This window comes from Atractosteus spatula, chromosome 13 (genome assembly GCF_055471065.1).
Source record: "Atractosteus spatula isolate fAtrSpa1 chromosome 13, fAtrSpa1.hap1, whole genome shotgun sequence".
NCBI classification, from domain to species: Eukaryota; Metazoa; Chordata; class Actinopteri; order Semionotiformes; family Lepisosteidae; genus Atractosteus; species Atractosteus spatula.
In genome coordinates this window covers 5087314-5231492 of record NC_142718.1, presented here as the reverse complement: position 1 = coordinate 5231492, position 144179 = coordinate 5087314, and positions in this window count along the sequence as shown.

Here is a 144179-nt window from a genome sequence, read left to right as displayed (position 1 = left end):
TTTTTCTGGCCTATATGGCTGTATATAGTGCTTTGCCCCAAAAAGGAATGGCGTCTGAATTGCCCGACAGGCAACAGTTCGAAAGAACCTGATTTAGCTTTCAAACTCTTGCCATGGGCTTTGAAATCACAGGCATATTAACAAATAGAGCCAAAATGTATTAGTTGTTTCGGACTTTTCGGCCACTTGAGCCTCAACGTACATTCATTTAGCACTCCGTTCAACCCAAAATGTCCAATGAAAGAATACCTTTCAACAATTAATTTGAGCATTCCTGACACACTCTTTTGGTTTTGGCAGTGTTGTATTGTCTTTTCAGACTCATATTTTGATTCAGAGAAGCAAATTTTTCAGTCTAATGAGTGGAATTTTGAGAAAATTGTCTTTGAGAAATATTTGAGCCCTAACCCTAACTAGCAAAACCCGAAGCTAGGGTTAGGGTTTTATTCCCATACAATGTAGACAGTTTTTGATGGCATGGCTGTGTTTTAGGGCTGAAAGGATACTTAGGAATATAGTTCTTTCAATGTTTTCTAAACATTTTCTTCTGACCTATATGGCTGTATACAGTGCTTTGCTCCAAAAAGTAATGGCGTCTGAATTGCCCGACAGGCAACAGTTCGAAAGAACCTGATTTAGCTTTCAAACTCTTGCCATGGGCTTTGAAATCACAGGCATATTAACAAATAGAGCCAAAATGTATTAGTTGTTTCGGACTTTTCGGCCACTTGAGCCTCAACGTACATTCATTTAGCACTCCGTTCAACCCAAAATGTCCAATGAAAGAATACCTTTCAACAATTAATTTGACCATTCCTGACACACTCTTTTGGTTTTGGCAGTGTTTTATTCTCTTTTCAGACTCAAATTTTGAGTCAGAGAAGCAGATTTTCCAGTCTAATGAGTGGAATTTTGAGATAATTGTCTTTGAGAAATATTTGAGCCCTAACCCTAACTAGCAAAACCCGAAGCTAGGGTTAGGGTTTTATTCCCATACAATGTAGGCAGTTTTTTATGGCATGGCTGTGTTTTAGGGCTGAAAGGATACTGAGGAATATAGTTCTTTCAATGTTTTCTAAACATTTTTTTCTGACCTATATGTCTGTATACAGTGCTTTGCTCCAAAAAGGAATGGCGTCTGAATTGCCCGACAGGCAACAGTTTGAAAGAACCTGATTTAGCTTTCAAACTCTTGCCATGGGCTTTGAAATCACAGGCATATTAACAAATAGAGCCAAAATGTATTAGTTGTTTCGGACTTTTCGGCCACTTGAGCCTCAACGTACATTCATTTAGCACTCCGTTCAACCCAAAGTGTCCAATGATAGAATACCTTTCAACAATTAATTTGACAATTCCTGACACACTCTTTTGGTTTTGGCAGTGTTGTATTGTCTTTTCAGACTCAAATTTTGAGTCAGAGAAGCAGATTTTCCAGTCTAATGAGTGGAATTTTGAGAAAATTGTCTTTGAGAAATATTTGAGCCCTAACCCTAACTAGCAAAACCCGAAGCTAGGGTTAGGGTTTTATTCCCATACAATGTAGGCAGTTTTTTATGGCATGGCTGTGTTTTAGGGCTGAAAGGATACTTAGGAATATAGTTCTTTCAATGTTTTCTAAACATTTTTTTCTGACCTATATGGCTGTATACAGTGCTTTGCTCCAAAAAGGAATGGCGTCTGAATTGCCCAACAGGCAACAGTTCGAAAGAACCTGATTTAGCTTTCAAACTCTTGCCATGGGCTTTGAAATCACAGGCATATTAACAAATAGAGCCAAAATGTATTAGTTGTTTCGGACTTTTCGGCCACTTGAGCCTCAACGTATATTCATTTAGCACTCCGTTCAACCCAAAATCTCCAATGAAAGAATACCTTTCAACAATTAATTTGAGCATTCCTGACACACTCTTTTGGTTTTGGCAGTGTTGTATTGTCTTTTCAGACTCATATTTTGATTCAGAGAAGCAAATTTTCCAGTCTAATGAGTGGAATTTTGAGAAAATTGTCTTTGAGAAATATTTGAGCCCTAACCCTAACTAGCAAAACCCGAAGCTAGGGTTAGGGTTTTATTCCCATACAATGTAGACAGTTTTTGATGGCATGGCTGTGTTTTAGGGCTGAAAGGATACTTAGGAATATAGTTCTTTCAATGTTTTCTAAACATTTTTTTCTGACCTATATGGCTGTATACAGTGCTTTGCTCCAAAAAGGAATGGCGTCTGAATTGCCCGACAGGCAACAGTTCGAAAGAACCTGATTTAGCTTTCAAACTCTTGCCATGGGCTTTGAAATCACAGGCATATTAACAAATAGAGCCAAAATGTATTAGTTGTTTCGGACTTTTCGGCCACTTGAGCCTCAACGTACATTCATTTAGCACTCCGTTCAACCCAAAATGTCCAATGAAAGAATGCCTTTCAACAATTAATTTGACCATTCCTGACACACTCTTTTGGTTTTGGCAGTGTTGTATTGTCTTTTCAGACTCATATTTTGATTCAGAGAAGCAAATTTTCCAGTCTAATGAGTGGAATTTTGAGGAAATTGTCTTTGAGAAATATTTGAGCCCTAACCCTAACTAGCAAAACCCGAAGCTAGGGTTAGGGTTTTATTCCCATACAATGTAGACAGTTTTTGATGGCATGGCTGGTTTTTAGGGCTGAAAGGATACTGAGGAATATAGTTCTTTCAATGTTTTCTAAACATTTTTTTCTGACCTATATGTCTGTATACAGTGCTTTGCTCCAAAAAGGAATGGCGTCTGAATTGCCCGACAGGCAACAGTTTGAAAGAACCTGATTTAGCTTTCAAACTCTTGCCATGGGCTTTGAAATCACAGGCATATTAACAAATAGAGCCAAAATGTATTAGTTGTTTCGGACTTTTCGGCCACTTGAGCCTCAACGTACATTCATTTAGCACTCCGTTCAACCCAAAATGTCCAATGAAAGAATACCTTTCAACAATTAATTTGAGCATTCCTGACACACTCTTTTGGTTTTGGCAGTGTTATATTGTCTTTTCAGACTCATATTTTGATTCAGAGAAGCAAATTTTTCAGTCTAATGAGTGGAATTTTGAGAAAATTGTCTTTGAGAAATATTTGAGCCCTAACCCTAACTAGCAAAACCCGAAGCTAGGGTTAGGGTTTTATTCCCATACAATGTAGACAGTTTTTGATGGCATGGCTGTGTTTTAGGGCTGAAATGATACTGAGGAATATAGTTCTTTCAATGTTTTCTAAACATTTTTTTCTGGCCTATATGGCTGTATATAGTGCTTTGCCCCAAAAAGGAATGGCGTCTGAATTGCCCGACAGGCAACAGTTCGAAAGAACCTGATTTAGCTTTCAAACTCTTGCCATGGGCTTTGAAATCACAGGCATATTAACAAATAGAGCCAAAATGTATTAGTTGTTTCGGACTTTTCGGCCACTTGAGCCTCAACGTACATTCATTTAGCACTCCGTTCAACCCAAAATGTCCAATGAAAGAATACCTTTCAACAATTAATTTGAGCATTCCTGACACACTCTTTTGGTTTTGGCAGTGTTGTATTGTCTTTTCAGACTCATATTTTGATTCAGAGAAGCAAATTTTTCAGTCTAATGAGTGGAATTTTGAGAAAATTGTCTTTGAGAAATATTTGAGCCCTAACCCTAACTAGCAAAACCCGAAGCTAGGGTTAGGGTTTTATTCCCATACAATGTAGACAGTTTTTGATGGCATGGCTGTGTTTTAGGGCTGAAAGGATACTTAGGAATATAGTTCTTTCAATGTTTTCTAAACATTTTCTTCTGACCTATATGGCTGTATACAGTGCTTTGCTCCAAAAAGTAATGGCGTCTGAATTGCCCGACAGGCAACAGTTCGAAAGAACCTGATTTAGCTTTCAAACTCTTGCCATGGGCTTTGAAATCACAGGCATATTAACAAATAGAGCCAAAATGTATTAGTTGTTTCGGACTTTTCGGCCACTTGAGCCTCAACGTACATTCATTTAGCACTCCGTTCAACCCAAAATGTCCAATGAAAGAATACCTTTCAACAATTAATTTGACCATTCCTGACACACTCTTTTGGTTTTGGCAGTGTTTTATTCTCTTTTCAGACTCAAATTTTGAGTCAGAGAAGCAGATTTTCCAGTCTAATGAGTGGAATTTTGAGATAATTGTCTTTGAGAAATATTTGAGCCCTAACCCTAACTAGCAAAACCCGAAGCTAGGGTTAGGGTTTTATTCCCATACAATGTAGGCAGTTTTTTATGGCATGGCTGTGTTTTAGGGCTGAAAGGATACTGAGGAATATAGTTCTTTCAATGTTTTCTAAACATTTTTTTCTGACCTATATGTCTGTATACAGTGCTTTGCTCCAAAAAGGAATGGCGTCTGAATTGCCCGACAGGCAACAGTTTGAAAGAACCTGATTTAGCTTTCAAACTCTTGCCATGGGCTTTGAAATCACAGGCATATTAACAAATAGAGCCAAAATGTATTAGTTGTTTCGGACTTTTCGGCCACTTGAGCCTCAACGTACATTCATTTAGCACTCCGTTCAACCCAAAGTGTCCAATGATAGAATACCTTTCAACAATTAATTTGACAATTCCTGACACACTCTTTTGGTTTTGGCAGTGTTGTATTGTCTTTTCAGACTCAAATTTTGAGTCAGAGAAGCAGATTTTCCAGTCTAATGAGTGGAATTTTGAGAAAATTGTCATTGAGAAATATTTGAGCCCTAACCCTAACTAGCAAAACCCGAAGCTAGGGTTAGGGTTTTATTCCCATACAATGTAGGCAGTTTTTTATGGCATGGCTGTGTTTTAGGGCTGAAAGGATACTTAGGAATATAGTTCTTTCAATGTTTTCTAAACATTTTTTTCTGACCTATATGGCTGTATACAGTGCTTTGCTCCAAAAAGGAATGGCGTCTGAATTGCCCGACAGGCAACAGTTCGAAAGAACCTGATTTAGCTTTCAAACTCTTGCCATGGGCTTTGAAATCACAGGCATATTAACAAATAGAGCCAAAATGTATTAGTTGTTTCGGACTTTTCGGCCACTTGAGCCTCAACGTATATTCATTTAGCACTCCGTTCAACCCAAAATGTCCAATGAAAGAATACCTTTCAACAATTAATTTGACCATTCCTGACACACTCTTTTGGTTTTGGCAGTGTTGTATTGTCTTTTCAGACTCATATTTTGATTCAGAGAAGCAAATTTTCCAGTCTAATAAGTGGAATTTTGAGAAAATTGTCTTTGAGAAATATTTGAGCCCTAACCCTAACTAGCAAAACCCGAAGCTAGGGTTAGGGTTTTATTCCCATACAATGTAGACAGTTTTTGATGGCATGGCTGTTTTTTAGGGCTGAAAGGATACTTAGGAATATAGTTCTTTCAATGTTTTCTAAACATTTTTTTCTGACCTATATGTCTGTATACAGTGCTTTGCTCCAAAAAGGAATGGCGTCTGAATTGCCCGACAGGCAACAGTTTGAAAGAACCTGATTTAGCTTTCAAACTCTTGCCATGGGCTTTGAAATCACAGGCATATTAACAAATAGAGCCAAAATGTATTAGTTGTTTCGGACTTTTCGGCCACTTGAGCCTCAACGTACATTCATTTAGCACTCCGTTCAACCCAAAATGTCCAATGAAAGAATACCTTTCAACAATTAATTTGAGCATTCCTGACACACTCTTTTGGTTTTGGCAGTGTTGTATTGTCTTTTCAGACTCATATTTTGATTCAGAGAAGCAAATTTTTCAGTCTAATGAGTGGAATTTTGAGAAAATTGTCTTTGAGAAATATTTGAGCCCTAACCCTAACTAGCAAAACCCGAAGCTAGGGTTAGGGTTTTATTCCCATACAATGTAGACAGTTTTTGATGGCATGGCTGTGTTTTAGGGCTGAAATGATACTGAGGAATATAGTTCTTTCAATGTTTTCTAAACATTTTTTTCTGGCCTATATGGCTGTATACAGTGCTTTGCTCCAAAAAGGAAAGGAGTTTGAATTGCCCGACAGGCAACAATTCGAAAGAACCTGATTTAGCTTTCAAACTCTTGCCATGGGCTTTGAAATCACAGGCATATTAACAAATAGAGCCAAAATGTATTAGTTGTTTCGGACTTTTCGGCCACTTGAGTCTCAACGTACATTCGTTTAGCACTCCGTTCAACCCAAAATGTCCAATGAAAGAATACCTTTCAACAATTAATTTGACCATTCCTGACACACTCTTTTGGTTTTGGCAGTGTTTTATTCTCTTTTCAGACTCAAATTTTGAGTCAGAGAAGCAGATTTTCCAGTCTAATGCGTGGAATTTTGAGAAAATTGTCTTTGAGAAATATTTGAGCCCTAACCCTAACTAGCAAAACCCGAAGCTAGGGTTAGGGTTTTATTCCCATACAATGTAGACAGTTTTTGATGGCATGGCTGTGTTTTAGGGCTGAAAGGATACTTAGGAATATAGTTCTTTCAATGTTTTCTAAACATTTTTTTCTGGCCTATATGGCTGTATACAGTGCTTTGCCCCAAAAAGGAATGGCGTCTGAATTGCCCGACAGGCAACAGTTCGAAAGAACCTGATTTAGCTTTCAAACTCTTGCCATGGGCTTTGAAATCACAGGCATATTAACAAATAGAGCCAAAATGTATTAGTTGTTTCGGACTTTTCGGCCACTTGAGCCTCAACGTACATTCATTTAGCACTCCGTTCAACCCAAAATGTCCAATGAAAGAATACCTTTCAACAATTAATTTGAGCATTCCTGACACACTCTTTTGGTTTTGGCAGTGTTGTATTGTCTTTTCAGACTCATATTTTGATTCAGAGAAGCAAATTTTTCAGTCTAATGAGTGGAATTTTGAGAATATTGTCTTTGAGAAATATTTGAGCCCTAACCCTAACTAGCAAAACCCGAAGCTAGGGTTAGGGTTTTATTCCCATACAATGTAGACAGTTTTTGATGGCATGGCTGTGTTTTAGGGCTGAAAGGATACTTAGGAATATAGTTCTTTCAATGTTTTCTAAACATTTTTTTCTGGCCTATATGGCTGTATACAGTGCTTTGCCCCAAAAAGGAATGGCGTCTGAATTGCCCGACAGGCAACAGTTCGAAAGAACCTGATTTAGCTTTCAAACTCTTGCCATGGGCTTTGAAATCACAGGCATATTAACAAATAGAGCCAAAATGTATTAGTTGTTTCGGACTTTTCGGCCACTTGAGCCTCAACGTACATTCATTTAGCACTCCGTTCAACCCAAAATGTCCAATGAAAGAATACCTTTCAACAATTAATTTGAGCATTCCTGACACACTCTTTTGGTTTTGGCAGTGTTGTATTGTCTTTTCAGACTCATATTTTGATTCAGAGAAGCAGATTTTCCAGTCGAATGAGTGGAAATTTGAGAAAATTGTCTTTGAGAAATATTTGAGCCCTAACCCTAACTAGCAAAACCCGAAGCTAGGGTTAGGGTTTTATTCCCATACAATGTAGACAGTTTTTGATGGCATGGCTGTGTTTTAGGGCTGAAAGGATACTTAGGAATATAGTTCTTTCAATGTTTTCTAAACATTTTTTTCTGGCCTATATGGCTGTATACAGTGCTTTGCCCCAAAAAGGAATGGCGTCTGAATTGCCCAACAGGCAACAGTTTGAAAGAACCTGATTTAGCTTTCAAACTCTTGCCATGGGCTTTGAAATCACAGGCATATTAACAAATAGAGCCAAAATGTATTAGTTGTTTCGGACTTTTCGGCCACTTGAGCCTCAACGTACATTCATTTAGCACTCCGTTCAACCCAAAATGTCCAATGAAAGAATACCTTTCAACAATTAATTTGAACATTCCTGACACACTCTTTTGGTTTTGGCAGTGTTTTATTCTCTATTCAGACTCAAATTTTGATTCAGAAAAGCAGATTTTCCAGTCTAATGAGTGGAATTTTTAGAAAATTGTCTTTGAGAAATATTTGAGCCCTAACCCTAACTAGCAAAACCGAAGCTAGGGTTAGGGTTTTATTCCCATATAATGTAGGCAGTTTTTTATGGCATGGCTGTGTTTTAGGGCTGAAAGGATACTTAGGAATATAGTTCTTTCAATGTTTTCTAAACATTTTTTTCTGACCTATATGGCTGTATACAGTGCTTTGCCCCAAAAAGGAATGGCGTCTGAATTGCCCAACAGGCAACAGTTCGAAAGAACCTGATTTAGCTTTCAAACTCTTGCCATGGGCTTTGAAATCACAGGCATATTAACAAATAGAGCCAAAATGTATTAGTTGTTTCGGACTTTTCGGCCACTTGAGCCTCAACGTATATTCATTTAGCACTCCGTTCAACCCAAAATCTCCAATGAAAGAATACCTTTCAACAATTAATTTGACCATTCCTGACACACTATTTTGGTTTTGGCAGTGTTGTATTGTCTTTTCAGACTCATATTTTGATTCAGAGAAGCAAATTTTCCAGTCTAATGAGTGGAATTTTGAGAAAATTGTCTTTGAGAAATATTTGAGCCCTAACCCTAACTAGCAAAACCCGAAGCTAGGGTTAGGGTTTTATTCCCATACAATGTAGACAGTTTTTGATGGCATGGCTGTGTTTTAGGGCTGAAAGGATACTTAGGAATATAGTTCTTTCAATGTTTTCTAAACATTTTTTTCTGGCCTATATGGCTGTATACAGTGCTTTGCCCCAAAAAGGAATGGCGTCTGAATTGCCCGACAGGCAACAGTTTGAAAGAACCTGATTTAGCTTTCAAACTCTTGCCATGGGCTTTGAAATCACAGGCATATTAACAAATAGAGCCAAAATGTATTAGTTGTTTCGGACTTTTCGGCCACTTGAGCCTCAACGTACATTCATTTAGCACTCCGTTCAACCCAAAATGTCCAATGAAAGAATACCTTTCAACAATTAATTTGAGCATTCCTGACACACTCTTTTGGTTTTGGCAGTGTTGTATTGTCTTTTCAGACTCATATTTTGATTCAGAGAAGCAAATTTTCCAGTCTAATGAGTGGAATTTTAATGAAATTGTCTTTGAGAAATATTTGAGCCCTAACCCTAACTAGCAAAACCCGAAGCTAGGGTTAGGGTTTTATTCCCATACAATGTAGACAGTTTTTGATGGCATGGCTGGTTTTTAGGGCTGAAAGGATACTTAGGAATATAGTTCTTTCAATGTTTTCTAAACATTTTTTTCTGACCTATATGTCTGTATACAGTGCTTTGCTCCAAAAAGGAATGGCGTCTGAATTGCCCGACAGGCAACAGTTTGAAAGAACCTGATTTAGCTTTCAAACTCTTGCCATGGGCTTTGAAATCACAGGCATATTAACAAATAGAGCCAAAATGTATTAGTTGTTTCGGACTTTTCGGCCACTTGAGCCTCAACGTACATTCATTTAGCACTCCGTTCAACCCAAAATGTCCAATGAAAGAATACCTTTCAACAATTAATTTGAGCATTCCTGACACACTCTTTTGGTTTTGGCAGTGTTGTATTGTCTTTTCAGACTCATATTTTGATTCAGAGAAGCAAATTTTTCAGTCTAATGAGTGGAATTTTGAGAAAATTGTCTTTGAGAAATATTTGAGCCCTAACCCTAACTAGCAAAACCCGAAGCTAGGGTTAGGGTTTTATTCCCATACAATGTAGACAGTTTTTGATGGCATGGCTGTGTTTTAGGGCTGAAAGGATACTTAGGAATATAGTTCTTTCAATGTTTTCTAAACATTTTTTTCTGACCTATATGGCTGTATACAGTGCTTTGCTCCAACAAGGAATGGCGTCTGAATTGCCCGACAGGCAACAGTTCGAAAGAACCTGATTTAGCTTTCAAACTCTTGCCATGGGCTTTGAAATCACAGGCATATTAACAAATAGAGCCAAAATGTATTAGTTGTTTCGGACTTTTCGGCCACTTGAGCCTCAACGTACATTCGTTTAGCACTCCGTTCAACCCAAAATGTCCAATGAAAGAATACCTTTCAACAATTAATTTGAGCATTCCTGACACACTCTTTTGGTTTTGGCAGTGTTGTATTGTCTTTTCAGACTCATATTTTGATTCAGAGAAGCAAATTTTTCAGTCTAATGAGTGGAATTTTGAGGAAATTGTCTTTGAGAAATATTTGAGCCCTAACCCTAACTAGCAAAACCCGAAGCTAGGGTTAGAGTTTTATTCCCATACAATGTAGACAGTTTTTGATGGCATGGCTGGTTTTTAGGGCTGAAAGGATACTGAGGAATATAGTTCTTTCAATGTTTTCTAAACATTTTTTTCTGACCTATATGTCTGTATACAGTGCTTTGCTCCAAAAAGGAATGGCGTCTGAATTGCCCGACAGGCAACAGTTCGAAAGAACCTGATTTAGCTTTCAAACTCTTGCCATGGGCTTTGAAATCACAGGCATATTAACAAATAGAGCCAAAATGTATTAGTTGTTTCGGACTTTTCGGCCACTTGAGCCTCAACGTATATTCATTTAGCACTCCGTTCAACCCAAAATCTCCAATGAAAGAATACCTTTCAACAATTAATTTGACCATTCCTGACACACTCTTTTGGTTTTGGCAGTGTTGTATTGTCTTTTCAGACTCATATTTTGATTCAGAGAAGCAAATTTTCCAGTCTAATGAGTGGAATTTTGAGGAAATTGTCTTTGAGAAATATTTGAGCCCTAACCCTAACTAGCAAAACCCGAAGCTAGGGTTAGGGTTTTATTCCCATACAATGTAGACAGTTTTTGATGGCATGGCTGGTTTTTAGGGCTGAAAGGATACTGAGGAATATAGTTCTTTCAATGTTTTCTAAACATTTTTTTCTGACCTATATGTCTGTATACAGTGCTTTGCTCCAAAAAGGAATGGCGTCTGAATTGCCCGACAGGCAACAGTTTGAAAGAACCTGATTTAGCTTTCAAACTCTTGCCATGGGCTTTGAAATCACAGGCATATTAACAAATAGAGCCAAAATGTATTAGTTGTTTCGGACTTTTCGGCCACTTGAGCCTCAACGTACATTCATTTAGCACTCCGTTCAACCCAAAATGTCCAATGAAAGAATACCTTTCAACAATTAATTTGAGCATTCCTGACACACTCTTTTGGTTTTGGCAGTGTTGTATTGTCTTTTCAGACTCATATTTTGATTCAGAGAAGCAAATTTTCCAGTCTAATGAGTGGAATTTTAATGAAATTGTCTTTGAGAAATATTTGAGCCCTAACCCTAACTAGCAAAACCCGAAGCTAGGGTTAGGGTTTTATTCCCATACAATGTAGACAGTTTTTGATGGCATGGCTGTGTTTTAGGGCTGAAAGGATACTTAGGAATATAGTTCTTTCAATGTTTTCTAAACATTTTTTTCTGACCTATATGGCTGTATACAGTGCTTTGCTCCAAAAAGGAATGGCGTCTGAATTGCCCGACAGGCAACAGTTCGACAGAACCTGATTTAGCTTTCAAACTCTTGCCATGGGCTTTGAAATCACAGGCATATTAACAAATAGAGCCAAAATGTATTAGTTGTTTCGGACTTTTCGGCCACTTGAGCCTCAACGTATATTCATTTAGCACTCCGTTCAACCCAAAATCTCCAATGAAAGAATACCTTTCAACAATTAATTTGAGCATTCCTGACACACTCTTTTGGTTTTGGCAGTGTTGTATTGTCTTTTCAGACTCATATTTTGATTCAGAGAAGCAAATTTTCCAGTCTAATGAGTGGAATTTTGAGAAAATTGTCTTTGAGAAATATTTGAGCCCTAACCCTAACTAGCAAAACCCGAAGCTAGGGTTAGGGTTTTATTCCCATACAATGTAGACAGTTTTTGATGGCATGGCTGTGTTTTAGGGCTGAAAGGATACTTAGGAATATAGTTCTTTCAATGTTTTCTAAACATTTTTTTCTGACCTATATGGCTGTATACAGTGCTTTGCCCCAAAAAGGAATGGCGTCTGAATTGCCCGACAGGCAACAGTTTGAAAGAACCTGATTTAGCTTTCAAACTCTTGCCATGGGCTTTGAAATCACAGGCATATTAACAAATAGAGCCAAAATGTATTAGTTGTTTCGGACTTTTCGGCCACTTGAGCCTCAACGTACATTCATTTAGCACTCCGTTCAACCCAAAATGTCCAATGAAAGAATACCTTTCAACAATTAATTTGACCATTCCTGACACACTCTTTTGGTTTTGGCAGTGTTGTATTGTCTTTTCAGACTCATATTTTGATTCAGAGAAGCAAATTTTCCAGTCTAATGAGTGGAATTTTGAGGAAATTGTCTTTGAGAAATATTTGAGCCCTAACCCTAACTAGCAAAACCCGAAGCTAGGGTTAGGGTTTTATTCCCATACAATGTAGACAGTTTTTGATGGCATGGCTGGTTTTTAGGGCTGAAAGGATACTGAGGAATATAGTTCTTTCAATGTTTTCTAAACATTTTTTTCTGACCTATATGTCTGTATACAGTGCTTTGCTCCAAAAAGGAATGGCGTCTGAATTGCCCGACAGGCAACAGTTTGAAAGAACCTGATTTAGCTTTCAAACTCTTGCCATGGGCTTTGAAATCACAGGCATATTAACAAATAGAGCCAAAATGTATTAGTTGTTTCGGACTTTTCGGCCACTTGAGCCTCAACGTACATTCGTTTAGCACTCCGTTCAACCCAAAATGTCCAATGAAAGAATACCTTTCAACAATTAATTTGAACATTCCTGACACACTCTTTTGGTTTTGGCAGTGTTGTATTGTCTTTTCAGACTCATATTTTGATTCAGAGAAGCAAATTTTTCAGTCTAATGAGTGGAATTTTGAGAAAATTGTCTTTGAGAAATATTTGAGCCCTAACCCTAACTAGCAAAACCCGAAGCTAGGGTTAGGGTTTTATTCCCATACAATATATACAGTTTTTGATGGCATGGCTGTGTTTTAGGGCTGAAATGATACTGAGGAATATAGTTCTTTCAATGGTTTCTAAACATTTTTTTCTGGCCTATATGGCTGTATACAGTGCTTTGCCCCAAAAAGGAATGGCGTCTGAATTGCCCGACAGGCAACAGTTCGAAAGAACCTGATTTAGCTTTCAAACTCTTGCCATGGGCTTTGAAATCACAGGCATATTAACAAATAGAGCCAAAATGTATTAGTTGTTTCGGACTTTTCGGCCACTTGAGCCTCAACGTACATTCATTTAGCACTCCGTTCAACCCAAAATGTCCAATGAAAGAATACCTTTCAACAATTAATTTGACCATTCCTGAAACACTCTTTTGGTTTTGGCAGTGTTGTATTGTCTTTTCAGACTCATATTTTGATTCAGAGAAGCAAATTTTCCTGTCTAATGAGTGGAATTTTGAGAAAATTGTCTTTTGAGAAATATTTGAACCCTAACCCTAACTAGCAAAACCCTAAGCTAGGGTTAGGGTTTTATTCCCATACAATGTAGACAGTTTTTGATGGCATGGCTGTGTTTTAGGGCTGAAAGGATACTTAGGAATATAGTTCTTTCAATGTTTTCTAAACATTTTTTTCTGACCTATATGGCTGTATACAGTGCTTTGCCTCAAAAAGGAATGGCGTCTGAATTGCCCGACAGGGAACAGTTCGAAAGAACCTGATTTAGCTTTCAAACTCTTGCCATGGGCTTTGAAATCACAGGCATATTAACAAATAGAGCCAAAATGTATTAGTTGTTTCGGACTTTTAGGCCACTTGAGCCTCAACGTATATTCATTTAGCACTCCGTTCAACCCAAAATGTGCAATGAAAGAATGCCTTTCAACAATTAATTTGACCATTCCTGAAACACTCTTTTGGTTTTGGCAGTGTTGTATTGTCTTTTCAGACTCATATTTTGATTCAGAGAAGCAAATTCTCTTGTCTAATGAGTGGAATTTTGAGAAAATTGTCTTTGAGAAATATTTAAGCCCTAACCCTAACTAGCAAAACCCGAAGCTAGGGTTAGGGTTTTATTCCCATACAATGTAGACAGTTTTTGATGGCATGGCTGTGTTTTAGGGCTGAAAGGATACTTAGGAATATAGTTCTTTCAATGTTTTCTAAACATTTTTTTCTGACCTATATGGCTGTATACAGTGCTTTGCTCCAAAAAGGAATGGCGTCTGAATTGCCCGACAGGCAACAGTTCGAAAGAACCTGATTTAGCTTTCAAACTCTTGCCATGGGCTTTGAAATCACAGGCATATTAACAAATAGAGCCAAAATGTATTAGTTTTTTCAGACTTTTAGGCCACTTGAGCCTCAACGTACATTCATTTAGCACTCCGTTCAACCCAAAATGTCCAATGAAAGAATACCTTTCAACAATCAATTTGACCATTCCTGACCCACTCTTTTGGTTTTGGCAGTGTTGTATTGTCTTTTCAGACTCATATATTGGTTCAGAGAAGTAAATTTTCCAGTCTAATGAGTGGAAATTTGAGAAAATTGTCTTTGAGAAATATTTGAACCCTAACCCTAACTAGCAAAACCCGAAGCTAGGGTTAGGGTTTTATTCCCATACAATATAGACAGTTTTTGATGGCATGGCTGTGTTTTAGGGCTGAAAGGATACTTAGGAATATAGTTCTTTCAATGTTTTCTAAACATTTTTTTCTGGCCTATATGGCTGTATACAGTGCTTTGCCCCAAAAAGGAATGGCGTCTGAATTGCCCGACAGGCAACAGTTCGAAAGAACCTGATTTAGCTTTCAAACTCTTGCCATGGGCTTTGAAATCACTGGCATATTAACAAATAGAGCCAAAATGTATTAGTTGTTTCAGACTTTTCGGCCACTTGAGCCTCAACGTACATTCATTTAGCACTCCGTTCAACCCAAAATGTCAAATGAAAGAATACCTTTCAACCATTAATTTGACCATTCCTGACCCACTGTTTTGGTTTTGGCAGTGTTGTATTGTCTTTTCAGACTCATATTTTGATTCAGAGAAGCAAATTCTCCTGTCTAATGAGTGGAATTTTGAGAAAATTGTCTTTGAGAAATATTTAAGCCCTAACCCTAACTAGCAAAACCCGAAGCTAGGGTTAGGGTTTTATTCCCATACAATGCAGACAGTTTTTGATGGCATAGCTGTGTTTTAGGGCTGAAAGGATACTTAGGAATATAGTTCTTTCAATGTTTTCTAAACATTTTTTTCTGACCTATATGGCTGTATACAGTGCTTTGCTCCAAAAAGGAATGGTGTCTGAATTGCCCGACAGGCAACAGTTCGAAAGAACCTGATTTAGCTTTCAAACTCTTGCCATGGGCTTTGAAATCACAGGCATATTAACAAATAGAGCCAAAATGTATTAGTTGTTTCGGACTTTTAGGCCACTTGAGCCTCAACGTACATTCATTTAGCACTCCGTTCAACCCAAAATGTCCAATGAAAGAACACCTTTCAACAGTTAATTTGACCATTCCTGAAACACTCTTTTGGTTTTGGCAGTGTTATATTGTCTTTTCAGACGCATATTTTGATTCAGAGAAGCAAATTTTCCTGTCTAATGAGTGGAATTTTGAGAAAATTGTCTTTTGAGAAATATTTGAACCCTACCCTAACTAGCAAAACCGTAAGCTAGGGTTAGGGTTTTATTCCCATACAATGTAGACAGTTTTTGATGGCATGGCTGTGTTTTAGGGCTGAAAGGATACTTAGGAATATAGTTCTTTCAATGTTTTCTAAACATTTTTTTCTGACCTATATGGCTGTATACAGTGCTTTGCCTCAAAAAGGAATGGCGTCTGAATTGCCCGACAGGCAACAGTTCGAAAGAAACTGATTTAGCTTTCAAACTCTTGCCATGGGCTTTGAAATCACAGGCATATTAACAAATAGAGCCAAAATGTATTAGTTGTTTCGGACTTTTAGGCCACTTGAGCCTCAACGTACATTCATTTAGCACTCCGTTCAACCCAAAATGTCCAATGAAAGAATGCCTTTCAACAATTAATTTGACCATTCCTGAAACACTCTTTTGGTTTTGGCAGTGTTGTATTGTCTTTTCAGACTCATATTTTGATTCAGAGATGTAAATTTTCCAGTCTAATGAGTGGAAATTTGAGAAAATTGTCTTTGAGAAATATTTGAGCCCTAACCCTAACTAGCAAAACCCGAAGCTAGGGTTAGGGTTTTATTCCCATACAATGTAGACAGTTTTTGATGGCATGGCTGTGTTTTAGGGCTGAAAGGATACTTAGGAATATAGTTCTTTCAATGTTTTCTAAACATTTTTTTCTGACCTATATGGCTGTATACAGTGCTTTGCTCCAAAAAGGAATGGCGTCTGAATTGCCCGACAGGCAACTGTTCGAAAGAACCTGATTTAGCTTTCAAACTCTTGCCATGGGCTTTGAAATCACAGGCATATTAACAAATAGAGCCAAAATGTATTAGTTGTTTCGGACTTTTCGGCCACTTGAGCCTCAACGTATATTCATTTAGCACTCCGTTCAACCCAAAATGTGCAATGAAATAATGCCTTTCAACCATTAATTTGACCATTCCTGACACACTCTTTTGGTTTTGGCAGTGTTGTATTGTCTTTTGAGACTCATATTTTGATTCAGAGAAGCAAATTCTCCTGTCTAATGAGTGGAATTTTGAGAAAATTGTCTTTGAGAAATATTTAAGCCCTAACCCTAACTAGCAAAACCCGAAGCTAGGGTTAGGGTTTTATTCCCATACAATGCAGACAGTTTTTGATGGCATAGCTGTGTTTTAGGGCTGAAAGGATACTTAGGAATATAGTTCTTTCAATGTTTTCTAAACATTTTTTTCTGACCTATATGGCTGTATACAGTGCTTTGCTCCAAAAAGGAATGGTGTCTGAATTGCCCGACAGGCAACAGTTCGAAAGAACCTGATTTAGCTTTCAAACTCTTGCCATGGGCTTTGAAATCACAGGCATATTAACAAATAGAGCCAAAATGTATTAGTTGTTTCGGACTTTTAGGCCACTTGAGCCTCAACGTACATTCATTTAGCACTCCGTTCAACCCAAAATGTCCAATGAAAGAATACCTTTCAACAGTTAATTTGACCATTCCTGAAACACTCTTTTGGTTTTGGCAGTGTTATATTGTCTTTTCAGACGCATATTTTGATTCAGAGAAGCAAATTTTCCTGTCTAATGAGTGGAATTTTGAGAAAATTGTCTTTTGAGAAATATTTGAACCCTAACCCTAACTAGCAAAACCCTAAGCTAGGGTTAGGGTTTTATTCCCATACAATGTAGACAGTTTTTGATGGCATGGCTGTGTTTTAGGGCTGAAAGGATACTTAGGAATATAGTTCTTTCAATGTTTTCTAAACATTTTTTTCTGACCTATATGGCTGTATACAGTGCTTTGCCTCAAAAAGGAATGGCGTCTGAATTGCCCGACAGGCAACAGTTCGAAAGAAACTGATTTAGCTTTCAAACTCTTGCCATGGGCTTTGAAATCACAGGCATATTAACAAATAGAGCCAAAATGTATTAGTTGTTTCGGACTTTTAGGCCACTTGAGCCTCAACGTACATTCATTTAGCACTCCGTTCAACCCAAAATGTCCAATGAAAGAATGCCTTTCAACAATTAATTTGACCATTCCTGAAACACTCTTTTGGTTTTGGCAGTGTTGTATTGTCTTTTCAGACTCATATTTTGATTCAGAGATGTAAATTTTCCAGTCTAATGAGTGGAAATTTGAGAAAATTGTCTTTGAGAAATATTTGAGCCCTAACCCTAACTAGCAAAACCCGAAGCTAGGGTTAGGGTTTTATTCCCATACAATGTAGACAGTTTTTGATGGCATGGCTGTGTTTTAGGGCTGAAAGGATACTTAGGAATATAGTTCTTTCAATGTTTTCTAAACATTTTTTTCTGACCTATATGGCTGTATACAGTGCTTTGCTCCAAAAAGGAATGGCGTCTGAATTGCCCGACAGGCAACTGTTCGAAAGAACCTGATTTAGCTTTCAAACTCTTGCCATGGGCTTTGAAATCACAGGCATATTAACAAATAGAGCCAAAATGTATTAGTTGTTTCGGACTTTTCGGCCACTTGAGCCTCAACGTATATTCATTTAGCACTCCGTTCAACCCAAAATGTGCAATGAAAGAATGCCTTTCAACCATTAATTTGACCATTCCTGACACACTCTTTTGGTTTTGGCAGTGTTGTATTGTCTTTTGAGACTCATATTTTGATTCAGAGAAGCAAATTCTCCTGTCTAATGAGTGGAATTTTGAGAAAATTGTCTTTGAGAAATATTTAAGCCCTAACCCTAACTAGCAAAACCCGAAGCTAGGGTTAGGGTTTTATTCCCATACAATGTAGACAGTTTTTGATGGCATGGCTGTGTTTTAGGGCTGAAAGGATACTTAGGAATATAGTTCTTTCAATGTTTTCTAAACATTTTTTTCTGACCTATATGGCTGTATACAGTGCTTTGCTCCAAAAAGGAATGGCGTCTGAATTGCCCGACAGGCAACAGTTCGAAAGAACCTGATTTAGCTTTCAAACTCTTGCCATGGGCTTTGAAATCACAGGCATATTAACAAATAGAGCCAAAATGTATTAGTTGTTTCGGACTTTTAGGCCACTTGAGCCTCAACGTACATTCATTTAGCACTCCGTTCAACCCAAAATGTCCAATGAAAGAATGCCTTTCAACAATTAATTTGACCATTCCTGAAACACTCTTTTGGTTTTGGCAGTGTTGTATTGTCTTTTCAGACTCATATTTTGATTCAGAGAAGTAATTTCCAGTCTAATGAGTGGAAATTTGAGAAAATTGTCTTTGAGAAATATTTGAGCCCTAAACCTAACTAGCAAAACCCGAAGCTAGGGTTAGGGTTTTATTCCCATACAATGTAGACAGTTTTTGATGGCATGGCTGTGTTTTAGGGCTGAAAGGATACTTAGGAATATAGTTCTTTCAATGTTTTCTAAACATTTTTTTCTGACCTATATGGCTGTATACAGTGCTTTGCTCCAAAAAGGAATGGCGTCTGAATTGCCCGACAGGCAACAGTTCGAAAGAACCTGATTTAGCTTTCAAACTCTTGCCATGGGCTTTGAAATCACAGGCATATTAACAAATAGAGCCAAAATGTATTAGTTTTTTCAGACTTTTAGGCCACTTGAGCCTCAACGTACATTCATTTAGCACTCCGTTCAACCCAAAATGTCCAATGAAAGAATACCTTTCAACAATCAATTTGACCATTCCTGACCCACTCTTTTGGTTTTGGCAGTGTTGTATTGTCTTTTCAGACTCATATATTGGTTCAGAGAAGTAAATTTTCCAGTCTAATGAGTGGAAATTTGAGAAAATTGTCTTTGAGAAATATTTGAACCCTAACCCTAACTAGCAAAACCCGAAGCTAGGGTTAGGGTTTTATTCCCATACAATATAGACAGTTTTTGATGGCATGGCTGTGTTTTAGGGCTGAAAGGATACTTAGGAATATAGTTCTTTCAATGTTTTCTAAACATTTTTTTCTGGCCTATATGGCTGTATACAGTGCTTTGCCCCAAAAAGGAATGGCGTCTGAATTGCCCGACAGGCAACAGTTCGAAAGAACCTGATTTAGCTTTCAAACTCTTGCCATGGGCTTTGAAATCACTGGCATATTAACAAATAGAGCCAAAATGTATTAGTTGTTTCAGACTTTTCGGCCACTTGAGCCTCAACGTACATTCATTTAGCACTCCGTTCAACCCAAAATGTCAAATGAAAGAATACCTTTCAACCATTAATTTGACCATTCCTGACCCACTGTTTTGGTTTTGGCAGTGTTGTATTGTCTTTTCAGACTCATATTTTGATTCAGAGAAGCAAATTCTCCTGTCTAATGAGTGGAATTTTGAGAAAATTGTCTTTGAGAAATATTTAAGCCCTAACCCTAACTAGCAAAACCCGAAGCTAGGGTTAGGGTTTTATTCCCATACAATGCAGACAGTTTTTGATGGCATAGCTGTGTTTTAGGGCTGAAAGGATACTTAGGAATATAGTTCTTTCAATGTTTTCTAAACATTTTTTTCTGACCTATATGGCTGTATACAGTGCTTTGCTCCAAAAAGGAATGGTGTCTGAATTGCCCGACAGGCAACAGTTCGAAAGAACCTGATTTAGCTTTCAAACTCTTGCCATGGGCTTTGAAATCACAGGCATATTAACAAATAGAGCCAAAATGTATTAGTTGTTTCGGACTTTTAGGCCACTTGAGCCTCAACGTACATTCATTTAGCACTCCGTTCAACCCAAAATGTCCAATGAAAGAACACCTTTCAACAGTTAATTTGACCATTCCTGAAACACTCTTTTGGTTTTGGCAGTGTTATATTGTCTTTTCAGACGCATATTTTGATTCAGAGAAGCAAATTTTCCTGTCTAATGAGTGGAATTTTGAGAAAATTGTCTTTTGAGAAATATTTGAACCCTACCCTAACTAGCAAAACCCTAAGCTAGGGTTAGGGTTTTATTCCCATACAATGTAGACAGTTTTTGATGGCATGGCTGTGTTTTAGGGCTGAAAGGATACTTAGGAATATAGTTCTTTCAATGTTTTCTAAACATTTTTTTCTGACCTATATGGCTGTATACAGTGCTTTGCCTCAAAAAGGAATGGCGTCTGAATTGCCCGACAGGCAACAGTTCGAAAGAAACTGATTTAGCTTTCAAACTCTTGCCATGGGCTTTGAAATCACAGGCATATTAACAAATAGAGCCAAAATGTATTAGTTGTTTCGGACTTTTAGGCCACTTGAGCCTCAACGTACATTCATTTAGCACTCCGTTCAACCCAAAATGTCCAATGAAAGAATGCCTTTCAACAATTAATTTGACCATTCCTGAAACACTCTTTTGGTTTTGGCAGTGTTGTATTGTCTTTTCAGACTCATATTTTGATTCAGAGATGTAAATTTTCCAGTCTAATGAGTGGAAATTTGAGAAAATTGTCTTTGAGAAATATTTGAGCCCTAACCCTAACTAGCAAAACCCGAAGCTAGGGTTAGGGTTTTATTCCCATACAATGTAGACAGTTTTTGATGGCATGGCTGTGTTTTAGGGCTGAAAGGATACTTAGGAATATAGTTCTTTCAATGTTTTCTAAACATTTTTTTCTGACCTATATGGCTGTATACAGTGCTTTGCTCCAAAAAGGAATGGCGTCTGAATTGCCCGACAGGCAACTGTTCGAAAGAACCTGATTTAGCTTTCAAACTCTTGCCATGGGCTTTGAAATCACAGGCATATTAACAAATAGAGCCAAAATGTATTAGTTGTTTCGGACTTTTCGGCCACTTGAGCCTCAACGTATATTCATTTAGCACTCCGTTCAACCCAAAATGTGCAATGAAATAATGCCTTTCAACCATTAATTTGACCATTCCTGACACACTCTTTTGGTTTTGGCAGTGTTGTATTGTCTTTTGAGACTCATATTTTGATTCAGAGAAGCAAATTCTCCTGTCTAATGAGTGGAATTTTGAGAAAATTGTCTTTGAGAAATATTTAAGCCCTAACCCTAACTAGCAAAACCCGAAGCTAGGGTTAGGGTTTTATTCCCATACAATGTAGACAGTTTTTGATGGCATGGCTGTGTTTTAGGGCTGAAAGGATACTTAGGAATATAGTTCTTTCAATGTTTTCTAAACATTTTTTTCTGACCTATATGGCTGTATACAGTGCTTTGCTCCAAAAAGGAATGGCGTCTGAATTGCCCGACAGGCAACAGTTCGAAAGAACCTGATTTAGCTTTCAAACTCTTGCCATGGGCTTTGAAATCACAGGCATATTAACAAATAGAGCCAAAATGTATTAGTTTTTTCAGACTTTTAGGCCACTTGAGCCTCAACGTACATTCATTTAGCACTCCGTTCAACCCAAAATGTCCAATGAAAGAATACCTTTCAACAATCAATTTGACCATTCCTGACCCACTGTTTTGGTTTTGGCAGTGTTGTATTGTCTTTTCAGACTCATATTTTGATTCAGAGAAGCAAATTCTCCTGTCTAATGAGTGGAATTTTGAGAAAATTGTCTTTGAGAAATATTTAAGCCCTAACCCTAACTAGCAAAACCCGAAGCTAGGGTTAGGGTTTTATTCCCATACAATGCAGACAGTTTTTGATGGCATAGCTGTGTTTTAGGGCTGAAAGGATACTTAGGAATATAGTTCTTTCAATGTTTTCTAAACATTTTTTTCTGACCTATATGGCTGTATACAGTGCTTTGCTCCAAAAAGGAATGGTGTCTGAATTGCCCGACAGGCAACAGTTCGAAAGAACCTGATTTAGCTTTCAAACTCTTGCCATGGGCTTTGAAATCACAGGCATATTAACAAATAGAGCCAAAATGTATTAGTTGTTTCGGACTTTTAGGCCACTTGAGCCTCAACGTACATTCATTTAGCACTCCGTTCAACCCAAAATGTCCAATGAAAGAATACCTTTCAACAGTTAATTTGACCATTCCTGAAACACTCTTTTGGTTTTGGCAGTGTTATATTGTCTTTTCAGACGCATATTTTGATTCAGAGAAGCAAATTTTCCTGTCTAATGAGTGGAATTTTGAGAAAATTGTCTTTTGAGAAATATTTGAACCCTAACCCTAACTAGCAAAACCCTAAGCTAGGGTTAGGGTTTTATTCCCATACAATGTAGACAGTTTTTGATGGCATGGCTGTGTTTTAGGGCTGAAAGGATACTTAGGAATATAGTTCTTTCAATGTTTTCTAAACATTTTTTTCTGACCTATATGGCTGTATACAGTGCTTTGCCTCAAAAAGGAATGGCGTCTGAATTGCCCGACAGGCAACAGTTCGAAAGAAACTGATTTAGCTTTCAAACTCTTGCCATGGGCTTTGAAATCACAGGCATATTAACAAATAGAGCCAAAATGTATTAGTTGTTTCGGACTTTTAGGCCACTTGAGCCTCAACGTACATTCATTTAGCACTCCGTTCAACCCAAAATGTCCAATGAAAGAATGCCTTTCAACAATTAATTTGACCATTCCTGAAACACTCTTTTGGTTTTGGCAGTGTTGTATTGTCTTTTCAGACTCATATTTTGATTCAGAGATGTAAATTTTCCAGTCTAATGAGTGGAAATTTGAGAAAATTGTCTTTGAGAAATATTTGAGCCCTAACCCTAACTAGCAAAACCCGAAGCTAGGGTTAGGGTTTTATTCCCATACAATGTAGACAGTTTTTGATGGCATGGCTGTGTTTTAGGGCTGAAAGGATACTTAGGAATATAGTTCTTTCAATGTTTTCTAAACATTTTTTTCTGACCTATATGGCTGTATACAGTGCTTTGCTCCAAAAAGGAATGGCGTCTGAATTGCCCGACAGGCAACTGTTCGAAAGAACCTGATTTAGCTTTCAAACTCTTGCCATGGGCTTTGAAATCACAGGCATATTAACAAATAGAGCCAAAATGTATTAGTTGTTTCGGACTTTTCGGCCACTTGAGCCTCAACGTATATTCATTTAGCACTCCGTTCAACCCAAAATGTGCAATGAAAGAATGCCTTTCAACCATTAATTTGACCATTCCTGACACACTCTTTTGGTTTTGGCAGTGTTGTATTGTCTTTTGAGACTCATATTTTGATTCAGAGAAGCAAATTCTCCTGTCTAATGAGTGGAATTTTGAGAAAATTGTCTTTGAGAAATATTTAAGCCCTAACCCTAACTAGCAAAACCCGAAGCTAGGGTTAGGGTTTTATTCCCATACAATGTAGACAGTTTTTGATGGCATGGCTGTGTTTTAGGGCTGAAAGGATACTTAGGAATATAGTTCTTTCAATGTTTTCTAAACATTTTTTTCTGACCTATATGGCTGTATACAGTGCTTTGCTCCAAAAAGGAATGGCGTCTGAATTGCCCGACAGGCAACAGTTCGAAAGAACCTGATTTAGCTTTCAAACTCTTGCCATGGGCTTTGAAATCACAGGCATATTAACAAATAGAGCCAAAATGTATTAGTTGTTTCGGACTTTTAGGCCACTTGAGCCTCAACGTACATTCATTTAGCACTCCGTTCAACCCAAAATGTCCAATGAAAGAATGCCTTTCAACAATTAATTTGACCATTCCTGAAACACTCTTTTGGTTTTGGCAGTGTTGTATTGTCTTTTCAGACTCATATTTTGATTCAGAGAAGTAATTTCCAGTCTAATGAGTGGAAATTTGAGAAAATTGTCTTTGAGAAATATTTGAGCCCTAAACCTAACTAGCAAAACCCGAAGCTAGGGTTAGGGTTTTATTCCCATACAATGTAGACAGTTTTTGATGGCATGGCTGTGTTTTAGGGCTGAAAGGATACTTAGGAATATAGTTCTTTCAATGTTTTCTAAACATTTTTTTCTGACCTATATGGCTGTATACAGTGCTTTGCTCCAAAAAGGAATGGCGTCTGAATTGCCCGACAGGCAACTGTTCGAAAGAACCTGATTTAGCTTTCAATCTCTTGCCATGGGCTTTGAAATTACAGGCATATTAACAAATAGAGCCAAAATGTATTAGTTGTTTCGGACTTTTCGGCCACTTGAGCCTCAACGTATATTCATTTAGCACTCCGTACAACCCAAAATGTGCAATGAAAGAATGCCTTTCAACCATAAATTTGACCATTCCTGACACACTCTTTTGGTTTTGGCAGTGTTGTATTGTCTTTTGAGACTCATATTTTGATTCAGAGAAGCAAATTTTCCTGTCTAATGAGTGGAATTTTGAGAAAATTGTCTTTTGAGAAATATTTGAGCCCTAACCCTAACTAGCAAAACCCTAAGCTAGGGTTAGGGTTTTATTCCAATACAATATAGACAGTTTTTGATGGCATGGCTGTGTTTTATGGCTGAAAGGATACTTAGGAATATAGTTCTTTCAATGTTTTCTAAACATTTTTTTCTGACCTATATGGCTGTATACAGTGCTTTGCTCCAAAAAGGAATGGCGTCTGAATTACCCGACAGGCAACAGTTCGAAAGAACCTGATTTAGCTTTCAAACTCTTGCCATGGGCTTTGAAATCACAGGCATATTAACAAATAGAGCCAAAATGTATTAGTGTTTTCAGACTTTTAGGCCACTTGAGCCTCAACGTACATTCATTTAGCACTCCGTTCAACCCAAAATGTCCAATGAAAGAATACCTTTCAACAATCAATTTGACCATTCCTGACCCACTCTTTTGGTTTTGGCAGTGTTGTATTGTCTTTTCAGACTCATATATTGGTTCAGAGAAGTAAATTTTCCAGTCTAATGAGTGGAAATTTGAGAAAATTGTCTTTGAGAAATATTTAAGCCCTAACCCTAACTAGCAAAACCCGAAGCTAGGGTTAGGGTTTTATTCCCATACAATATAGACAGTTTTTGATGGCATGGCTGTGTTTTAGGGCTGAAAGGATACTTAGGAATATAGTTCTTTCAATGTTTTCTAAACATTTTTTTCTGACCTATATGGCTGTATACAGTGCTTTGCTCCAAAAAGGAATGGCGTCTGAATTGCCCGACAGGCAACAGTTCGAAAGAACCTGATTTAGCTTTCAAACTCTTGCCATGGGCTTTGAAATCACAGGCATATTAACAAATAGAGCCAAAATGTATTAGTTGTTTCGGACTTTTCGGCCACTTGAGCCTCAACGTATATTCATTTAGCACTCCGTACAACCCAAAATGTGCAATGAAAGAATGCCTTTCAACCAAAGATTTGACCATTCCTGACACACTCTTTTGGTTTTGGCAGTGTTGTATTGTCTTTTGAGACTCATATTTTGATTCAGAGAAGCAAATTTTCCTGTCTAATGAGTGGAATTTTGAGAAAATTGTCTTTTGATTAATAGTTGAACCCTAACCCTAACTAGCAAAACCCTAAGCTAGGGTTAGGGTTTTATTCCCATACAATATAGACAGTTTTTGATGGCATGGCTGTGTTTTATGGCTGAAAGGATACTTAGGAATATAGTTCGTTCAATGTTTTCTAAACATTTTTTTCTGACCTATATGGCTGTATACAGTGCTTTGCCCCAAAAAGGAATGGCGTCTGAATTGCCCGATAGGCAACAGTTCAAAAGAAACTGATTTAGCTTTCAAACTCTTGCCATGGGCTTTGAAATCACAGGCATATTAACAAATAGAGCCAAAATGTATTAGTTGTTTCGGACTTTTAGGCCACTTGAGCCTCAATGTAGATTCATTTAGCACTCCGTTCAACCCAAAATGTCCAATGAAAGAATACCTTTCAACAATCAATTTGACCATTCCTGACCCACTCTTTTTGTTTTGGCAGTGTTGTATTGTCTTTTCAGACTCATATTTTGATTCAGAGAAGTAAATTTTCCAGTCTAATGAGTGGAAATTTGAGAAAATTGTCTTTTGAGAAATATTTGAGCCCTAACCCTATCTAGCAAAACCCGAAGCTAGGGTTAGGGTTTTATTCCCATACAATGTAGACAGTTTTTGATGGCATGGCTGTGTTTTAGGGCTGAAAGGATACTTAGGAATATAGTTCTTTCAATGGTTTCTAAACATTTTTTTCTGACCTATATGGCTGTATACAGTGCTTTGCTCCAAAAAGGAATGGCGTCTGAATTGCCCGACAGGCAACAGTTCGAAAGAACCTGATTTAGCTTTCAAACTCTTGCCATGGGCTTTGAAATCACAGGCATATTAACAAATAGAGCCAAAATGTATTAGTTTTTTCAGACTTTTAGGCCACTTGAGCCTCAACGTACATTGATTTAGCACTCCGTTAAACCCAAAATGTCCAATGAAAGAATACCTTTCAACAATCAATTTGACCATTCCTGACCCACTCTTTTTGTTTTGGCAGTGTTGTATTGTCTTTTCAGACTCATATTTTGATTCAGAGAAGTAAATTTTCCAGTCTAATGAGTGGAAATTTGAGAAAATTGTCTTTGAGAAATATTTGAGCCCTAACCCTATCTAGCAAAACCCGAAGCTAGGGTTAGGGTTTTATTCCCATACAATGTAGACAGTTTTTGATGGCATGGCTGTGTTTTAGGGCTGAAATGATACTTAGGAATATAGTTCTTTCAATGTTTTCTAAACATTTTTTTCTGACCTATATGGCTGTATACAGTGCTTTGCTCCAAAAAGGAATGGCGTCTGAATTGCCCGACAGGCAACAGTTCGAAAGAACCTGATTTAGCTTTCAAACTCTTGCCATGGGCTTTGAAATCACAGGCATATTAACAAATAGAGCCAAAATGTATTAGTTGTTTCCGACTTTTAGGCCACTTGAGCCTCAACATACATTCATTTAGCACTCCGTTCAACCCAAAATGTCCAATGAAAGAATCCCTTTCAACAATCAATTTGATCATTCCTGACACACTCTTTTGGTTTTGGCAGTGTTGTATTGTCTTTTCAGACTCATATTTTGATTCAGAGAAGCAAATTTTCCTGTCTAATGAGTGGAATTTTGAGAAAATTGTCTTTGAGAAATATTTGAGCCCTAACCCTAACTAGCAAAACCCGAAGCTAGGGTTAGGGTTTTATTCCCATACAATGTAGACAGTTTTTGATGGCATGGCTGTGTTTTAGGGCTGAAAGGATACTTAGGAATATAGTTCTTTCAATGTTTTCTAAAAATTTTTTTCTGACCTATATGGCTGTATACAGTGCTTTGCCCCAAAAAGGAATGGCGTCTGAATTGCCCGACAGGCAACTGTTCGAAAGAACCTGATTTAGCTTTCAATCTCTTGCCATGGGCTTTGAAATTACAGGCATATTAACAAATAGAGCCAAAATGTATTAGTTGTTTCGGACTTTTCGGCCACTTGAGCCTCAACGTATATTCATTTAGCACTCCGTACAACCCAAAATGTGCAATGAAAGAATGCCTTTCAACCATAAATTTGACCATTCCTGACACACTCTTTTGGTTTTGGCAGTGTTGTATTGTCTTTTGAGACTCATATTTTGATTCAGAGAAGCAAATTTTCCTGTCTAATGAGTGGAATTTTGAGAAAATTGTCTTTTGAGAAATATTTGAGCCCTAACCCTAACTAGCAAAACCCTAAGCTAGGGTTAGGGTTTTATTCCAATACAATATAGACAGTTTTTGATGGCATGGCTGTGTTTTATGGCTGAAAGGATACTTAGGAATATAGTTCTTTCAATGTTTTCTAAACATTTTTTTCTGACCTATATGGCTGTATACAGTGCTTTGCTCCAAAAAGGAATGGCGTCTGAATTACCCGACAGGCAACAGTTCGAAAGAACCTGATTTAGCTTTCAAACTCTTGCCATGGGCTTTGAAATCACAGGCATATTAACAAATAGAGCCAAAATGTATTAGTGTTTTCAGACTTTTAGGCCACTTGAGCCTCAACGTACATTCATTTAGCACTCCGTTCAACCCAAAATGTCCAATGAAAGAATACCTTTCAACAATCAATTTGACCATTCCTGACCCACTCTTTTGGTTTTGGCAGTGTTGTATTGTCTTTTCAGACTCATATATTGGTTCAGAGAAGTAAATTTTCCAGTCTAATGAGTGGAAATTTGAGAAAATTGTCTTTGAGAAATATTTAAGCCCTAACCCTAACTAGCAAAACCCGAAGCTAGGGTTAGGGTTTTATTCCCATACAATATAGACAGTTTTTGATGGCATGGCTGTGTTTTAGGGCTGAAAGGATACTTAGGAATATAGTTCTTTCAATGTTTTCTAAACATTTTTTTCTGACCTATATGGCTGTATACAGTGCTTTGCTCCAAAAAGGAATGGCGTCTGAATTGCCCGACAGGCAACAGTTCGAAAGAACCTGATTTAGCTTTCAAACTCTTGCCATGGGCTTTGAAATCACAGGCATATTAACAAATAGAGCCAAAATGTATTAGTTGTTTCGGACTTTTCGGCCACTTGAGCCTCAACGTATATTCATTTAGCACTCCGTACAACCCAAAATGTGCAATGAAAGAATGCCTTTCAACCAAAGATTTGACCATTCCTGACACACTCTTTTGGTTTTGGCAGTGTTGTATTGTCTTTTGAGACTCATATTTTGATTCAGAGAAGCAAATTTTCCTGTCTAATGAGTGGAATTTTGAGAAAATTGTCTTTTGATTAATAGTTGAACCCTAACCCTAACTAGCAAAACCCTAAGCTAGGGTTAGGGTTTTATTCCCATACAATATAGACAGTTTTTGATGGCATGGCTGTGTTTTATGGCTGAAAGGATACTTAGGAATATAGTTCGTTCAATGTTTTCTAAACATTTTTTTCTGACCTATATGGCTGTATACAGTGCTTTGCCCCAAAAAGGAATGGCGTCTGAATTGCCCGATAGGCAACAGTTCAAAAGAAACTGATTTAGCTTTCAAACTCTTGCCATGGGCTTTGAAATCACAGGCATATTAACAAATAGAGCCAAAATGTATTAGTTGTTTCGGACTTTTAGGCCACTTGAGCCTCAATGTAGATTCATTTAGCACTCCGTTCAACCCAAAATGTCCAATGAAAGAATACCTTTCAACAATCAATTTGACCATTCCTGACCCACTCTTTTTGTTTTGGCAGTGTTGTATTGTCTTTTCAGACTCATATTTTGATTCAGAGAAGTAAATTTTCCAGTCTAATGAGTGGAAATTTGAGAAAATTGTCTTTTGAGAAATATTTGAGCCCTAACCCTATCTAGCAAAACCCGAAGCTAGGGTTAGGGTTTTATTCCCATACAATGTAGACAGTTTTTGATGGCATGGCTGTGTTTTAGGGCTGAAAGGATACTTAGGAATATAGTTCTTTCAATGGTTTCTAAACATTTTTTTCTGACCTATATGGCTGTATACAGTGCTTTGCTCCAAAAAGGAATGGCGTCTGAATTGCCCGACAGGCAACAGTTCGAAAGAACCTGATTTAGCTTTCAAACTCTTGCCATGGGCTTTGAAATCACAGGCATATTAACAAATAGAGCCAAAATGTATTAGTTTTTTCAGACTTTTAGGCCACTTGAGCCTCAACGTACATTGATTTAGCACTCCGTTAAACCCAAAATGTCCAATGAAAGAATACCTTTCAACAATCAATTTGACCATTCCTGACCCACTCTTTTTGTTTTGGCAGTGTTGTATTGTCTTTTCAGACTCATATTTTGATTCAGAGAAGTAAATTTTCCAGTCTAATGAGTGGAAATTTGAGAAAATTGTCTTTGAGAAATATTTGAGCCCTAACCCTATCTAGCAAAACCCGAAGCTAGGGTTAGGGTTTTATTCCCATACAATGTAGACAGTTTTTGATGGCATGGCTGTGTTTTAGGGCTGAAATGATACTTAGGAATATAGTTCTTTCAATGTTTTCTAAACATTTTTTTCTGACCTATATGGCTGTATACAGTGCTTTGCTCCAAAAAGGAATGGCGTCTGAATTGCCCGACAGGCAACAGTTCGAAAGAACCTGATTTAGCTTTCAAACTCTTGCCATGGGCTTTGAAATCACAGGCATATTAACAAATAGAGCCAAAATGTATTAGTTGTTTCCGACTTTTAGGCCACTTGAGCCTCAACATACATTCATTTAGCACTCCGTTCAACCCAAAATGTCCAATGAAAGAATCCCTTTCAACAATCAATTTGATCATTCCTGACACACTCTTTTGGTTTTGGCAGTGTTGTATTGTCTTTTCAGACTCATATTTTGATTCAGAGAAGCAAATTTTCCTGTCTAATGAGTGGAATTTTGAGAAAATTGTCTTTGAGAAATATTTGAGCCCTAACCCTAACTAGCAAAACCCGAAGCTAGGGTTAGGGTTTTATTCCCATACAATGTAGACAGTTTTTGATGGCATGGCTGTGTTTTAGGGCTGAAAGGATACTTAGGAATATAGTTCTTTCAATGTTTTCTAAAAATTTTTTTCTGACCTATATGGCTGTATACAGTGCTTTGCCCCAAAAAGGAATGGCGTCTGAATTGCCCGACAGGCAACTGTTCGAAAGAACCTGATTTAGCTTTCAATCTCTTGCCATGGGCTTTGAAATTACAGGCATATTAACAAATAGAGCCAAAATGTATTAGTTGTTTCGGACTTTTCGGCCACTTGAGCCTCAACGTATATTCATTTAGCACTCCGTACAACCCAAAATGTGCAATGAAAGAATGCCTTTCAACCATAAATTTGACCATTCCTGACACACTCTTTTGGTTTTGGCAGTGTTGTATTGTCTTTTGAGACTCATATTTTGATTCAGAGAAGCAAATTTTCCTGTCTAATGAGTGGAATTTTGAGAAAATTGTCTTTTGAGAAATATTTGAGCCCTAACCCTAACTAGCAAAACCCTAAGCTAGGGTTAGGGTTTTATTCCAATACAATATAGACAGTTTTTGATGGCATGGCTGTGTTTTATGGCTGAAAGGATACTTAGGAATATAGTTCTTTCAATGTTTTCTAAACATTTTTTTCTGACCTATATGGCTGTATACAGTGCTCTGCTCCAAAAAGGAATGGCGTCTGAATTACCCGACAGGCAACAGTTCGAAAGAACCTGATTTAGCTTTCAAACTCTTGCCATGGGCTTTGAAATCACAGGCATATTAACAAATAGAGCCAAAATGTATTAGTGTTTTCAGACTTTTAGGCCACTTGAGCCTCAACGTACATTCATTTAGCACTCCGTTCAACCCAAAATGTCCAATGAAAGAATACCTTTCAACAATCAATTTGACCATTCCTGACCCACTCTTTTGGTTTTGGCAGTGTTGTATTGTCTTTTCAGACTCATATATTGGTTCAGAGAAGTAAATTTTCCAGTCTAATGAGTGGAAATTTGAGAAAATTGTCTTTGAGAAATATTTAAGCCCTAACCCTAACTAGCAAAACCCGAAGCTAGGGTTAGGGTTTTATTCCCATACAATATAGACAGTTTTTGATGGCATGGCTGTGTTTTAGGGCTGAAAGGATACTTAGGAATATAGTTCTTTCAATGTTTTCTAAACATTTTTTTCTGACCTATATGGCTGTATACAGTGCTTTGCTCCAAAAAGGAATGGCGTCTGAATTGCCCGACAGGCAACAGTTCGAAAGAACCTGATTTAGCTTTCAAACTCTTGCCATGGGCTTTGAAATCACAGGCATATTAACAAATAGAGCCAAAATGTATTAGTTGTTTCGGACTTTTCGGCCACTTGAGCCTCAACGTATATTCATTTAGCACTCCGTACAACCCAAAATGTGCAATGAAAGAATGCCTTTCAACCAAAGATTTGACCATTCCTGACACACTCTTTTGGTTTTGGCAGTGTTGTATTGTCTTTTGAGACTCATATTTTGATTCAGAGAAGCAAATTTTCCTGTCTAATGAGTGGAATTTTGAGAAAATTGTCTTTTGATTAATAGTTGAACCCTAACCCTAACTAGCAAAACCCTAAGCTAGGGTTAGGGTTTTATTCCCATACAATATAGACAGTTTTTGATGGCATGGCTGTGTTTTATGGCTGAAAGGATACTTAGGAATATAGTTCGTTCAATGTTTTCTAAACATTTTTTTCTGACCTATATGGCTGTATACAGTGCTTTGCCCCAAAAAGGAATGGCGTCTGAATTGCCCGATAGGCAACAGTTCAAAAGAAACTGATTTAGCTTTCAAACTCTTGCCATGGACTTTGAAATCACAGGCATATTAACAAATAGAGCCAAAATGTATTAGTTGTTTCGGACTTTTAGGCCACTTGAGCCTCAATGTAGATTCATTTAGCACTCCGTTCAACCCAAAATGTCCAATGAAAGAATACCTTTCAACAATCAATTTGACCATTCCTGACCCACTCTTTTTGTTTTGGCAGTGTTGTATTGTCTTTTCAGACTCATATTTTGATTCAGAGAAGTAAATTTTCCAGTCTAATGAGTGGAAATTTGAGAAAATTGTCTTTTGAGAAATATTTGAGCCCTAACCCTATCTAGCAAAACCCGAAGCTAGGGTTAGGGTTTTATTCCCATACAATGTAGACAGTTTTTGATGGCATGGCTGTGTTTTAGGGCTGAAAGGATACTTAGGAATATAGTTCTTTCAATGGTTTCTAAACATTTTTTTCTGACCTATATGGCTGTATACAGTGCTTTGCTCCAAAAAGGAATGGCGTCTGAATTGCCCGACAGGCAACAGTTCGAAAGAACCTGATTTAGCTTTCAAACTCTTGCCATGGGCTTTGAAATCACAGGCATATTAACAAATAGAGCCAAAATGTATTAGTTTTTTCAGACTTTTAGGCCACTTGAGCCTCAACGTACATTGATTTAGCACTCCGTTAAACCCAAAATGTCCAATGAAAGAATACCTTTCAACAATCAATTTGACCATTCCTGACCCACTCTTTTTGTTTTGGCAGTGTTGTATTGTCTTTTCAGACTCATATTTTGATTCAGAGAAGTAAATTTTCCAGTCTAATGAGTGGAAATTTGAGAAAATTGTCTTTGAGAAATATTTGAGCCCTAACCCTATCTAGCAAAACCCGAAGCTAGGGTTAGGGTTTTATTCCCATACAATGTAGACAGTTTTTGATGGCATGGCTGTGTTTTAGGGCTGAAATGATACTTAGGAATATAGTTCTTTCAATGTTTTCTAAACATTTTTTTCTGACCTATATGGCTGTATACAGTGCTTTGCTCCAAAAAGGAATGGCGTCTGAATTGCCCGACAGGCAACAGTTCGAAAGAACCTGATTTAGCTTTCAAACTCTTGCCATGGGCTTTGAAATCACAGGCATATTAACAAATAGAGCCAAAATGTATTAGTTGTTTCCGACTTTTAGGCCACTTGAGCCTCAACATACATTCATTTAGCACTCCGTTCAACCCAAAATGTCCAATGAAAGAATCCCTTTCAACAATTAATTTGATCATTCCTGACACACTCTTTTGGTTTTGGCAGTGTTGTATTGTCTTTTCAGACTCATATTTTGATTCAGAGAAGCAAATTTTCCTGTCTAATGAGTGGAATTTTGAGAAAATTGTCTTTGAGAAATATTTGAGCCCTAACCCTAACTAGCAAAACCCGAAGCTAGGGTTAGGGTTTTATTCCCATACAATGTAGACAGTTTTTGATGGCATGGCTGTGTTTTAGGGCTGAAAGGATACTTAGGAATATAGTTCTTTCAATGTTTTCTAAACATTTTTTTCTGACCTATATGGCTGTATACAGTGCTTTGCCCCAAAAAGGAATGGCGTCTGAATTGCCCGACAGGCAACAGTTCGAAAGAACCTGATTTAGCTTTCAAACTCTTGCCATGGGCTTTGAAATCACAGGCATATTAACAAATAGAGCCAAAATGTATTAGTTGTTTCGGACTTTTCGGCCACTTGAGCCTCAACGTATATTCATTTAGCACTCCGTTCAACCCAAAATGTGCAATGAAAGAATGCCTTTCAACCATTAATTTGACCATTCCTGACACACTCTTTTGGTTTTGGCAGTGTTGTATTGTCTTTTGAGACTCATATTTTGATTCAGAGAAGCAAATTCTCCTGTCTAATGAGTGGAATTTTGAGAAAATTGTCTTTGAGAAATATTTAAGCCCTAACCCTAACTAGCAAAACCCGAAGCTAGGGTTAGGGTTTTATTCCCATACAATATAGACAGTTTTTGATGGCATGGCTGTGTTTTATGGCTGAAAGGATACTTAGGAATATAGTTCGTTCAATGTTTTCTAAACATTTTTTTCTGACCTATATGGCTGTATACAGTGCTTTGCCCCAAAAAGGAATGGCGTCTGAATTGCCCGATAGGCAACAGTTCAAAAGAAACTGATTTAGCTTTCAAACTCTTGCCATGGACTTTGAAATCACAGGCATATTAACAAATAGAGCCAAAATGTATTAGTTGTTTCGGACTTTTAGGCCACTTGAGCCTCAATGTAGATTCATTTAGCACTCCGTTCAACCCAAAATGTCCAATGAAAGAATACCTTTCAACAATCAATTTGACCATTCCTGACCCACTCTTTTTGTTTTGGCAGTGTTGTATTGTCTTTTCAGACTCATATTTTGATTCAGAGAAGTAAATTTTCCAGTCTAATGAGTGGAAATTTGAGAAAATTGTCTTTTGAGAAATATTTGAGCCCTAACCCTATCTAGCAAAACCCGAAGCTAGGGTTAGGGTTTTATTCCCATACAATGTAGACAGTTTTTGATGGCATGGCTGTGTTTTAGGGCTGAAAGGATACTTAGGAATATAGTTCTTTCAATGGTTTCTAAACATTTTTTTCTGACCTATATGGCTGTATACAGTGCTTTGCTCCAAAAAGGAATGGCGTCTGAATTGCCCGACAGGCAACAGTTCGAAAGAACCTGATTTAGCTTTCAAACTCTTGCCATGGGCTTTGAAATCACAGGCATATTAACAAATAGAGCCAAAATGTATTAGTTTTTTCAGACTTTTAGGCCACTTGAGCCTCAACGTACATTGATTTAGCACTCCGTTAAACCCAAAATGTCCAATGAAAGAATACCTTTCAACAATCAATTTGACCATTCCTGACCCACTCTTTTTGTTTTGGCAGTGTTGTATTGTCTTTTCAGACTCATATTTTGATTCAGAGAAGTAAATTTTCCAGTCTAATGAGTGGAAATTTGAGAAAATTGTCTTTGAGAAATATTTGAGCCCTAACCCTATCTAGCAAAACCCGAAGCTAGGGTTAGGGTTTTATTCCCATACAATGTAGACAGTTTTTGATGGCATGGCTGTGTTTTAGGGCTGAAATGATACTTAGGAATATAGTTCTTTCAATGTTTTCTAAACATTTTTTTCTGACCTATATGGCTGTATACAGTGCTTTGCTCCAAAAAGGAATGGCGTCTGAATTGCCCGACAGGCAACAGTTCGAAAGAACCTGATTTAGCTTTCAAACTCTTGCCATGGGCTTTGAAATCACAGGCATATTAACAAATAGAGCCAAAATGTATTAGTTGTTTCCGACTTTTAGGCCACTTGAGCCTCAACATACATTCATTTAGCACTCCGTTCAACCCAAAATGTCCAATGAAAGAATCCCTTTCAACAATTAATTTGATCATTCCTGACACACTCTTTTGGTTTTGGCAGTGTTGTATTGTCTTTTCAGACTCATATTTTGATTCAGAGAAGCAAATTTTCCTGTCTAATGAGTGGAATTTTGAGAAAATTGTCTTTGAGAAATATTTGAGCCCTAACCCTAACTAGCAAAACCCGAAGCTAGGGTTAGGGTTTTATTCCCATACAATGTAGACAGTTTTTGATGGCATGGCTGTGTTTTAGGGCTGAAAGGATACTTAGGAATATAGTTCTTTCAATGTTTTCTAAACATTTTTTTCTGACCTATATGGCTGTATACAGTGCTTTGCCCCAAAAAGGAATGGCGTCTGAATTGCCCGACAGGCAACAGTTCGAAAGAACCTGATTTAGCTTTCAAACTCTTGCCATGGGCTTTGAAATCACAGGCATATTAACAAATAGAGCCAAAATGTATTAGTTGTTTCGGACTTTTCGGCCACTTGAGCCTCAACGTATATTCATTTAGCACTCCGTTCAACCCAAAATGTGCAATGAAAGAATGCCTTTCAACCATTAATTTGACCATTCCTGACACACTCTTTTGGTTTTGGCAGTGTTGTATTGTCTTTTGAGACTCATATTTTGATTCAGAGAAGCAAATTCTCCTGTCTAATGAGTGGAATTTTGAGAAAATTGTCTTTGAGAAATATTTAAGCCCTAACCCTAACTAGCAAAACCCGAAGCTAGGGTTAGGGTTTTATTCCCATACAATGTAGACAGTTTTTGATGGCATGGCTGTGTTTTAGGGCTGAAAGGATACTTAGGAATATAGTTCTTTCAATGTTTTCTAAACATTTTTTTCTGACCTATATGGCTGTATACAGTGCTTTGCTCCAAAAAGGAATGGCGTCTGAATTGCCCGACAGGCAACAGTTCGAAAGAACCTGATTTAGCTTTCAAACTCTTGCCATGGGCTTTGAAATCACAGGCATATTAACAAATAGAGCCAAAATGTATTAGTTTTTTCAGACTTTTAGGCCACTTGAGCCTCAACGTACATTCATTTAGCACTCCGTTCAACCCAAAATGTCCAATGAAAGAATACCTTTCAACAATCAATTTGTCATTCCTGACCCACTCTTTTTGTTTTGGCAGTGTTGTATTGTCTTTTCAGAGTCATATATTGGTTCAGAGAAGTAAATTTTCCAGTCTAATGAGTGGAAATTTGAGAAAATTGTCTTTGAGAAATATTTGAACCCTAACCCTAACTAGCAAAACCCGAAGCTAGGGTTAGGGTTTTATTCCCATACAATATAGACAGTTTTTGATGGCATGGCTGTGTTTTAGGGCTGAAAGGATACTTAGGAATATAGTTCTTTCAATGTTTTCTAAACATTTTTTTCTGACCTATATGGCTGTATACAGTGCTTTGCCCCAAAAAGGAATGGCGTCTGAATTGCCCGACAGGCAACAGTTCGAAAGAACCTGATTTAGCTTTCAAACTCTTGCCATGGGCTTTGAAATCACTGGCATATTAACAAATAGAGCCAAAATGTATTAGTTGTTTCAGACTTTTCGGCCACTTGAGCCTCAACGTACATTCATTTAGCACTCCGTTCAACCCAAAATGTCAAATGAAAGAATACCTTTCAACCATTAATTTGACCATTCCTGACCCACTGTTTTGGTTTTGGCAGTGTTGTATTGTCTTTTCAGACTCATATTTTGATTCAGAGAAGCAAATTCTCCTGTCTAATGAGTGGAATTTTGAGAAAATTGTCTTTGAGAAATATTTAAGCCCTAACCCTAACTAGCAAAACCCGAAGCTAGGGTTGGGGTTTTATTCCCATACAATGTAGACAGTTTTTGATGGCATGGCTGTGTTTTAGGGCTGAAAGGATACTTAGGAATATAGTTCTTTCAATGTTTTCTAAACATTTTTTTCTGACCTATATGGCTGTATACAGTGCTTTGCCTCAAAAAGGAATGGCGTCTGAATTGCCCGACAGGCAACAGTTCGAAAGAAACTGATTTAGCTTTCAAACTCTTGCCATGGGCTTTGAAATCACAGGCATATTAACAAATAGAGCCAAAATGTATTAGTTGTTTCGGACTTTTAGGCCACTTGAGCCTCAACGTACATTCATTTAGCACTCCGTTCAACCCAAAATGTCCAATGAAAGAATGCCTTTCAACAATTAATTTGACCATTCCTGAAACACTCTTTTGGTTTTGGCAGTGTTGTATTGTCTTTTCAGACTCATATTTTGATTCAGAGATGTAAATTTTCCAGTCTAATGAGTGGAATTTTGAGAAAATTGTCTTTGAGAAATATTTAAGCCCTAACCCTAACTAGCAAAACCCGAAGCTAGGGTTAGGGTTTTATTCCCATACAATGTAGACAGTTTTTGATGGCATGGCTGTGTTTTAGGGCTGAAAGGATACTTAGGAATATAGTTCTTTCAATGTTTTCTAAACATTTTTTTCTGACCTATATGGCTGTATACAGTGCTTTGCTCCAAAAAGGAATGGCGTCTGAATTGCCCGACAGGCAACAGTTCGAAAGAACCTGATTTAGCTTTCAAACTCTTGCCATGGGCTTTGAAATCACAGGCATATTAACAAATAGAGCCAAAATGTATTAGTTTTTTCAGACTTTTAGGCCACTTGAGCCTCAACGTACATTCATTTAGCACTCCGTTCAACCCAAAATGTCCAATGAAAGAATACCTTTCAACAATCAATTTGACCATTCCTGACCCACTCTTTTGGTTTTGGCAGTGTTGTATTGTCTTTTCAGACTCATATATTGGTTCAGAGAAGTAAATTTTCCAGTCTAATGAGTGGAAATTTGAGAAAATTGTCTTTGAGAAATATTTGAACCCTAACCCTAACTAGCAAAACCCGAAGCTAGGGTTAGGGTTTTATTCCCATACAATATAGACAGTTTTTGATGGCATGGCTGTGTTTTAGGGCTGAAAGGATACTTAGGAATATAGTTCTTTCAATGTTTTCTAAACATTTTTTTCTGACCTATATGGCTGTATACAGTGCTTTGCCCCAAAAAGGAATGGCGTCTGAATTGCCCGACAGGCAACAGTTCGAAAGAACCTGATTTAGCTTTCAAACTCTTGCCATGGGCTTTGAAATCACTGGCATATTAACAAATAGAGCCAAAATGTATTAGTTGTTTCAGACTTTTCGGCCACTTGAGCCTCAACGTACATTCATTTAGCACTCCGTTCAACCCAAAATGTCAAATGAAAGAATACCTTTCAACCATTAATTTGACCATTCCTGACCCACTGTTTTGGTTTTGGCAGTGTTGTATTGTCTTTTCAGACTCATATTTTGATTCAGAGAAGCAAATTCTCCTGTCTAATGAGTGGAATTTTGAGAAAATTGTCTTTGAGAAATATTTAAGCCCTAACCCTAACTAGCAAAACCCGAAGCTAGGGTTAGGGTTTTATTCCCATACAATGCAGACAGTTTTTGATGGCATAGCTGTGTTTTAGGGCTGAAAGGATACTTAGGAATATAGTTCTTTCAATGTTTTCTAAACATTTTTTTCTGACCTATATGGCTGTATACAGTGCTTTGCTCCAAAAAGGAATGGTGTCTGAATTGCCCGACAGGCAACTGTTCGAAAGAACCTGATTTAGCTTTCAAACTTTTGCCATGGGCTTTGAAATCACAGGCATATTAACAAATAGAGCCAAAATGTATTAGTTGTTTCGGACTTTTAGGCCACTTGAGCCTCAACGTACATTCATTTAGCACTCCGTTCAACCCAAAATGTCCAATGAAAGAATACCTTTCAACAGTTAATTTGACCATTCCTGAAACACTCTTTTGGTTTTGGCAGTGTTATATTGTCTTTTCAGACTCATATTTTGATTCAGAGAAGCAAATTTTCCTGTCTAATGAGTGGAATTTTGAGAAAATTGTCTTTGAGAAATATTTGAGCCCTAAACCTAACTAGCAAAACCCGAAGCTAGGGTTAGGGTTTTATTCCCATACAATGTAGACAGTTTTTGATGGCATGGCTGTGTTTTAGGGCTGAAAGGATACTTAGGAATATAGTTCTTTCAATGTTTTCTAAACATTTTTTTCTGACCTATATGGCTGTGTACAGTGCTTTGCTCCAAAAAGCAATGGCGTCTGAATTGCCCGACAGGCAACTTTTCGAAAGAACCTGATTTAGCTTTCAAACTCTTGCCATGGGCTTTGAAATCACAGGCATATTAACAAATAGAGCCAAAATGTATTAGTTGTTTCGGACTTTTAGGCCATTTGAGCCTCAATGTACATTCATTTAGCACTCCGTTCAACCCAAAATGTCCAATGAAAGAATACCTTTCAACAATAAATTTGACCATTCCTGACCCACTCTTCTGGTTTTGGCAGTGTTGTATTGTCTTTTCAGACTCATATTTTGATTCAGAGAAGCAAATTTTCCAGTCTAATAAGTGGAATTTTGAGAAAATTGTCTTTGAGAAATATTTGAACCCTATCCCTAACTAGCAAAACCCGAAGCTAGGGTTAGGGTTTTATTCCCATACAATGTAGACAGTTTTTGATGGCATGGCTGTGTTTTAGGGCTGAAAGGATACTTAGGAATATAGTTCTTTCAATGTTTTCTAAACATTTTTTTCTGATCTATATGGCTGTATACAGTGCTTTGCCCCAAAAAGGAATGGCGTCTGAATTGTCCGACAGGCAACAGTTCATAAGAACCTGATTTAGCTTTCAAACTCTTGCCATGGGCTTTGAAATCACAGGCATATTAACAAATAGAGCCAAAATGTATTAGTTGTTTCGGACTTTTAGGCCACTTGAGCCTCAACGTACATTCATTTAGCACTCCGTTCAACCCAAAATGTGCAATGAAAGAATACCTTTCAACCATTAATTTGACCATTCCTGACACACTCTTTTGGTTTTGGCAGTGTTGTATTTTCTTTTCAGACTCATATATTGATTCAGAGAAGCAAATTTTCATGTCTAATGAGTGGAATTTTGAGAAAATTGTCTTTGAGAAATATTTGAACCCTAACCCTAACTAGCAAAACCCGAAGCTAGGGTTAGGGTTTTATTCCCATACAATATAGACAGTTTTTGATGGCATGGCTGTGTTTTAGGGCTGAAAGGATACTTAGGAATATAGTTCTTTCAATGTTTTCTAAACATTTTTTTCTGACCTATATGGCTGTATACAGTGCTTTGCCCCAAAAAGGAATGGCGTCTGAATTGCCCGACAGGCAACAGTTCGAAAGAACCTGATTTAGCTTTCAAACTCTTGCCATGGGCTTTGAAATCACAGGCATATTAACAAATAGAGCCAAAATGTATTAGTTGTTTTGGACTTTAGGCCACTTGAGCCTCAACGTACATTCATTTAGCACTCCGTTCAACCCAAAATGTCCAATGAAAGAATACCTTTCAACAATCAATTTGACCATTCCTGACACACTCTTCTTGTTTTGGCAGTGTTGTATTGTCTTTTCAGACTCATATTTTGATTCAGAGAAGCAAATTTTCCAGTCTAATAAGTGGAATTTTGAGAAAATTGTCTTTGAGAAATATTTGAGCCCTAACCCTAACTAGCAAAACCCGAAGCTAGGGTTAGGGTTTTATTCCCATACAATGTAGACAGTTTTTGATGGCATGGCTGTGTTTTAGGGCTGAAAGGATACTTAAGACTATAGTTCTTTCAATGTTTTCTAAACATTTTTTTCTGACCTATATGGCTGTATACAGTGCTTTGCTCCAAAAAGGAATGGCGTCTGAATTGCCCGACAGGTAACAGTTCGAAAGAACCTGATTTAGCTTTCAAACTCTTGCCATGGGCTTTGAAATCACATGCATATTAACAAATAAAGCCAAAATGTATTAGTTGTTTTGGACTTTTAGGCCACTTGAGCCTCAACGTACATTCATTTAGCACTCCGTTCAACCCAAAATGTGCAATGAAAGAATACCTTTCAACCATTAATTTGACCATTCCTGACACACTCTTTTGGTTTTGGCAGTGTTGTATTTTCTTTTCAGACTCATATATTGATTCAGAGAAGCAAATTTTCATGTCTAATGAGTGGAATTTTGAGTAAATTGTCTTTGAGAAATATTTGAACCCTAACCCTAACTAGCAAAACCCGAAGCTAGGGTTAGGGTTTTATTCCCATACAATATAGACAGTTTTTGATGGCATGGCTGTGTTTTAGGGCTGAAAGGATACTTAGGAATATAGTTCTTTCAATGTTTTCTAAACATTTTTTTCTGACCTATATGGCTGTATACAGTGCTTTGCTCCAAAAAGGAATGGTGTCTGAATTGCCCGACAGGCAACAGTTCGAAAGAACCTGATTTAGCTTTCAAACTCTTGCCATGGGCTTTGAAATCACAGGCATATTAACAAATAGAGCCAAAATGTATTAGTTTTTTCAGACTTTTAGGCCACTTGAGCCTCAACGTACATTCATTTAGCACTCCGTTCAACCCAAAATGTCCAATGAAAGAATACCTTTCAACAATTAAGTTGAGCTTTCCTGAAACACTCTTTTGGTTTTGACAGTGTTGTATTGTCTTTTCAGACTCATATTTTGATTCAGAGAAGTAAATTTTCCTGTCTAATGAGTGGAATTTTCAGAAAATTGTCTTTGAGAAATATTTGAGCCCTAACCCTGACTAGCAAAACCCGAAGCTAGGGTTAGGGTTTTATTCCCATACAATGTAGACAGTTTTTGATGGCATGGCTGTGTTTTAGGGCTGAAAGGATACCTAAGAATATAGTTCTTTCAATGTTTTCTAAACATTTTTTTCTGACCTATATGGCTGTATACAGTGCTTTGCTCCAAAAAGGAATGGTGTCTGAATTGCCCGACAGGCAAAAGTTCGAAATAACCTGATTTAGCTTTCAAACTGTTGCCATGGGCTTTGAAATCACAGGCATATTAACAAATAGAGCCAAAATGTATTAGTTGTTTCGGACTTTAGGCCACTTGAGCCTCAACGTACATTCATTTAGCACTCCGTTCAACCCAAAATGTCCAATGAAAGAATACCTTTCAACAATCAATTTGACCATTCCTGACCCACTCTTTTTGTTTTGGCAGTGTTGTATTGTCTTTTCAGACTCATATTTTGATTCAAAGAAGCAAATTTTCCTGTCTAATGAGTGGAATTTTGAGAAAATTGTCTTTGAGAAATATTTGAGCCCTAAACCTAACTAGCAAAACCCGAAGCCAGGGTTAGGGTTTTATTTCCATACAATGTAGACAGTTTTTGATGGCATGGCTGTGTTTTAGGGCTGAAAGGATACTTAGGAATATAGTTCTTTCAATGTTTTCTAAACATTTTTTTCTGACCTATATGGCTGTATACAGTGCTTTGCTCCAAAAAGGAATGGTGTCTGAATTGCCCGACAGGCAACAGTTCGAAAGAACCTGATTTAGCTTTCAAACTCTTGCCATGGGCTTTGAAATCACAGGCATATTAACAAATAGAGCCAAAATGTATTAGTTGTTTTGGACTTTAGGCCACTTGAGCCTCAACGTACATTCATTTAGCACTCCGTTCAACCCAAAATGTCCAATGAAAGAATACCTTTCAACAATTAATTTGAGCTTTCCTGAAACACTCTTTTGGTTTTGGCAGTGTTGTATTGTCTTTTCAGACTCATATATTGATTCAGAGAAGCAAATTTTCATGTCTAATGAGTGGAATTTTGAGAAAATTGTCTTTGAGAAATATTTGAACCCTAACCCTAACTAGCAAAACCCGAAGCTAGGGTTAGGGTTTTATTCCCATACAATATAGACAGTTTTTGATGGCATGGCTGTGTTTTAGGGCTGAAAGGATACTTAGGAATATAGTTCTTTCAATGTTTTCTAAACATTTTTTTCTGACCTATATGGCTGTATACAGTGCTTTGCCCCAAAAAGGAATGGCGTCTGAATTGCCCAACAGGCAACAGTTCGAAAGAACCTGATTTAGCTTTCAAACTCTTGCCATGGGCTTTGAAATCACAGGCATATTAACAAATAAAGCCAAAATGTATTAGTTGTTTTGGACTTTTAGGCCACTTGAGCCTCAACGTACATTCATTTAGCACTCCGTTCAACCCAAAATGTCCAATGAAAGAATACCTTTCAACAATTAATTTGACCATTCCTGACACACTCTTTTGGTTTTGGCAGTGTTGTATTGTCTTTTCAGACTCTTATTTTGATTCAGAGAAGCAAATTTTCCAGTCTAATGAGTGGAATTTTGAGAAAATTCTCTTTGAGAAATATTTGAGCCCTAACCCTAACTAGCAAAACCCGAAGCTAGGGTTAGGGTTTTATTCCCATACAATGTAGACAGTTTTTGATGGCATGGCTGTGTTTTAGGGCTGAAAGGATACTTAGGAATATAGTTCTTTCAATGTTTTCTAAACATTTTTTCTGACCTATATGGCTGTATACAGTGCTTTGCCCCAAAAAGGAATGGCGTCTGAATTGCCCGACAGGCAACAGTTCGAAAGGAACCTGATTTAGCTTTCAAACTCTTGCCATGGGCTTTGAAATCACAGGCATATTAACAAATAGAGCCAAAATGTATTAGTTTTTTCGGACTTTTCGGCCACTTGAGCCTCAACGTACATTCATTTAGCACTCCGTTCAACCCAAAATTTCCAATGAAAGAATACCTTTCAACAATTAATTTGACCATTCCTGACACACTCTTTTGGTTTTGGCAGTGTTGTATTGTCTTTTCAGACTCATATTTTGATTCAGAGAAGCAAATTTTCCAGTCTAATGAGTGGAATTTTGAGAAAATTGTCTTTGAGAAATATTTGAGCCCTAACCCTAACTAGCAAAACCCGAAGCTAGGGTTAGGGTTTTATTCCCAAACAATGCAGACAGTTTTTGATGGCATAGCTGTGTTTTAGGGCTGAAAGGATACTTAGGAATATAGTTCTTTCAATGTTTTCTAAACATTTTTTTCTGACCTATATGGCTGTATACAGTGCTTTGCTCCAAAAAGGAATGGTGTCTGAATTTCCCGACAGGCAACAGTTCGAAAGAACCTGATTTAGCTTTCAAACTCTTGCCATGGGCTTTGAAATCACAGGCATATTAACAAATAGAGCCAAAATGTATTAGTTGTTTCGGACTTTTAGGCCACTTGAGCCTCAACGTACATTCATTTAGCACTCCGTTCAACCCAAAATGTCCAATGAAAGAATACCTTTCAACAGTTAATTTGACCATTCCTGAAACACTCTTTTGGTTTTGGCAGTGTTATATTGTCTTTTCAGACTCATATTTTGATTCAGAGAAGCAAATTTTCCTGTCTAATGAGTGGAATTTTGAGAAAATTGTCTTTTGAGAAATATTTGAACCCTAACCCTAACTAGCAAAACCCTAAGCTAGGGTTAGGGTTTTATTCCCATACAATATAGACAGTTTTTGATGGCATGGCTGTGTTTTATGGCTGAAAGGATACTTAGGAATATAGTTCTTTCAATGTTTTCTAAACATTTTTTTCTGACCTATATGGCTGTATACAGTGCTTTGCCCCAAAAAGGAATGGCGTCTGAATTGCCCGATAGGCAACAGTTCAAAAGAAACTGATTTAGCTTTCAAACTCTTGCCATGGGCTTTGAATTCACAGGCATATTAACAAATAGAGCCAAAATGTATTAGTTGTTTCGGACTTTTAGGCCACTTGAGCCTCAATGTAGATTCATTTAGCACTCCGTTCAACCCAAAATGTCCAATGAAAGAATACCTTTCAACAATTAATTTGACCATTCCTGACACACTCTTTTGGTTTTGGCAGTGTTGTATTGTCTTTTCAGACTCATATTTTGATTCCGAGAAGCAAATTTTCCTGTCTAATGAGTGGAATTTTGAGAATATTGTCTTTGAGAAATATTTGAGCCCTAACCCTATCTAGCAAAACCCGAAGCTAGGGTTAGGGTTTTATTCCCATACAATGTAGACAGTTTTTGATGGCATGGCTGTGTTTTAGGGCTGTAAGGATACTTAGGAATATAGTTCTTTCAATGTTTTCTAAACATTTTTTTCTGACCTATATGGCTGTATACAGTGCTTTGCCCCAAAAAGGAATGGCGTCTGAATTGCCCGACAGGCAACAGTTCGAAAGAACCTGATTTAGCTTACAAACTCTTGCCATGGGCTTTGAAATCACAGGCATATTAACAAATAAAGCCAAAATGTATTAGTTGTTTTGGACTTTTAGGCCACTTGAGCCTCAACGTACATTCATTTAGCACTCCGTTCAACCCAAAATGTCCAATGAAAGAATACCTTTCAACAATTAATTTGAGCTTTCCTGAAACACTCTTTTGGTTTTGGCAGTGTTGTATTGTCTTTTCAGACTCATATTTTGATTCAGAGAAGTAAATTTTCCTGTCTAATGAGTGGAATTTTGAGAAAATTGTCTTTGAGAAATATTTGAGCCCTAACCCTGACTAGCAAAACCCGAAGCTAGGGTTAGGGTTTTATTCCCATACAATGTAGACAGTTTTTGATGGCATGGCTGTGTTTTAGGGCTGAAAGGATACTTAAGAATATAGTTCTTTCAATGTTTTCTAAACATTTTTTTCTGACCTATATGGCTGTATACAGTGCTTTGCTCCAAAAAGGAATGGTGTCTGAATTGCCCGACAGGCAACAGTTCGAAAGAACCTGATTTAGCTTTCAAACTGTTGCCATGGGCTTTGAAATCACAGGCATATTAACAAATAGAGCCAAAATGTATTAGTTGTTTCGGACTTTAGGCCACTTGAGCCTCAACGTACATTCATTTAGCACTCCGTTCAACCCAAAATGTCCAATGAAAGAATACCTTTCAACTATTAATTTGACCATTCCTGACACACTCTTTTGGTTTTGGCAGTGTTGTATTTTCTTTTCAGACTCATATTTTGATTCAGAGAAGCAAATTTTCCAGTCTAATAAGTGGAATTTTGAGAAAATTGTCTTTGAGATTTATTTGAACCCTAACCCTAACTAGCAAAACCCGAAGCTAGGGTTAGGGTTTTATTCCCATACAATATAGACAGTTTTTGATGGCATGGCTGTGTTTTAGGGCTGAAAGGATACTTAAGAATATAGTTCTTTCAATGTTTTCTAAACATTTTTTTCTGACCTATATGGCTGTATACAGTGCTTTGCCCCAAAAAGGAATGGTGTCTGAATTACCCGACAGGCAACAGTTCGAAAGAACCTGATTTAGCTTTCAAACTCTTGCCATGGGCTTTGAAATCACAGGCATATTAACAAATAGAGCCAAAATGTATTAGTTTTTTCGGACTTTTAGGCCACTTGAGCCTCAACGTACATTCATTTAGCACTCCGTTCAACCCAAAATTTCCAATGAAAGAATACCTTTCAACAATTAATTTGACCATTCCTGACACACTCTTTTGGTTTTGGCAGTGTTGTATTGTCTTTTCAGACTCTTATTTTGATTCAGAGAAGCAAATTTTCCAGTGTAATGAGTGGAATTTTGAGAAAATTGTCTTTGAGAAATATTTGAGCCCTAACCCTAACTAGCAAAACCCAAAGCTAGGGTTAGGGTTTTATTCCCAAACAATGTAGACAGTTTTTGATGGCATGGCTGTGTTTTAGGGCTGAAAGGATACTGAGGAATATAGTTCTTTCAATGTTTTCTAAACATTTTTTTCTGACCTATATGGCTGTATACAGTGCTTTGCTCCAAAAAGGAATGGCGTCTGAATTGCCCGACAGGCAACAGTTCGAAAGAACCTGATTTAGCTTTCAGTCTCTTGCTATGGGCTTTGAAATCACAGGCATATTAACAAATAGAGCCAAAATGTATTAGTTGTTTCGGACTTTTCGGCCACTTGAGCCTCAACGTACATTCATTTAGCACTCCGTTCAACCCAAAATGTCCAATGAAAGAATACCTTTCAACAATTAATTTGACCATTCCTGACACACTCTTTTGGTTTTGGCAGTGTTGTATTGTCTTTTCAGACTCATATTTTGATTCAGAGAAGCAAATTTTCCAGTCTAATGAGTGGAATTTTGAGGAAATTGTCTTTGAGAAATATTTGAGCCCTAACCCTAACTAGGAAATCCCGAAGCTAGGGTTAGGGTTTTATTCCCATACAATGTAGACAGTTTTTGATGGCATGGCTGTGTTTTAGGGCTGAAAGGATACTTAGGAATATAGTTCTTTCAATGTTTTCTAAACATTTTTTCTGACCTATATGGCTGTATACAGTGCTTTGCCCCAAAAAGGAATGGCGTCTGAATTGCCCGACAGGCAACAGTTCGAAAGGAACCTGATTTAGCTTTCAAACTCTTGCCATGGGCTTTGAAATCACAGGCATATTAACAAATAGAGCCAAAATGTATTAGTTTTTTCGGACTTTTCGGCCACTTGAGCCTCAACGTACATTCATTTAGCACTCCGTTCAACCCAAAATTTCCAATGAAAGAATACCTTTCAACAATTAATTTGACCATTCCTGACACACTCTTTTGGTTTTGGCAGTGTTGTATTGTCTTTTCAGACTCATATTTTGATTCAGAGAAGCAAATTTTCCAGTCTAATGAGTGGAATTTTGAGAAAATTGTCTTTGAGAAATATTTGAGCCCTAACCCTAACCAGCAAAACCCGAAGCTAGGGTTAGGGTTTTATTCCCATACAATGCAGACAGTTTTTGATGGCATAGCTGTGTTTTAGGGCTGAAAGGATACTTAGGAATATAGTTCTTTCAATGTTTTCTAAACATTTTTTTCTGACCTATATGGCTGTATACAGTGCTTTGCTCCAAAAAGGAATGGTGTCTGAATTTCCCGACAGGCAACAGTTCGAAAGAACCTGATTTAGCTTTCAAACTCTTGCCATGGGCTTTGAAATCACAGGCATATTAACAAATAGAGCCAAAATGTATTAGTTGTTTCGGACTTTTAGGCCACTTGAGCCTCAACGTACATTCATTTAGCACTCCGTTCAACCCAAAATGTCCAATGAAAGAATACCTTTCAACAGTTAATTTGACCATTCCTGAAACACTCTTTTGGTTTTGGCAGTGTTATATTGTCTTTTCAGACTCATATTTTGATTCAGAGAAGCAAATTTTCCTGTCTAATGAGTGGAATTTTGAGAAAATTGTCTTTTGAGAAATATTTGAACCCTAACCCTAACTAGCAAAACCCTAAGCTAGGGTTAGGGTTTTATTCCCATACAATATAGACAGTTTTTGATGGCATGGCTGTGTTTTATGGCTGAAAGGATACTTAGGAATATAGTTCTTTCAATGTTTTCTAAACATTTTTTTCTGACCTATATGGCTGTATACAGTGCTTTGCCCCAAAAAGGAATGGCGTCTGAATTGCCCGATAGGCAACAGTTCAAAAGAAACTGATTTAGCTTTCAAACTCTTGCCATGGGCTTTGAAATCACAGGCATATTAACAAATAGAGCCAAAATGTATTAGTTGTTTCGGACTTTTAGGCCACTTGAGCCTCAATGTAGATTCATTTAGCACTCCGTTCAACCCAAAATGTCCAATGAAAGAATGCCTTTCAACAATTAATTTGACCATTCCTGACACACTCTTTTGGTTTTGGCAGTGTTGTATTGTCTTTTCAGACTCATATTTTGATTCAGAGAAGTAAATTTTCCTGTCTAATGAGTGGAATTTTGAGAAAATTGTCTTTGAGAAATATTTGAGCCCTAACCCTGACTAGCAAAACCCGAAGCTAGGGTTAGGGTTTTATTCCCATACAATGTAGACAGTTTTTGATGGCATGGCTGTGTTTTAGGGCTGAAAGGATACTTAGGAATATATTTCTTTCAATGTTTCCTAAATATTTTTTTCTGACCTATATGGCTGTATACAGTGCTTTGCTCCAAAAAGGAAAGGAGTCTGAATTGCCCGACAGGCAACAGTTCGAAAGAACCTGATTTAGCTTTCAAACTCTTGCCATGGGCTTTGAAATCACAGGCATATTAACAAATAGAGCCAAAATGTATTAGTTGTTTCGGACTTTTCGGCCACTTGAGCCTCAACGTACATTCATTTAGCACTGCGTTCAACCCAAAATCTCCAATGAAAGAATACCTTTCAACAATTAATTTGAGCATTCCTGACACACTCTTTTGGTTTTGGCAGTGTTGTATTGTCTTTTCAGACTCATATTTTGATTCAGAGAAGCAAATTTTCCAGTCTAATGAGTGGAATTTTGAGGAAATTGTCTTTGAGAAATATTTGAGCCCTAACCCTAACTAGCAAAACCCGAAGCTAGGGTTAGGGTTTTATTCCCATACAATGTAGACAGTTTTTTATGGCATGGCTGTGTTTTAGGGCTGAAAGGATACTTAGGAATATAGTTCTTTCAATGTTTTCTAAACATTTTTTTCTGACCTATATGGCTGTATACAGTGCTTTGCTCCAAAAAGGAATGGCGTCTGAATTGCCCGACAGGTAACAGTTCGAAAGAACCTGATTTAGCTTTCAAACTCTTGCCATGGGCTTTGAAATCACAGGCATATTAACAAATAGAGCCAAAATGTATTAGTTGTTTCGGACTTTTCGGCCACTTGAGCCTCAACGTACATTCATTTAGCACTCCGTTCAACCCAAAATATCCAATGAAAGAATACCTTTCAACAATTAATTTGAGCATTCCTGACACACTCTTTTGGTTTTGGCAGTGTTGTATTGTCTTTTCAGACTCATATTTTGCTTCAGAGAAGCAAATTTTTCAGTCTAATGAGTGGAATTTTGAGAAAATTGTCTTTGAGAAATATTTGAGCCCTAACCCTAACTAGCAAAACCCGAAGCTAGGGTTAGGGTTATATTCACATACAATGTAGACAGTTTTTGATGGCATGGCTGTGTTTTAGGGCTGAAAGGATACTTAGGAATATAGTTCTTTCAATGTTTTCTAAACATTTTTTTCTGACCTATATGTCTATATACAGTGCTTTGCTCCAAAAAGGAAAGGAGTCTGAATTGCCCGACAGTCAACAGTTCGAAAGAACCTGATTTAGCTTTCAAACTCTTGCCATGGGCTTTGAAATCACAGGCATATTAACAAATAGAGCCAAAATGTATTAGTTGTTTCGGACTTTTCGGCCACTTGAGCCTCAACGTACATTCATTTAGCACTCCGTTCAACCCAAAATGTCCAATGAAAGAATACCTTTCAACAATTAATTTGAGCATTCCTGACACACTCTTTTGGTTTTGGCAGTGTTGTATTGTCTTTTCAGACTCATATTTTGATTCAGAGAAGCAGATTTTCCAGTCTAAGGAGTGGAATTTTGAGAAAATTGTCTTTGAGAAATATTTGAGCCCTAACCCTAACTAGCAAAACCCGAAGCTAGGGTTAGGGTTTTATTCCCATACAATGTAGACAGTTTTTTTATGGCATGGCTGTGTTTTAGGGCTGAAAGGATACTTAGGAATATAGTTCTTTCAATGTTTTCTAAACATTTTTTTCTGACCTATATGGCTGTATACAGTGCTTTGCTCCAAAAAGGAATGGCGTCTGAATTGCCTGACAGGTAACAGTTCGAAAGAACCTGATTTAGCTTTCAAACTCTTGCCATGGGCTTTGAAATCACAGGCATATTAACAAATAGAGCCAAAATGTATTAGTTGTTTCGGACTTTTCGGCCACTTGAGCCTCAACGTACATTCATTTAGCACTCCGTTCAACCCAAAATGTCCAATGAAAGAATACCTTTCAACAATTAATTTGAGCATTCCTGACACACTCTTTTGGTTTTGGCAGTGTTGTATTGTCTTTTCAGACTCATATTTTGATTCAGAGAAGCAAATTTTCCAGTCTAATGAGTGGAATTTTGAGGAAATTGTCTTTGAGAAATATTTGAGCCCTAACCCTAACTAGGAAATCCCGAAGCTAGGGTTAGGGTTTTATTCCCATACAATGTAGACAGTTTTTGATGGCATGGCTGGTTTTTAGGGCTGAAAGGATACTTAGGAATATAGTTCTTTCAATGTTTTCTAAACATTTTTTTCTGACCTATATGTCTGTATACAGTGCTTTGCTCCAAAAAGGAATGGCGTCTGAATTGCCCGACAGGCAACAGTTCGAAAGAACCTGATTTAGCTTTCAAACTCTTGCCATGGACTTTGAAATCACAGGCATATTAACAAATAGAGCCAAAATGTATTAGTTGTTTCGGACTTTTCGGCCACTTGAGCCTCAACGTACATTCATTTAGCACTCCGTTCAACCCAAAATGTCCAATGAAAGAATACCTTTCAACAATTAATTTGACCATTCCTGACACACTCTTTTGGTTTTGGCAGTGTTGTATTGTCTTTTCAGACTCATATTTTGATTCAGAGAAGCAAATTTTTCAGTCTAATGAGTGGAATTTTGAGAAAATTGTCTTTGAGAAATATTTGAGCCCTAACCCTAACTAGCAAAACCCGAAGCTAGGGTTAGGGTTTTATTCCCATACAATGTAGACAGTTTTTTATGGCATGGCTGTGTTTTAGGGCTGAAAGGATACTTAGGAATATAGTTCTTTCAATGTTTTCTAAACATTTTTTTCTGACCTATATGGCTGTATACAGTGCTTTGCTCCAAAAAGGAATGGCGTCTGAATTGCCCGACAGGTAACAGTTCGAAAGAACCTGATTTAGCTTTCAAACTCTTGCCATGGGCTTTGAAATCACAGGCATATTAACAAATAGAGCCAAAATGTATTAGTTGTTTCGGACTTTTCGGCCACTTGAGCCTCAACGTACATTCATTTAGCACTCCGTTCAACCCAAAATGTCCAATGAAAGAATACCTTTCAACAATTAATTTGAGCATTCCTGACACACTCTTTTGGTTTTGGCAGTGTTGTATTGTCTTTTCAGACTCATATTTTGATTCAGAGAAGCAAATTTTTCAGTCTAATGAGTGGAATTTTGAGGAAATTGTCTTTGAGAAATATTTGAGCCCTAACCCTAACTAGCAAAACCCGAAGCTAGGGATAGGGTTTTATTCCCATACAATGTAGACAGTTTTTGATGGCATGGCTGTGTTTAAGGGCTGAAAGGATACTTAGGAATATAGTTCTTTCAATGTTTTCTAAACATTTTTTTCTGGCCTATATGGCTGTATACAGTGCTTTGCCCCAAAAAGGAATGGCGTCTGAATTGCCCGACAGGCAACAGTTCGAAAGAACCTGATTTAGCATTCAAACTCTTGCCATGGGCTTTGAAATCACAGGCATAATAACAAATAGAGCCAAAATGTATTAGTTGTTTCGGACTTTTCGGCCACTTGAGCCTCAACGTACATTCATTTAGCACTCCGTTCAACCCAAAATGTCCAATGAAAGAATACCTTTCAACAATTAATTTGACCATTCCTGACACACTCTTTTGGTTTTGGCAGTGTTGTATTGTCTTTTCAGACTCATATTTTGATTCAGAGAAGCAAATTTTCCAGTCTAATGAGTGGAATTTTGAGGAAATTGTCTTTGAGAAATATTTGAGCCCTAACCCTAACTAGGAAATCCCGAAGCTAGGGTTAGGGTTTTATTCCCATACAATGTAGACAGTTTTTGATGGCATGGCTGGTTTTTAGGGCTGAAAGGATACTTAGGAATATAGTTCTTTCAAAGTTTTCTAAACATTTTTTTCTGACCTATATGTCTGTATACAGTGCTTTGCTCCAAAAAGGAATGGCGTCTGAATTGCCCGACAGGCAACAGTTCGAAAGAACCTGATTTAGCTTTCAAAGTCTTGCCATGGACTTTGAAATCACAGGCATATTAACAAATAGAGCCAAAATGTATTAGTTGTTTCGGACTTTTCGGCCACTTGAGCCTCAACGTACATTCATTTAGCACTCCGTTCAACCCAAAATGTCCAATGAAAGAATACCTTTCAACAATTAATTTGACCATTCCTGACACACTCTTTTGGTTTTGGCAGTGTTGTATTGTCTTTTCAGACTCATATTTTGATTCAGAGAAGCAAATTTTTCAGTCTAATGAGTGGAATTTTGAGAAAATTGTCTTTGAGAAATATTTGAGCCCTAACCCTAACTAGCAAAACCCGAAGCTAGGGTTAGGGTTTTATTCCCATACAATGTAGACAGTTTTTTATGGCATGGCTGTGTTTTAGGGCTGAAAGGATACTTAGGAATATAGTTCTTTCAATGTTTTCTAAACATTTTTTTCTGACCTATATGGCTGTATACAGTGCTTTGCTCCAAAAAGGAATGGAGTCTGAATTGCCCAACAGGTAACAGTTCGAAAGAACCTGATTTAGCTTTCAAACTCTTGCCATGGGCTTTGAAATCACAGGCATATTAACAAATAGAGCCAAAATGTATTAGTTGTTTCGGACTTTTCGGCCACTTGAGCCTCAACGTACATTCATTTAGCACTCCGTTCAACCCAAAATGTCCAATGAAAGAATACCTTTCAACAAATAATTTGACCATTCCTGACACACACTTTTGGTTTTGGCAGTGTTTAATTCTCTTTTCAGACTGAAATTTTGAGTCAGAGAAGCAGATTTTCCAGTCTAATGAGTGAAATTTTGAGGAAATTGTCTTTGAGAAATATTTGAGCCCTAACCCTAACTAGCAAAACCCGAAGCTAGGGTTAGGGTTTTATTCCCATACAATGTAGACAGTTTTTGATGGCATGGCTGTGTTTTAGGGCTGAAAGGATACTTAGGAATATAGTTCTTTCAATGTTTTCTAAACATTTTTTTCTGGCCTATATGGCTGTATACAGTGCTTTGCCCCAAAAAGGAATGGCGTCTGAATTGCCCGACAGGCAACAGTTCGAAAGAACCTGATTTAGCATTCAAACTCTTGCCATGGGCTTTGAAATCACAGGCATATTAAGAAATAGAGCCAAAATGTATTAGTTGTTTCGGACTTTTCGGCCACTTGAGCCTCAACGTACATTCATTTAGCACTCCGTTCAACCCAAAATGTCCAATGAAAGAATACCTTTCAACAATTAATTTGACCATTCCTGACACACTCTTTTGGTTTTGGCAGTGTTGTATTGTCTTTTCAGACTCATATTTTGATTCAGAGAAGCAAATTTTCCAGTCTAATGAGTGGAATTTTGAGGAAATTGTCTTTGAGAAATATTTGAGCCCTAACCCTAACTAGCAAAACCCGAAGCTAGGGTTAGGGTTTTATTCCCATACAATGTAGACAGTTTTTGATGGCATGGCTGGTTTTTAGGGCTGAAAGGATACTTAGGAATATAGTTCTTTCAATGTTTTCTAAACATTTTTTGCTGACCTATATGTCTGTATACAGTGCTTTGCTCCAAAAAGGAATGGCGTCTGAATTGCCCGACAGGCAACAGTTCGAAAGAACCTGATTTAGCTTTCAAAGTCTTGCCATGGGCTTTGAAATCACAGGCATAATAACAAATAGAGCCAAAATGTATTAGTTGTTTCGGACTTTTCGGCCACTTGAGCCTCAACATACATTCATTTAGCACTCCGTTCAACCCAAAATGTCCAATGAAAGAATACCTTTCAACAATTAATTTGACCATTCCTGACACACTCTTTTGGTATTGGCAGTGTTGTATTGTCTTTTCAGACTCATATTTTGATTCAGAGAAGCAAATTTTCCAGTCTAATGAGTGGAATTTTGAGGAAATTGTCTTTGAGAAATATTTGAGCCCTAACCCTAACTAGGAAATCCCGAAGCTAGGGTTAGGGTTTTATTCCCATACAATGTAGACAGTTTTTGATGGCATGGCTGGTTTTTAGGGCTGAAAGGATACTTAGGAATATAGTTCTTTCAATGTTTTCTAAACATTTTTTTCTGACCTATATGTCTATATACAGTGCTTTGCTCCAAAAAGGAAAGGAGTCTGAATTGCCCGACAGGCAACAGTTCGAAAGAACCTGATTTAGCTTTCAAACACTTGCCATGGGCTTTGAAATCACAGGCATATTAACAAATAGAGCCAAAATGCATTAGTTGTTTCGGACTTTTCGGCCACTTGAGCCTCAACGTACATTCATTTAGCACTCCGTTCAACCCAAAATGTCCAATGAAAGAATACCTTTCAACAAATAATTTGACCATTCCTGACACACACTTTTGGTTTTGGCAGTGTTTAATTCTCTTTTCAGACTGAAATTTTGAGTCAGAGAAGCAGATTTTCCAGTCTAATGAGTGAAATTTTGAGAAAATTGTCTTTGAGAAATATTTGAGCCCTAACCCTAACTAGCAAAACCCGAAGCTAGGGTTAGGGTTTTATTCCCATACAATGTAGACAGTTTTTGATGGCATGGCTGTGTTTTAGGGCTGAAAGGATACTTAGGAATATAGTTCTTTCAATGTTTTCTAAACATTTTTTTCTGACCTATATGGCTGTATACAGTGCTTTGCCCCAAAAAGGAATGGCGTCTGAATTGCCCGACAGGCAACAGTTCGAAAGAACCTGATTTAGCTTTGAAACTCTTGCCATGGGCTTTGAAATCACAGGCATATTAACAAATAGAGCCAAAATGTATTAGTTGTTTCGGACTTTTCGGCCACTTGAGCCTCAACGTACATTCATTTAGCACTCCGTTCAACCCAAAATGTCCTATGAAAGAATACCTTTCAACAATTGATTTGAGCATTCCTGACACACTCTTTTGGTTTTGGCAGTGTTGTATTGTCTTTTCAGACTCATATTTTGATTCAGAGAAGCAGATTTTCCAGTCTAAGGGGTGGAATTTTGAGAAAATTGTCTTTGAGAAATATTTGAGCCCTAACCCTAACTAGCAAAACCCGAAGCTAGGGTTAGGGTTTTATTCCCATACAATGTAGACAGTTTTTTTATGGCATGGCTGTGTTTTAGGGCTGAAAGGATACTTAGGAATATAGTTCTTTCAATGTTTTCTAAACATTTTTTTCTGACCTATATGGCTGTATACAGTGCTTTGCTCCAAAAAGGAATGGCGTCTGAATTGCCTGACAGGTAACAGTTCGAAAGAACCTGATTTAGCTTTCAAACTCTTGCCATGGGCTTTGAAATCACAGGCATATTAACAAATAGAGCCAAAATGTATTAGTTGTTTCGGACTTTTCGGCCACTTGAGCCTCAACGTACATTCATTTAGCACTCCGTTCAACCCAAAATGTCCAATGAAAGAATACCTTTCAACAATTAATTTGAGCATTCCTGACACACTCTTTTGGTTTTGGCAGTGTTGTATTGTCTTTTCAGACTCATATTTTGATTCAGAGAAGCAAATTTTTCAGTCTAATGAGTGGAATTTTGAGGAAATTGTCTTTGAGAAATATTTGAGCCCTAACCCTAACTAGCAAAACCCGAAGCTAGGGTTAGGGTTTTATTCCCATACAATGTAGACAATTTTTGATGGCATGGCTCTGTTTTAGGGCTGAAAGGATACTTAGGAATATAGTTCTTTCAATGTTTTCTAAACATTTTTTTCTGGCCTATATGGCTGTATACAGTGCTTTGCCCCAAAAAGGAATGGCGTCTGAATTGCCCGACAGGCAACAGTTCGAAAGAACCTGATTTAGCATTCAAACTCTTGCCATGGGCTTTGAAATCACAGGCATATTAACAAATAGAGCCAAAATGTATTAGTTGTTTCGGACTTTTCGGCCACTTGAGCCTCAACGTACATTCATTTAGCACTCCGTTCAACCCAAAATGTCCAATGAAAGAATACCTTTCAACAATTAATTTGAGCATTCCTGACACAGTCTTTTGGTTTTGGCAGTGTTGTATTGTCTTTTCAGACTCATATTTTGATTCAGAGAAGCAAATTTTCCAGTCTAATGAGTGGAATTTTGAGAAAATTGTCTTTGAGAAATATTTGAGCCCTAACCCTAACTAGCAAAACCCAAAGCTAGGGTTAGGGTTTTATTCCCATACAATGTAGACAGTTTTTGATGGCATGGCTGTGTTTTAGGGCTGAAAGGATACTGAGGAATATAGTTCTTTCAATGTTTTCTAAACATTTTTTTCTGACCTATATGGCTGTATACAGTGCTTTGCTCCAAAAAGGAATGGCGTCTGAATTGCCCGACAGGCAACAGTTCGAAAGAACCTGATTTAGCTTTCAGTCTCTTGCTATGGGCTTTGAAATCACAGGCATATTAACAAATAGAGCCAAAATGTATTAGTTGTTTCGGACTTTTCGGCCACTTGAGCCTCAACGTACATTCATTTAGCACTCCGTTCAACCCAAAATGTCCAATGAAAGAATACCTTTCAACAATTAAATTGACCATTCCTGACACACTCTTTTGGTTTTGGCAGTGTTGTATTGTCTTTTCAGACTTATATTTTGATTCAGAGAAGCAAATTTTCCAGTCTAATGAGTGGAATTTTGAGGAAATTGTCTTTGAGAAATATTTGAGCCCTAACCCTAACTAGCAAAACCCGAAGCTAGGGTTAGGGTTTTATTCCCATACAATGTAGACAGTTTTTGATGGCATGGCTGGTTTTTAGGGCTGAAAGGATACTTAGGAATATAGTTCTTTCAATGTTTTCTAAACATTTTTTGCTGACCTATATGTCTGTATACAGTGCTTTGCTCCAAAAAGGAATGGCGTCTGAATTGCCCGACAGGCAACAGTTCGAAAGAACCTGATTTAGCTTTCAAAGTCTTGCCATGGGCTTTGAAATCACAGGCATAATAACAAATAGAGCCAAAATGTCTTAGTTGTTTCGGACTTTTCGGCCACTTGAGCCTCAACATACATTCATTTAGCACTCCGTTCAACCCAAAATGTCCAATGAAAGAATACCTTTCAACAATTAATTTGACCATTCCTGACACACTCTTTTGGTTTTGGCAGTGTTGTATTGTCTTTTCAGACTCATATTTTGATTCAGAGAAGCAAATTTTCCAGTCTAATGAGTGGAATTTTGAGGAAATTGTCTTTGAGAAATATTTGAGCCCTAACCCTAACTAGGAAATCCCGAAGCTAGGGTTAGGGTTTTATTCCCATACAATGTAGACAGTTTTTGATGGCATGGCTGGTTTTTAGGGCTGAAAGGATACTTAGGAATATAGTTCTTTCAATGTTTTCTAAACATTTTTTTCTGACCTATATGTCTGTATACAGTGCTTTGCTCCAAAAAGGAAAGGAGTCTGAATTGCCCGACAGGCAACAGTTCGAAAGAACCTGATTTAGCTTTCAAACACTTGCCATGGGCTTTGAAATCACAGGCATATTAACAAACAGAGCCAAAATGTATTAGTTGTTTCGGACTTTTCGGCCACTTGAGCCTCAACGTACATTCATTTAGCACTCCGTTCAACCCAAAATGTCCAATGAAAGAATACCTTTCAACAAATAATTTGACCATTCCTGACACACACTTTTGGTTTTGGCAGTGTTTAATTCTCTTTTCAGACTGAAATTTTGAGTCAGAGAAGCAGATTTTCCAGTCTAATGAGTGAAATTTTGAGAAAATTGTCTTTGAGAAATATTTGAGCCCTAACCCTAACTAGCAAAACCCGAAGCTAGGGTTAGGGTTTTATTCCCATACAATGTAGACAGTTTTTGATGGCATGGCTGTGTTTTACGGCTGAAAGGATACTTAGGAATATAGTTCTTTCAATGTTTTCTAAACATTTTTTTCTGACCTCTATGTCTATATACAGTGCTTTGCTCCAAAAAGGAAAGGAGTCTGAATTGCCCGACAGTCAACAGTTCGAAAGAACCTGATTTAGCTTTCAAACTCTTGCCATGGGCTTTGAAATCACAGGCATATTAACAAATAGAGCCAAAATGTATTAGTTGTTTCGGACTTTTCGGCCACTTGAGCCTCAACGTACATTCATTTAGCACTCCGTTCAACCCAAAATGTCCAATGAAAGAATACCTTTCAACAATTGATTTGAGCATTCCTGACACACTCTTTTGGTTTTGGCAGTGTTGTATTGTCTTTTCAGACTCATATTTTGATTCAGAGAAGCAGATTTTCCAGTCTAAGGAGTGGAATTTTGAGAAAATTGTCTTTGAGAAATATTTGAGCCCTAACCCTAACTAGCAAAACCCGAAGCTAGGGTTAGGGTTTTATTCCCATACAATGTAGACAGTTTTTTTATGGCATGGCTGTGTTTTAGGGCTGAAAGGATACTTAGGAATATAGTTCTTTCAATGTTTTCTAAACATTTTTTTCTGACCTATATGGCTGTATACAGTGCTTTGCTCCAAAAAGGAATGGCGTCTGAATTGCCTGACAGGTAACAGTTCGAAAGAACCTGATTTAGCTTTCAAACTCTTGCCATGGGCTTTGAAATCACAGGCATATTAACAAATAGAGCCAAAATGTATTAGTTGTTTCGGACTTTTCGGCCACTTGAGCCTCAACGTACATTCATTTAGCACTCCGTTCAACCCAAAATGTCCAATGAAAGAATACCTTTCAACAATTAATTTGAGCATTCCTGACACACTCTTTTTTTTTTGGCAGTGTTGTATTGTCTTTTCAGACTCATATTTTGATTCAGAGAAGCAAATTTTTCAGTCTAATGAGTGGAATTTTGAGGAAATTGTCTTTGAGAAATATTTGAGCCCTAACCCTAACTAGCAAAACCCGAAGCTAGGGTTAGGGTTTTATTCCCATACAATGTAGACAATTTTTGATGGCATGGCTGTGTTTTAGGGCTGAAAGGATACTTAGGAATATAGTTCTTTCAATGTTTTCTAAACATTTTTTTCTGGCCTATATGGCTGTATACAGTGCTTTGCCCCAAAAAGGAATGGCGTCTGAATTGCCCGACAGGCAACAGTTCGAAAGAACCTGATTTAGCATTCAAACTCTTGCCATGGGCTTTGAAATCACAGGCATATTAACAAATAGAGCCAAAATGTATTAGTTGTTTCGGACTTTTCGGCCACTTGAGCCTCAACGTACATTCATTTAGCACTCCGTTCAACCCAAAATGTCCAATGAAAGAATACCTTTCAACAATTGATTTGAGCATTCCTGACACACTCTTTTGGTTTTGGCAGTGTTGTATTGTCTTTTCAGACTCATATTTTGATTCAGAGAAGCAAATTTTCCAGTCTAATGAGTGGAATTTTGAGGAAATTGTCTTTGAGAAATATTTGAGCCCTAACCCTAACTAGCAAAACCCGAAGCTAGGGTTAGGGTTTTATTCCCATACAATGTAGACAGTTTTTGATGGCATGGCTGGTTTTTAGGGCTGAAAGGATACTTAGGAATATAGTTCTTTCAATGTTTTCTAAACATTTTTTGCTGACCTATATGTCTGTATACAGTGCTTTGCTCCAAAAAGGAATGGCGTCTGAATTGCCCGACAGGCAACAGTTCGAAAGAACCTGATTTAGCTTTCAAAGTCTTGCCATGGGCTTTGAAATCACAGGCATAATAACAAATAGAGCCAAAATGTATTAGTTGTTTCGGACTTTTCGGCCACTTGAGCCTCAACATACATTCATTTAGCACTCCGTTCAACCCAAAATGTCCAATGAAAGAATACCTTTCAACAATTAATTTGACCATTCCTGACACACTCTTTTGGTTTTGGCAGTGTTGTATTGTCTTTTCAGACTCATATTTTGATTCAGAGAAGCAAATTTTCAAGTCTAATGAGTGGAATTTTGAGGAAATTGTCTTTGAGAAATATTTGAGCCCTAACCCTAACTAGGAAATCCCGAAGCTAGGGTTAGGGTTTTATTCCCATACAATGTAGACAGTTTTTGATGGCATGGCTGGTTTTTAGGGCTGAAAGGATACTTAGGAATATAGTTCTTTCAATGTTTTCTAAACATTTTTTTCTGACCTCTTTGTCTGTATACAGTGCTTTGCTCCAAAAAGGAAAGGAGTCTGAATTGCCCGACAGGCAACAGTTCGAAAGAACCTGATTTAGCTTTCAAACACTTGCCATGGGCTTTGAAATCACAGGCATATTAACAAATAGAGCCAAAATGCATTAGTTGTTTCGGACTTTTCGGCCACTTGAGCCTCAACGTACATTCATTTAGCACTCCGTTCAACCCAAAATGTCCAATGAAAGAATACCTTTCAACAAATAATTTGACCATTCCTGACACACACTTTTGGTTTTGGCAGTGTTTAATTCTCTTTTCAGACTGAAATTCTGAGTCAGAGAAGCAGATTTTCCAGTCTAATGAGTGAAATTTTGAGAAAATTGTCTTTGAGAAATATTTGAGCCCTAACCCTAACTAGCAAAACCCGAAGCTAGGGTTAGGGTTTTATTCCCATACAATGTAGACAGTTTTTGATGGCATGGCTGTGTTTTAGGGCTGAAAGGATACTTAGGAATATAGTTCTTTCAATGTTTTCTAAACATTTTTTTCTGACCTATATGTCTATATACAGTGCTTTGCTCCAAAAAGGAAAGGAGTCTGAATTGCCTGACAGTCAACAGTTCGAAAGAACCTGATTTAGCTTTCAATCTCTTGCCATGGGCTTTGAAATCACAGGCATATTAACAAATAGAGCCAAAATGTATTAGTTGTTTCGGACTTTTCGGCCACTTGAGCCTCAACGTACATTCATTTAGCACTCCGTTCAACCCAAAATGTCCAATGAAAGAATACCTTTCAACAATTGATTTGAGCATTCCTGACACACTCTTTTGGTTTTGGCAGTGTTGTATTGTCTTTTCAGACTCATATTTTGATTCAGAGAAGCAAATTTTTCAGTCTAATGAGTGGAATTTTGAGGAAATTGTCTTTGAGAAATATTTGAGCCCTAACCCTAACTAGCAAAACCCGAAGCTAGGGTTAGGGTTTTATTCCCATACAATGTAGACAATTTTTGATGGCATGGCTGTGTTTTAGGGCTGAAAGGATACTTAGGAATATAGTTCTTTCAATGTTTTCTAAACATTTTTTTCTGACCTATATGTCTATATACAGTGCTTTGCTCCAAAAAGGAAAGGAGTCTGAATTGCCTGACAGTCAACAGTTCGAAAGAACCTGATTTAGCTTTCAATCTCTTGCCATGGGCTTTGAAATCACAGGCATATTAACAAATAGAGCCAAAATGTATTAGTTGTTTCGGACTTTTCGGCCACTTGAGCCTCAACGTACATTCATTTAGCACTCCGTTCAACCCAAAATGTCCAATGAAAGAATACCTTTCAACAATTGATTTGAGCATTCCTGACACACTCTTTTGGTTTTGGCAGTGTTGTATTGTCTTTTCAGACTCATATTTTGATTCAGAGAAGCAAATTTTTCAGTCTAATGAGTGGAATTTTGAGGAAATTGTCTTTGAGAAATATTTGAGCCCTAACCCTAACTAGCAAAACCCGAAGCTAGGGTTAGGGTTTTATTCCCATACAATGTAGACAATTTTTGATGGCATGGCTGTGTTTTAGGGCTGAAAGGATACTTAGGAATATAGTTCTTTCAATGTTTTCTAAACATTTTTTTCTGGCCTATATGGCTGTATACAGTGCTTTGCCCCAAAAAGGAATGGCGTCTGAATTGCCCGACAGGCAACAGTTCGAAAGAACCTGATTTAGCATTCAAACTCTTGCCATGGGCTTTGAAATCACAGGCATATTAACAAATAGAGCCAAAATGTATTAGTTGTTTCGGACTTTTCGGCCACTTGAGCCTCAACGTACATTCATTTAGCACTCCGTTCAACCCAAAATGTCCAATGAAAGAATACCTTTCAACAATTGATTTGAGCATTCCTGACACACTCTTTTGGTTTTGGCAGTGTTGTATTGTCTTTTCAGACTCATATTTTGATTCAGAGAAGCAAATTTTCCAGTCTAATGAGTGGAATTTTGAGGAAATTGTCTTTGAGAATATTTGAGCCCTAACCCTAACTAGGAAATCCCGAAGCTAGGGTTAGGGTTTTATTCCCATACAATGTAGACAGTTTTTGATGGCATGGCTGGTTTTTAGGGCTGAAAGGATACTTAGGAATATAGTTCTTTCAGTGTTTTCTAAACATTTTTTTCTGACCTATATGTCTGTATACAGTGCTTTGCTCCAAAAAGGAATGGCGTCTGAATTACCCGACAGGCAACAGTTCGAAAGAACCTGATTTAGCTTTCAAAGTCTTGCCATGGACTTTGAAATCACAGGCATATTAACAAATAGAGCCAAAATGTATTAGTTGTTTCGGACTTTTCGGCCACTTGAGCCTCAACGTACATTCATTTAGCACTCCGTTCAACCCAAAATGTCCAATGAAAGAATACCTTTCAACAATTAATTTGACCATTCCTGACACACTCTTTTGGTTTTGGCAGTGTTGTATTGTCTTTTCAGACTCATATTTTGATTCAGAGAAGCAAATTTTCCAGTCTAATGAGTGGAATTTTGAGGAAATTGTCTTTGAGAAATATTTGAGCCCTAACCCTAACTAGCAAAACCCGAAGCTAGGGTTAGGGTTTTACTCCCATACAATGTAGACAGTTTTTGATGGCATGGCTGTGTTTTAGGGCTGAAAGGATACTTAGGAATATAGTTCTTTCAATGTTTTCTAAACATTTTTTTCTGACCTATATGTCTGTATACAGTGCTTTGCTCCAAAAAGGAAAGGAGTCTGAGTTGCCCGACAGTCAACAGTTCGAAAGAACCTGATTTAGCTTTCAAACTCTTGCCATGGGCTTTGAAATCACAGGCATATTAACAAATAGAGCCAAAATGTATTAGTTGTTTCGGACTTTTCGGCCACTTGAGCCTCAACGTACATTCATTTAGCACTCCGTTCAACCCAAAATGTCCAATGAAAGAATACCTTTCAACAATTAATTTGACCATTCCTGACACACTCTTTTGGTTTTGGCAGTGTTGTATTGTCTTTTCAGACTCATATTTTGATTCAGAGAAGCAAATTTTCCAGTCTAATGAGTGGAATTTTGAGGAAATTGTCTTTGAGAAATATTTGAGCCCTAACCCTAACTAGGAAATCCCGAAGCTAGGGTTAGGGTTTTATTCCCATACAATGTAGACAGTTTTTGATGGCATGGCTGGTTTTTAGGGCTGAAAGGATACTTAGGAATATAGTTCTTTCAATGTTTTCTAAACATTTTTTTCTGACCTATATGTCTGTATACAGTGCTTTGCTCCAAAAAGGAATGGCGTCTGAATTGCCCGACAGGCAACAGTTCGAAAGAACCTGATTTAGCTTTCAAAGTCTTGCCATGGACTTTGAAATCACAGGCATATTAACAAATAGAGCCAAAATGTATTAGTTGTTTCGGACTTTTCGGCCACTTGAGCCTCAACGTACATTCATTTAGCACTCCGTTCAACCCAAAATGTCCAATGAAAGAATACCTTTCAACAAATAATTTGACCATTCCTGACACACTCTTTTGGTTTTGGCAGTGTTTAATTCTCTTTTCAGACTGAAATTTTGAGTCAGAGAAGCACATTTTCCAGTCTAATGAGTGGAATTTTGAGAAAATTGTCTTTGAGAAATATTTGAGCCCTAACCCTAACTAGCAAAACCCGAAGCTAGGGTTAGGGTTTTATTCCCATACAATGTAGACAGTTTTTGATGGCATGGCTGTTTTTTAGGGCTGAAAGGATACTTAGGAATATAGTTCTTTCAATGTTTTCTAAACATTTTTTTCTGACCTATATGTCTCTATACAGTGCTTTGCTCCAAAAAGGAATGGCGTCTGAATTGCCCGACAGGCAACAGTTTGAAAGAACCTGATTTAGCTTTCAAACTCTTGCCATGGGCTTTGAAATCACAGGCATATTAACAAATAGAGCCAAAATGTATTAGTTGTTTCGGACTTTTCGGCCACTTGAGTCTCAACGTGTATTCATTTAGCACTCCGTTCAACCCAAAATGTCCAATGAAAGAATACCTTTCAACAATTAATTTGACCATTCCTGACACACTCTTTTGGTTTTGGCAGTGTTGTATTGTCTTTTCAGACTCATATTTTGATTCAGAGAAGCAAATTTTCCAGTCTAATGAGTGGAATTTTGAGGAAATTGTCTTTGAGAAATATTTGAGCCCTAACCCTAACTAGCAAAACCCGAAGCTAGGGTTAGGGTTTTATTCCCATACAATGTAGACAGTTTTTGATGGCATGGCTGGTTTTTAGGGCTGAAAGGATACTTAGGAATATAGTTCTTTCAATGTTTTCTAAACATTTTTTTCTGACCTATATGTCTGTGTACAGTGCTTTGCTCCAAAAAGGAATGGCGTCTGAAGTGCCCGACAGGCAACAGTGTGAAAGAACCTGATTTAGCTTTCAAACTCTTGCCATGGGCTTTGAAATCACAGGCATATTAACAAATAGAGCCAAAATGTATTAGTTGTTTCGGACTTTTCGGCCACTTGAGCCTCAACGTACATTCATTTAGCACTCCGTTCAACCCAAAATGTCCAATGAAAGAATACCTTTCAACAATTAATTTGACCATTCCTGACACACTCTTTTGGTTTTGGCAGTGTTGTATTGTCTTTTCAGACTCATATTTTGATTCAGAGAAGCTAATTTTTCAGTCTAATGAGTGGAATTTTGAGAAAATTGTCTTTGAGAAATATTTGAGCCCTAACCCTAACTAGCAAAACCCGAAGCTAGGGTTAGGGTTTTATTCCCATACAATGTAGACAGTTTTTTATGGCATGGCTGTGTTTTAGGGCTGAAAGGATACTTAGGAATATAGTTCTTTCAATGTTTTCTAAACATTTTTTTCTGACCTATATGGCTGTATACAGTGCTTTGCTCCAAAAAGGAATGGCGTCTGAATTGCCCGACAGGTAACAGTTCGAAAGAACCTGATTTAGCTTTCAAACTCTTACCATGGGCTTTGAAATCACAGGCATATTAACAAATAGAGCCAAAATGTATTAGTTGTTTCGGACTTTTCGGCCACTTGAGCCTCAACGTACATTCATTTAGCACTCCGTTCAACCCAAAATGTCCAATGAAAGAATACCTTTCAACAATTAATTTGAGCATTCCTGACACACTCTTTTGGTTTTGGCAGTGTTGTATTGTCTTTTCAGACTCATATTTTGATTCAGAGAAGCAAATTTTCCAGTCTAATGAGTGGAATTTTGAGGAAATTGTCTTTGAGAAATATTTGAGCCCTAACCCTAACTAGCAAAACCCGAAGCTAGGGTTAGGGTTTTATTCCCATACAATGTAGACAGTTTTTGATGGCATGGCTGGTTTTTAGGGCTGAAAGAATACTTAGGAATATAGTTCTTTCAATGTTTTCTAAACATTTTTTTCTGACCTATATGTCTGTATACAGTGCATTGCTCCAAATAGGAATGGCGTCTGAATTGCCCGACAGGCAACAGTGTGAAAGAACCTGATTTAGCTTTCAAACTCTTGCCATGGGCTTTGAAATCACAGGCATATTAACAAATAGAGCCAAAATGTATTAGTTGTTTCGGACTTTTCGGCCACTTGAGCCTCAACGTATATTCATTTAGCACTCCGTTCAACCCAAAATGTCCAATGAAAGAATACCTTTCAACAATTAATTTGACCATTCCTGACACACTCTTGGTTTTGGCAGTGTTGTATTGTCTTTTCAGACTCATATTTTGATTCAGAGAAGCAAATTTTCCAGTCTAATGAGTGGAATTTTGAGAAAATTGTCTTTGAGAAATATTTGAGCCCTAACCCTAACTAGCAAAACACGAAGCTAGGGTTATGGTTTTATTCCCATACAATGTAGACAGTTTTTGATGGCATGGCTGTGTTTTAGGGCTGAAAGGATACTTAGGAATATAGTTCTTTCAATGTTTTCTAAACATTTTTTTCTGGCCTATATGGCTGTATACAGTGCTTTGCCCCAAAAAGGAATGGCGTCTGAAATGCCCGACAGGCAACAGTTCGAAAGAACCTGTTTAGCTTTCAAACTCTTGCCATGGGCTTTGAAATCACAGGCATATTAACAAACAGAGCCAAAATGTATTAGTTGTTTCGGACTTTTCGGCCACTTGAGCCTCAACGTACATTCATTTAGCACTCCGTTCAACCCAAAATGTCCAATGAAAGAATACCTTTCAACAATTAATTTGAGCATTCCTGACACACTCTTTTGGTTTTGGCAGTGTTGTATTGTCTTTTCAGACACATATTTTGATTCAGAGAAGCAAATTTTTCAGTCTAATGAGTGGAATTTTGAGAAAATTGTCTTTGAGAAATATTTGAGCCCTAACCCTAACTAGCAAAACCCAAAGCTAGGGTTAGGGTTTTATTCCCATACAATGTAGACAGTTTTTGATGGCATGGCTGTGTTTTAGGGCTGAAAGGATACTGAGGAATATAGTTCTTTCAATGTTTTCTAAACATTTTTTTCCGGCCTATATGGCTGTATACAGTGCTTTGCCCCAAAAAGGAATGGCGTCTGAATTGCCCGACAGGCAACAGTTCGAAAGAACCTGATTTTGCTTTCAAACTCTTGCCATGGGCTTTGAAATGACAGGCGTATTAACAAATAGAGCCAAAATGTATTAGTTCTTTCGGACTTTTCGGCCACTTGAGCCTCAACGTACATTCATTTAGCACTCCGTTCAACCCAAAATGTCCAATGAAAGAATACCTTTCAACAATTAATTTGAGCATTCCTGACACACTCTTTTGGTTTTGGCAGTGTTTTATTCTCTTTTCAGACTCAAATTTTGAGTCAGAGAAGCAGATTTTCCAGTCTAATGAGTGGAATTTTGAGAAAATTGTCTTTGAGAAATATTTGAGCCCTAACCCTAACTAGCAAAACCCGAAGCTAGGGTTAGGGTTTTATTCCCATACAATGTAGACAGTTTTTGATGGCATGGCTGTGTTTTAGGGCTGAAAGGATACTGAGGAATATAGTTCTTTCAATGTTTTCTAAACATTTTTTTCTGGCCTATATGGCTGTATACAGTGCTTTGCCCCAAAAAGGAATGGCGTCTGAATTGCCCGACAGGCAACAGTTCGAAAGAACCTGATTTAGCTTTCAAACTCTTGCCATGGGCTTTGAAATCACAGGCATATTAACAAATAGAGCCAAAATGTATTAGTTGTTTCGGACTTTTCGGCCACTTGAGCCTCAACGTACATTCATTTAGCACTCCGTTCAACCCAAAATGTCCAATGAAAGAATACCTTTCAACAATCAATTTGACCATTCCTGACCCACTCTTTTGGTTTTGGCAGTGTTGTATTGTCTTTTCAGACTCATATATTGGTTCAGAGAAGTAAATTTTCCAGTCTAATGAGTGGAAATTTGAGAAAATTGTCTTTGAAAAATATTTGAACCCTAACCCTAACTAGCAAAACCCGAAGCTAGGGTTAGGGTTTTATTCCCATACAATATAGACAGTTTTTGATGGCATGGCTGTGTTTTAGGGCTGAAAGGATACTTAGGAATATAGTTCTTTCAATGTTTTCTAAACATTTTTTTCTGGCCTATATGGCTGTATACAGTGATTTGCCCCAAAAAGGAATGGCGTCTGAATTGCCCGACAGGCAACAGTTCGAAAGAACCTGATTTAGCTTTCAAACTCTTGCCATGGGCTTTGAAATCACAGGCATATTAACAAACAGAGCCAAAATGTATTAGTTGTTTCGGACTTTTCGGCCACTTGAGCCTCAACGTACATTCATTTAGCACTCCGTTCAACCCAAAATGTCCAATGAAAGAATACCTTTCAACAATTAATTTGACCATTCCTGACACACTCTTTTGGTTTTGGCAGTGTTGTATTGTCTTTTCAGACTCATATTTTGATTCAGAGAAGCAAATTTTTCAGTCTAATGAGTGGAATTTTGAGAAAATTGTCTTTGAGAAATATTTGAGCCCTAACCCTAACTAGCAAAACCCGAAGCTAGGGTTAGGGTTTTATTCCCATACAATGTAGACAGTTTTTTATGGCATGGCTGTGTTTTAGGGCTGAAAGGATACTTAGGAATATAGTTCTTTCAATGTTTTCTAAACATTTTTTTCTGACCTATATGGCTGTATACAGTGCTTTGCCCCAAAAAGGAATGGCGTCTGAATTGCCCGACAGGTAACAGTTCGAAAGAACCTGATTTACAGATGCAGCCATTCAAAATGCGTGCGTTATTTTGCGGCATACCCCGGTGGGCGTGGCGCGGCATCTCGCAGTGTCACGCAGTGTGACGTGTTAATCGCGCGTCATTTGACGTTCTGCCGGAAACTATCCGGCGTCACCTTGTAAAACCGCCAGGGGGAGCTTAACCTCTCATGTACAGCATTTGAGCCTTTAATTTTGAACAGTGTATTACAGCATGTTAATCTTCAGTCATTAAAATGTTGGTATATTTTATGAAAGCAAGATTGCTCAGTTGGACAAAAGTACACAACCTACCTTTATCAGAAATATTTATGCATCAAAGCCTTTACCGGAGATATTACTAATAGTATTAATAATGGATGACTTTGGACAAGCTGTATACTCAAAGTATAATTTCTTTAGCACATTTGTACAAGCACTTGGAATCTGTCCAAGCCATACTTTGTCAGGCATTTTGTTTTACTTCAACGGGCATAAAAACTTCCTTGCTTTTAACAGGGCGTTTCATAATTTCTAACTACGAAAATGATTTAAAATGCGACACCTATCATTCAACTAGAGCTTAAAATATCACAAGGAAAAATACACACCGGTATTCCATTTCTCCCTAAACATTGTAAGCTTCGAAGTCTTTAACTAACGTGATACCGGAGTCAACAAGCATACTTTTAGAATTTGATTAAAAGGGAATATAATATGGAATCGCGTATCTCAAGAATTTAATAACGGTATGATTATATCCATGTACTGCGGCAGGGCTGTGTAGGGCTGTTTCGCCTGCCTGCTCATGCGAGCTGACTGTAGCCGACTGGTCTAGGTGCGTGCCTGCCAACGGGCAGGGTGTGTGCTCGAATCCAGCTGGTGCTGAACCTTCCAGTTTTATTTATTTATTTTTTAATCGCGTAACATATTACCGTATGCAAACTGTACTGTATACAGTATGTATATGTATATTTAATGTCTTAATTGTGCCCGTTTAATTGAATTTTAAAAAATTATTTAACACGAACATTAAGCTGTTTACATCTTCCGCCTGAGAACAGTCACCCGTTGCTACCCAACGCAGAATGGTGATTGGCTGACACCATCTGACACCCCTCTGATTGGAGAAAAAAGACGTGCTAGTTTGCTATACATACTGTAACAGGAAGAGGATTTCTTTCTATTCAAAACGTGTACTTTAAAAGTTTAAGAAGTAAAAACCTTACAGCGTACACAGATTTCTAAACTGATCAGGATCGTTATCTTTGTCTTATGCATAACAATATTCACCGCTCTGTGCAGCAAATTAATAATAAACTTTATTTTATATAGCGTTTTAAACGAATAAGTAATTAGATTGCTCATAAACCTAATCACTTGCTTTTTCTTTTTATTTAGGCTCAGATTTCAACTATAGATCGTATTATTAATACCCTTGGTGATACCCCTTGGTGTTTCTCTCGCTCTCTCTCGGGTCACCTGATCATTAGCTCGAAAGATTTGAGTGCTTTGTGTATATTCTAATGGTAGTGGGGGCAGGGTGTGTGGGAACAGGTTTGGTTGAAATTGCATTGGAGATCTATGTTCTTCACACCTGAAACATTTTCTCTGAAAGCATTTTCTTCGCTGTTTAACCGATCTTGTTACAGCATGTTACAGTTTACTATTATTAACCATATTAATTTTAAGTGCTTAATGTAAAATCTTGTAAAAATATATTTTCATTGTTCAAATATACATTAAGTCTGACTATCATATAATAAGTTAAATACAAAACTAAAGAAAAAATAGGGTTAAATATAATTCAAAATATTTTGCTAACAATGTTAACTGTTTATGAATAATAAAATGTATTAGCTAAGGCGTAGGATGGCACAGTTGTTAGTATGTTTTTTGTTTTGTTTCTTTTTCATAAATACAACAGTAGTACCTGATGTCTCAGTGGCTTTCAAAATTAAATTATGCATGCAAACCTGTGAACTAGAAAGATAACTAAGATATCCATCCATTTATAATGGTGGCAAAGTGGTTAGCATTGCTATCTTGCAGCACTGGGGTCCTAGGTTCAATTCCTGCCATCCTGTGTGTGTGGGGTTTACATGTTCTCTCTGGGTTACATGGTTTTTCTCCATATGTGTGATATGACTCCCTCTTGCACTCCAAAACATACTGGTAAGTTAATTAGTTTATGGGAAACCTGGCCCTGGTCTGTGTGTGTTTGTGTCTGTCTGTCCTGTGATGGACTGGCGCTATGTCCAGGGTGTATTCTGCCTTGTGTCCGTTGCTTACTGGGATAGGCTCCAAATCCTCTGTACTGGATAAAGAGATTAGAAATGGAAGTAAAGGCACTGTGTGGATGGAACTATACACAGTGTTAGAAACCCACTATGAAATGGCAGCATCTCACTGAGAATAAAATATTTTTTACTGCTGGCTTAAGGAAACAGCCTTTCCACCTCTCTTGCACATCAGTATCCATACCTAGTTATTTAAACAAATTGCCTCTAATTATAAACATCTTAATATGCTGGCTCTGTGGATCCGCATCAGCTATGTTTGCCCATTCCTTCAATTCATGTGCATCCAACACACAGTTCAATGCCAGCAACTACACATAATCTAAAATACAATCCTTATTTCAGTATCTATGTAAACATATAGTCTGTTAACTTCATCATCTTCATCAAAAGTATGCCTAACCCCATTAGGAAGTGTTCTTGTTATAAGTGTATTCCTCAGCTTTCCCCAAACTATCTTCTTCTTGCCAACATCTCTAGTCTTTTATCCTGCAATAACTCAGCCAACACTTAAATCTCCAAAAGCTGCTTGTGTTAATTTCTTTAAATCACAAATATCATGTGTAAATACTGGCCATGTAATACTCTGCATTGTGGAATAATAGTTTATTTTAAAGGGAACTAGAGAAACTAAGAACTAGAGAAATCAAGAAAGGCTTTTTTTCTAGAATTAATAAATGCACATCCTGTTCACTGGGGAAATTAAATCCACACTGAGCAATCTTCAATATGTTCAGAATATGACAGCAAGAATCCTATCAGGGATGCATTACACCTGTTTTCAAGTCCTTGCACTGGTTACCTATCAGATTTCGAGTCAACTTCAAAATCCTTATCCTCCTTATATACTGTCCTACAACTGGTATTATTGTTCTCCGAATTATTGTACTTGACATGACTTCATTCAGCCTTTCCTGAACGTCTATGACAGGCAGAGTGAGTGCTGTTTCTGGTGCGATCTTTTACAGCTGACATTTCACTGTTTTAAACGAACAAGAAATTAGATTGCTCATAAATCACTTATTCTATATAAACACAGCGTAATTGCCCTCCGAAAATCTTCTTTTTCTTGTTCGTTTTAGAGACCTTGATCGAAACTGATTTTAGATGTCAGAAAGAATTTATTTTCTCTGTATTTCCTACATTGCTTTGTCAAGATTTTAACTTTATATCTAACTTTATATCTAGGCTCAGATTTCAACTATAAATCGTACAGTAATTAATAGCAGTAAATACTGATGTTTATACATAAAAAAGTCATGCCTTGGAGTCATGCAAAAAGTCATGCCTCAAGAGCACAGCAAAGAGTGTATTAAAAGACACTTGTATTTATCAACGCTTTCTTTTCCGTATACCAGATTTTATGGAACCACTTCAGAGGGGTGTCAGCCAGTCAGATTCCAGGATTCGGCACTTTAAAGGAAAAATACACACCGGTATTCCATTTCTCCCTAACGATTTTAAGCATCGAAGTATTTAACTAGCATGTGAAATAGCGTGTGAAAAAGTGGTAGTTTTAAGCTTTTCTGCTAATATAATATGGAATCGATATTGATTTAAATCGTGTTCTGATTTAAATCGCAAACGCGTGTTTAATTATATGTGTTTTTTAATCATAATCAGGCTAATGCAACATAAATTGATACAGTATCTTTGTCTTCTAAGCATCTTAATAAACTTTCAGCATAGCTTTCTACCCGTCAAGATTTATATTTCTTGGGATTTTGGGATCAAACGTGGAAGGATTAGATTATAATCGTTTTTATTTGTCAAATACGTGATTGTATTTCTGAATGTTATGTGACACCTACAGTAGTTCACTGCTTTAAATACATCGAATTAAGAAAGTTATGTGTAGCACTTTAGATCTTTTTTCTGAACCAGGGAAAATCTGATCATGTTTCTCTATAACAATAATAAAAAAAACTTTATTTTACATATCGCCTTTAAAAGTGGCATCTCAAAGCAATACAGTAGATCGAAAAACAGTTAAAAGGGACCAGATTAAATACCAGACAATCGCAAACGCATTTTCAATAAAATTATTTTATTCATTCAGCAGTTTGTGAGAGGAACATCCAGCAGGGAGAGACACACACACCGGTTTTCATTGACAAAATTGGTTTTTTTCAATTCCTTTTGTCTAACAGGAATGTTTTGTTTGTGGACAAACTGTTAGACAAGAGGAAAAGACCGCCTCCTCCTACGAAGCATTAATCGCGTATCTAAGGAAAATTGCAGTATACCTTTGTTCATGCACATCATTATACAGTACAGTATCTCAATTTGTATTTCGATAAAAAAAATCGTTTGCCCAGCCACTACTGTTGTTATTGTTTTTATCCTGTAAAGCGTTTTCTTTTTCTGCGTTTTCCATTTCCTTTTTCTGATCACTCGCTTTCTGGATACACATCTCACCTGTCCTGTTCTTTGTTTTCCTGGTTTGCTGATTATGCCTGCTGCGGTCCACTCCTACCCTCACACCTAAAGAATACTATTTTAAATTTCTTGGCGCAGTTCATTAACCCTTGTATGTGCTGTCCGCGCCCAAAATGCAATTAAAAAAAAGTAAAAAACCGCGCTCAAAATGCAATTTAGAGCTTAATAAGATACACTCCACAGGCAAAATTAAAGACAAAATTAAAGACGATTAAAATCTGTAATCTTTCCACTTGTACTGTGAGTCATCGGACAGTTTCTGCTTTGTGTAAGGATGGTGAGAAAGCTGTGTTCAATGTATTTAAGGGACTCAGAAGTAAAAGAAGATGCTTCATATTGCGTGACTAATTTTAAAAACCAAGTTATAAATGCAGACGCTCCCTCGGTGCCGCGCCGGGTGTAAATATCAAAGTATACATTCCCAACAAGAATTGTACCCATCTGTCATGCAAATAAAACACCTTGAATTGAATTGAGGGAGAGATGGGGGTAGTGGGACAGAGATACTGTAGACAGACTCAAGGCAAATAAGATACTTATGGGTACGCAGACATTCACGACAGCAACATACGAAACGTTTGCACGTACTGTATAGTTAAGTTATTACTTGGTTTTCAAAGTGCAACGAAATACAATATTGTTGTTGCTGCTGTTCTGGTTGTTTTTATCCCGTAAAGCGTTTTGAGAAGCCACCTTTAAAGGCGATATATACTGTAAAACCACTGATTCTTATGGAATGTGTTCCGCGGGAGATTCAAATTTTTATTTATTTATTTTTTAATCGCGTATCTTAGGAAATCTCAGTATAACTTTGTTCATGAACAGTGGCATGTTACATTATCATTCGTTTTTTTAACAAGGCTCGCCAGCTAATGTGAATCGAAACCTGTCTTGCTAGCTTTTAAAGTCGTGCATGTGTAAACTGTACTAGAGGGCATGCAAGTTACTCTGCCCCTTTCAGCGGCAGGGAGTCCCTCTGCTGCAACACACAGCAGACAGAACGGGAGACTATTGCCTTTCATATCTGACACCAGTGAAGTAAAAGGGGTGTCTAAAGGGGTGATTTTAGACCACATTTTAGTTACTTTATTTTGTTTACTTTTAACATTTCTGTAATTTACAGTAGATGTCACAATAGAAGCCCGAAGCCTATTATACTCAGTCTAGCCTTGGATCCTCTGAGTCCCTTGACTCAGTTATTGCATATTAATTTCTTGAGATACGCGATTCCATATTATATTCCCTTTTAATCAAATTCTAAAAGTATGCTTGTTGACTCCGGTATCGCGTTACTTAAAGACTTCGATGCTTAAAATGTTTAGGGAGAAATGGAATACTGGTGTGTATGTTTTCTTTAAAGTACCGAGACCAGCCATATACTGAACGTTTAAGTTCCAAAATTAATATCGTTTATGGACTTCACACGCGTTGCAGTATGCTCCTATTCTTTTTATGCTCAGGCACTAAAATCTCCCTTCTGCTTTGTGTAAGGATGGTATCAAGAGCAATCTTAAGTGGTGAGAAAGCTGTGTTCAATGTATTTAAGGGACTCAAAAGTAAAAGAAGATGCTTCATATTGCTTGACTAATTTTAAAAACCAAGTTATAAATGCAGACGCTCCCTCGGTGCGCTGCTCTGGTGCGCCGGCTGTTACACAGTGCCTGTCTGCCGTAAGCGTTACAATATACATACCCAACACTGCTTGTACCCATCTGTCATGCAAATAAAACACCTTGAATTGAATTGAATTGAGGGGAGAGGGGGGGAATACTAAAGCCAATACTGGCTCAATACCCTCAATGGGCTTTGACGTGCTAATGCGTTGGTTTAACAGTCCGGGTGTGGCAGGCTTCCAATGTCAACTCGACTCGATTGGAAGACAATGAACGTATTTTAGCCCTAAATGAATTAATAGCAAACATGGTTTACATAAAATACATTTTTCCAAGAAAGTTTATAATAATACGATCTATAGTTGAAATCTGAGCCTACTTTAAAAATAAAGGAAAAGCATTTTCAGAGAGTAATCATGCTGTGTTTATGTAGAAAAAGCGATTAGGTTTACGAGCAATCTAATTACCTATTCGCTTAAAACGCTATTAAAAATTTACTCTGTTGCACACACACAAATAGAAGCAGGCACCGCTGTCAGAAGGGAAGATATGTTCAAAATATCGCAAATATCGATCATGTTGCGATATTTTGAAATATAAAAGTCAATTGATTGTCCATAATATCGCTATTCTATTTTTTCGAAGAAATGTTTCTTAAAAGAAAAGACCAGCACCAGCTGGATTCGAAAACACAACCTGTCAGCTGGTAGTCACGTCTACAAGACAGCTCACATGAACAGGCAGGCGAAACAGCCCTACACAGCCCTGTCGCAGCACACGAATACCATTATTAAATTCTTTAGATACGCGATTCCATATTATATTCCCTTTTAATCAAATTCTAAAAGTATGCTTGTTGACTCCGGTATCGCGTTAGTTAAAGACTTCGAAGCTTAAAATGTTTAGGGAGAAATGGAATACTGGTGTGTATTTTTTTCTTTAAAGTACCAAGACCAGCTATACACTGTATGTTTATGTTCCAAAATTAATATCGTTTATGACCTTCACACGCGTTACAGTATGCTCCTATTCTTTTTATGCTCAGCTACTAAGATTTCCCTTCAGTGGTAAAATTCAATACCTACAACGGGCACAGCAAAGACGTTTACTGTCTTTCTACGACAGACCAACGGACCACGAGTGCCCCTGTCGGTCAACCAATCACGTACTGCGGTGCCCCGCGTCATCTTGCGTCATACTGAGCGACGTCACCTGCGGTACGTGTCTGTAACGCGCACTTTGAATGGCTGCATCTGTAGCTTTCAAACTCTTACCATGGGCTTTGAAATCACAGGCATATTAACAAATAGAGCCAAAATGTATTAGTTGTTTCGGACTTTTCGGCCACTTGAGCCTCAACGTACATTCATTTAGCACTCCGTTCAACCCAAAATGTCCAATGAAAGAATACCTTTCAACAATTAATTTGAGCATTCCTGACACACTCTTTTGGTTTTGGCAGTGTTGTATTGTCTTTTCAGACTCATATTTTGATTCAGAGAAGCAAATTTTCCAGTCTAATGAGTGGAATTTTGAGGAAATTGTCTTTGAGAAATATTTGAGCCCTAACCCTAACTAGCAAAACCCGAAGCTAGGGTTAGGGTTTTATTCCCATACAATGTAGACAGTTTTTGATGGCATGGCTGGTTTTTAGGGCTGAAAGAATACTTAGGAATATAGTTCTTTCAATGTTTTCTAAACATTTTTTTCTGACCTATATGTCTGTATACAGTGCATTGCTCCAAATAGGAATGGCGTCTGAATTGCCCGACAGGCAACAGTGTGAAAGAACCTGATTTAGCTTTCAAACTCTTGCCATGGGCTTTGAAATCACAGGCATATTAACAAATAGAGCCAAAATGTATTAGTTGTTTCGGACTTTTCGGCCACTTGAGCCTCAACGTATATTCATTTAGCACTCCGTTCAACCCAAAATGTCCAATGAAAGAATACCTTTCAACAATTAATTTGACCATTCCTGACACACTCTTGGTTTTGGCAGTGTTGTATTGTCTTTTCAGACTCATATTTTGATTCAGAGAAGCAAATTTTCCAGTCTAATGAGTGGAATTTTGAGAAAATTGTCTTTGAGAAATATTTGAGCCCTAACCCTAACTAGCAAAACACGAAGCTAGGGTTATGGTTTTATTCCCATACAATGTAGACAGTTTTTGATGGCATGGCTGTGTTTTAGGGCTGAAAGGATACTTAGGAATATAGTTCTTTCAATGTTTTCTAAACATTTTTTTCTGGCCTATATGGCTGTATACAGTGCTTTGCCCCAAAAAGGAATGGCGTCTGAAATGCCCGACAGGCAACAGTTCGAAAGAACCTGTTTAGCTTTCAAACTCTTGCCATGGGCTTTGAAATCACAGGCATATTAACAAACAGAGCCAAAATGTATTAGTTGTTTCGGACTTTTCGGCCACTTGAGCCTCAACGTACATTCATTTAGCACTCCGTTCAACCCAAAATGTCCAATGAAAGAATACCTTTCAACAATTAATTTGAGCATTCCTGACACACTCTTTTGGTTTTGGCAGTGTTGTATTGTCTTTTCAGACACATATTTTGATTCAGAGAAGCAAATTTTTCAGTCTAATGAGTGGAATTTTGAGAAAATTGTCTTTGAGAAATATTTGAGCCCTAACCCTAACTAGCAAAACCCAAAGCTAGGGTTAGGGTTTTATTCCCATACAATGTAGACAGTTTTTGATGGCATGGCTGTGTTTTAGGGCTGAAAGGATACTGAGGAATATAGTTCTTTCAATGTTTTCTAAACATTTTTTTCCGGCCTATATGGCTGTATACAGTGCTTTGCCCCAAAAAGGAATGGCGTCTGAATTGCCCGACAGGCAACAGTTCGAAAGAACCTGATTTTGCTTTCAAACTCTTGCCATGGGCTTTGAAATGACAGGCGTATTAACAAATAGAGCCAAAATGTATTAGTTCTTTCGGACTTTTCGGCCACTTGAGCCTCAACGTACATTCATTTAGCACTCCGTTCAACCCAAAATGTCCAATGAAAGAATACCTTTCAACAATTAATTTGAGCATTCCTGACACACTCTTTTGGTTTTGGCAGTGTTTTATTCTCTTTTCAGACTCAAATTTTGAGTCAGAGAAGCAGATTTTCCAGTCTAATGAGTGGAATTTTGAGAAAATTGTCTTTGAGAAATATTTGAGCCCTAACCCTAACTAGCAAAACCCGAAGCTAGGGTTAGGGTTTTATTCCCATACAATGTAGACAGTTTTTGATGGCATGGCTGTGTTTTAGGGCTGAAAGGATACTGAGGAATATAGTTCTTTCAATGTTTTCTAAACATTTTTTTCTGGCCTATATGGCTGTATACAGTGCTTTGCCCCAAAAAGGAATGGCGTCTGAATTGCCCGACAGGCAACAGTTCGAAAGAACCTGATTTAGCTTTCAAACTCTTGCCATGGGCTTTGAAATCACAGGCATATTAACAAATAGAGCCAAAATGTATTAGTTGTTTCGGACTTTTCGGCCACTTGAGCCTCAACGTACATTCATTTAGCACTCCGTTCAACCCAAAATGTCCAATGAAAGAATACCTTTCAACAATCAATTTGACCATTCCTGACCCACTCTTTTGGTTTTGGCAGTGTTGTATTGTCTTTTCAGACTCATATATTGGTTCAGAGAAGTAAATTTTCCAGTCTAATGAGTGGAAATTTGAGAAAATTGTCTTTGAGAAATATTTGAACCCTAACCCTAACTAGCAAAACCCGAAGCTAGGGTTAGGGTTTTATTCCCATACAATATAGACAGTTTTTGATGGCATGGCTGTGTTTTAGGGCTGAAAGGATACTTAGGAATATAGTTCTTTCAATGTTTTCTAAACATTTTTTTCTGGCCTATATGGCTGTATACAGTGATTTGCCCCAAAAAGGAATGGCGTCTGAATTGCCCGACAGGCAACAGTTCGAAAGAACCTGATTTAGCTTTCAAACTCTTGCCATGGGCTTTGAAATCACAGGCATATTAACAAACAGAGCCAAAATGTATTAGTTGTATCGGACTTTTCGGCCACTTGAGCCTCAACGTACATTCATTTAGCACTCCGTTCAACCCAAAATGTCCAATGAAAGAATACCTTTCAACAATTAATTTGAGCATTCCTGACACACTCTTTTGGTTTTGGCAGTGTTGTATTGTCTTTTCAGACTCATATTTTGATTCAGAGAAGCAAATTTTTCAGTCTAATGAGTGGAATTTTGAGAAAATTGTCTTTGAGAAATATTTGAGCCCTAACCCTAACTAGCAAATCCCGAAGCTAGGGTTAGGGTTTTATTCCCATACAATGTAGACAGTTTTTGATGGCATGTCTGTGTTTTAGGGCTGAAAGGATACTTAGGAATATAGTTCTTTCAATGTTTTCTAAACATTTTTTTCTGGCCTATATGGCTGTATACAGTGCTTTGCCCCAAAAAGGAATGGCGTCTGAATTGCCCGACAGGCAACAGTTCGAAAGAACCTGATTTAGCTTTCAAACTCTTGCCATGGGCTTTGAAATCACAGGCATATTAACAAATAGAGCCAAAATGTATTAGTTGTTTCGGACTTTTCGGCCACTTGAGCCTCAACGTACATTCATTTAGGACTCCGTTCAACCCAAAATGTCCAATGAAAGAATACCTTTCAACAATTAATTTGACCATTCCTGACACACTCTTTTGGTTTTGGCAGTGTTTTATTCTCTTTTCAGACTCAAATTTTGAGTCAGAGAAGCACATTTTCCAGTCTAATGAGTGGAATTTTGAGAAAATTGTCTTTGAGAAATATTTGAGCCCTAACCCTAACTAGCAAAACCCGAAGCTAGGGTTAGGGTTTTATTCCCATACAATGTAGACAGTTTTTGATGGCATGGCTGGTTTTTAGGGCTGAAAGGATACTTAGGAATATAGTTCTTTCAATGTTTTCTAAACATTTTTTTCTGACCTATATGTCTGTATACAGTGCTTTGCTCCAAAAAGGAATGGCGTCTGAATTGCCCGACAGGCAACAGTTTGAAAGAACCTGATTTAGCTTTCAAACTCTTGCCATGGGCTTTGAAATCACAGGCATATTAACAAATAGAGCCAAAATGTATTAGTTCTTTCGGACTTTTCGGCCACTTGAGCCTCAACGTACATTCATTTAGCACTCCGTTCAACCCAAAATGTCCAATGAAAGAATACCTTTCAACAATTAATTTGAGCATTCCTGACACACTCTTTTGGTTTTGGCAGTGTTGTATTGTCTTTTCAGACTCAGATTTTGGTTCAGAGAAGCACATTTTCCAGTCTAATGAGTGGAATTTTGAGAAAATTGTCTTTGAGAAATATTTGAGCCCTAACCCTAACTAGCAAAACCCGAAGCTAGGGTTAGGGTTTTATTCCCATACAATGTAGGCAGTTTTTTATGGCATGGCTGTGTTTTAGGGCTGAAAGGATACTTAGGAATATAGTTCTTTCAATGTTTTCTAAACATTTTTTTCTGGCCTATATGGCTGTATACAGTGCTTTGCCCCAAAAAGGAATGGCGTCTGAAATGCCCGACAGGCAACAGTTCGAAAGAACCTGTTTAGCTTTCAAACTCTTGCCATGGGCTTTGAAATCACAGGCATATTAACAAACAGAGCCAAAATGTATTAGTTGTTTCGGACTTTTCGGCCACTTGAGCCTCAACGTACATTCATTTAGCACTCCGTTCAACCCAAAATGTCCAATGAAAGAATACCTTTCAACAATTAATTTGAGCATTCCTGACACACTCTTTTGGTTTTGGCAGTGTTTTATTCTCTTTTCAGACTCAAATTTTGAGTCAGAGAAGCAGATTTTCCAGTCTAATGAGTGGAATTTTGAGAAAATTGTCTTTGAGAAATATTTGAGCCCTAACCCTAACTAGCAAAACCCGAAGCTAGGGTTAGGGTTTTATTCCCATACAATGTAGACAGTTTTTGATGGCATGGCTGTGTTTTAGGGCTGAAAGGATACTGAGGAATATAGTTCTTTCAATGTTTTCTAAACATTTTTTTCTGGCCTATATGGCTGTATACAGTGCTTTGCCCCAAAAAGGAATGGCGTCTGAATTGCCCGACAGGCAACAGTTCGAAAGAACCTGATTTAGCTTTCAAACTCTTGCCATGGGCTTTGAAATCACAGGCATATTAACAAATAGAGCCAAAATGTATTAGTTGTTTCGGACTTTTCGGCCACTTGAGCCTCAACGTACATTCATTTAGCACTCCGTTCAACCCAAAATGTCCAATGAAAGAATACCTTTCAACAATCAATTTGACCATTCCTGACCCACTCTTTTGGTTTTGGCAGTGTTGTATTGTCTTTTCAGACTCATATATTGGTTCAGAAAAGTAAATTTTCCAGTCTAATGAGTGGAAATTTGAGAAAATTGTCTTTGAGAAATATTTGAACCCTAACCCTAACTAGCAAAACCCGAAGCTAGGGTTAGGGTTTTATTCCCATACAATATAGACAGTTTTTGATGGCATGGCTGTGTTTTAGGGCTGAAAGGATACTTAGGAATATAGTTCTTTCAATGTTTTCTAAACATTTTTTTCTGGTCTATATGGCTGTATACAGTGCTTTGCCCCAAAAAGGAATGGCGTCTGAATTGCCCGACAGGCAACAGTTCGAAAGAACCTGATTTTGCTTTCAAACTCTTGCCATGGGCTTTGAAATGACAGGCGTATTAACAAATAGAGCCAAAATGTATTAGTTCTTTCGGACTTTTCGGCCACTTGAGCCTCAACGTACATTCATTTAGCACTCCGTTCAACCCAAAATGTCCAATGAAAGAATACCTTTCAACAATTAATTTGAGCATTCCTGACACACTCTTTTGGTTTTGGCAGTGTTTTATTCTCTTTTCAGACTCAAATTTTGAGTCAGAGAAGCAGATTTTCCAGTCTAATGAGTGGAATTTTGAGAAAATTGTCTTTGAGAAATATTTGAGCCCTAACCCTAACTAGCAAAACCCGAAGCTAGGGTTAGGGTTTTATTCCCATACAATGTAGACAGTTTTTGATGGCATGGCTGTGTTTTAGGGCTGAAAGGATACTTAGGAATATAGTTCTTTCAATGTTTTCTAAACATTTTTTTCTGACCTATATGATTGTATACAGTGCTGTGCTCCAAAAAGGAAAGGAGTCTGAATTGCCCGACAGGCAACAGTTCGAAAGAACCTGATTTAGCTTTCAAACTCTTGCCATGGGCTTTGAAATCACAGGCATATTAACAAACAGAGCCAAAATGTATTAGTTGTTTCGGACTTTTCGGCCACTTGAGCCTCAACGTACATTCATTTAGCACTCCGTTCAACCCAAAATGTCCAATGAAAGAATACCTTTCAACAATTAATTTGAGCATTCCTGACACACTCTTTTGGTTTTGGCAGTGTTGTATTGTCTTTTCAGACTCATATTTTGATTCAGAGAAGCAAATTTTCCAGTCTAATGAGTGGAATTTTGAGAAAGTTGTCTTTGAGAAATATTTGAGCCCTAACCCTAACTAGCAAAACCCGAAGCTAGGGTTAGGGTTTTATTCCCATACAATGTAGACAGTTTTTGATGGCATGGCTGTGTTTTAGGGCTGAAAGGATACTGAGGAATATAGTTCTTTCAATGTTTTCTAAACATTTTTTTCCGGCCTATATGGCTGTATACAGTGCTTTGCCCCAAAAAGGAATGGCGTCTGAATTGCCCGACAGGCAACAGTTCGAAAGAACCTGATTTAGCTTTCAAACTCTTGCCATGGGCTTTGAAATCACAGGCGTATTAACAAACAGAGCCAAAATGTATTAGTTGTTTCGGACTTTTCGGCCACTTGAGCCTCAACGTACATTCATTTAGCACTCCGTTCAACCCAAAATGTCCAATGAAAGAATACCTTTCAACAATTAATTTGAGCATTCCTGACCCACTCTTTTGGTTTTGGCAGTGTTTTATTCTCTTTTCAGACTCAAATTTTGAGTCAGAGAAGCAGATTTTCCAGTCTAATGAGTGGAATTTTGAGAAAATTGTCTTTGAGAAATATTTGAGCCCTAACCCTAACTAGCAAAACCCGAAGCTAGGGTTAGGGTTTTATTCCCATACAATGTAGACAGTTTTTGATGGCATGGCTGTGTTTTAGGGCTGAAAGGATACTGAGGAATATAGTTCTTTCAATGTTTTCTAAACATTTTTTTCTGGCCTATATGGCTGTATACAGTGCTTTGCCCCAAAAAGGAATGGCGTCTGAATTGCCCGACAGGCAACAGTTCGAAAGAACCTGATTTAGCTTTCAAACTCTTGCCATGGGCTTTGAAATCACAGGCATATTAACAAATAGAGCCAAAATGTATTAGTTGTTTCGGACTTTTCGGCCACTTGAGCCTCAACGTACATTCATTTAGCACTCCGTTCAACCCAAAATGTCCAATGAAAGAATACCTTTCAACAATTAATTTGACCATTCCTGACACACTCTTTTGGTTTTGGCAGTGTTTTATTCTCTTTTCAGACTCAAATTTTGAGTCAGAGAAGCACATTTTCCAGTCTAATGAGTGGAATTTTGAGAAAATTGTCTTTGAGAAATATTTGAGCCCTAACCCTAACTAGCAAAACCCGAAGCTAGGGTTAGGGTTTTATTCCCATACAATGTAGACAGTTTTTGATGGCATGGCTGTGTTTTAGGGCTGAAAGGATACTTAGGAATATAGTTCTTTCAATGTTTTCTAAACATTTTTTTCTGACCTATATGATTGTATACAGTGCTGTGCTCCAAAAAGGAAAGGAGTCTGAATTGCCCGACAGGCAACAGTTCGAAAGAACCTGATTTAGCTTTCAAACTCTTGCCATGGGCTTTGAAATCACAGGCATATTAACAAATAGAGCCAAAATGTATTAGTTGTTTCGGACTTTTTGGCCACTTGAGCCTCAACGTACATTCATTTAGCACTCCGTTCAACCCAAAATGTCCAATGAAAGAATACCTTTCAACAATTCATTTGAACATTCCTGACACACTCTTTTGGTTTTGGCAGTGTTGTATTGTCTTTTCAGACTCAGATTTTGGTTCAGAGAAGCAGATTTTTCAGTCTAATGAGTGGAATTTTGAGAAAGTTGTCTTTGAGAAATATTTGAGCCCTAACCCTAACTAGCAAAACCCGAAGCTAGGGTTAGGGTTTTATTCCCATACAATGTAGACAGTTTTTGATGGCATGGCTGTGTTTTAGGGCTGAAAGGATACTTAGGAATATAGTTCTTTCAATGTTTTCTAAACATTTTTTTCTGGCCTATATGGCTGTATACAGTGCTTTGCCCCAAAAAGGAATGGCGTCTGAATTGCCCGACAGGCAACAGTTCGAAAGAACCTGATTTAGCTTTCAAACTCTTGCCATGGGCTTTGAAATCACAGGCATATTAACAAACAGAGCCAAAATGTATTAGTTGTTTCGGACTTTTCGGCCACTTGAGCCTCAACGTACATTCATTTAGCACTCCGTTCAACCCAAAATGTCCAATGAAAGAATACCTTTCAACAATTAATTTGAGCATTCCTGACCCACTCTTTTGGTTTTGGCAGTGTTTTATTCTCTTTTCAGACTCAAATTTTGAGTCAGAGAAGCAGATTTTCCAGTCTAATGAGTGGAATTTTGAGAAAATTGTCTTTGAGAAATATTTGAGCCCTAACCCTAACTAGCAAAACCCGAAGCTAGGGTTAGGGTTTTATTCCCATACAATGTAGACAGTTTTTGATGGCATGGCTGTGTTTTAGGGCTGAAAGGATACTGAGGAATATAGTTCTTTCAATGTTTTCTAAACATTTTTTTCTGGCCTATATGGCTGTATACAGTGCTTTGCCCCCAAAAGGAATGGCGTCTGAATTGCCCGACAGGCAACAGTTCGAAAGAACCTGATTTAGCTTTCAAACTCTTGCCATGGGCTTTGAAATCACAGGCATATTAACAAATAGAGCCAAAATGTATTAGTTGTTTCGGACTTTTCGGCCACTTGAGCCTCAACGTACATTCATTTAGCACTCCGTTCAACCCAAAATGTCCAATGAAAGAATACCTTTCAACAATTAATTTGAGCATTCCTGACACACTCTTTTGGTTTTGGCAGTGTTGTATTGTCTTTTCAGACTCATATTTTGATTCAGAGAAGCAAATTTTTCAGTCTAATGAGTGGAATTTTGAGAAAATTGTCTTTGAGAAATATTTGAGCCCTAACCCTAACTAGCAAAACCCGAAGCTAGGGTTAGGGTTTTATTCCCATACAATGTAGACAGTTTTTGATGGCATGGCTGTGTTTTAGGGCTGAAAGGATACTTAGGAATATAGTTCTTTCAATGTTTTCTAAACATTTTTTTCTGACCTATATGGCTGTATACAGTGCTTTGCCCCAAAAAGGAATGGCGTCTGAATTGCCCGACAGGCAACAGTTCGAAAGAACCTGATTTAGCTTTCAAACTCTTGCCATGGGCTTTGAAATCACAGGCATATTAACAAACAGAGCCAAAATGTATTAGTTGTTTCGGACTTTTCGGCCACTTGAGCCTCAACGTACATTCATTTAGCACTCCGTTCAACCCAAAATGTCCAATGAAAGAATACCTTTCAACAATTAATTTGAGCATTCCTGACACACTCTTTTGGTTTTGGCAGTGTTGTATTGTCTTTTCAGACTCATATTTTGATTCAGAGAAGCAAATTTTTCAGTCTAATGAGTGGAATTTTGAGAAAATTGTCTTTGAGAAATATTTGAGCCCTAACCCTAACTAGCAAAACCCAAAGCTAGGGTTAGGGTTTTATTCCCATACAATGTAGACAGTTTTTGATGGCATGGCTGTGTTTTAGGGCTGAAAGGATACTGAGGAATATAGTTCTTTCAATGTTTTCTAAACATTTTTTTCCGGCCTATATGGCTGTATACAGTGCTTTGCCCCAAAAAGGAATGGCGTCTGAATTGCCCGACAGGCAACAGTTCGAAAGAACCTGATTTAGCTTTCAAACTCTTGCCATGGGCTTTGAAATCACAGGCATATTAACAAACAGAGCCAAAATGTATTAGTTGTTTCGGACTTTTCGGCCACTTGAGCCTCAACGTACATTCATTTAGCACTCCGTTCAACCCAAAATGTCCAATGAAAGAATACCTTTCAACAATTAATTTGAGCATTCCTGACACACTCTTTTGGTTTTGGCAGTGTTGTATTGTCTTTTCAGACTCATATTTTGATTCAGAGAAGCAAATTTTTCAGTCTAATGAGTGGAATTTTGAGAAAATTGTCTTTGAGAAATATTTGAGCCCTAACCCTAACTAGCAAAACCCAAAGCTAGGGTTAGGGTTTTATTCCCATACAATGTAGACAGTTTTTGATGGCATGGCTGTGTTTTAGGGCTGAAAGGATACTGAGGAATATAGTTCTTTCAATGTTTTCTAAACATTTTTTTCCGGCCTATATGGCTGTATACAGTGCTTTGCCCCAAAAAGGAATGGCGTCTGAATTGCCCGACAGGCAACAGTTCGAAAGAACCTGATTTAGCTTTCAAACTCTTGCCATGGGCTTTGAAATCACAGGCATATTAACAAACAGAGCCAAAATGTATTAGTTGTTTCGGACTTTTCGGCCACTTGAGCCTCAACGTACATTCATTTAGCACTCCGTTCAACCCAAAATGTCCAATGAAAGAATACCTTTCAACAATTAATTTGAGCATTCCTGACACACTCTTTTGGTTTTGGCAGTGTTGTATTGTCTTTTCAGACTCATATTTTGATTCAGAGAAGCAAATTTTCCAGTCTAATGAGTGGAATTTTGAGGAAATTGTCTTTGAGAAATATTTGAGCCCTAACCCTAACTAGCAAAACCCGAAGCTAGGGTTAGGGTTTTATTCCCATACAATGTAGACAGTTTTTGATGGCATGGCTGGTTTTTAGGGCTGAAAGAATACTTAGGAATATAGTTCTTTCAATGTTTTCTAAACATTTTTTTCTGACCTATATGTCTGTATACAGTGCATTGCTCCAAATAGGAATGGCGTCTGAATTGCCCGACAGGCAACAGTGTGAAAGAACCTGATTTAGCTTTCAAACTCTTGCCATGGGCTTTGAAATCACAGGCATATTAACAAATAGAGCCAAAATGTATTAGTTGTTTCGGACTTTTCGGCCACTTGAGCCTCAACGTATATTCATTTAGCACTCCGTTCAACCCAAAATGTCCAATGAAAGAATACCTTTCAACAATTAATTTGACCATTCCTGACACACTCTTGGTTTTGGCAGTGTTGTATTGTCTTTTCAGACTCATATTTTGATTCAGAGAAGCAAATTTTCCAGTCTAATGAGTGGAATTTTGAGAAAATTGTCTTTGAGAAATATTTGAGCCCTAACCCTAACTAGCAAAACACGAAGCTAGGGTTATGGTTTTATTCCCATACAATGTAGACAGTTTTTGATGGCATGGCTGTGTTTTAGGGCTGAAAGGATACTTAGGAATATAGTTCTTTCAATGTTTTCTAAACATTTTTTTCTGGCCTATATGGCTGTATACAGTGCTTTGCCCCAAAAAGGAATGGCGTCTGAAATGCCCGACAGGCAACAGTTCGAAAGAACCTGTTTAGCTTTCAAACTCTTGCCATGGGCTTTGAAATCACAGGCATATTAACAAACAGAGCCAAAATGTATTAGTTGTTTCGGACTTTTCGGCCACTTGAGCCTCAACGTACATTCATTTAGCACTCCGTTCAACCCAAAATGTCCAATGAAAGAATACCTTTCAACAATTAATTTGAGCATTCCTGACACACTCTTTTGGTTTTGGCAGTGTTGTATTGTCTTTTCAGACACATATTTTGATTCAGAGAAGCAAATTTTTCAGTCTAATGAGTGGAATTTTGAGAAAATTGTCTTTGAGAAATATTTGAGCCCTAACCCTAACTAGCAAAACCCAAAGCTAGGGTTAGGGTTTTATTCCCATACAATGTAGACAGTTTTTGATGGCATGGCTGTGTTTTAGGGCTGAAAGGATACTGAGGAATATAGTTCTTTCAATGTTTTCTAAACATTTTTTTCCGGCCTATATGGCTGTATACAGTGCTTTGCCCCAAAAAGGAATGGCGTCTGAATTGCCCGACAGGCAACAGTTCGAAAGAACCTGATTTTGCTTTCAAACTCTTGCCATGGGCTTTGAAATGACAGGCGTATTAACAAATAGAGCCAAAATGTATTAGTTCTTTCGGACTTTTCGGCCACTTGAGCCTCAACGTACATTCATTTAGCACTCCGTTCAACCCAAAATGTCCAATGAAAGAATACCTTTCAACAATTAATTTGAGCATTCCTGACACACTCTTTTGGTTTTGGCAGTGTTTTATTCTCTTTTCAGACTCAAATTTTGAGTCAGAGAAGCAGATTTTCCAGTCTAATGAGTGGAATTTTGAGAAAATTGTCTTTGAGAAATATTTGAGCCCTAACCCTAACTAGCAAAACCTGAAGCTAGGGTTAGGGTTTTATTCCCATACAATGTAGACAGTTTTTGATGGCATGGCTGTGTTTTAGGGCTGAAAGGATACTGAGGAATATAGTTCTTTCAATGTTTTCTAAACATTTTTTTCTGGCCTATATGGCTGTATACAGTGCTTTGCCCCAAAAAGGAATGGCGTCTGAATTGCCCGACAGGCAACAGTTCGAAAGAACCTGATTTAGCTTTCAAACTCTTGCCATGGGCTTTGAAATCACAGGCATATTAACAAATAGAGCCAAAATGTATTAGTTGTTTCGGACTTTTCGGCCACTTGAGCCTCAACGTACATTCATTTAGCACTCCGTTCAACCCAAAATGTCCAATGAAAGAATACCTTTCAACAATCAATTTGACCATTCCTGACCCACTCTTTTGGTTTTGGCAGTGTTGTATTGTCTTTTCAGACTCATATATTGGTTCAGAGAAGTAAATTTTCCAGTCTAATGAGTGGAAATTTGAGAAAATTGTCTTTGAGAAATATTTGAACCCTAACCCTAACTAGCAAAACCCGAAGCTAGGGTTAGGGTTTTATTCCCATACAATATAGACAGTTTTTGATGGCATGGCTGTGTTTTAGGGCTGAAAGGATACTTAGGAATATAGTTCTTTCAATGTTTTCTAAACATTTTTTTCTGGCCTATATGGCTGTATACAGTGATTTGCCCCAAAAAGGAATGGCGTCTGAATTGCCCGACAGGCAACAGTTCGAAAGAACCTGATTTAGCTTTCAAACTCTTGCCATGGGCTTTGAAATCACAGGCATATTAACAAACAGAGCCAAAATGTATTAGTTGTATCGGACTTTTCGGCCACTTGAGCCTCAACGTACATTCATTTAGCACTCCGTTCAACCCAAAATGTCCAATGAAAGAATACCTTTCAACAATTAATTTGAGCATTCCTGACACACTCTTTTGGTTTTGGCAGTGTTGTATTGTCTTTTCAGACTCATATTTTGATTCAGAGAAGCAAATTTTTCAGTCTAATGAGTGGAATTTTGAGAAAATTGTCTTTGAGAAATATTTGAGCCCTAACCCTAACTAGCAAATCCCGAAGCTAGGGTTAGGGTTTTATTCCCATACAATGTAGACAGTTTTTGATGGCATGTCTGTGTTTTAGGGCTGAAAGGATACTTAGGAATATAGTTCTTTCAATGTTTTCTAAACATTTTTTTCTGGCCTATATGGCTGTATACAGTGCTTTGCCCCAAAAAGGAATGGCGTCTGAATTGCCCGACAGGCAACAGTTCGAAAGAACCTGATTTAGCTTTCAAACTCTTGCCATGGGCTTTGAAATCACAGGCATATTAACAAATAGAGCCAAAATGTATTAGTTGTTTCGGACTTTTCGGCCACTTGAGCCTCAACGTACATTCATTTAGGACTCCGTTCAACCCAAAATGTCCAATGAAAGAATACCTTTCAACAATTAATTTGACCATTCCTGACACACTCTTTTGGTTTTGGCAGTGTTTTATTCTCTTTTCAGACTCAAATTTTGAGTCAGAGAAGCACATTTTCCAGTCTAATGAGTGGAATTTTGAGAAAATTGTCTTTGAGAAATATTTGAGCCCTAACCCTAACTAGCAAAACCCGAAGCTAGGGTTAGGGTTTTATTCCCATACAATGTAGACAGTTTTTGATGGCATGGCTGGTTTTTAGGGCTGAAAGGATACTTAGGAATATAGTTCTTTCAATGTTTTCTAAACATTTTTTTCTGACCTATATGTCTGTATACAGTGCTTTGCTCCAAAAAGGAATGGCGTCTGAATTGCCCGACAGGCAACAGTTTGAAAGAACCTGATTTAGCTTTCAAACTCTTGCCATGGGCTTTGAAATCACAGGCATATTAACAAATAGAGCCAAAATGTATTAGTTCTTTCGGACTTTTCGGCCACTTGAGCCTCAACGTACATTCATTTAGCACTCCGTTCAACCCAAAATGTCCAATGAAAGAATACCTTTCAACAATTAATTTGAGCATTCCTGACACACTCTTTTGGTTTTGGCAGTGTTGTATTGTCTTTTCAGACTCAGATTTTGGTTCAGAGAAGCACATTTTCCAGTCTAATGAGTGGAATTTTGAGAAAATTGTCTTTGAGAAATATTTGAGCCCTAACCCTAACTAGCAAAACCCGAAGCTAGGGTTAGGGTTTTATTCCCATACAATGTAGGCAGTTTTTTATGGCATGGCTGTGTTTTAGGGCTGAAAGGATACTTAGGAATATAGTTCTTTCAATGTTTTCTAAACATTTTTTTCTGGCCTATATGGCTGTATACAGTGCTTTGCCCCAAAAAGGAATGGCGTCTGAAATGCCCGACAGGCAACAGTTCGAAAGAACCTGTTTAGCTTTCAAACTCTTGCCATGGGCTTTGAAATCACAGGCATATTAACAAACAGAGCCAAAATGTATTAGTTGTTTCGGACTTTTCGGCCACTTGAGCCTCAACGTACATTCATTTAGCACTCCGTTCAACCCAAAATGTCCAATGAAAGAATACCTTTCAACAATTAATTTGAGCATTCCTGACACACTCTTTTGGTTTTGGCAGTGTTTTATTCTCTTTTCAGACTCAAATTTTGAGTCAGAGAAGCAGATTTTCCAGTCTAATGAGTGGAATTTTGAGAAAATTGTCTTTGAGAAATATTTGAGCCCTAACCCTAACTAGCAAAACCCGAAGCTAGGGTTAGGGTTTTATTCCCATACAATGTAGACAGTTTTTGATGGCATGGCTGTGTTTTAGGGCTGAAAGGATACTGAGGAATATAGTTCTTTCAATGTTTTCTAAACATTTTTTTCTGGCCTATATGGCTGTATACAGTGCTTTGCCCCAAAAAGGAATGGCGTCTGAATTGCCCGACAGGCAACAGTTCGAAAGAACCTGATTTAGCTTTCAAACTCTTGCCATGGGCTTTGAAATCACAGGCATATTAACAAATAGAGCCAAAATGTATTAGTTGTTTCGGACTTTTCGGCCACTTGAGCCTCAACGTACATTCATTTAGCACTCCGTTCAACCCAAAATGTCCAATGAAAGAATACCTTTCAACAATCAATTTGACCATTCCTGACCCACTCTTTTGGTTTTGGCAGTGTTGTATTGTCTTTTCAGACTCATATATTGGTTCAGAAAAGTAAATTTTCCAGTCTAATGAGTGGAAATTTGAGAAAATTGTCTTTGAGAAATATTTGAACCCTAACCCTAACTAGCAAAACCCGAAGCTAGGGTTAGGGTTTTATTCCCATACAATGTAGACAGTTTTTGATGGCATGGCTGTGTTTTAGGGCTGAAAGGATACTTAGGAATATAGTTCTTTCAATGTTTTCTAAACATTTTTTTCTGGTCTATATGGCTGTATACAGTGCTTTGCCCCAAAAAGGAATGGCGTCTGAATTGCCCGACAGGCAACAGTTCGAAAGAACCTGATTTTGCTTTCAAACTCTTGCCATGGGCTTTGAAATGACAGGCGTATTAACAAATAGAGCCAAAATGTATTAGTTCTTTCGGACTTTTCGGCCACTTGAGCCTCAACGTACATTCATTTAGCACTCCGTTCAACCCAAAATGTCCAATGAAAGAATACCTTTCAACAATTAATTTGAGCATTCCTGACACACTCTTTTGGTTTTGGCAGTGTTTTATTCTCTTTTCAGACTCAAATTTTGAGTCAGAGAAGCAGATTTTCCAGTCTAATGAGTGGAATTTGGAGAAAATTGTCTTTGAGAAATATTTGAGCCCTAACCCTAACTAGCAAAACCCGAAGCTAGGGTTAGGGTTTTATTCCCATACAATGTAGACAGTTTTTGATGGCATGGCTGTGTTTTAGGGCTGAAAGGATACTTAGGAATATAGTTCTTTCAATGTTTTCTAAACATTTTTTTCTGACCTATATGATTGTATACAGTGCTGTGCTCCAAAAAGGAAAGGAGTCTGAATTGCCCGACAGGCAACAGTTCGAAAGAACCTGATTTAGCTTTCAAACTCTTGCCATGGGCTTTGAAATCACAGGCATATTAACAAACAGAGCCAAAATGTATTAGTTGTTTCGGACTTTTCGGCCACTTGAGCCTCAACGTACATTCATTTAGCACTCCGTTCAACCCAAAATGTCCAATGAAAGAATACCTTTCAACAATTAATTTGAGCATTCCTGACACACTCTTTTGGTTTTGGCAGTGTTGTATTGTCTTTTCAGACTCATATTTTGATTCAGAGAAGCAAATTTTCCAGTCTAATGAGTGGAATTTTGAGAAAGTTGTCTTTGAGAAATATTTGAGCCCTAACCCTAACTAGCAAAACCCGAAGCTAGGGTTAGGGTTTTATTCCCATACAATGTAGACAGTTTTTGATGGCATGGCTGTGTTTTAGGGCTGAAAGGATACTGAGGAATATAGTTCTTTCAATGTTTTCTAAACATTTTTTTCCGGCCTATATGGCTGTATACAGTGCTTTGCCCCAAAAAGGAATGGCGTCTGAATTGCCCGACAGGCAACAGTTCGAAAGAACCTGATTTAGCTTTCAAACTCTTGCCATGGGCTTTGAAATCACAGGCGTATTAACAAACAGAGCCAAAATGTATTAGTTGTTTCGGACTTTTCGGCCACTTGAGCCTCAACGTACATTCATTTAGCACTCCGTTCAACCCAAAATGTCCAATGAAAGAATACCTTTCAACAATTAATTTGAGCATTCCTGACCCACTCTTTTGGTTTTGGCAGTGTTTTATTCTCTTTTCAGACTCAAATTTTGAGTCAGAGAAGCAGATTTTCCAGTCTAATGAGTGGAATTTTGAGAAAATTGTCTTTGAGAAATATTTGAGCCCTAACCCTAACTAGCAAAACCCGAAGCTAGGGTTAGGGTTTTATTCCCATACAATGTAGACAGTTTTTGATGGCATGGCTGTGTTTTAGGGCTGAAAGGATACTGAGGAATATAGTTCTTTCAATGTTTTCTAAACATTTTTTTCTGGCCTATATGGCTGTATACAGTGCTTTGCCCCAAAAAGGAATGGCGTCTGAATTGCCCGACAGGCAACAGTTCGAAAGAACCTGATTTAGCTTTCAAACTCTTGCCATGGGCTTTGAAATCACAGGCATATTAACAAATAGAGCCAAAATGTATTAGTTGTTTCGGACTTTTCGGCCACTTGAGCCTCAACGTACATTCATTTAGCACTCCGTTCAACCCAAAATGTCCAATGAAAGAATACCTTTCAACAATTAATTTGACCATTCCTGACACACTCTTTTGGTTTTGGCAGTGTTTTATTCTCTTTTCAGACTCAAATCTTGAGTCAGAGAAGCACATTTTCCAGTCTAATGAGTGGAATTTTGAGAAAATTGTCTTTGAGAAATATTTGAGCCCTAACCCTAACTAGCAAAACCCGAAGCTAGGGTTAGGGTTTTATTCCCATACAATGTAGACAGTTTTTGATGGCATGGCTGTGTTTTAGGGCTGAAAGGATACTTAGGAATATAGTTCTTTCAATGTTTTCTAAACATTTTTTTCTGACCTATATGATTGTATACAGTGCTGTGCTCCAAAAAGGAAAGGAGTCTGAATTGCCCGACAGGCAACAGTTCGAAAGAACCTGATTTAGCTTTCAAACTCTTGCCATGGGCTTTGAAATCACAGGCATATTAACAAATAGAGCCAAAATGTATTAGTTGTTTCGGACTTTTTGGCCACTTGAGCCTCAACGTACATTCATTTAGCACTCCGTTCAACCCAAAATGTCCAATGAAAGAATACCTTTCAACAATTCATTTGAACATTCCTGACACACTCTTTTGGTTTTGGCAGTGTTGTATTGTCTTTTCAGACTCAGATTTTGGTTCAGAGAAGCAGATTTTTCAGTCTAATGAGTGGAATTTTGAGAAAGTTGTCTTTGAGAAATATTTGAGCCCTAACCCTAACTAGCAAAACCCGAAGCTAGGGTTAGGGTTTTATTCCCATACAATGTAGACAGTTTTTGATGGCATGGCTGTGTTTTAGGGCTGAAAGGATACTTAGGAATATAGTTCTTTCAATGTTTTCTAAACATTTTTTTCTGGCCTATATGGCTGTATACAGTGCTTTGCCCCAAAAAGGAATGGCGTCTGAATTGCCCGACAGGCAACAGTTCGAAAGAACCTGATTTAGCTTTCAAACTCTTGCCATGGGCTTTGAAATCACAGGCATATTAACAAACAGAGCCAAAATGTATTAGTTGTTTCGGACTTTTCGGCCACTTGAGCCTCAACGTACATTCATTTAGCACTCCGTTCAACCCAAAATGTCCAATGAAAGAATACCTTTCAACAATTAATTTGAGCATTCCTGACACACTCTTTTGGTTTTGGCAGTGTTGTATTGTCTTTTCAGACTCATATTTTGATTCAGAGAAGCAAATTTTTCAGTCTAATGAGTGGAATTTTGAGAAAATTGTCTTTGAGAAATATTTGAGCCCTAACCCTAACTAGCAAAACCCAAAGCTAGGGTTAGGGTTTTATTCCCATACAATGTAGACAGTTTTTGATGGCATGGCTGTGTTTTAGGGCTGAAAGGATACTGAGGAATATAGTTCTTTCAATGTTTTCTAAACATTTTTTTCCGGCCTATATGGCTGTATACAGTGCTTTGCCCCAAAAAGGAATGGCGTCTGAATTGCCCGACAGGCAACAGTTCGAAAGAACCTGATTTAGCTTTCAAACTCTTGCCATGGGCTTTGAAATCACAGGCATATTAACAAACAGAGCCAAAATGTATTAGTTGTTTCGGACTTTTCGGCCACTTGAGCCTCAACGTACATTCATTTAGCACTCCGTTCAACCCAAAATGTCCAATGAAAGAATACCTTTCAACAATTAATTTGAGCATTCCTGACACACTCTTTTGGTTTTGGCAGTGTTGTATTGTCTTTTCAGACTCATATTTTGATTCAGAGAAGCAAATTTTTCAGTCTAATGAGTGGAATTTTGAGAAAATTGTCTTTGAGAAATATTTGAGCCCTAACCCTAACTAGCAAAACCCAAAACTAGGGTTAGGGTTTAATTCCCATACAATGTAGACAGTTTTTGATGGCATGGCTGTGTTTTAGGGCTGAAAGGATACTGAGGAATATAGTTCTTTCAATGTTTTCTAAACATTTTTTTCCGGCCTATATGGCTGTATACAGTGCTTTGCCCCAAAAAGGAATGGCGTCTGAATTGCCCGACAGGCAACAGTTCGAAAGAACCTGATTTTGCTTTCAAACTCTTGCCATGGGCTTTGAAATGACAGGCGTATTAACAAATAGAGCCAAAATGTATTAGTTCTTTCGGACTTTTCGGCCACTTGAGCCTCAACGTACATTCATTTAGCACTCCGTTCAACCCAAAATGTCCAATGAAAGAATACCTTTCAACAATTAATTTGAGCATTCCTGACCCACTCTTTTGGTTTTGGCAGTGTTTTATTCTCTTTTCAGACTCAAATTTTGAGTCAGAGAAGCAGATTTTCCAGTCTAATGAGTGGAATTTTGAGAAAATTGTCTTTGAGAAATATTTGAGCCCTAACCCTAACTAGCAAAACCCGAAGCTAGGGTTAGGGTTTTATTCCCATACAATGTAGACAGTTTTTGATGGCATGGCTGTGTTTTAGGGCTGAAAGGATACTGAGGAATATAGTTCTTTCAATGTTTTCTAAACATTTTTTTCTGGCCTATATGGCTGTATACAGTGCTTTGCCCCAAAAAGGAATGGCGTCTGAATTGCCCGACAGGCAACAGTTCGAAAGAACCTGATTTAGCTTTCAAACTCTTGCCATGGGCTTTGAAATCACAGGCATATTAACAAATAGAGCCAAAATGTATTAGTTGTTTCGGACTTTTCGGCCACTTGAGCCTCAACGTACATTCATTTAGCACTCCGTTCAACCCAAAATGTCCAATGAAAGAATACCTTTCAACAATTAATTTGACCATTCCTGACACACTCTTTTGGTTTTGGCAGTGTTTTATTCTCTTTTCAGACTCAAATTTTGAGTCAGAGAAGCACATTTTCCAGTCTAATGAGTGGAATTTTGAGAAAATTGTCTTTGAGAAATATTTGAGCCCTAACCCTAACTAGCAAAACCCGAAGCTAGGGTTAGGGTTTTATTCCCATACAATGTAGACAGTTTTTGATGGCATGGCTGTGTTTTAGGGCTGAAAGGATACTTAAGAATATAGTTCTTTCAATGTTTTCTAAACATTTTTTTCTGACCTATATGATTGTATACAGTGCTGTGCTCCAAAAAGGAAAGGAGTCTGAATTGCCCGACAGGCAACAGTTCGAAAGAACCTGATTTAGCTTTCAAACTCTTGCCATGGGCTTTGAAATCACAGGCATATTAACAAATAGAGCCAAAATGTATTAGTTGTTTCGGACTTTTCGGCCACTTGAGCCTCAACGTACATTCATTTAGCACTCTGTTCAACCCAAAATGTCCAATGAAAGAATACCTTTCAACAATTAATTTGAACATTCCTGACACACTCTTTTGGTTTTGGCAGTGTTGTATTGTCTTTTCAGACTCAGATTTTGGTTCAGAGAAGCAGATTTTCCAGTCTAATGAGTGGAATTTTGAGAAAATTGTCTTTGAGAAATATTTGAGCCCTAACCCTAACTAGCAAAACCCGAAGCTAGGGTTAGGGTTTTATTCCCATACAATGTAGACAGTTTTTGATGGCATGGCTGTGTTTTAGGGCTGAAAGGATACTTAGGAATATAGTTCTTTCAATGTTTTCTAAACATTTTTTTCTGGCCTATATGGCTGTATACAGTGCTTTGCCCCAAAAAGGAATGGCGTCTGAATTGCCCGACAGGCAACAGTTCGAAAGAACCTGATTTACCTTTCAAACTCTTGCCATGGGCTTTGAAATCACAGGCATATTAACAAATAGAGCCAAAATGTATTAGTTGTTTCGGACTTTTCGGCCACTTGAGCCTCAACGTACATTCATTTAGCACTCCGTTCAACCCAAAATGTCCAATGAAAGAATACCTTTCAACAATTAATTTGACCATTCCTGACACACTCTTTTGGTTTTGGCAGTGTTTTATTCTCTTTTCAGACTCAAATTTTGAGTCAGAGAAGCACATTTTCCAGTCTAATGAGTGGAATTTTGAGAAAATTGTCTTTGAGAAATATTTGAGCCCTAACCCTAACTAGCAAAACCCGAAGCTAGGGTTAGGGTTTTATTCCCATACAATGTAGACAGTTTTTGATGGCATGGCTGTGTTTTAGGGCTGAAAGGATACTTAGGAATATAGTTCTTTCAATGTTTTCTAAACATTTTTTTCTGACCTATATGATTGTATACAGTGCTGTGCTCCAAAAAGGAAAGGAGTCTGAATTGCCCGACAGGCAACAGTTCGAAAGAACCTGATTTAGCTTTCAAACTCTTGCCATGGGCTTTGAAATCACAGGCATATTAACAAATAGAGCCAAAATGTATTAGTTGTTTCGGACTTTTCGGCCACTTGAGCCTCAACGTACATTCATTTAGCACTCCGTTCAACCCAAAATGTCCAATGAAAGAATACCTTTCAGCAATTCATTTGAACATTCCTGACACACTCTTTTGGTTTTGGCAGTGTTGTATTGTCTTTTCAGACTCAGATTTTGGTTCAGAGAAGCAGATTTTCCAGTCTAATGAGTGGAATTTTGAGAAAGTTGTCTTTGAGAAATATTTGAGCCCTAACCCTAACTAGCAAAACCCGAAGCTAGGGTTAGGGTTTTATTCCCATACAATGTAGACAGTTTTTGATGGCATGGCTGTGTTTTAGGGCTGAAAGGATACTTAGGAATATAGTTCTTTCAATGTTTTCTAAACATTTTTTTCTGGCCTATATGGCTGTATACAGTGCTTTGCCCCAAAAAGGAATGGCGTCTGAATTGCCCGACAGGCAACAGTTCGAAAGAACCTGATTTAGCTTTCAAACTCTTGCCATGGGCTTTGAAATCACAGGCATATTAACAAACAGAGCCAAAATGTATTAGTTGTTTCGGACTTTTCGGCCACTTGAGCCTCAACGTACATTCATTTAGCACTCCGTTCAACCCAAAATGTCCAATGAAAGAATACCTTTCAACAATTAATTTGAGCATTCCTGACCCACTCTTTTGGTTTTGGCAGTGTTTTATTCTCTTTTCAGACTCAAATTTTGAGTCAGAGAAGCAGATTTTCCAGTCTAATGAGTGGAATTTTGAGAAAATTGTCTTTGAGAAATATTTGAGCCCTAACCCTAACTAGCAAAACCCGAAGCTAGGGTTAGGGTTTTATTCCCATACAATGTAGACAGTTTTTGATGGCATGGCTGTGTTTTAGGGCTGAAAGGATACTCAGGAATATAGTTCTTTCAATGTTTTCTAAACATTTTTTTCTGGCCTATATGGCTGTATACAGTGCTTTGCCCCAAAAAGGAATGGCGTCTGAATTGTCCGACAGGCAACAGTTCGAAAGAACCTGATTTAGCTTTCAAACTCTTGCCATGGGCTTTGAAATCACAGGCATATTAACAAATAGAGCCAAAATGTATTAGTTGTTTCGGACTTTTCGGCCACTTGAGCCTCAACGTACATTCATTTAGCACTCCGTTCAACCCAAAATGTCCAATGAAAGAATACCTTTCAACAATTAATTTGAACATTCCTGACACACTCTTTTGGTTTTGGCAGTGTTGTATTGTCTTTTCAGACTCAGATTTTGGTTCAGAGAAGCAGATTTTCCAGTCTAATGAGTGGAATTTTGAGAAAATTGTCTTTGAGAAATATTTGAGCCCTAACCCTAACTAGCAAAACCCGAAGCTAGGGTTAGGGTTTTATTCCCATACAATGTAGACAGTTTTTGATGGCATGGCTGTGTTTTAGGGCTGAAAGGATACTTAGGAATATAGTTCTTTCAATGTTTTCTAAACATTTTTTTCTGGCCTATATGGCTGTATACAGTGCTTTGCCCCAAAAAGGAATGGCGTCTGAATTGCCCGACAGGCAACAGTTCGAAAGAACCTGATTTACCTTTCAAACTCTTGCCATGGGCTTTGAAATCACAGGCATATTAACAAATAGAGCCAAAATGTATTAGTTGTTTCGGACTTTTCGGCCACTTGAGCCTCAACGTACATTCATTTAGCACTCCGTTCAACCCAAAATGTCCAATGAAAGAATACCTTTCAACAATTAATTTGACCATTCCTGACACACTCTTTTGGTTTTGGCAGTGTTTTATTCTCTTTTCAGACTCAAATTTTGAGTCAGAGAAGCACATTTTCCAGTCTAATGAGTGGAATTTTGAGAAAATTGTCTTTGAGAAATATTTGAGCCCTAACCCTAACTAGCAAAACCCGAAGCTAGGGTTAGGGTTTTATTCCCATACAATGTAGACAGTTTTTGATGGCATGGCTGTGTTTTAGGGCTGAAAGGATACTTAGGAATATAGTTCTTTCAATGTTTTCTAAACATTTTTTTCTGGCCTATATGGCTGTATACAGTGCTTTGCCCCAAAAAGGAATGGCGTCTGAATTGCCCGACAGGCAACAGTTCGAAAGAACCTGATTTAGCTTTCAAACTCTTGCCATGGGCTTTGAAATCACAGGCATATTAACAAACAGAGCCAAAATGTATTAGTTGTTTCGGACTTTTCGGCCACTTGAGCCTCAACGTACATTCATTTAGCACTCCGTTCAACCCAAAATGTCCAATGAAAGAATACCTTTCAACAATTAATTTGAGCATTCCTGACCCACTCTTTTGGTTTTGGCAGTGTTTTATTCTCTTTTCAGACTCAAATTTTGAGTCAGAGAAGCAGATTTTCCAGTCTAATGAGTGGAATTTTGAGAAAATTGTCTTTGAGAAATATTTGAGCCCTAACCCTAACTAGCAAAACCCGAAGCTAGGGTTAGGGTTTTATTCCCATACAATGTAGACAGTTTTTGATGGCATGGCTGTGTTTTAGGGCTGAAAGGATACTCAGGAATATAGTTCTTTCAATGTTTTCTAAACATTTTTTTCTGGCCTATATGGCTGTATACAGTGCTTTGCCCCAAAAAGGAATGGCGTCTGAATTGCCCGACAGGCAACAGTTCGAAAGAACCTGATTTAGCTTTCAAACTCTTGCCATGGGCTTTGAAATCACAGGCATATTAACAAATAGAGCCAAAATGTATTAGTTGTTTCGGACTTTTCGGCCACTTGAGCCTCAACGTACATTCATTTAGCACTCCGTTCAACCCAAAATGTCCAATGAAAGAATACCTTTCAACAATTAATTTGAACATTCCTGACACACTCTTTTGGTTTTGGCAGTGTTGTATTGTCTTTTCAGACTCAGATTTTGGTTCAGAGAAGCAGATTTTCCAGTCTAATGAGTGGAATTTTGAGAAAATTGTCTTTGAGAAATATTTGAGCCCTAACCCTAACTAGCAAAACCCGAAGCTAGGGTTAGGGTTTTATTCCCATACAATGTAGACAGTTTTTGATGGCATGGCTGTGTTTTAGGGCTGAAAGGATACTTAGGAATATAGTTCTTTCAATGTTTTCTAAACATTTTTTTCTGGCCTATATGGCTGTATACAGTGCTTTGCCCCAAAAAGGAATGGCGTCTGAATTGCCCGACAGGCAACAGTTCGAAAGAACCTGATTTACCTTTCAAACTCTTGCCATGGGCTTTGAAATCACAGGCATATTAACAAATAGAGCCAAAATGTATTAGTTGTTTCGGACTTTTCGGCCACTTGAGCCTCAACGTACATTCATTTAGCACTCCGTTCAACCCAAAATGTCCAATGAAAGAATACCTTTCAACAATTAATTTGACCATTCCTGACACACTCTTTTGGTTTTGGCAGTGTTTTATTCTCTTTTCAGACTCAAATTTTGAGTCAGAGAAGCACATTTTCCAGTCTAATGAGTGGAATTTTGAGAAAATTGTCTTTGAGAAATATTTGAGCCCTAACCCTAACTAGCAAAACCCGAAGCTAGGGTTAGGGTTTTATTCCCATACAATGTAGACAGTTTTTGATGGCATGGCTGTGTTTTAGGGCTGAAAGGATACTGAGGAATATAGTTCTTTCAATGTTTTCTAAACATTTTTTTCTGGCCTATATGATTGTATACAGTGCTGTGCTCCAAAAAGGAAAGGAGTCTGAATTGCCCGACAGGCAACAGTTCGAAAGAACCTGATTTAGCTTTCAAACTCTTGCCATGGGCTTTGAAATCACAGGCATATTAACAAATAGAGCCAAAATGTATTAGTTGTTTCGGACTTTTCGGCCACTTGAGCCTCAACGTACATTCATTTAGGACTCCGTTCAACCCAAAATGTCCAATGAAAGAATACCTTTCAACAATTAATTTGAGCATTCCTGACACACTCTTTTGGTTTTGGCAGTGTTGTATTGTCTTTTCAGACTCATATTTTGATTCAGAGAAGCAAATTTTTCAGTCTAATGAGTGGAATTTTGAGAAAATTGTCTTTGAGAAATATTTGAGCCCTAACCCTAACTAGCAAAACCCGAAGCTAGGGTTAGGGTTTTATTCCCATACAATGTAGACAGTTTTTGATGGCATGGCTGTGTTTTAGGGCTGAAAGGATACTTAGGAATATAGTTCTTTCAATGTTTTCTAAACATTTTTTTCTGGCCTATATGGCTGTATACAGTGCTTTGCCCCAAAAAGGAATGGCGTCTGAATTGCCCGACAGGCAACAGTTCGAAAGAACCTGATTTAGCTTTCAAACTCTTGCCATGGGCTTTGAAATCACAGGCATATTAACAAACAGAGCCAAAATGTATTAGTTGTTTCGGACTTTTCGGCCACTTGAGCCTCAACGTACATTCATTTAGCACTCCGTTCAACCCAAAATGTCCAATGAAAGAATACCTTTCAACAATTAATTTGAGCATTCCTGACCCACTCTTTTGGTTTTGGCAGTGTTTTATTCTCTTTTCAGACTCAAATTTTGAGTCAGAGAAGCAGATTTTCCAGTCTAATGAGTGGAATTTTGAGAAAATTGTCTTTGAGAAATATTTGAGCCCTAACCCTAACTAGCAAAACCCGAAGCTAGGGTTAGGGTTTTATTCCCATACAATGTAGACAGTTTTTGATGGCATGGCTGTGTTTTAGGGCTGAAAGGATACTGAGGAATATAGTTCTTTCAATGTTTTCTAAACATTTTTTTCTGGCCTATATGGCTGTATACAGTGCTTTGTCCCAAAAAGGAATGGCGTCTGAATTGCCCGACAGGCAACAGTTCGAAAGAACCTGATTTAGCTTTCAAACTCTTGCCATGGGCTTTGAAATCACAGGCATATTAACAAATAGAGCCAAAATGTATTAGTTGTTTCGGACTTTTCGGCCACTTGAGCCTCAACGTACATTCATTTAGCACTCCGTTCAACCCAAAATGTCCAATGAAAGAATACCTTTCAACAATTAATTTGACCATTCCTGACACACTCTTTTGGTTTTGGCAGTGTTTTATTCTCTTTTCAGACTCAAATTTTGAGTCAGAGAAGCACATTTTCCAGTCTAATGAGTGGAATTTTGAGAAAATTGTCTTTGAGAAATATTTGAGCCCTAACCCTAACTAGCAAAACCCGAAGCTAGGGTTAGGGTTTTATTCCCATACAATGTAGACAGTTTTTGATGGCATGTCTGTGTTTTAGGGCTGAAAGGATACTTAGGAATATAGTTCTTTCAATGTTTTCTAAACATTTTTTTCTGACCTATATGATTGTATACAGTGCTGTGCTCCAAAAAGGAAAGGAGTCTGAATTGCCCGACAGGCAACAGTTCGAAAGAACCTGATTTAGCTTTCAAACTCTTGCCATGGGCTTTGAAATCACAGGCATATTAACAAATAGAGCCAAAATGTATTAGTTGTTTCGGACTTTTCGGCCACTTGAGCCTCAACGTACATTCATTTAGGACTCCGTTCAACCCAAAATGTCCAATGAAAGAATACCTTTCAACAATTAATTTGAGCATTCCTGACACACTCTTTTGGTTTTGGCAGTGTTGTATTGTCTTTTCAGACTCATATTTTGATTCAGAGAAGCAAATTTTTCAGTCTAATGAGTGGAATTTTGAGAAAATTGTCTTTGAGAAATATTTGAGCCCTAACCCTAACTAGCAAAACCCGAAGCTAGGGTTAGGGTTTTATTCCCATACAATGTAGACAGTTTTTGATGGCATGGCTGTGTTTTAGGGCTGAAAGGATACTTAGGAATATAGTTCTTTCAATGTTTTCTAAACATTTTTTTCTGACCTATATGGCTGTATACACTGCTTTGCCCCAAAAAGGAATGGCGTCTGAATTGCCCGACAGGCAACAGTTCGAAAGAACCTGATTTAGCTTTCAAACTCTTGCCATGGGCTTTGAAATCACAGGCATAATAACAAATAGAGCCAAAATGTATTAGTTATTTCGGAGTTTTCGGCCACTTGAGCCTCAACGTACATTCATTTAGTACTCCGTTTTACCCAAAATGTCCAATGAAAGAATACCTTTCAACAATTAATTTGACCATTCCTGACACACTCTTTTGGTTTTGGCAGTGTTGTATTGTCTTTTCAGACTCATATTTTGATTCAGAGAAGCAAATTTTCCAGTCTAATGAGTGGAAATTTGAGAAAATTGTCTTTGAGAAATATTTGAGCCCTAACCCTAACTAGCAAAACCCGAAGCTAGGGTTAGGGTTTTATTCCCATACAATGTAGACAGTTTTTGATGGCATGGCTGTGTTTTAGGGGTGAAAGGATACTTAGGAATATAGTTCTTTCAATGTTTTCTAAACATTTTTTTCTGACCTATATTGCTGTATACAGTGCTTTGCTCCAAAAAGGAATGGCTTCTGAATTGCCCGACAGGCAACAGTTCGAAATAACCTGATTTAGCTTTCAAACTCTTGCCATGGGCTTTGAAATCACAGGCATATTAACAAATAGAGCCAAAATGTATTAGTTTTTTCGGACTTTTCGGCCACTTGAGCCTCAACGTACATTCATTTAACACTCCGTTCAACCCAAAATTTCCAATGAAAGAATACCTTTCAACAATTAATTTGACCATTCCTGACACACTCTTTTGGTTTTGGCAGTGTTGTATTGTCTTTTCAGACTCATATTTTGTTTCAGAGAAGCAAATTTTCCAGTCTAATGAGTGGAAATTTGAGAAAATTGTCTTTGAGAAATATTTGAGCCCTAACCCTAACTAGCAAAACCCGAAGCTAGGGTTAGGGTTTTATTCCCATACAATGTAGACAGTTTTTGATGGCATAGCTGTGTTTTAGGGCTGAAAGGATACTTAGGAATATAGTTCTTTCAATGTTTTCTAAACATTTTTTTCTGACCTATATGTCTGTATACAGTGCTTTGCTCCAAAAAGGAATGGCGTCTGAATTGCCCGACAGGCAACAGTTCGAAAGAACCTGATTTAGCTTTCAAACTCTTGCCATGGGCTTTGAAATCACAGGCATATTAACAAATAGAGCCAAAATGTATTAGTTGTTTCGGACTTTTCGGCCACGTGAGCCTCAACGTACATTCATTTAGCACTCCGTTCAACCCAAAATGTCCAATGAAAGAATACCTTTCAACAATTAATTTGAGCATTCCTGAAACACTCTTTTGGTTTTGGCAGTGTTTTATTCTCTTTTCAGACTCAAATTTTGATTCAGAGAAGTAAATTTTCCAGTCTAATGAGTGGAATTTTGAGAAAATTGTCTTTGAGAAATATTTGAGCCCTAACCCTAACTAGCAAAACCCGAAGCTAGGGTTAGGGTTTTATTCCCATACAATGTAGACAGTTTTTGATGGCATAGCTGTGTTTTAGGGCTGAAAGGATACTCAGGAATATAGTTCTTTCAATGTTTTCTAAACATTTTTTTCTGGCCTATATGGCTGTATACAGTGCTTTGCCCCAAAAAGGAATGGCGTCTGAATTGCCCGACAGGCAACAGTTCGAAAGAACCTGATTTAGCTTTCAAACTCTTGCCATGGGCTTTGAAATCACAGGCATATTAACAAATAGAGCCAAAATGTATTAGTTGTTTCGGACTTTTCGGCCACTTGAGCCTCAACGTACATTCATTTAGCACTCCGTTCAACCCAAAATGTCCAATGAAAGAATACCTTTCAACAATTAATTTGAACATTCCTGACACACTCTTTTGGTTTTGGCAGTGTTGTATTGTCTTTTCAGACTCAGATTTTGGTTCAGAGAAGCAGATTTTCCAGTCTAATGAGTGGAATTTTGAGAAAATTGTCTTTGAGAAATATTTGAGCCCTAACCCTAACTAGCAAAACCCGAAGCTAGGGTTAGGGTTTTATTCCCATACAATGTAGACAGTTTTTGATGGCATGGCTGTGTTTTAGGGCTGAAAGGATACTTAGGAATATAGTTCTTTCAATGTTTTCTAAACATTTTTTTCTGGCCTATATGGCTGTATACAGTGCTTTGCCCCAAAAAGGAATGGCGTCTGAATTGCCCGACAGGCAACAGTTCGAAAGAACCTGATTTACCTTTCAAACTCTTGCCATGGGCTTTGAAATCACAGGCATATTAACAAATAGAGCCAAAATGTATTAGTTGTTTCGGACTTTTCGGCCACTTGAGCCTCAACGTACATTCATTTAGCACTCCGTTCAACCCAAAATGTCCAATGAAAGAATACCTTTCAACAATTAATTTGACCATTCCTGACACACTCTTTTGGTTTTGGCAGTGTTTTATTCTCTTTTCAGACTCAAATTTTGAGTCAGAGAAGCACATTTTCCAGTCTAATGAGTGGAATTTTGAGAAAATTGTCTTTGAGAAATATTTGAGCCCTAACCCTAACTAGCAAAACCCGAAGCTAGGGTTAGGGTTTTATTCCCATACAATGTAGACAGTTTTTGATGGCATGGCTGTGTTTTAGGGCTGAAAGGATACTGAGGAATATAGTTCTTTCAATGTTTTCTAAACATTTTTTTCTGGCCTATATGATTGTATACAGTGCTGTGCTCCAAAAAGGAAAGGAGTCTGAATTGCCCGACAGGCAACAGTTCGAAAGAACCTGATTTAGCTTTCAAACTCTTGCCATGGGCTTTGAAATCACAGGCATATTAACAAATAGAGCCAAAATGTATTAGTTGTTTCGGACTTTTCGGCCACTTGAGCCTCAACGTACATTCATTTAGGACTCCGTTCAACCCAAAATGTCCAATGAAAGAATACCTTTCAACAATTAATTTGAGCATTCCTGACACACTCTTTTGGTTTTGGCAGTGTTGTATTGTCTTTTCAGACTCATATTTTGATTCAGAGAAGCAAATTTTTCAGTCTAATGAGTGGAATTTTGAGAAAATTGTCTTTGAGAAATATTTGAGCCCTAACCCTAACTAGCAAAACCCGAAGCTAGGGTTAGGGTTTTATTCCCATACAATGTAGACAGTTTTTGATGGCATGGCTGTGTTTTAGGGCTGAAAGGATACTTAGGAATATAGTTCTTTCAATGTTTTCTAAACATTTTTTTCTGGCCTATATGGCTGTATACAGTGCTTTGCCCCAAAAAGGAATGGCGTCTGAATTGCCCGACAGGCAACAGTTCGAAAGAACCTGATTTAGCTTTCAAACTCTTGCCATGGGCTTTGAAATCACAGGCATATTAACAAACAGAGCCAAAATGTATTAGTTGTTTCGGACTTTTCGGCCACTTGAGCCTCAACGTACATTCATTTAGCACTCCGTTCAACCCAAAATGTCCAATGAAAGAATACCTTTCAACAATTAATTTGAGCATTCCTGACCCACTCTTTTGGTTTTGGCAGTGTTTTATTCTCTTTTCAGACTCAAATTTTGAGTCAGAGAAGCAGATTTTCCAGTCTAATGAGTGGAATTTTGAGAAAATTGTCTTTGAGAAATATTTGAGCCCTAACCCTAACTAGCAAAACCCGAAGCTAGGGTTAGGGTTTTATTCCCATACAATGTAGACAGTTTTTGATGGCATGGCTGTGTTTTAGGGCTGAAAGGATACTGAGGAATATAGTTCTTTCAATGTTTTCTAAACATTTTTTTCTGGCCTATATGGCTGTATACAGTGCTTTGTCCCAAAAAGGAATGGCGTCTGAATTGCCCGACAGGCAACAGTTCGAAAGAACCTGATTTAGCTTTCAAACTCTTGCCATGGGCTTTGAAATCACAGGCATATTAACAAATAGAGCCAAAATGTATTAGTTGTTTCGGACTTTTCGGCCACTTGAGCCTCAACGTACATTCATTTAGCACTCCGTTCAACCCAAAATGTCCAATGAAAGAATACCTTTCAACAATTAATTTGACCATTCCTGACACACTCTTTTGGTTTTGGCAGTGTTTTATTCTCTTTTCAGACTCAAATTTTGAGTCAGAGAAGCACATTTTCCAGTCTAATGAGTGGAATTTTGAGAAAATTGTCTTTGAGAAATATTTGAGCCCTAACCCTAACTAGCAAAACCCGAAGCTAGGGTTAGGGTTTTATTCCCATACAATGTAGACAGTTTTTGATGGCATGTCTGTGTTTTAGGGCTGAAAGGATACTTAGGAATATAGTTCTTTCAATGTTTTCTAAACATTTTTTTCTGACCTATATGATTGTATACAGTGCTGTGCTCCAAAAAGGAAAGGAGTCTGAATTGCCCGACAGGCAACAGTTCGAAAGAACCTGATTTAGCTTTCAAACTCTTGCCATGGGCTTTGAAATCACAGGCATATTAACAAATAGAGCCAAAATGTATTAGTTGTTTCGGACTTTTCGGCCACTTGAGCCTCAACGTACATTCATTTAGGACTCCGTTCAACCCAAAATGTCCAATGAAAGAATACCTTTCAACAATTAATTTGAGCATTCCTGACACACTCTTTTGGTTTTGGCAGTGTTGTATTGTCTTTTCAGACTCATATTTTGATTCAGAGAAGCAAATTTTTCAGTCTAATGAGTGGAATTTTGAGAAAATTGTCTTTGAGAAATATTTGAGCCCTAACCCTAACTAGCAAAACCCGAAGCTAGGGTTAGGGTTTTATTCCCATACAATGTAGACAGTTTTTGATGGCATGGCTGTGTTTTAGGGCTGAAAGGATACTTAGGAATATAGTTCTTTCAATGTTTTCTAAACATTTTTTTCTGGCCTATATGGCTGTATACAGTGCTTTGCCCCAAAAAGGAATGGCGTCTGAATTGCCCGACAGGCAACAGTTCGAAAGAACCTGATTTAGCTTTCAAACTCTTGCCATGGGCTTTGAAATCACAGGCATATTAACAAACAGAGCCAAAATGTATTAGTTGTTTCGGACTTTTCGGCCACTTGAGCCTCAACGTACATTCATTTAGCACTCCGTTCAACCCAAAATGTCCAATGAAAGAATACCTTTCAACAATTAATTTGAGCATTCCTGACCCACTCTTTTGGTTTTGGCAGTGTTTTATTCTCTTTTCAGACTCAAATTTTGAGTCAGAGAAGCAGATTTTCCAGTCTAATGAGTGGAATTTTGAGAAAATTGTCTTTGAGAAATATTTGAGCCCTAACCCTAACTAGCAAAACCCGAAGCTAGGGTTAGGGTTTTATTCCCATACAATGTAGACAGTTTTTGATGGCATGGCTGTGTTTTAGGGCTGAAAGGATACTGAGGAATATAGTTCTTTCAATGTTTTCTAAACATTTTTTTCTGGCCTATATGGCTGTATACAGTGCTTTGTCCCAAAAAGGAATGGCGTCTGAATTGCCCGACAGGCAACAGTTCGAAAGAACCTGATTTAGCTTTCAAACTCTTGCCATGGGCTTTGAAATCACAGGCATATTAACAAATAGAGCCAAAATGTATTAGTTGTTTCGGACTTTTCGGCCACTTGAGCCTCAACGTACATTCATTTAGCACTCCGTTCAACCCAAAATGTCCAATGAAAGAATACCTTTCAACAATTAATTTGACCATTCCTGACACACTCTTTTGGTTTTGGCAGTGTTTTATTCTCTTTTCAGACTCAAATTTTGAGTCAGAGAAGCACATTTTCCAGTCTAATGAGTGGAATTTTGAGAAAATTGTCTTTGAGAAATATTTGAGCCCTAACCCTAACTAGCAAAACCCGAAGCTAGGGTTAGGGTTTTATTCCCATACAATGTAGACAGTTTTTGATGGCATGTCTGTGTTTTAGGGCTGAAAGGATACTTAGGAATATAGTTCTTTCAATGTTTTCTAAACATTTTTTTCTGACCTATATGATTGTATACAGTGCTGTGCTCCAAAAAGGAAAGGAGTCTGAATTGCCCGACAGGCAACAGTTCGAAAGAACCTGATTTAGCTTTCAAACTCTTGCCATGGGCTTTGAAATCACAGGCATATTAACAAATAGAGCCAAAATTTATTAGTTGTTTCGGACTTTTCGGCCACTTGAGCCTCAACGTACATTCATTTAGGACTCCGTTCATCCCAAAATGTCCAATGAAAGAATACCTTTCAACAATTAATTTGAGCATTCCTGACACACTCTTTTGGTTTTGGCAGTGTTGTATTGTCTTTTCAGACTCATATTTTGATTCAGAGAAGCAAATTTTTCAGTCTAATGAGTGGAATTTTGAGAAAATTGTCTTTGAGAAATATTTGAGCCCTAACCCTAACTAGCAAAACCCGAAGCTAGGGTTAGGGTTTTATTCCCATACAATGTAGACAGTTTTTGATGGCATGGCTGTGTTTTAGGGCTGAAAGGATACTTAGGAATATAGTTCTTTCAATGTTTTCTAAACATTTTTTTCCGGCCTATATGGCTGTATACAGTGCTTTGCCCCAAAAAGGAATGGCGTCTGAATTGCCCGACAGGCAACAGTTCGAAAGAACCTGATTTTGCTTTCAAACTCTTGCCATGGGCTTTGAAATGACAGGCGTATTAACAAATAGAGCCAAAATGTATTAGTTCTTTCGGACTTTTCGGCCACTTGAGCCTCAACGTACATTCATTTAGCACTCCGTTCAACCCAAAATGTCCAATGAAAGAATACCTTTCAACAATTAATTTGAGCATTCCTGACACACTCTTTTGGTTTTGGCAGTGTTTTATTCTCTTTTCAGACTCAAATTTTGAGTCAGAGAAGCAGATTTTCCAGTCTAATGAGTGGAATTTTGAGAAAATTGTCTTTGAGAAATATTTGAGCCCTAACCCTAACTAGCAAAACCCGAAGCTAGGGTTAGGGTTTTATTCCCATACAATGTAGACAGTTTTTGATGGCATGGCTGTGTTTTAGGGCTGAAAGGATACTGAGGAATATAATTCTTTCAATGTTTTCTAAACATTTTTTTCTGGCCTATATGGCTGTATACAGTGCTTTGCCCCAAAAAGGAATGGCGTCTGAATTGCCCGACAGGCAACAGTTCGAAAGAACCTGATTTAGCTTTCAAACTCTTGCCATGGGCTTTGAAATCACAGGCATATTAACAAATAGAGCCAAAATGTATTAGTTGTTTCGGACTTTTCGGCCACTTGAGCCTCAACGTACATACATTTAGCACTCCGTTCAACCCAAAATGTCCAATGAAAGAATACCTTTCAACAATTAATTTGACCATTCCTGACACACTCTTTTGGTTTTGGCAGTGTTTTATTCTCTTTTCAGACTCAAATTTTGAGTCAGAGAAGCACATTTTCCAGTCTAATGAGTGGAATTTTGAGAAAATTGTCTTTGAGAAATATTTGAGCCCTAACCCTAACTAGCAAAACCCGAAGCTAGGGTTAGGGTTTTATTCCCATACAATGTAGACAGTTTTTGATGGCATGGCTGTGTTTTAGGGCTGAAAGGATACTTAGGAATATAGTTCTTTCAATGTTTTCTAAACATTTTTTTCTGACCTATATGATTGTATACAGTGCTGTGCTCCAAAAAGGAAAGGAGTCTGAATTGCCCGACAGGCAACAGTTCGAAAGAACCTGATTTAGCTTTCAAACTCTTGCCATGGGCTTTGAAATCACAGGCATATTAACAAATAGAGCCAAAATGTATTAGTTGTTTCGGACTTTTCGGCCACTTGAGCCTCAAGGTACATTCATTTAGCACTCCGTTCAACCCAAAATGTCCAATGAAAGAATACCTTTCAACAATTAATTTGAACATTCCTGACACACTCTTTTGGTTTTGGCAGTGTTGTATTGTCTTTTCAGACTCAGATTTTGGTTCAGAGAAGCAGATTTTCCAGTCTAATGAGTGGAATTTTGAGAAAGTTGTCTTTGAGAAATATTTGAGCCCTAACCCTAACTAGCAAAACCCGAAGCTAGGGTTAGGGTTTTATTCCCATACAATGTAGACAGTTTTTGATGGCATGGCTGTGTTTTAGGGCTGAAAGGATACTTAGGAATATAGTTCTTTCAATGTTTTCTAAACATTTTTTTCTGGCCTATATGGCTGTATACAGTGCTTTGCCCCAAAAAGGAATGGCGTCTGAATTGCCCGACAGGCAACAGTTCGAAAGAACCTGATTTAGCTTTCAAACTCTTGCCATGGGCTTTGAAATCACAGGCATATTAACAAACAGAGCCAAAATGTATTAGTTGTTTCGGACTTTTCGGCCACTTGAGCCTCAACGTACATTCATTTAGCACTCCGTTCAACGCAAAATGTCCAATGAAAGAATACCTTTCAACAATTAATTTGAGCATTCCTGACACACTCTTTTGGTTTTGGCAGTGTTGTATTGTCTTTTCAGACTCATATTTTGATTCAGAGAAGCAAATTTTTCAGTCTAATGAGTGGAATTTTGAGAAAATTGTCTTTGAGAAATATTTGAGCCCTAACCCTAACTAGCAAAACCCGAAGCTAGGGTTAGGGTTTTATTCCCATACAATGTAGACAGTTTTTGATGGCATGGCTGTGTTTTAGGGCTGAAAGGATACTTAGGAATATAGTTCTTTCAATGTTTTCTAAACATTTTTTTCTGACCTATATGGCTGTATACAGTGCTTTGCCCCAAAAAGGAATGGCGTCTGAATTGCCCGACAGGCAACAGTTCGAAAGAACCTGATTTAGCTTTCAAACTCTTGCCATGGGCTTTGAAATCACAGGCATATTAACAAACAGAGCCAAAATGTATTAGTTGTTTCGGACTTTTCGGCCACTTGAGCCTCAACGTACATTCATTTAGCACTCCGTTCAACCCAAAATGTCCAATGAAAGAATACCTTTCAACAATTAATTTGAGCATTCCTGACACACTCTTTTGGTTTTGGCAGTGTTGTATTGTCTTTTCAGACTCATATTTTGATTCAGAGAAGCAAATTTTTCAGTCTAATGAGTGGAATTTTGAGAAAATTGTCTTTGAGAAATATTTGAGCCCTAACCCTAACTAGCAAAACCCAAAGCTAGGGTTAGGGTTTTATTCCCATACAATGTAGACAGTTTTTGATGGCATGGCTGTGTTTTAGGGCTGAAAGGATACTGAGGAATATAGTTCTTTCAATGTTTTCTAAACATTTTTTTCCGGCCTATATGGCTGTATACAGTGCTTTGCCCCAAAAAGGAATGGCGTCTGAATTGCCCGACAGGCAACAGTTCGAAAGAACCTGATTTTGCTTTCAAACTCTTGCCATGGGCTTTGAAATGACAGGCGTATTAACAAATAGAGCCAAAATGTATTAGTTCTTTCGGACTTTTCGGCCACTTGAGCCTCAACGTACATTCATTTAGCACTCCGTTCAACCCAAAATGTCCAATGAAAGAATACCTTTCAACAATTAATTTGAGCATTCCTGACACACTCTTTTGGTTTTGGCAGTGTTTTATTCTCTTTTCAGACTCAAATTTTGAGTCAGAGAAGCAGATTTTCCAGTCTAATGAGTGGAATTTTGAGAAAATTGTCTTTGAGAAATATTTGAGCCCTAACCCTAACTAGCAAAACCCGAAGCTAGGGTTAGGGTTTTATTCCCATACAATGTAGACAGTTTTTGATGGCATGGCTGTGTTTTAGGGCTGAAAGGATACTGAGGAATATAGTTCTTTCAATGTTTTCTAAACATTTTTTTCTGGTCTATATGGCTGTATACAGTGCTTTGCCCCAAAAAGGAATGGCGTCTGAATTGCCCGACAGGCAACAGTTCGAAAGAACCTGATTTAGCTTTCAAACTCTTGCCATGGGCTTTGAAATCACAGGCATATTAACAAATAGAGCCAAAATGTATTAGTTGTTTCGGACTTTTCGGCCACTTGAGCCTCAACGTACATTCATTTAGCACTCCGTTCAACCCAAAATGTCCAATGAAAGAATACCTTTCAACAATTAATTTGACCATTCCTGACACACTCTTTTGGTTTTGGCAGTGTTTTATTCTCTTTTCAGACTCAAATTTTGAGTCAGAGAAGCAGATTTTCCAGTCTAATGAGTGGAATTTTGAGAAAATTGTCTTTGAGAAATATTTGAGCCCTAACCCTAACTAGCAAAACCCGAAGCTAGGGTTAGGGTTTTATTCCCATACAATGTAGACAGTTTTTGATGGCATGGCTGTGTTTTAGGGCTGAAAGGATACTTAGGAATATAGTTCTTTCAATGTTTTCTAAACATTTTTTTCTGACCTATATGATTGTATACAGTGCTGTGCTCCAAAAAGGAAAGGAGTCTGAATTGCCCGACAGGCAACAGTTCGAAAGAACCTGATTTAGCTTTCAAACTCTTGCCATGGGCTTTGAAATCACAGGCATATTAACAAATAGAGCCAAAATGTATTAGTTGTTTCGGACTTTTCGGCCACTTGAGCCTCAACGTACATTCATTTAGCACTCCGTTCAACCCAAAATGTCCAATGAAAGAATACCTTTCAACAATTAATTTGAACATTCCTGACACACTCTTTTGGTTTTGGCAGTGTTGTATTGTCTTTTCAGACTCAGATTTTGGTTCAGAGAAGCAGATTTTCCAGTCTAATGAGTGGAATTTTGAGAAAATTGTCTTTGAGAAATATTTGAGCCCTAACCCTAACTAGCAAAACCCGAAGCTAGGGTTAGGGTTTTATTCCCATACAATGTAGACAGTTTTTGATGGCATGGCTGTGTTTTAGGGCTGAAAGGATACTTAGGAATATAGTTCTTTCAATGTTTTCTAAACATTTTTTTCTGGCCTATATGGCTGTATACAGTGCTTTGCCCCAAAAAGGAATGGCGTCTGAATTGCCCGACAGGCAACAGTTCGAAAGAACCTGATTTAGCTTTCAAACTCTTGCCATGGGCTTTGAAATCACAGGCATATTAACAAACAGAGCCAAAATGTATTAGTTGTTTCGGACTTTTCGGCCACTTGAGCCTCAACGTACATTCATTTAGGACTCCGTTCAACCCAAAATGTCCAATGAAAGAATACCTTTCAACAATTAATTTGAGCATTCCTGACACACTCTTTTGGTTTTGGCAGTGTTGTATTGTCTTTTCAGACTCATATTTTGATTCAGAGAAGCAAATTTTTCAGTCTAATGAGTGGAATTTTGAGAAAATTGTCTTTGAGAAATATTTGAGCCCTAACCCTAACTAGCAAAACCCGAAGCTAGGGTTAGGGTTTTATTCCCATACAATGTAGACAGTTTTTGATGGCATGGCTGTGTTTTAGGGCTGAAAGGATACTTAGGAATATAGTTCTTTCAATGTTTTCTAAACATTTTTTTCTGACCTATATGGCTGTATACAGTGCTTTGCCCCAAAAAGGAATGGCGTCTGAATTGCCCGACAGGCAACAGTTCGAAAGAACCTGATTTAGCTTTCAAACTCTTGCCATGGGCTTTGAAATCACAGGCATATTAACAAACAGAGCCAAAATGTATTAGTTGTTTCGGACTTTTCGGCCACTTGAGCCTCAACGTACATTCATTTAGCACTCCGTTCAACCCAAAATGTCCAATGAAAGAATACCTTTCAACAATTAATTTGAGCATTCCTGACACACTCTTTTGGTTTTGGCAGTGTTGTATTGTCTTTTCAGACTCATATTTTGATTCAGAGAAGCAAATTTTTCAGTCTAATGAGTGGAATTTTGAGAAAATTGTCTTTGAGAAATATTTGAGCCCTAACCCTAACTAGCAAAACCCAAAGCTAGGGTTAGGGTTTTATTCCCATACAATGTAGACAGTTTTTGATGGCATGGCTGTGTTTTAGGGCTGAAAGGATACTGAGGAATATAGTTCTTTCAATGTTTTCTAAACATTTTTTTCCGGCCTATATGGCTGTATACAGTGCTTTGCCCCAAAAAGGAATGGCGTCTGAATTGCCCGACAGGCAACAGTTCGAAAGAACCTGATTTTGCTTTCAAACTCTTGCCATGGGCTTTGAAATGACAGGCGTATTAACAAATAGAGCCAAAATGTATTAGTTCTTTCGGACTTTTCGGCCACTTGAGCCTCAACGTACATTCATTTAGCACTCCGTTCAACCCAAAATGTCCAATGAAAGAATACCTTTCAACAATTAATTTGAGCATTCCTGACACACTCTTTTGGTTTTGGCAGTGTTTTATTCTCTTTTCAGACTCAAATTTTGAGTCAGAGAAGCAGATTTTCCAGTCTAATGAGTGGAATTTTGAGAAAATTGTCTTTGAGAAATATTTGAGCCCTAACCCTAACTAGCAAAACCCGAAGCTAGGGTTAGGGTTTTATTCCCATACAATGTAGACAGTTTTTGATGGCATGGCTGTGTTTTAGGGCTGAAAGGATACTGAGGAATATAGTTCTTTCAATGTTTTCTAAACATTTTTTTCTGGCCTATATGGCTGTATACAGTGCTTTGCCCCAAAAAGGAATGGCGTCTGAATTGCCCGACAGGCAACAGTTCGAAAGAACCTGATTTAGCTTTCAAACTCTTGCCATGGGCTTTGAAATCACAGGCATATTAACAAATAGAGCCAAAATGTATTAGTTGTTTCGGACTTTTCGGCCACTTGAGCCTCAACGTACATTCATTTAGCACTCCGTTCAACCCAAAATGTCCAATGAAAGAATACCTTTCAACAATTAATTTGAACATTCCTGACACACTCTTTTGGTTTTGGCAGTGTTGTATTGTCTTTTCAGACTCAGATCTTGGTTCAGAGAAGCAGATTTTCCAGTCTAATGAGTGGAATTTTGAGAAAATTGTCTTTGAGAAATATTTGAGCCCTAACCCTAACTAGCAAAACCCGAAGCTAGGGTTAGGGTTTTATTCCCATACAATGTAGACAGTTTTTGATGGCATGGCTGTGTTTTAGGGCTGAAAGGATACTGAGGAATATAATTCTTTCAATGTTTTCTAAACATTTTTTTCTGGCCTATATGGCTGTATACAGTGCTTTGCCCCAAAAAGGAATGGCGTCTGAATTGCCCGACAGGCAACAGTTCGAAAGAACCTGATTTAGCTTTCAAACTCTTGCCATGGGCTTTGAAATCACAGGCATATTAACAAATAGAGCCAAAATGTATTAGTTGTTTCGGACTTTTCGGCCACTTGAGCCTCAACGTACATACATTTAGCACTCCGTTCAACCCAAAATGTCCAATGAAAGAATACCTTTCAACAATTAATTTGACCATTCCTGACACACTCTTTTGGTTTTGGCAGTGTTTTATTCTCTTTTCAGACTCAAATTTTGAGTCAGAGAAGCACATTTTCCAGTCTAATGAGTGGAATTTTGAGAAAATTGTCTTTGAGAAATATTTGAGCCCTAACCCTAACTAGCAAAACCCGAAGCTAGGGTTAGGGTTTTATTCCCATACAATGTAGACAGTTTTTGATGGCATGGCTGTGTTTTAGGGCTGAAAGGATACTTAGGAATATAGTTCTTTCAATGTTTTCTAAACATTTTTTTCTGACCTATATGATTGTATACAGTGCTGTGCTCCAAAAAGGAAAGGAGTCTGAATTGCCCGACAGGCAACAGTTCGAAAGAACCTGATTTAGCTTTCAAACTCTTGCCATGGGCTTTGAAATCACAGGCATATTAACAAATAGAGCCAAAATGTATTAGTTGTTTCGGACTTTTCGGCCACTTGAGCCTCAAGGTACATTCATTTAGCACTCCGTTCAACCCAAAATGTCCAATGAAAGAATACCTTTCAACAATTAATTTGAACATTCCTGACACACTCTTTTGGTTTTGGCAGTGTTGTATTGTCTTTTCAGACTCAGATTTTGGTTCAGAGAAGCAGATTTTCCAGTCTAATGAGTGGAATTTTGAGAAAGTTGTCTTTGAGAAATATTTGAGCCCTAACCCTAACTAGCAAAACCCGAAGCTAGGGTTAGGGTTTTATTCCCATACAATGTAGACAGTTTTTGATGGCATGGCTGTGTTTTAGGGCTGAAAGGATACTTAGGAATATAGTTCTTTCAATGTTTTCTAAACATTTTTTTCTGGCCTATATGGCTGTATACAGTGCTTTGCCCCAAAAAGGAATGGCGTCTGAATTGCCCGACAGGCAACAGTTCGAAAGAACCTGATTTAGCTTTCAAACTCTTGCCATGGGCTTTGAAATCACAGGCATATTAACAAACAGAGCCAAAATGTATTAGTTGTTTCGGACTTTTCGGCCACTTGAGCCTCAACGTACATTCATTTAGCACTCCGTTCAACGCAAAATGTCCAATGAAAGAATACCTTTCAACAATTAATTTGAGCATTCCTGACACACTCTTTTGGTTTTGGCAGTGTTGTATTGTCTTTTCAGACTCATATTTTGATTCAGAGAAGCAAATTTTTCAGTCTAATGAGTGGAATTTTGAGAAAATTGTCTTTGAGAAATATTTGAGCCCTAACCCTAACTAGCAAAACCCGAAGCTAGGGTTAGGGTTTTATTCCCATACAATGTAGACAGTTTTTGATGGCATGGCTGTGTTTTAGGGCTGAAAGGATACTTAGGAATATAGTTCTTTCAATGTTTTCTAAACATTTTTTTCTGACCTATATGGCTGTATACAGTGCTTTGCCCCAAAAAGGAATGGCGTCTGAATTGCCCGACAGGCAACAGTTCGAAAGAACCTGATTTAGCTTTCAAACTCTTGCCATGGGCTTTGAAATCACAGGCATATTAACAAACAGAGCCAAAATGTATTAGTTGTTTCGGACTTTTCGGCCACTTGAGCCTCAACGTACATTCATTTAGCACTCCGTTCAACCCAAAATGTCCAATGAAAGAATACCTTTCAACAATTAATTTGAGCATTCCTGACACACTCTTTTGGTTTTGGCAGTGTTGTATTGTCTTTTCAGACTCATATTTTGATTCAGAGAAGCAAATTTTTCAGTCTAATGAGTGGAATTTTGAGAAAATTGTCTTTGAGAAATATTTGAGCCCTAACCCTAACTAGCAAAACCCAAAGCTAGGGTTAGGGTTTTATTCCCATACAATGTAGACAGTTTTTGATGGCATGGCTGTGTTTTAGGGCTGAAAGGATACTGAGGAATATAGTTCTTTCAATGTTTTCTAAACATTTTTTTCCGGCCTATATGGCTGTATACAGTGCTTTGCCCCAAAAAGGAATGGCGTCTGAATTGCCCGACAGGCAACAGTTCGAAAGAACCTGATTTTGCTTTCAAACTCTTGCCATGGGCTTTGAAATGACAGGCGTATTAACAAATAGAGCCAAAATGTATTAGTTCTTTCGGACTTTTCGGCCACTTGAGCCTCAACGTACATTCATTTAGCACTCCGTTCAACCCAAAATGTCCAATGAAAGAATACCTTTCAACAATTAATTTGAGCATTCCTGACACACTCTTTTGGTTTTGGCAGTGTTTTATTCTCTTTTCAGACTCAAATTTTGAGTCAGAGAAGCAGATTTTCCAGTCTAATGAGTGGAATTTTGAGAAAATTGTCTTTGAGAAATATTTGAGCCCTAACCCTAACTAGCAAAACCCGAAGCTAGGGTTAGGGTTTTATTCCCATACAATGTAGACAGTTTTTGATGGCATGGCTGTGTTTTAGGGCTGAAAGGATACTGAGGAATATAGTTCTTTCAATGTTTTCTAAACATTTTTTTCTGGTCTATATGGCTGTATACAGTGCTTTGCCCCAAAAAGGAATGGCGTCTGAATTGCCCGACAGGCAACAGTTCGAAAGAACCTGATTTAGCTTTCAAACTCTTGCCATGGGCTTTGAAATCACAGGCATATTAACAAATAGAGCCAAAATGTATTAGTTGTTTCGGACTTTTCGGCCACTTGAGCCTCAACGTACATTCATTTAGCACTCCGTTCAACCCAAAATGTCCAATGAAAGAATACCTTTCAACAATTAATTTGACCATTCCTGACACACTCTTTTGGTTTTGGCAGTGTTTTATTCTCTTTTCAGACTCAAATTTTGAGTCAGAGAAGCAGATTTTCCAGTCTAATGAGTGGAATTTTGAGAAAATTGTCTTTGAGAAATATTTGAGCCCTAACCCTAACTAGCAAAACCCGAAGCTAGGGTTAGGGTTTTATTCCCATACAATGTAGACAGTTTTTGATGGCATGGCTGTGTTTTAGGGCTGAAAGGATACTTAGGAATATAGTTCTTTCAATGTTTTCTAAACATTTTTTTCTGACCTATATGATTGTATACAGTGCTGTGCTCCAAAAAGGAAAGGAGTCTGAATTGCCCGACAGGCAACAGTTCGAAAGAACCTGATTTAGCTTTCAAACTCTTGCCATGGGCTTTGAAATCACAGGCATATTAACAAATAGAGCCAAAATGTATTAGTTGTTTCGGACTTTTCGGCCACTTGAGCCTCAACGTACATTCATTTAGCACTCCGTTCAACCCAAAATGTCCAATGAAAGAATACCTTTCAACAATTAATTTGAACATTCCTGACACACTCTTTTGGTTTTGGCAGTGTTGTATTGTCTTTTCAGACTCAGATTTTGGTTCAGAGAAGCAGATTTTCCAGTCTAATGAGTGGAATTTTGAGAAAATTGTCTTTGAGAAATATTTGAGCCCTAACCCTAACTAGCAAAACCCGAAGCTAGGGTTAGGGTTTTATTCCCATACAATGTAGACAGTTTTTGATGGCATGGCTGTGTTTTAGGGCTGAAAGGATACTTAGGAATATAGTTCTTTCAATGTTTTCTAAACATTTTTTTCTGGCCTATATGGCTGTATACAGTGCTTTGCCCCAAAAAGGAATGGCGTCTGAATTGCCCGACAGGCAACAGTTCGAAAGAACCTGATTTAGCTTTCAAACTCTTGCCATGGGCTTTGAAATCACAGGCATATTAACAAACAGAGCCAAAATGTATTAGTTGTTTCGGACTTTTCGGCCACTTGAGCCTCAACGTACATTCATTTAGGACTCCGTTCAACCCAAAATGTCCAATGAAAGAATACCTTTCAACAATTAATTTGAGCATTCCTGACACACTCTTTTGGTTTTGGCAGTGTTGTATTGTCTTTTCAGACTCATATTTTGATTCAGAGAAGCAAATTTTTCAGTCTAATGAGTGGAATTTTGAGAAAATTGTCTTTGAGAAATATTTGAGCCCTAACCCTAACTAGCAAAACCCGAAGCTAGGGTTAGGGTTTTATTCCCATACAATGTAGACAGTTTTTGATGGCATGGCTGTGTTTTAGGGCTGAAAGGATACTTAGGAATATAGTTCTTTCAATGTTTTCTAAACATTTTTTTCTGACCTATATGGCTGTATACAGTGCTTTGCCCCAAAAAGGAATGGCGTCTGAATTGCCCGACAGGCAACAGTTCGAAAGAACCTGATTTAGCTTTCAAACTCTTGCCATGGGCTTTGAAATCACAGGCATATTAACAAACAGAGCCAAAATGTATTAGTTGTTTCGGACTTTTCGGCCACTTGAGCCTCAACGTACATTCATTTAGCACTCCGTTCAACCCAAAATGTCCAATGAAAGAATACCTTTCAACAATTAATTTGAGCATTCCTGACACACTCTTTTGGTTTTGGCAGTGTTGTATTGTCTTTTCAGACTCATATTTTGATTCAGAGAAGCAAATTTTTCAGTCTAATGAGTGGAATTTTGAGAAAATTGTCTTTGAGAAATATTTGAGCCCTAACCCTAACTAGCAAAACCCAAAGCTAGGGTTAGGGTTTTATTCCCATACAATGTAGACAGTTTTTGATGGCATGGCTGTGTTTTAGGGCTGAAAGGATACTGAGGAATATAGTTCTTTCAATGTTTTCTAAACATTTTTTTCCGGCCTATATGGCTGTATACAGTGCTTTGCCCCAAAAAGGAATGGCGTCTGAATTGCCCGACAGGCAACAGTTCGAAAGAACCTGATTTTGCTTTCAAACTCTTGCCATGGGCTTTGAAATGACAGGCGTATTAACAAATAGAGCCAAAATGTATTAGTTCTTTCGGACTTTTCGGCCACTTGAGCCTCAACGTACATTCATTTAGCACTCCGTTCAACCCAAAATGTCCAATGAAAGAATACCTTTCAACAATTAATTTGAGCATTCCTGACACACTCTTTTGGTTTTGGCAGTGTTTTATTCTCTTTTCAGACTCAAATTTTGAGTCAGAGAAGCAGATTTTCCAGTCTAATGAGTGGAATTTTGAGAAAATTGTCTTTGAGAAATATTTGAGCCCTAACCCTAACTAGCAAAACCCGAAGCTAGGGTTAGGGTTTTATTCCCATACAATGTAGACAGTTTTTGATGGCATGGCTGTGTTTTAGGGCTGAAAGGATACTGAGGAATATAGTTCTTTCAATGTTTTCTAAACATTTTTTTCTGGCCTATATGGCTGTATACAGTGCTTTGCCCCAAAAAGGAATGGCGTCTGAATTGCCCGACAGGCAACAGTTCGAAAGAACCTGATTTAGCTTTCAAACTCTTGCCATGGGCTTTGAAATCACAGGCATATTAACAAATAGAGCCAAAATGTATTAGTTGTTTCGGACTTTTCGGCCACTTGAGCCTCAACGTACATTCATTTAGCACTCCGTTCAACCCAAAATGTCCAATGAAAGAATACCTTTCAACAATTAATTTGAACATTCCTGACACACTCTTTTGGTTTTGGCAGTGTTGTATTGTCTTTTCAGACTCAGATCTTGGTTCAGAGAAGCAGATTTTCCAGTCTAATGAGTGGAATTTTGAGAAAATTGTCTTTGAGAAATATTTGAGCCCTAACCCTAACTAGCAAAACCCGAAGCTAGGGTTAGGGTTTTATTCCCATACAATGTAGACAGTTTTTGATGGCATGGCTGTGTTTTAGGGCTGAAAGGATACTTAGGAATATAGTTCTTTCAATGTTTTCTAAACATTTTTTTCTGGCCTATATGGCTGTATACAGTGCTTTGCCCCAAAAAGGAATGGCGTCTGAATTGCCCGACAGGCAACAGTTCGAAAGAACCTGATTTAGCTTTCAAACTCTTGCCATGGGCTTTGAAATCACAGGCATATTAACAAACAGAGCCAAAATGTATTACTTGTTTCGGACTTTTCGGCCACTTGAGCCTCAACGTACATTCATTTAGCACTCCGTTCAACCCAAAATGTCCAATGAAAGAATACCTTTCAACAATTAATTTGAGCATTCCTGACACACTCTTTTGGTTTTGGCAGTGTTGTATTGTCTTTTCAGACTCATATTTTGATTCAGAGAAGCAAATTTTTCAGTCTAATGAGTGGAATTTTGAGAAAATTGTCTTTGAGAAATATTTGAGCCCTAACCCTAACTAGCAAAACCCAAAGCTAGGGTTAGGGTTTTATTCCCATACAATGTAGACAGTTTTTGATGGCATGGCTGTGTTTTAGGGCTGAAAGGATACTGAGGAATATAGTTCTTTCAATGTTTTCTAAACATTTTTTTCCGGCCTATATGGCTGTATACAGTGCTTTGCCCCAAAAAGGAATGGCGTCTGAATTGCCCGACAGGCAACAGTTCGAAAGAACCTGATTTTGCTTTCAAACTCTTGCCATGGGCTTTGAAATGACAGGCGTATTAACAAATAGAGCCAAAATGTATTAGTTCTTTCGGACTTTTCGGCCACTTGAGCCTCAACGTACATTCATTTAGCACTCCGTTCAACCCAAAATGTCCAATGAAAGAATACCTTTCAACAATTAATTTGAGCATTCCTGACACACTCTTTTGGTTTTGGCAGTGTTTTATTCTCTTTTCAGACTCAATTTTTGAGTCAGAGAAGCAGATTTTCCAGTCTAATGAGTGGAATTTTGAGAAAATTGTCTTTGAGAAATATTTGAGCCCTAACCCTAACTAGCAAAACCCGAAGCTAGGGTTAGGGTTTTATTCCCATACAATGTAGACAGTTTTTGATGGCATGGCTGTGTTTTAGGGCTGAAAGGATACTGAGGAATATAGTTCTTTCAATGTTTTCTAAACATTTTTTTCTGGCCTATATGGCTGTATACAGTGCTTTGCCCCAAAAAGGAATGGCGTCTGAATTGCCCGACAGGCAACAGTTCGAAAGAACCTGATTTAGCTTTCAAACTCTTGCCATGGGCTTTGAAATCACAGGCATATTAACAAATAGAGCCAAAATGTATTAGTTGTTTCGGACTTTTCGGCCACTTGAGCCTCAACGTACATTCATTTAGCACTCCGTTCAACCCAAAATGTCCAATGAAAGAATACCTTTCAACAATTAATTTGACCATTCCTGACACACTCTTTTGGTTTTGGCAGTGTTTTATTCTCTTTTCAGACTCAAATTTTGAGTCAGAGAAGCACATTTTCCAGTCTAATGAGTGGAATTTTGAGAAAATTGTCTTTGAGAAATATTTGAGCCCTAACCCTAACTAGCAAAACCCGAAGCTAGGGTTAGGGTTTTATTCCCATACAATGTAGACAGTTTTTGATGGCATGGCTGTGTTTTAGGGCTGAAAGGATACTGAGGAATATAGTTCTTTCAATGTTTTCTAAACATTTTTTTCTGGCCTATATGGCTGTATACAGTGCTTTGCCCCAAAAAGGAATGGCGTCTGAATTGCCCGACAGGCAACAGTTCGAAAGAACCTGATTTAGCTTTCAAACTCTTGCCATGGGCTTTGAAATCACAGGCATATTAACAAATAGAGCCAAAATGTATTAGTTGTTTCGGACTTTTCGGCCACTTGAGCCTCAACGTACATTCATTTAGCACTCCGTTCAACCCAAAATGTCCAATGAAAGAATACCTTTCAACAATTAATTTGACCATTCCTGACACACTCTTTTGGTTTTGGCAGTGTTTTATTCTCTTTTCAGATTCAAATTTTGAGTCAGAGAAGCACATTTTCCAGTCTAATGAGTGGAATTTTGAGAAAATTGTCTTTGAGAAATATTTGAGCCCTAACCCTAACTAGCAAAACCCGAAGCTAGGGTTAGGGTTTTATTCCCATACAATGTAGACAGTTTTTGATGGCATGGCTGTGTTTTAGGGCTGAAAGGATACTTAGGAATATAGTTCTTTCAATGTTTTCTAAACATTTTTTTCTGACCTATATGATTGTATACAGTGCTGTGCTCCAAAAAGGAAAGGAGTCTGAATTGCCCGACAGGCAACAGTTCGAAAGAACCTGATTTAGCTTTCAAACTCTTGCCATGGGCTTTGAAATCACAGGCATATTAACAAATAGAGCCAAAATGTATTAGTTGTTTCGGACTTTTCGGCCACTTGAGCCTCAACGTACATTCATTTAGCACTCCGTTCAACCCAAAATGTCCAATGAAAGAATACCTTTCAACAATTAATTTGAACATTCCTGACACACTCTTTTGGTTTTGGCAGTGTTGTATTGTCTTTTCAGACTCAGATCTTGGTTCAGAGAAGCAGATTTTCCAGTCTAATGAGTGGAATTTTGAGAAAATTGTCTTTGAGAAATATTTGAGCCCTAACCCTAACTAGCAAAACCCGAAGCTAGGGTTAGGGTTTTATTCCCATACAATGTAGACAGTTTTTGATGGCATGGCTGTGTTTTAGGGCTGAAAGGATACTTAGGAATATAGTTCTTTCAATGTTTTCTAAACATTTTTTTCTGGCCTATATGGCTGTATACAGTGCTTTGCCCCAAAAAGGAATGGCGTCTGAATTGCCCGACAGGCAACAGTTCGAAAGAACCTGATTTAGCTTTCAAACTCTTGCCATGGGCTTTGAAATCACAGGCATATTAACAAACAGAGCCAAAATGTATTAGTTGTTTCGGACTTTTCGGCCACTTGAGCCTCAACGTACATTCATTTAGGACTCCGTTCAACCCAAAATGTCCAATGAAAGAATACCTTTCAACAATTAATTTGAGCATTCCTGACACACTCTTTTGGTTTTGGCAGTGTTGTATTGTCTTTTCAGACTCATATTTTGATTCAGAGAAGCAAATTTTTCAGTCTAATGAGTGGAATTTTGAGAAAATTGTCTTTGAGAAATATTTGAGCCCTAACCCTAACTATCAAAACCCGAAGCTAGGGTTAGGGTTTTATTCCCATACAATGTAGACAGTTTTTGATGGCATGGCTGTGTTTTAGGGCTGAAAGGATACTTAGGAATATAGTTCTTTCAATGTTTTCTAAACATTTTTTTCTGACCTATATGGCTGTATACAGTGCTTTGCCCCAAAAAGGAATGGCGTCTGAATTGCCCGACAGGCAACAGTTCGAAAGAACCTGATTTAGCTTTCAAACTCTTGCCATGGGCTTTGAAATCACAGGCATATTAACAAACAGAGCCAAAATGTATTAGTTGTTTCGGACTTTTCGGCCACTTGAGCCTCAACGTACATTCATTTAGCACTCCGTTCAACCCAAAATGTCCAATGAAAGAATACCTTTCAACAATTAATTTGAGCATTCCTGACACACTCTTTTGGTTTTGGCAGTGTTGTATTGTCTTTTCAGACTCATATTTTGATTCAGAGAAGCAAATTTTTCAGTCTAATGAGTGGAATTTTGAGAAAATTGTCTTTGAGAAATATTTGAGCCCTAACCCTAACTAGCAAAACCCAAAGCTAGGGTTAGGGTTTTATTCCCATACAATGTAGACAGTTTTTGATGGCATGGCTGTGTTTTAGGGCTGAAAGGATACTGAGGAATATAGTTCTTTCAATGTTTTCTAAACATTTTTTTCCGGCCTATATGGCTGTATACAGTGCTTTGCCCCAAAAAGGAATGGCGTCTGAATTGCCCGACAGGCAACAGTTCGAAAGAACCTGATTTTGCTTTCAAACTCTTGCCATGGGCTTTGAAATGACAGGCGTATTAACAAATAGAGCCAAAATGTATTAGTTCTTTCGGACTTTTCGGCCACTTGAGCCTCAACGTACATTCATTTAGCACTCCGTTCAACCCAAAATGTCCAATGAAAGAATACCTTTCAACAATTAATTTGAGCATTCCTGACACACTCTTTTGGTTTTGGCAGTGTTTTATTCTCTTTTCAGACTCAAATTTTGAGTCAGAGAAGCAGATTTTCCAGTCTAATGAGTGGAATTTTGAGAAAATTGTCTTTGAGAAATATTTGAGCCCTAACCCTAACTAGCAAAACCCGAAGCTAGGGTTAGGGTTTTATTCCCATACAATGTAGACAGTTTTTGATGGCATGGCTGTGTTTTAGGGCTGAAAGGATACTGAGGAATATAGTTCTTTCAATGTTTTCTAAACATTTTTTTCTGGCCTATATGGCTGTATACAGTGCTTTGCCCCAAAAAGGAATGGCGTCTGAATTGCCCGACAGGCAACAGTTCGAAAGAACCTGATTTAGCTTTCAAACTCTTGCCATGGGCTTTGAAATCACAGGCATATTAACAAATAGAGCCAAAATGTATTAGTTGTTTCGGACTTTTCGGCCACTTGAGCCTCAACGTATATTCATTTAGCACTCCGTTCAACCCAAAATGTCCAATGAAAGAATACCTTTCAACAATTAATTTGAGCATTCCTGACACACTCTTTTGGTTTTGGCAGTGTTGTATTGTCTTTTCAGACTCATATTTTGATTCAGAGAAGCAAATTTTTCAGTCTAATGAGTGGAATTTTGAGAAAATTGTCTTTGAGAAATATTTGAGCCCTAACCCTAACTAGCAAAACCCGAAGCTAGGGTTAGGGTTTTATTCCCATACAATGTAGACAGTTTTTGATGGCATGGCTGTGTTTTAGGGCTGAAAGGATACTGAGGAATATAGTTCTTTCAATGTTTTCTAAACATTTTTTTCCGGCCTATATGGCTGTATACAGTGCTTTGCCCCAAAAAGGAATGGCGTCTGAATTGCCCGACAGGCAACAGTTCGAAAGAACCTGATTTTGCTTTCAAACTCTTGCCATGGGCTTTGAAATGACAGGCGTAATAACAAATAGAGCCAAAATGTATTAGTTCTTTCTGACTTTTCGGCCACTTGAGCCTCAACGTACATTCATTTAGCACTCCGTTCAACCCAAAATGTCCAATGAAAGAATACCTTTCAACAATTAATTTGAGCATTCCTGACACACTCTTTTGGTTTTGGCAGTGTTTTATTCTCTTTTCAGACTCAAATTTTGATTCAGAGAAGCAAATTTTTCAGTCTAATGAGTGGAATTTTGAGAAAATTGTCTTTGAGAAATATTTGAGCCCTAACCCTAACTAGCAAAACCCGAAGCTAGGGTTAGGGTTTTATTCCCATACAATGTAGACAGTTTTTGATGGCATGGCTGTGTTTTAGGGCTTAAAGGATACTTAGGAATATAGTTCTTTCAATGTTTTCTAAACATTTTTTTCCGGCCTATATGGCTGTATACAGTGCGTTGCCCCAAAAAGGAATGGCGTCTGAATTGCCCGACAGGCAACAGTTCGAAAGAACCTGATTTTGCTTTCAAACTCTTGCCATGGGCTTTGAAATGACAGGCGTATTAACAAATAGAGCCAAAATGTATTAGTTCTTTCGGACTTTTCGGCCACTTGAGCCTCAACGTACATTCATTTAGCACTCCGTTCAACCCAAAATGTCCAATGAAAGAATACCTTTCAACAATTAATTTGAGCATTCCTGACACACTCTTTTGGTTTTGGCAGTGTTTTATTCTCTTTTCAGACTCAAATTTTGAGTCAGAGAAGCAGATTTTCCAGTCTAATGAGTGGAATTTTGAGAAAATTGTCTTTGAGAAATATTTGAGCCCTAACCCTAACTAGCAAAACCCGAAGCTAGGGTTAGGGTTTTATTCCCATACAATGTAGACAGTTTTTGATGGCATGGCTGTGTTTTAGGGCTGAAAGGATACTGAGGAATATAGTTCTTTCAATGTTTTCTAAACATTTTTTTCTGGCCTATATGGCTGTATACAGTGCTTTGCCCCAAAAAGGAATGGCGTCTGAATTGCCCGACAGGCAACAGTTCGAAAGAACCTGATTTAGCTTTCAAACTCTTGCCATGGGCTTTGAAATCACAGGCATATTAACAAATAGAGCCAAAATGTATTAGTTGTTTCGGACTTTTCGGCCACTTGAGCCTCAACGTACATTCATTTAGCACTCCGTTCAACCCAAAATGTCCAATGAAAGAATACCTTTCAACAATTAATTTGACCATTCCTGACACACTCTTTTGGTTTTGGCAGTGTTGTATTGTCTTTTCAGACTCATATTTTGATTCAGAGAAGCAGATTTTCCAGTCTAATGAGTGGAATTTTGAGAAAATTGTCTTTGAGAAATATTTGAGCCCTAACCCTAACTAGCAAAACCCGAAGCTAGGGTTAGGGTTTTATTCCCATACAATGTAGACAGTTTTTGATGGCATGGCTGTGTTTTAGGGCTGAAAGGATACTGAGGAATATAGTTCTTTCAATGTTTTCTAAACATTTTTTTCTGGCCTATATGGCTGTATACAGTGCTTTGCCCCAAAAAGGAATGGCGTCTGAATTGCCCGACAGGCAACAGTTCGAAAGAACCTGATTTAGCTTTCAAACTCTTGCCATGGGCTTTGAAATCACAGGCGTATTAACAAATAGAGCCAAAATGTATTAGTTGTTTCGGACTTTTCGGCCACTTGAGCCTCAATGTACATTCATTTAGCACTCCGTTCAACCCAAAATGTCCAATGAAAGAATACCTTTCAACAATTAATTTGACCATTCCTGACACACTCTTTTGGTTTTGGCAGTGTTTTATTCTCTTTTCAGACTCAAATTTTGATTCAGAGAAGCAAATTTTTCAGTCTAATGAGTGGAATTTTGAGAAAATTGTCTTTGAGAAATATTTGAGCCCTAACCCTAACTAGCAAAACCCAAAGCTAGGGTTAGGGTTTTATTCCCATACAATGTAGACAGTTTTTGATGGCATGGCTGTGTTTTAGGGCTGAAAGGATACTGAGGAATATAGTTCTTTCAATGTTTTCTAAACATTTTTTTCCGGCCTATATGGCTGTATACAGTGCTTTGCCCCAAAAAGGAATGGCGTCTGAATTGCCCGACAGGCAACAGTTCGAAAGAACCTGATTTTGCTTTCAAACTCTTGCCATGGGCTTTGAAATGACAGGCGTATTAACAAATAGAGCCAAAATGTATTAGTTGTTTCGGACTTTTCGGCCACTTGAGCCTCAACGTACATTCATTTAGCACTCCGTTCAACCCAAAATGTCCAATGAAAGAATACCTTTCAACAATTAATTTGAGCATTCCTGACACACTCTTTTGGTTTTGGCAGTGTTTTATTCTCTTTTCAGACTCAAATTTTGAGTCAGAGAAGCAGATTTTCCAGTCTAATGAGTGGAATTTTGAGAAAATTGTCTTTGAGAAATATTTGAGCCCTAACCCTAACTAGCAAAACCCGAAGCTAGGGTTAGGGTTTTATTCCCATACAATGTAGACAGTTTTTGATGGCATGGCTGTGTTTTAGGGCTGAAAGGATACTGAGGAATATAGTTCTTTCAATGTTTTCTAAACATTTTTTTCTGGCCTATATGGCTGTATACAGTGCTTTGCCCCAAAAAGGAATGGCGTCTGAATTGCCCGACAGGCAACAGTTCGAAAGAACCTGATTTAGCTTTCAAACTCTTGCCATGGGCTTTGAAATCACAGGCATATTAACAAATAGAGCCAAAATGTATTAGTTGTTTCGGACTTTTCGGCCACTTGAGCCTCAACGTACATTCATTTAGCACTCCGTTCAACCCAAAATGTCCAATGAAAGAATACCTTTCAACAATTAATTTGACCATTCCTGACACACTCTTTTGGTTTTGGCAGTGTTTTATTCTCTTTTCAGACTCAAATTTTGAGTCAGAGAAGCACATTTTCCAGTCTAATGAGTGGAATTTTGAGAAAATTGTCTTTGAGAAATATTTGAGCCCTAACCCTAACTAGCAAAACCCGAAGCTAGGGTTAGGGTTTTATTCCCATACAATGTAGACAGTTTTTGATGGCATGGCTGTGTTTTAGGGCTGAAAGGATACTGAGGAATATAGTTCTTTCAATGTTTTCTAAACATTTTTTTCTGGCCTATATGGCTGTATACAGTGCTTTGCCCCAAAAAGGAATGGCGTCTGAATTGCCCGACAGGCAACAGTTCGAAAGAACCTGATTTTGCTTTCAAACTCTTGCCATGGGCTTTGAAATGACAGGCGTATTAACAAATAGAGCCAAAATGTATTAGTTCTTTCGGACTTTTCGGCCACTTGAGCCTCAACGTACATTCATTTAGCACTCCGTTCAACCCAAAATGTCCAATGAAAGAATACCTTTCAACAATTAATTTGAGCATTCCTGACACACTCTTTTGGTTTTGGCAGTGTTTTATTCTCTTTTCAGACTCAAATTTTGAGTCAGAGAAGCAGATTTTCCAGTCTAATGAGTGGAATTTTGAGAAAATTGTCTTTGAGAAATATTTGAGCCCTAACCCTAACTAGCAAAACCCGAAGCTAGGGTTAGGGTTTTATTCCCATACAATGTAGACAGTTTTTGATGGCATGGCTGTGTTTTAGGGCTGAAAGGATACTGAGGAATATAGTTCTTTCAATGTTTTCTAAACATTTTTTTCTGGCCTATATGGCTGTATACAGTGCTTTGCCCCAAAAAGGAATGGCGTCTGAATTGCCCGACAGGCAACAGTTCGAAAGAACCTGATTTAGCTTTCAAACTCTTGCCATGGGCTTTGAAATCACAGGCATATTAACAAATAGAGCCAAAATGTATTAGTTGTTTCGGACTTTTCGGCCACTTGAGCCTCAACGTACATTCATTTAGCACTCTGTTCAACCCAAAATGTCCAATGAAAGAATACCTTTCAACAATTAATTTGACCATTCCTGACACACTCTTTTGGTTTTGGCAGTGTTGTATTGTCTTTTCAGACTCATATTTTGATTCAGAGAAGCAGATTTTCCAGTCTAATGAGTGGAATTTTGAGAAAATTGTCTTTGAGAAATATTTGAGCCCTAACCCTAACTAGCAAAACCCAAAGCTAGGGTTAGGGTTTTATTCCCATACAATGTAGACAGTTTTTGATGGCATGGCTGTGTTTTAGGGCTGAAAGGATACTGAGGAATATAGTTCTTTCAATGTTTTCTAAACATTTTTTTCCGGCCTATATGGCTGTATACAGTGCTTTGCCCCAAAAAGGAATGGCGTCTGAATTGCCCGACAGGCAACAGTTCGAAAGAACCTGATTTTGCTTTCAAACTCTTGCCATGGGCTTTGAAATGACAGGCGTATTAACAAATAGAGCCAAAATGTATTAGTTCTTTCGGACTTTTCGGCCACTTGAGCCTCAACGTACATTCATTTAGCACTCCGTTCAACCCAAAATGTCCAATGAAAGAATACCTTTCAACAATTAATTTGAGCATTCCTGACACACTCTTTTGGTTTTGGCAGTGTTTTATTCTCTTTTCAGACTCAAATTTTGAGTCAGAGAAGCAGATTTTCCAGTCTAATGAGTGGAATTTTGAGAAAATTGTCTTTGAGAAATATTTGAGCCCTAACCCTAACTAGCAAAACCCGAAGCTAGGGTTAGGGTTTTATTCCCATACAATGTAGACAGTTTTTGATGGCATGGCTGTGTTTTAGGGCTGAAAGGATACTGAGGAATATAGTTCTTTCAATGTTTTCTAAACATTTTTTTCTGGCCTATATGGCTGTATACAGTGCTTTGCCCCAAAAAGGAATGGCGTCTGAATTGCCCGACAGGCAACAGTTCGAAAGAACCTGATTTAGCTTTCAAACTCTTGCCATGGGCTTTGAAATCACAGGCATATTAACAAATAGAGCCAAAATGTATTAGTTGTTTCGGACTTTTCGGCCACTTGAGCCTCAACGTACATTCATTTAGCACTCCGTTCAACCCAAAATGTCCAATGAAAGAATACCTTTCAACAATTAATTTGACCATTCCTGACACACTCTTTTGGTTTTGGCAGTGTTTTATTCTCTTTTCAGACTCAAATTTTGAGTCAGAGAAGCACATTTTCCAGTCTAATGAGTGGAATTTTGAGAAAATTGTCTTTGAGAAATATTTGAGCCCTAACCCTAACTAGCAAAACCCGAAGCTAGGGTTAGGGTTTTATTCCCATACAATGTAGACAGTTTTTGATGGCATGGCTGTGTTTTAGGGCTGAAAGGATACTGAGGAATATAGTTCTTTCAATGTTTTCTAAACATTTTTTTCTGGCCTATATGGCTGTATACAGTGCTTTGCCCCAAAAAGGAATGGCGTCTGAATTGCCCGACAGGCAACAGTTCGAAAGAACCTGATTTAGCTTTCAAACTCTTGCCATGGGCTTTGAAATCACAGGCGTATTAACAAATAGAGCCAAAATGTATTAGTTGTTTCGGACTTTTCGGCCACTTGAGCCTCAATGTACATTCATTTAGCACTCCGTTCAACCCAAAATGTCCAATGAAAGAATACCTTTCAACAATTAATTTGACCATTCCTGACACACTCTTTTGGTTTTGGCAGTGTTTTATTCTCTTTTCAGACTCAAATTTTGATTCAGAGAAGCAAATTTTTCAGTCTAATGAGTGGAATTTTGAGAAAATTGTCTTTGAGAAATATTTGAGCCCTAACCCTAACTAGCAAAACCCAAAGCTAGGGTTAGGGTTTTATTCCCATACAATGTAGACAGTTTTTGATGGCATGGCTGTGTTTTAGGGCTGAAAGGATACTGAGGAATATAGTTCTTTCAATGTTTTCTAAACATTTTTTTCCGGCCTATATGGCTGTATACAGTGCTTTGCCCCAAAAAGGAATGGCGTCTGAATTGCCCGACAGGCAACAGTTCGAAAGAACCTGATTTTGCTTTCAAACTCTTGCCATGGGCTTTGAAATGACAGGCGTATTAACAAATAGAGCCAAAATGTATTAGTTCTTTCGGACTTTTCGGCCACTTGAGCCTCAACGTACATTCATTTAGCACTCCGTTCAACCCAAAATGTCCAATGAAAGAATACCTTTCAACAATTAATTTGAGCATTCCTGACACACTCTTTTGGTTTTGGCAGTGTTTTATTCTCTTTTCAGACTCAAATTTTGAGTCAGAGAAGCAGATTTTCCAGTCTAATGAGTGGAATTTTGAGAAAATTGTCTTTGAGAAATATTTGAGCCCTAACCCTAACTAGCAAAACCCGAAGCTAGGGTTAGGGTTTTATTCCCATACAATGTAGACAGTTTTTGATGGCATGGCTGTGTTTTAGGGCTAAAAGGATACTGAGGAATATAGTTCTTTCAATGTTTTCTAAACATTTTTTTCTGGCCTATATGGCTGTATACAGTGCTTTGCCCCAAAAAGGAATGGCGTCTGAATTGCCCGACAGGCAACAGTTCGAAAGAACCTGATTTAGCTTTCAAACTCTTGCCATGGGCTTTGAAATCACAGGCATATTAACAAATAGAGCCAAAATGTATTAGTTGTTTCGGACTTTTCGGCCACTTGAGCCTCAACGTACATTCATTTAGCACTCCGTTCAACCCAAAATGTCCAATGAAAGAATACCTTTCAACAATTAATTTGACCATTCCTGACACACTCTTTTGGTTTTGGCAGTGTTTTATTCTCTTTTCAGACTCAAATTTTGAGTCAGAGAAGCACATTTTCCAGTCTAATGAGTGGAATTTTGAGAAAATTGTCTTTGAGAAATATTTGAGCCCTAACCCTAACGAGCAAAACCCGAAGCTAGGGTTAGGGTTTTATTCCCATACAATGTAGACAGTTTTTTATGGCATGGCTGTGTTTTAGGGCTGAAAGGATACTTAGGAATATAGTTCTTTCAATGTTTTCTAAACATTTTTTTCTGGCCTATATGGCTGTATACAGTGCTTTGCCCCAAAAAGGAATGGCGTCTGAATTGCCCGACAGGCAACAGTTCGAAAGAACCTGATTTAGCTTTCAAACTCTTGCCATGGGCTTTGAAATCACAGGCATATTAACAAACAGAGCCAAAATGTATTAGTTGTTTCGGACTTTTCGGCCACTTGAGCCTCAACGTACATTCATTTAGCACTCCGTTCAACCCAAAATGTCCAATGAAAGAATACCTTTCAATAATTAATTTGACCATTCCTGACACACTCTTTTGGTTTTGGCAGTGTTGTATTGTCTTTTCAGACTCAAATTTTGATTCAGAGAAGCAGATTTTCCAGTCTAATGAGTGGAATTTTTAGAAAATTGTCTTTGAGAAATATTTGAGCCCTAACCCTAACTAGCAAAACCGAAGCTAGGGTTAGGGTTTTATTCCCATACAATGTAGGCAGTTTTTTATGGCATGGCTGTGTTTTAGGGCTGAAAGGATACTTAGGAATATAGTTCTTTCAATGTTTTCTAAACATTTTTTTCTGACCTATATGGCTGTATACAGTGCTTTGCCCCAAAAAGGAATGGCGTCTGAATTGCCCAACAGGCAACAGTTCGAAAGAACCTGATTTAGCTTTCAAACTCTTGCCATGGGCTTTGAAATCACAGGCATATTAACAAATGGAGCCAAAATGTATTAGTTGTTTCGGACTTTTCGGCCACTTGTGCCTCAACGTATATTCATTTAGCACTCCGTTCAACCCAAAATGTCCAATGAAAGAATACCTTTCAACAATTAATTTGACCATTCCTGACACACTCTTTTGGTTTTGGCAGTGTTGTATTGTCTTTTCAGACTCATATTTTGATTCAGAGAAGCAAATTTTCCTGTCTAATGAGTGGAATTTTGAGAAAATTGTCTTTGAGAAATATTTGAGCCCTAACCCTAACTAGCAAAACCCGAAGCTAGGGTTAGGGTTTTATTCCCATACAATGTAGACAGTTTTTGATGGCATGGCTGTGTTTTAGGGCTGAAAGGATACTTAGGAATATAGTTCTTTCAATGTTTTCTAAACGTTTTTTTCTGGCCTATATGGCTGTATACAGTGCTTTGCCCCAAAAAGGAATGGCGTCTGAATTGCCCGACAGGCAACAGTTCGAAAGAACCTGATTTAGCTTTCAAACTCTTGCCATGGGCTTTGAAATCACAGGCATATTAACAAATAGAGCCAAAATGTATTAGTTGTTTCGGACTTTTCGGCCACTTGAGCCTCAACGTACATTCATTTAGCACTCCGTTCAACCCAAAATGTCCAATGAAAGAATACCTTTCAACAATTAATTTGAGCATTCCTGACACACTCTTTTGGTTTTGGCAGTGTTGTATTGTCTTTTCAGACTCATATTTTGATTCAGAGAAGCAAATTTTCCAGTCTAATGAGTGGAATTTTGAGAAAATTGTCTTTGAGAAATATTTGAGCCCTAACCCTAACTAGCAAAACCCGAAGCTAGGGTTAGGGTTTTATTCCCATACAATGTAGACAGTTTTTGATGGCATGGCTGTGTTTTAGGGCTGAAAGGATACTTAGGAATATAGTTCTTTCAATGTTTTCTAAACATTTTTTTCTGACCTATATGATTGTATACAGTGCTGTGCTCCAAAAAGGAAAGGAGTCTGAATTGCCCGACAGGCAACAGTTCGAAAGAACCTGATTTAGCTTTCAAACTCTTGCCATGGGCTTTGAAATCACAGGCATATTAACAAATAGAGCCAAAATGTATTAGTTGTTTCGGACTTTTCGGCCACTTGAGCCTCAACGTACATTCATTTAGCACTCCGTTCAACCCAAAATGTCCAATGAAAGAATACCTTTCAACAATTAATTTGACCATTCCTGACACACTCTTTTGGTTTTGGCAGTGTTTTATTCTCTTTTCAGACTGAAATTTTGAGTCAGAGAAGCACATTTTCCAGTCTAATGAGTGGAATTTTGAGAAAATTGTCTTTGAGAAATATTTGAGCCCTAACCCTAACTAGCAAAACCCGAAGCTAGGGTTAGGGTTTTATTCCCATACAATGTAGACAGTTTTTGATGGCATGGCTGTTTTTTAGGGCTGAAAGGATACTTAGGAATATAATTCTTTCAATGTTTTCTAAACATTTTTTTCTGACCTATATGTCTGTATACAGTGCTTTGCTCCAAAAAGGAATGGCGTCTGAATTGCCCGACAGGCAACAGTTTGAAAGAACCTGATTTAGCTTTCAAACTCTTGCCATGGGCTTTGAAATCACAGGCATATTAACAAATAGAGCCAAAATGTATTAGTTGTTTCGGACTTTTCGGCCACTTGAGCCTCAACGTACATTCATTTAGCACTCCGTTCAACCCAAAATGTCCAATGAAAGAATACCTTTCAATAATTAATTTGACCATTCCTGACACACTCTTTTGGTTTTGGCAGTGTTGTATTGTCTTTTCAGACTCAAATTTTGATTCAGAGAAGCAGATTTTCCAGTCTAATGAGTGGAATTTTGAGAAAATTGTCTTTGAGAAATATTTGAGCCCTAACCCTAACTAGCAAAACCCGAAGCTAGGGTTAGGGTTTTATTCCCATACAATGTAGACAGTTTTTGATGGCATGGCTGTGTTTTAGGGCTGAAAGGATACTTAGGAATATAGTTCTTTCAATGTTTTCTAAACATTTTTTTCTGACCTATATGATTGTATACAGTGCTTTGCTCCAAAAAGGAAAGGAGTCTGAATTGCCCGACAGGCAACAGTTCGAAAGAACCTGATTTAGCTTTCAAACTCTTGCCATGGGCTTTGAAATCACAGGCATATTAACAAATAGAGCCAAAATGTATTAGTTGTTTCGGACTTTTCGGCCACTTGAGCCTCAACGTACATTCATTTAGCACTCCGTTCAACCCAAAATGTCCAATGAAAGAATACCTTTCAACAATTAATTTGACCATTCCTGACACATTCTTTTGGTTTTGGCAGTGTTGTATTGTCTTTTCAGACTCATATTTTGATTCAGAGAAGCAAATTTTCCAGTCTAATGAGTGGAATTTTGAGAAAATTGTCTTTGAGAAATATTTGAGCCCTAAACCTAACTAGCAAAACCCGAAGCTAGGGTTAGGGTTTTATTCCCATACAATGTAGACAGTTTTTGATGGCATGGCTGTGTTTTAGGGCTGAAAGGATACTGAGGAATATAGTTCTTTCAATGTTTTCTAAACATTTTTTTCTGGCCTATATGGCTGTATACAGTGCTTTGCCCCAAAAAGGAATGGCGTCTGAATTGCCCGACAGGCAACAGTTCGACAGAACCTGATTTAGCTTTCAAACTCTTGCCATGGGCTTTGAAATCACAGGCATATTAACAAATAGAGCCAAAATGTATTAGTTGTTTCGGACTTTTCGGCCACTTGAGCCTCAACGTACATTCATTTAGCACTCCGTTCAACCCAAAATGTCCAATGAAAGAATACCTTTCAACAATTAATTTGAGCATTCCTGACACACTCTTTTGGTTTTGGCAGTGTTGTATTGTCTTTTCAGACTCATATTTTGATTCAGAGCAGCAAATTTTACAGGTTATTGAGTGGAATTTTGAGAAAATTGTCTTTGAGAAATATTTGAGCCCTAACCCTAACTAGCAAAACCCGAAGCTAGGGTTAGGGTTTTATTCCCATACAATGTAGACAGTTTTTGATGGCATGGCTGTGTTTTAGGGCTGAAAGGATACTTAGGAATATAGTTCTTTCAATGTTTTCTAAACGTTTTTTTCTGGCCTATATGGCTGTATACAGTGCTTTGCCCCAAAAAGGAATGGCGTCTGAATTGCCCGACAGGCAACAGTTCGAAAGAACCTGATTTAGCTTTCAAACTCTTGCCATGGGCTTTGAAATCACAGGCATATTAACAAATAGAGCCAAAATGTATTAGTTGTTTCGGACTTTTCGGCCACTTGATCCTCAACGTACATTCATTTAGCACTCCGTTCAACCCAAAATGTCCAATGAAAGAATACCTTTCAACAATTAATTTGAGCATTCCTGACACACTCTTTTGGTTTTGGCAGTGTTGTATTGTCTTTTCAGACTCATATTTTGATTCAGAGAAGAAAATTTTCCAGTCTAATGAGTGGAATTTTGAGAAAATTGTCTTTGAGAAATATTTGAGCCCTAACCCTAACTAGCAAAACCCGAAGCTAGGGTTAGGGTTTTATTCCCATACAATGTAGACAGTTTTTGATGGCATGGCTGTGTTTTAGGGCTGAAAGGATACTGAGGAATATAGTTCTTTCAATGTTTTCTAAACATTTTTTTCTGGCCTATATGGCTGTATACAGTGCTTTGCCCCAAAAAGGAATGGCGTCTGAATTGCCCGACAGGCAACAGTTCGAAAGAACCTGATTTAGCTTTCAAACTCTTGCCATGGGCTTTGAAATCACAGGCATATTAACAAATAGAGTTAAAATGTATTAGTTGTTTCGGACTTTTCGGCCACTTGAGCCTCAACGTACATTCATTTAGCACTCCGTTCAACCCAGAATGTCCAATGAAAGAATACCTTTCAACAATTAATTTGAACATTCCTGACACACTCTTTTGGTTTTGGCAGTGTTGTATTGTCTTTTCAGACTCATATTTTGATTCAGAGAAGCAAATCTTTCAGTCTAATGAGTGGAATTTTGAGAAAATTGTCTTTGAGAAATATTTGAGCCCTAACCCTAACTAGCAAAACCCGAAGCTAGGGTTAGGGTTTTATTCCCATACAATGTAGACAGTTTTTGATGGAATGGCTGTGTTTTAGGGCTGAAAGGATACTGAGGAATATAGTTCTTTCAATGTGTTCTAAACATTTTTTTCCGGCCTATATGGCTGTATACAGTGCTTTGCCCCAAAAACGAATGGCGTCTGAATTGCCCGACAGGCAACAGTTCGAAAGTACCTGATTTTGCTTTCAAACTCTTTCCATGGGCTTTGAAATCACAGGCATATTAACAAATAGAGCCAAAATGTATTAGTTGTTTCGGACTTTTCGGCCACTTGAGCCTCAACGTACATTCATTTAGCACTCCGTTCAACCCAAAATGTCCAATGAAAGAATACCTTTCAACAATTAATTTGACCATTCCTGACACACTCTTTTGGTTTTGGCAGTGTTTTATTCTCTTTTCAGACTCAAATTTTGAGTCAGAGAAGCAGATTTTCCAGTCTAATGAGTGGAATTTTGAGAAAATTGTCTTTGAGAAATATTTGAGCCCTAACCCTAACTAGCAAAACCCGAAGCTAGGGTTAGGGTTTTATTCCCATACAATGTAGACAGTTTTTGATGGAATGGCTGTGTTTTAGGGCTGAAAGGATACTGAGGAATATAGTTCTTTCAATGTGTTCTAAACATTTTTTTCCGGCCTATATGGCTGTATACAGTGCTTTGCCCCAAAAACGAATGGCGTCTGAATTGCCCGACAGGCAACAGTTCGAAAGTACCTGATTTTGCTTTCAAACTCTTTCCATGGGCTTTGAAATCACAGGCATATTAACAAATAGAGCCAAAATGTATTAGTTGTTTCGGACTTTTCGGCCACTTGAGCCTCAACGTACATTCATTTAGCACTCCGTTCAACCCAAAATGTCCAATGAAAGAATACCTTTCAACAATTAATTTGACCATTCCTGACACACTCTTTTGGTTTTGGCAGTGTTTTATTCTCTTTTCAGACTCAAATTTTGAGTCAGAGAAGCAGATTTTCCAGTCTAATGAGTGGAATTTTGAGAAAATTGTCTTTGAGAAATATTTGAGCCCTAACCCTAACTAGCAAAACCCGAAGCTAGGGTTAGGGTTTTATTCCCATACAATGTAGACAGTTTTTTATGGCATGGCTGTGTTTTAGGGCTGAAAGGATACTTAGGAATATAGTTCTTTCAATGTTTTCTAAACATTTTTTTCTGACCTATATGGCTGTATACAGTGCTTTGCCCCAATAAGGAATGGCGTCTGAATTGCCCGACAGGCAACAGTTCGAAAGAACCTGATTTAGCTTTCAAACTCTTGCCATGGGCTTTGAAATCACAGGCATATTAACAAATAGAGCCAAAATGTATTAGTTGTTTCGGACTTTTCGGCCACTTGAGCCTCAACGTACATTCATTTAGCACTCCGTTCAACCCAAAATTTCCAATGAAAGAATACCTTTCAGCAATTAATTTGAGCATTCCTGACACACTCTTTTGGTTTTGGCAGTGTTGTATTGTCTTTTCAGACTCATATTTTGATTCAGAGAAGCAAATTTTACAGGTTATTGAGTGGAATTTTGAGAAAATTGTCTTTGAGAAATATTTGAGCCCTAACCCTAACTAGCAAAACCCGAAGCTAGGGTTAGGGTTTTATTCCCATACAATGTAGACAGTTTTTGATGGAATGGCTGTGTTTTAGGGCTGAAAGGATACTGAGGAATATAGTTCTTTCAATGTGTTCTAAACATTTTTTTCCGGCCTATATGGCTGTATACAGTGCTTTGCCCCAAAAACGAATGGCGTCTGAATTGCCCGACAGGCAACAGTTTGAAAGAACCTGATTTAGCTTTCACACTCTTGCCATGGGCTTTGAAATCACAGGCATATTAACAAATAGAGCCAAAATGTATTAGTTGTTTCGGACTTTTCGGCCACTTGAGCCTCAACGTACATTCATTTAGCACTCCGTTCAACCCAAAATGTCCAATGAAAGAATACCTTTCAACAATTAATTTGAGCATTCCTGACACACTCTTTTGGTTTTGGCAGTGTTGTATTGTCTTTTCAGACTCATATTTTGATTCAGAGAAGCAAATTTTCCAGTCTAATGAGTGGAATTTTGAGAAAATTGTCTTTGAGAAATATTTGAGCCCTAACCCTAACTAGCAAAACCCGAAGCTAGGGTTAGGGTTTTATTCCCATACAATGTAGACAGTTTTTGATGGCATGGCTGTGTTTTAGGGCTGAAATGATACTTAGGAATATAGTTCTTTCAATGTTTTCTAAACATTTTTTTCTGACCTATATGGCTGTATACAGTGCTTTGCTCCAAAAAGGAATGGCGTCTGAATTGCCCGACAGGCAACAGTTCGAAAGAACCTGATTTAGCTTTCAAACTCTTGCCATGGGCTTTGAAATCACAGGCATATTAACAAATAGAGCCAAAATGTATTAGTTGTTTCGGACTTTTCGGCCACTTGAGCCTCAGCGTACATTCATTTAGCACTCCGTTCAACCCAAAATGTCCAATGAAAGAATACCTTTCAACAATTAATTTGACCATTCCTGACACACTCTTTTGGTTTTGGCAGTGTTTTATTCTCTTTTCAGACTGAAATTTTGAGTCAGAGAAGCACATTTTCCAGTCTAATGAGTGGAATTTTGAGAAAATTGTCTTTGAGTAATATTTGAGCCCTAACCCTAACTAGCAAAACCCGAAGCTAGGGTTAGGGTTTTATTCCCATACAATGTAGACAGTTTTTGATGGCATGGCTGTTTTTTAGGGCTGAAAGGATACTTAGGAATATAGTTCTTTCAATGTTTTCTAAACATTTTTTTCTGACCTATATGTCTGTATACAGTGCTTTGCTCCAAAAAGGAATGGCGTCTGAATTGCCCGACAGGCAACAGTTTGAAAGAACCTGATTTAGCTTTCACACTCTTGCCATGGGCTTTGAAATCACAGGCATATTAACAAATAGAGCCAAAATGTATTAGTTGTTTCGGACTTTTCGGCCACTTGAGCCTCAACGTACATTCATTTAGCACTCCGTTCAACCCAAAATGTCCAATGAAAGAATACCTTTCAACAATTAATTTGAGCATTCCTGACACACTCTTTTGGTTTTGGCAGTGTTGTATTGTCTTTTCAGACTCATATTTTGATTCAGAGAAGCAAATTTTCCAGTCTAATGAGTGGAATTTTGAGAAAATTGTCTTTGAGAAATATTTGAGCCCTAACCCTAACTAGCAAAATCCGAAGCTAGGGTTAGGGTTTTATTCCCATACAATGTAGACAGTTTTTTATGGCATGGCTGTGTTTTAGGGCTGAAAGGATACTTAGGAATATAGTTCTTTCAATGTTTTCTAAACATTTTTTTCTGAC